Raw genomic sequence first — 124071 nt, 5'->3', positions numbered from 1 at the left:
CACTTAGCCTGGTAATCTCTGGTTGCATCCATGTTGCTGCAGATGACATTATTTCATCCTTTTTTATGGCTGAGTAGTATTCCGTTGTACATATGCACCACATCTTCTTCATCCATGCATCCGCCGATGGACATTCAGGTGTTTCCACGTTTTGGCTGCTGGCACCAAGCACATTTTAGAAATCAGCTGGCAACAGTTGGAACTCAGTATTTCACGTAGGAATCAGATTCGTAGCTTTTGTCCAAACACTTCGCACACTTTGGCGGTCCTGGCCCAACCCCCTCAGGGTTGCCTGGGTTAAACAGGTCGTTGCCGAGGCTTGTAGACACCTGCCTGGGCCCAGAAGGAGCAGAGGGGCCAGGACTCCAGGCAAACAGCCCCTTCCTCCCCCACCAAATATGTGGTTTTTCCATTTTGTTCCTGGGGTTTGAGGAACAGGAGCTCCCAGGTGGAATAGTGCCGCAGGTGACTCCCGATCCAGTGTGGCCCCAGGTTACTCAAGGCAGTTGGCACTCACTGGGGGACTTCACTCAGACTCTGGGATTCTGGGTGCCCTGCTATTTTGCCTTTGGGGGCTCTGGACCAACTTTCCTTCACAGCTTCCACCAGTGGCCATTTGCACCCTTTGTGACTGCCCTGAGCCTTCCCATGTCTTACCACCTCCCTGTCCCCTGCCCTGTCCTGGTTCCTATCGCTGATGCAGGCCTGGAGGATGTTGGGGGCCTGGACTCCTGGTCCAGGGCTGCTCCCTTGACACAAGGTTCCTGCTGGGAATATGTCAGCCACCCCAAGCCCCAGTCGCTGCATCTAGGGATTGCACATTTTTTGGGTAACTTTCTCTCCCTGGAGACTGGGAGCCCTAGGGGGAGAGAGAGCTAGCCTGACACACAGGAGATATAATGAGCTTGGTGTGCCCTAGGCATGGTTAATGAGCTGTTTGGGAATAAACAAATGGGCAAATAAATGAATGGTGCTGGGGAAAGAGGGAGCCCCTCTGGGCTAAGCATTGCAAGCCTGGGGTCCGCTCTCAACTTTGTCATAAAGGGTCCACCGTGTTCTTCTCTGAGGTTCAGTTTCCTTATCTATGAAGCGGAGCTTGCAAGGTTCTTAAATTCTTGTCAGTGGGCCCTTTTAGAAAAATTCAGTCTTACGTGGAAGCTTAACATAACATGAATGCAAGGGGTATGCTCTGAGTGAAGCTGGCGTTAGTGTCTGAGACACAAGACTCACTGAGAAGTTCCAGTAATCGAGTGAGTGAGGTCTTTGCACAAGAACCATTGGAACAGAAGAAAGCCTGCGAACAGACTTCACATGCCTGGCCACCTGACTTAGGACAGAGGTGCGTCCACTAAAACTCTTGAAGGAAGGATGGCGGTTCCACGAAAGGCTGGTGGGGTAATTAGATATCCATTCAGAAAAAAGAAGCTTGGTCCCTGCCTCACACCATACACAGGAGTTCCTTGACATGGATCGGAGACCTACGTGTGAAAGTAAACTGTTCAAACTTCTAGAGCAGTGCCTTCCAGTAGAAGTTTCTGGATAATAGAAGGGCTCTATCTCTGTGCTGCCCAGTGTAATAAACGCTAGCTGTGTGTGGCTGTTGAGCGCTTGAAATGTGACTGGTGTGGCTGAGGGGCTGACATTTTTTTTTTAACTTTCAAAATGTTTTAAATGTAATCATCAAGCTATTATTATACTCAAAAAAATTAAGTGTCATTTATTAACTTAATCCCACCTTCAGTTCACATTTAGATTTCACCAGTCGTTTCAACTTTTTTTTTGTAGTTGCAGCTTTTAAAAATCAAAATCCAGGTAAAGTCCATTATATCGCATTGGGTTTGTAAGCCTTTTAAATTTATTTTATTCTGTAACACCCCCACTCTCTCTCATGGTGCTGACTGGTTAATAGTGGGTTATTTGTCCTGTAGGCCAGTAGTTTGCAAAGTGTGGACCAGCAGCTTCAGCATCTTCTGGGAACATGTGAGAAATGCACGTTTCTTCTCAGGCCCCTTCCAGTGCTACTGGCACTGGGAATGCAGCCCAGTGATTTGTGTTTTAACAAGCCCTCCAGGATCTCTCCTGGGTACCACTGTTGTTGACTAGCCCACGTCGTAGATTTGGCCACCTCCTGCCACCATTTATCTTCTCCACGTAGCCTCTATATGGGACTGAGCTTTTAATTTCATTTTTAATAAACTTAAATTAAATTTTTGATAGTCATATGTGGCTAGTGGCTACTGTATCGGACCGCGCAGTTCTCGGAAACACAGGAGACCAGCTTTATGACCTTGCGGTGGGCCAAGCTTTAAAGACCTAAAAGTGAGGTTTGGTTAAGGTTGATAAATCAGACCTGGGGCTATGAGGCCTGGCCTTGCTCTCGCCCGATGCCAGCCTTCCCAGTCCAGGTCAAATCTTGGTCTGCTTTGTGTCTCTGCAGAGCTGAGGACCCTGCGTGTCTGTTCATTCGGGCCTGGAGGCAAAAGCAGATGCGGGCTCTGCAGTGAGCGAGGCCTGGCGGCTGGAGCAGTGCAGGCCCCGTGTGTCCATGGAGCTGCTGGCTGAGGGGACTCCTGCCCAGCTCCGCCTGCCAGGCTCGGAGAAACCAGAGGCCTAGGCGCACAGGGGTGGGTGTCGGCAGACAGATGCTCCCCAGGCTGCGGGGTTTCCTGCGTGGACTGCTGGGCGGGTGTGCCAGAGGTGGAGGATGCCGGCCAAGGGGCGCTACTTCCTCAACGAGGGCGAGGAGGGCCCCAACCACGACACGCTCTATGAGAAGTACCGCCTCACCAGCCAGCATGGGCCGCTGCTACTCACACTCCTGTTGGTGGCCATCACTGCCTGCGCCGTCCTCATCATCATCGCCTTCAGCTACGGGGTGAGTGGGGGCAGCCCGTGGGCGTTGGGGGCTTCCCTGGGCTCCAGGTCTCAGCTCTGATGCTTTGTACTTGTGAGGCCTTGGGCAAGTCATTACCTTCTTAAAGCCTGAGTTTCTGCATCTGTAAAGTGCTACGGAGCATATTTAGGCTGGAGGAAGACACATTTTTTATTTTAATTTTTAAGTCTGGGGTGGTTTTAGATGTTACATTAATTTGGCCAAATAAATTACCCTCACTTTTCTCCACAATGGACTTTGATTTTACTGAAGGCCTGTGTATCACCGCTCCCACTTCCAGTACCGTGGCAGACATAATGCATCAATCCCAGCACTCTTTCTCACGGAGCCGGCCGGGGTGGGGGTATGTGTGTCTCAGAATTCTTCTTAAGACAGCAGGCACCACTGATATTATCTCTGCCTTAGGCCTCGTCCTGCTGTAGCCATTACCTCTGCGTGGCTGTTGAGCCCTTGAAATGTGGCTGGTATGACTGAGGAACTGAATTTTCAATTTTATCTTTAATTGTTGGAAATTTAATTTTGAATAGCCACATGTGGCTAGTGGTGGCTGTATGGGACAGTAAAGTTCTAGAAGAAGACATCAGAGACTACAGGCTGTTAACAGGGTGATGATATGTGTAAGGTGGCCAGCACCCAGTAGGTGCTCTGCCGGTGCTGCCTGTATCTCTGTGGATGTCAACCCGAGGGCCTTTGTTTTGTCATCCGGCACAGAGTTACTGAGCACCCACTGGGTGCTGGCCCCAGATTAGTCTCTGTGCTCATGGAGCTTACGGGCCTCTGGGGGAAACCAGGTGTTGTCCACCTGTGAACGTCTTGCCTGTTACCTTCTCCCCACAGTGCCACACTTCTGTACCTTTCCTTCCGCTCTTCCCCTGTCTGGGATGCCTTTGGTCGTATTTCCTCATAAACATCCATTCATTCTTTATGAGTTAGGAGCACTGGCCTCTCCCCCAGGAGGCTTCGCACAGCTTTGCTCCTGTGCTCTTGTCCCTGTGCCCTGCAGGTGTGCACAGAGCTGCTGGGGACCCCGGGGGACGCCTGAGGGGGAGGGGTGGGGAGTGAGAACGTCATAGGGCTGGGCCCCACAGGTGACTGGGGAAAGGTGGTGGTGAAGGCACCCCTAGCAGAGGCAACAGCACAAAGCCTGAGGTAAGAAAGGACTTGATGTTTAGAGGGAGGATGGACACCACCCACGTGGAGGAAGCAGCCAGTGACCTTGCTTAGGGCAGGCTGGACAGGCTAACCTGGCAGGCTTTCTGGAGGAGGTGGCAGCCTGCTGGGGAAAGCTATGGCATTTCTGTGTGTGTTCTCCCCCCGCCCCCTCCCCCCAGGACCCCTCCAGACACCAGGCTGTCCTGGGGACGGCGTTCTTCACGCTTGCCGTGTTTGTGGCTCTCTACGCGCTCGTGTATGTTGAGTGCCTCGTCCGCCGGTGGCTCAGGGCCTCGGCGCTACTCATCTGGGCCTGCCTTGTGACGCTGGGCTACGTGCTGGTGTTTGACTCATGGATGAAGGAGGCCTGTGACTGGGAGCAGGTAACAGGGCAGGGGACCCTGGCGCCCCTGGGGGCTGGGGGCTGCCAGCCAGCTGTGCACTCTGGGCATCAGATCCCTTCTGGAGACCGGCCGCATTGGGTGTGCCAGCCACCGGCCCTCCCTCTCTCCAGGCTGTGGTTCTGTGACTGAGATGGGCCCTGGGCTGGTCTTGTTCTCTAGCCCTGTGCTGATGCGATGGGGGTGAGGTGGGAGAAGAGTGTCCACTTGAATGTCTGGCTGCGCTCTTTCTGGAAATGCACATTTCCAGCTCAAAGAGGCACAAAGGCACAAAGTGGCTCACGTGCCGGGAGGGGCCCAGGGCTTGGTCTGCGGCTTCAGCAGGAAGGCCGGGTCCCGAGTTCTCCCGGCTCTGCTTGCCTCTGTGCTCTTTCATTCCCTGTCAGGCCACCCCCAGCTCGGGACAGAGGTGCCTGCGGCACCTCCGGGCTGCCCGTCCACCAGCCTACCCAGGCCAGCTGAAAGAGACAGCCCTTTCTCAACCAGCTTGAGCTGCGCTGGCTGGCCTGGGGCATGGGCCCAGCCCTGGACGGTCATTGTCACCGGGGAGGGGGGCGGCTCTGACCACTGGGGCTGGGTCCTGTGACTGGGGTGGGGTGAGGCTCGGGCAAGCCATGCAGGTGGGAAGCTCGGGGGAGGGTGCCGTTCCCAGCAGGGGTGGGAGCGGGCGGGTTGGGCGGGGTGGGGGGGGTGGGGAGCAGCAGGGGCCAGCTCAGAGCGTGGGCGGGGCCGGTGAGCTGGGCTGCTGGGGGTGGCAGTAGTTACCATTCCTGCGGAGGGAGGGCCGTGGGCAGTGGGCACCAGGCGAGAGCTCGCTGGGTCACGAGGGCGGCGGAGGCGCAGCCTCAGCCCCAGACGGTAAATCAGCTTGTAGGAGATGATGCTGGCTGGGCATCGTTTTCTCCTTCTATCCTGTGTCTGTCGCTGCCTCTCGCCACACAGGGTGGGGGAAGGGGCCGACCTGAGGGCCGAGGGCGTGGGGAGGGGGGCGTAGCCTCAGAGTTCAGGCTTCCAGGGCCATCCCCGCGAGCCGGGGCTGCGAGTGACCCCAGCTGGGCCCCGGGCGGGGGCGGCGTGGTGGCCGCGCTCACGCCGCCTCTGTGTGCAGGTGCCCTTCTTCCTGTTCGTGGTCTTCGTGGTGTACACACTGCTGCCCTTCAGCACGCGGGGTGCCGTCGTGGCTGGGGTCGTCTCCAGCACCTCCCACCTCCTGGTGCTCGGCGCTCTGATGGGGGCCTTCACCACGCCCAGCGTCCGGGTAGGGCTGCAGGTGAGGGGCGTGTGGGTCTGGGCGCGCGGGGGCCGGCTAAGGCCTTGGGTGGGGCTTTGGTTTGGGCCGAGGGCAGCTAAGGCTGGGGCGGGTGAGTTGGAGGCCTCGGAGACAGAGGTGTTTGCCGACGGGTGGCCTCGAGGCCGGGCTTCGTCCAAGTCGGCAGGTGCCCTGCCCTGCAGCCTCTTCTTTGCTGGCCTGGGGTACCCCAGAGGCTCAGCCCCTCCCTCGAGCCCTGACCCTCGGGCCTCCTTCCTGGGTCCAGCGCACTACTGCTGGGTGAGGCCCTGTTCCCGAGGTTTCGCTCGTTCAGCCCAGAGCCCCATCTGCACAGGGTCGGACGCCGCGTCTGGTGTCCTTTGCATTGAGTGATTATGAAGTTAGTGGTGACGTGCAGATGTGTTTTCCTCCTGAGCAGGCCTGGTGTCTGGTCTGGGAGGTGGGGGCCCGAGCTCTGGGCAGCCAGCCTGGCCCTGTGCCTTCTGTGGCTGTCCTTGGCTCTCCCTCTGGGCTCCGGGCTCTGTGAGGGGCTGTGCTCCTGCCGCCCTGGAAGCGGCTGGCTGCTCTGGTCTCTGGGGCCTGAGCCCTTCTGCACCAGGGAATGTCTGGCGGATGCTGAGACAGGCCTGAGTCCTGGTCCTGGGGTCACAGTGACCTACTAGGAGACCAGTGAGTCTAGGAGACCAGTGAGTCTGTTTCCCTGCCTGCCCCCCCCCGAGGGAGGCTGCAGCCCGAGTGGGTTGGGAGGCCAGGGATCGGGGAGGGGGTGCCGTCACCAGCCCAGCAAGGGGGTCGGTGTCCTGGGGCACGGGCCAGGCCTGACGCTGAGCCCGCCACGGCCCGCCCGCAGCTGCTGGCCAACGCTGTGGTCTTCCTGTGCGGGAACCTCACGGGCGCCTTCCACAAGCACCAGATGCAGGATGCCTCCCGAGACCTCTTCACCTACACTGTGAAGTGCATTCAGATCCGCCGTAAGCTGCGCATCGAGAAGCGCCAGCAGGTGGGACCCGCCTGGCCCTGCCCGGCCCCCCGGCTGTCCCCCGGGCCCCACGCCCTGCATCCTTTCTCTGAGGATGTGCTCACTGAACGGCACGGTGAGGCGCCTGGGGCACCTGGCCAGACACCTGTGCTGGTGTCATCCCGGGGGCTGCTGGGGACACGGGAGGGTGTGTGCCTGCCGGGTTGGTAGCAGGGTGTAGGCCAGCAGCAATGGGGCACGTGGTGGGCAGAGGGGCAGGAGGGCAGAGAGGATGGAGACCCGGGGCCTGACGCCGCCCTGCCTGTGCCCCACGTGCCAGGAGAACCTGCTGCTGTCCGTGCTGCCTGCCCACATCTCCATGGGCATGAAGCTGGCCATCATCGAGCGGCTCAAGGAGCGCGGGGACCGCCGCTACCTGCCTGACAACAACTTCCACAGCCTCTACGTCAAGCGGCACCAGAACGTCAGGTGGGTGGCTGGCCGGGCCCGTATGCACAGTGTCTCCCAGGGCGGCCCCGGCAGGTGGCCCGCTGCCCTCCTACCTGTAGGCCCAGGTCCCAGCCCGCACGGGGACTGGGGAGAGGTAAATCCAGGCGCCTCCCTGGGCCTCAGTCTCCCACTTGTTCCCCCAGGGGGTGGGGGCAGATTAGATTAGTATTGGGGGAGATCCACTGCCCCCTAAAATTGTTAAACTGTGCACGAACGTGACTGTTGGGAAGAAAGGGGTCTTTTCAGATGATTCTCAAAGGGGCACAGGCCCCCCAAAAGGAGATGAAGCCCCACCCAGGTGACCGCCAGGGACCCCCCAGTCCTGACACCATCTTTGACTGATTTGAAGGGGCTGCAGAGTCTTACTCAGCGGCGCTGACCTAAGCAAGCACAGATGTGGGCGCTGTGAGCTCCACCCTGGTCCTCCGCCTGCAGGCTCAGCGTTACCCCCGAGACTGGCCTGCTGCCTCTGGGTTGTGGACGGTCCAGAACTGTAGACTCAGGAGTGGGGAGAGCTGGTGCAAAATGCAGCTCTGGCTTCCCAGCAAGTCTTAACCTCCCTGGGACTCAGTTTGCTCGTCTGTAGAATGGGGTTCCTACAAGGGCAGCGTGAGGACTAGATGTGTGAAAGCGCTGGGTGTGGAGCTCAGCTGGAGGGAGCGTGCAGTCACATCTTACCAGGGCTTTAGCTCTGAAGTCTGCGCAGAGGTGAAATCCAGGTATAGGGAAGGGGAGAAGTTCCCAGGTGCCCGAGAACCCACCTGTAAGGGCTCCGTTCAGTCACCTGTGGTGAGGCTCTAAAGGGGCTGGGGGTGCCCGAAGGCCCCTGCAAACTGGGGCTTGTTTCATTTTGCTTTGATGTGAAGGCTCTGGAACTTTAATTCATCCTTATGGCGGGGGGTTTCTCTCCCAATCCCTGGCGGCAGAGGGCTCGCAGGGGTGATTGGGTGCAGGGCTGGCAGATGCTCAGGGGCTCTTGGCCCTGACCCTCCTGCTGGCCCCCGCTACCCCCAGCATCCTCTATGCTGACATCGTGGGCTTCACGCAGCTGGCCAGCGACTGCTCCCCAAAAGAGCTGGTGGTGGTGCTGAACGAGCTCTTCGGAAAGTTCGACCAGATCGCCAAGGTGAGCCCACTGACCTGTGCTGCCTCCCGTCCGCTGATGGTAAAGTCAGGAGCCCTTCCCACCGCATCCACAGCGTGTCCTGTGTCCAGCGCTGTGCTGAGATGGGTGTGGGGAGGCCTGGGCTGAATTTTAGTATTCAGTCAGCAAAGCTTTCAAGTGCCCCATGGTCAAAGTGGAGGTTGAGCCAGGATCCTGTCCCCCAGAGTGTGAGGCCTCTGGGGAGACTGTCAGTGCACACTGGGGAATGCACTGGGCTTCACGAGCTTAGAGGGGGACTCCAGAAGGCTGCCTGGAGGAGGAGACGGCTCCATCCTCACTACGCAAGGTCAGCAGCCTCAGCTTCACCTGGGAGCATGGCAGGACTGTGGAATGCCAGGCCTCACCCAGAATCTGCCTCTTGACAAGATCGCAGGGTGAATAGTCTGCACATTAAAGTTTGAGAAACCTAAAAAGAAACTGAAGAGGAAAGGGAACAGTGTTATGGGCAGAGGGAACAGCATATGCAAAAACCTAGAGAAGAAAGAAAGCTCTGTGTGTCCATGCAATGAAAGTGGCTCAGTGTGAATGGGACAGAGTGTGTTGGCGGGGAACATGGTCACAGGGTCAGACATTCAAGGACTTGAGGGCTGAGTTGAGGAGCGGGATTTGACCTCAGGACCCTGGGAAGCATAGCAGGTGGCAAGCAGGGAGGGCATTGGGCAGGGAGAGCCTCCAGGGTTCGGCCAAGGCAGGAGGGGTCTGGAGACCAAAGAGGGCTGAGCTGAGATCTCACTGTTCTGTCTTCACAAGCAACACCCAGCTCCAGGGGTGTGCGTAGGGGGCTGGGGAGGAGCCTCAGTTATTCATTAATTTACCACCTGGTCCGGGGACCTGCTGAGTAGCAGCCCTGGGCTGCCCTCAAGTTGCTCCCGGGCTACGTGCTATGTGGTTGGAAGAGGGGTACAGGGGGCAGGACTTGGGGGTGCTCATTTAGCCCAGCCTCAGGTGGTCAGGAAGGCTTCCTGGAAGTGGTAGCCACTGAGTAGAGACCCAAGTGTAAGATTTAGGGCAGTGGCTCTCCATCCTGGCTGCGTGTTTGAATCACATGAAAAGCTTAAGTAAAACCCCAGTCCCCATGCCCGCACCCATGAGAGTTTTTCAGAGCCTCCCGGGTGACTCCATGTGCAGAGAATCGATGGTTTAGAACTTGACGGGAACAAGTTCTGGCCTCGCACTCAATCTTGGGAGGGACTACCTCACCAGGAGCAGGCTCCACCTCAGGAGATGAGCTTCCCGTCACAGGAGGTAACCAAATTACAGTTGGACACCACTGGCCAGGGGTGCTCTGGAGAGCTGTCCCCGCTGGGTACTGTGGACTGTGTGACTCTGAGGGTCTGTTTAGCCGGGAGCCTTCCTTTAGGAGCTTCCTTCCTTCGTGATTTCTCTGGTGGAGGTTCCTAGAGGTTGGGCCTTATGTGGGCCCAGGCTCCATCCTCACTACGCAAAGCCACAGCTGGCTCTTCCCCTGCCACAAAGCCAAGGACCTGCCCTTGCCCTTTTGGACACAGCCCGCTCTCCATGGCAGGCCCAGGAGGCAGCCTCATTTTATAGATGAGAAGAGGGAGGCTATGGCAGGTGCCAGTCTTCAGGCCAGAGTGTCCAGTCCCTGGGCAGACACAGCAGGCAGAGCTGGTCCCAGCCTTTTCTCCTACCAGCAATCAGATTCCAGAACTGTAACCTCCTGGCGAGAGCCAGGGCCTCCTCTCAGAGGTGTCCGCATTGCGTCTGCGCTCAGGCATTTTCTGTCCCAGCACACTCACGCAACTCCTCCAGTTTGTAGTCTCAGAGGCGCGGGGAAGAGCGGCCTGGGGAACGTGGCCTCCTGTAAATCCCTGACAGCGGGGCTCGATCCAGACTGTTATCCTGCGCCTGGCTCTGGAGGAGACAAGATAAGGGCAGCGGTGCCCTGAGCCTGTGCCTGGGTGTCCCAGCCCTCGCCAAGCCTCTGCTGCTTTCTAGGAAAGCACTGTCCTCACCCACGTCCGTTAGGCCATTCAGAACTCAGCATGTACCAGACGGAGCACACCGGGAAGCAGCGGGCACACACTCAGATGGGTCATTGCAGGAGGGCTTAGGAAGGGAACTGCTCACAAAGGCCTGGCGGGTAGGGGACCTCGAGGGAGGCATGGGGCCTGGCCTGGTCACTGGCGCTGGGTGGCCACCCACAGGCCTGGTGGGCATGCCAGGGAGTGGGCACTGGATCTGGAGACAGAGGGTACCCTGGTCCTAGGGGCCAGCCCTCTGGGAAAAGGCAGGAGGGAGCTGGGGCAAGGCTTCACTGGAGCCCAGTAGGCAGCTTCTCCTTCCTGTTCCCTAAAACCCCACCCTCGAGGCCTTGATATGTGTGGCCAGCTTTGCTAAGGGCTTATGGAGGTCGAGTAGCTGCAGCACCACCTCAGATGGAACCTCAGACAGCCGACCTGGGCCTCCCCTTCCCCTCCAGGGGCATTTTTTTTACGTGACCCCACCCTCTCTCCCCACTCCCATCTTTCGTCTCTGTTCTTCCCCCACTCCCCAAACCCTGTATCCCTAGCAGCAGAGTCATCTCTTGGGTCACCTTGACACCTGCCGACCCCATAGCTTATGGCACCTGCTACCTCTGTTCTCATCCCTCCTGCTCTCTCCACTCCACCCACACTGACTGCTGTGCTGTGTCTCAAACACCCTTCTGGCCTCAGGGCCTTTGCACGTGCTGCCTCCTTCTGCCCAGATGCTCTTCCTCCAGATCCTGGCATGGCTTGCTCCCTCAGTTCCTTTAGGACTTTGCTTGAATGTTACCTTCACTGGGAGGCCTTTCCTGGCCTCCTGGGAACTTCCACTTCCTTCCCATTCCTCATTTTTCTCCATAGCACTTACCATGGGTGTCTGCAGATTTTATTTATGTAGCTTAGGGTCCAGCTCTGCCACTGGCTGCAGGGATTGTTTTGCTTTGCTCACTGCTGTGTCCCAGTGTCTGGGGCGGGGCAGGGCACTCCGTAGATGCTCAGACATTGCATAGATGAATGAAACAAAGGTAGCGCCTCCCTAGAGGCCCTCAGGTGGCTGCCCTTGGTAACACTTGCTTTTATCCCTGACACCTGCTTGGGGTTCCTCCTGCAGACCCCCCGTGTTCCCCGTCCTTTTGCCGGGCCCAGAGGCAGCTGCTGGTGGCTGGTGCCCCAGGAGAAAGGCCCTGGCCAGAAGAGAGCCTGGCTGACTCTGGAGGGTGTGGGGAGGTGGCCAGCATGCCTGCTCCCTGGCCCCTGGGCCATCTGCTGACCAGGCCTCCCCTTGCCCTGCAGGCCAATGAATGCATGCGGATCAAGATCCTGGGCGACTGCTACTATTGCGTGTCAGGCTTGCCTGTGTCCCTGCCCAGCCACGCCCGCAACTGTGTGAAGATGGGGCTGGACATGTGTGAGGCCATTAAGTAGGTACCATGCACAAGCCTGGGGCACTGGGGCCTGTTCCCACGGCGGGCCCCTTCTGCTCCCCAAGGCACGCTGGGGAATGCATTGTCCCTGCTTTGCATATGAGGAAACTGAGGCTCCAGGGGCGCAGGAGGCTTACCTGGACCACTCAGCAGTGTGTTTGCATCCCTCCCTCTGGGCCCACTGGGACTCCGAGTTCCAGAGAGTCTCAGAGCTGAGGGCCATGAGGGCGGGCAGCTGGGCTCCGTTTCTCCGGAGGCTGAGCCTTCGCAGCAGCAGGGGAGCTGGCAGACGCCGGGCTCTACTCCAGGCCTCCGTCTGCTTCCTGTTCCCCCTGTGAAGACCCTAGAGTTGGGGGACTAGCCCTCAGCCTCCTGCGGCTCCTTGCCACCAACATCCCAGCTCCCCACAAGGCTCTCTGGAGCCCCGAGCAGCCGTGGTCTGTGGTGGTCAAGCGGGTGGCGGGGGGCCAGGCGGGCTTGGCCAAACGGTCCAGTGTTCGGGGCAGAGCCGGGCGCGGCTGGGCTGCCGGGCAGCGCACAGCTTCCGCGCAAACCCAGCTCCGGCTTGTCCTCCTGAAGTCTCACCAGAGAAAAACCCGGTCAGGGAGTCGGTCCAGGTCACAGGCTGGCTCTGCGTCACCGCCTGTGTGACCTCGGGCTGGTGCCACAGCCCTGGGGCTTACTTCCCTCCCTGGAGCATGTGGAGGTTGTGCGGGGCCCTCTGCTCCCACTGGCTTTGACCCCGGCAGGCTCGGTCCATCCCTAGCCCGCTGGCGGACACGTGGCACTGGCTGCTGCCCAGGCCCTCACGCACTTATCAAAGGGACCCGGAGGCCTGCTCGTGTTGGGGGTGCCTTGGGCCCCAGGGAACTCTGAAGTTGGGGCTCCTTGTACTAAGTGGTGCTGGCAGCCCCCAGTACTCCCGGTTCCCAGAGATGGGGGTGTGTAAGGCCCCCCAGGGCCGGCCCCACGTTCCTTGTTTCTGCTGGGTTTGGGGCAGTGTCTGGATTCCTCTGCAGACTCCAGCTGGGGCTGCCAGGCAGGGGTAGCACCCAGTGATAGTATGTTAGGGCCTCCAGTAGGAGCCACCGTGACCAGTGACAGTTGGAATTCCTCCTCCTTTTAACAGCCTTTGAGCTTGGGGCGGCCACATCCATTTGCACACTCCTAGACATGGGGGGCTCATCCCCTTGCAAGGAGGCAGCCCCCTCAGGCTGAGAACGTTCTCTTCTGTGAGCTGGGCCTGCCCTGTTCCCATACGCTCCCCGCACCCTTGCTCTGCCCCCACCCCGTGCCACACCCCCTACCAGGGACCTTGAGCCTGTCCTAGGGTTCAGGGCCCCCCAGCAGCCCTGGCTGGGGTGGGCTGACGGGCCTCTGCCCCAGGCAGGTGCGGGAGGCCACAGGCGTGGACATCAGCATGCGTGTGGGCATACACTCGGGGAACGTGCTGTGCGGCGTCATCGGGCTGCGCAAGTGGCAGTATGATGTGTGGTCCCATGACGTGTCCCTGGCCAACAGGATGGAGGCAGCTGGAGTCCCTGGGTGAGGCTCAGCTGGATGGCGGTGGGGTCACAGGTCTGGGGCTGACTCTGGGCTGCGGTGGTGGGGTATCAGCATGGGGTCAGAGAGGGAATCAGTGACCTGAAGGTGGGGGGAGCCCGCCCAGGGTCCGGCCTGCTCAGCCCTGCCTGCTGTGCACCCCCGGCTGGGTGTCTGCCCTCGCTGGGCCCTGCTGCTGTCTGACTCTCGTCTCCCCCAGCCGGGTGCACATCACAGAGGCGACGCTGAACCACCTGGACAAGGCGTATGAGGTGGAGGACGGGCACGGGCAGCAGCGGGACCCCTACCTGAAGGAGATGAACATCCGCACCTACCTGGTCATCGACCCCCGGGTACGAGGCTCAGCTGCGGCAGGCTGGGGGCGGCGCTGGGGCTGTGCTTGGGAGCAGGGCCCACGCCCGGGGCATGGCCCCGTGGAGGGAGAGGTGGGGCCCGCCCGGGGTAGGAGGCAGTGCCCCATTACTAGGCATGGTCTAGGCCCCAAGGGACAACTTCTCTGGGCCTCAGTGTTCTGTTCTATGAAACGGGGATAACAGTGGCGCCTACCTCAAGAGGAGAAAAAGCTAATCTGAGTGAAGCCCTCCCCGTCAACTGGGTGCGTCATAAACGTTCTGGAAACAATAGTCACTGTTAGTTTATTTTCCATGAGGTTGTCACTAATCGTCCAGATTTTCAAAAGACACGTTTTAAAAACACGCTTTGGATGGGAGTCAGGGAAGCAAGGAATGGCCGGGGGCCAATAGGCAGGAGCCCCTGTGTGTCCTGGGCTCTTACCCGCCGCGTGCACCCGCCCAGGTTCTCGGTTGGCCCCACTCCCTTCAGGACCCCGTGGTGGGGAAGGCTGTGAGCCTGCTTCTGGGCCGTGGGCCCGGGCCCGCGCCGGCAGCGGCCTCTCGCTCCCGCCCGTGGGAGGCCAGCTCGCCTGGGCCCTCGGTGAATCATCCCTGGGGCTTGCTCAAGAATGCCGGCAGTGGCCGGCTCCTTCCAGCTCCGTCTCACTCTGGCCTTTGCCGTGCTCGGGGCCGGCCCGCCTGTGAGCCTCCCCCGACACCCTCGGGCTTCATCCTGCCGACGTTCCCAGTGCGCCCTAGGTGGGTCAGCCATGCTGAGCGCGCATCGGGGGAGCCCCTCCTGGTACCTTGGGGCTGCTCCCAGCCCACTATCGTGGAAACCACCCAGCCCCTCGCCCTGTCCCTGCAGCTCTGGGCCCCGCCCACTCCTCTGACCCCCCCCACCCCCCGCCCCGGCTTCCTTCCTCCCCCGCCCTGTGCCAGCCTCCTGTCCCTCCACTGCCAGGCTCTTTCCACTGCAGAGCCCTTGTCACGCTGCCCCCTCCGCCCAGAGCCCTCTGTCCCAAATGCTCTTGTTTATCCTTTTTACTGTTTATTGTCAGCGTGAGCTCCACGGGGGCAGGCTCGGGGTGGGGGTCCCTCTTCTCCAGGCTTCAACCCCCGGTCCTAGGACAACACCTGGTACAGAGCAGGGCCCCAGATAGCTTGTGAACGAGTGAAGCAGAGCCCTTGACCCCGAGGTGGTGGCAGGCGTAGTCCTGTAACCCACCCCGCAGGGCCGCCGGATCAGCAGGTGTGACCGCGGGCGCCCAGTCAGACTCGTGTTCCAGATGAACAAGGGAGAAGGCTTTAGTACGAGTGTCTCATGCAGGGTTTACTGGGCACCCTGTTTTTTTATCTGGCAACACTACCTTCCCCCGTCTTTGTTTAATTTTATTCATTCCCATAGTTGAAAATTCAAAAAGCATGAAGGGTGTGCTATAGAAAGTTTTTCGTGCATCCCTGTTCGCCGCCGGCACGTCCCCCCTGACGGGGACCCGTGTGGTGAGAGGTGTCTGTGCGCATCTAAGTAGAGGGGGAAAGACTCCTCTGGCCTCTCTGCTGAGCTGGCGGTAGCGCCTCCACCAGTGTGAACTTTGCTTCACCAGCGACGTAACTTGGAGACCTTGCCTTCTGTGCACAGAGACCGCCCTCATCTCTTCTCATGACTGTGCTGCACGCGCCGCGCCGAGGTGTGGTGGGGAGGTCCTTTCCCAGCTCTGGCTTCTGTAGGCTTACGTGTGTGTGAGGTGCCCCAAGGGATGAGTGTCCAGAGGTGGCTGGTAGGGGGCCCGTGGCCGGTGCAGGTGCCCTCCCTGGGCCCTGCTTCTCAACAGATGCGTCTTTGCTCAGAACTGATGGATCATCAGGACCCGTTTAATTTTTACGGACAGTGTCTGGCTTCCCTGCCCTAAGAGAGAAGTGGCAGTGACCTTGAACTTGAAGAGCTGGCTGCCGTGTAGGCAACAGTTGCTGACGGTGGAGGGGGAGGCAGAGAAATGTAACCTCCCCAGACCCCCAGGGCAGGTCACTCACCACAAGGCGCAGCTCACTCTCAGGACCCCAGGACTCTCTTCACAAGGACTGAATTCCATGCCATTCCCTCTGGCCTGGCAGACAGACATGGCTCAGAGTTTAAGAATGTTTCTGTCCTAGGAGGAGGCAAGAAGTTTCCAGGAAAATTGCTGCCTATGGCTTAACGAGTGTTTGTGGCAGTAGGTGGTTGGTCTGTGTGGGTGTTTGTGGGAGCCGCCAGAGACTGGGACTCCTGCAGGGCAGGGCTGTGAGGGGATGAGGGGGACTCAACAGGCCTCGAGATGGCCCGAGCTTGTCCCTGGTGGCCTCGGGGGTCTTTCTCTTCCCTCCCCCTTTTCCAGTCCTGTCCGGCCTCGCCAGCTGAGGATGGTCCCAGGCGGGTTGTTGTTCTTGGCGGGGGGGTTGGGGGAGAGGGAGGCAGGGCTGGGCCCCTCCTTCAGGGCCTGGCTAAGCCACCGTGTCCCTGGCATGGCCGCGGCAGGCTTGTGGCAGATACTGGACCCATGCTGTGGTTTGGGGACTGTACGAGTGGAACTCCCTGGAATGCTGCCCCGTGGGGAGCAGCCCTGGGTTGGCCAGCATTCCCCTTCCTCCTGGCTGCTCCCACACGAATGATGTGTGCTGCCACATGTGGGTGGGCAGGGCAGGATGCCTGTGGCTTCTTCCCTGGGTGCCATCTCCCTGGGGTGCGTCCACCGGGAGGGGCCGATGGGCTTTCAGACCCAGGGAGCTTCAGGGGCCAAGTGGAGCCTTCGGGCTTGGGGCCCGACCCCACCTCTTGCCCTGGGGAGGCAGAGAAGGGCCTGAGGGGCTGTGCACAGTTGTGCCTGTGGCAGGGACAGGGCCCCGAGCTGGGACCTCCCCGGTGCCCGGCCAGGGAGAGCACTGGGCTTCCGCCAGTCCCCGAGGGGCTGCAGACCCAGCAGCTGTTTTGCCATTTTCCCTTTTCACCAGATGGGCCAGCGTTCTGGGCAGCGTCGCGCTTCTGGGGGAGCGGGATGGGGGCGGGCCGTTCCCGTGCTGAGAGGGGAGGGGTGGGACAGGCCGTGTCTGTGTCTGCCCGCAGAGCCAGCAGCCGCCCCCGCCCAGCCTACACCTCACCAAGTCCAAGGGGGACGCGACCCTGAAGATGCGGGCCTCCGTGCGCATGACCCGCTACCTCGAGTCCTGGGGGGCGGCGCGGCCCTTCGCACACCTCAACCAACGCGAGAACGTGAGCAGCAACGAGACCCCTGTGCCCCACGGGCGGAGGCCCAAGGTAGGACCTCTCCTCCCAGAGAGCTGGGAGCAGGGGCCGCGGGCAGGGGCGGGAGAGCACATGCTACGGGTGTCCTTCCGCTAAGGGTGTCCTTCCGGCCAAGCCTCACTTTCCGCATCTGCAGGATGGTTCCAGGCTCTGCCCTCCCTTGCTCCCTCCTGGGGCCCTTGGGGAAGTGAAGGCATTTGGAGAATGCTCCAGGGTGGCAGGGGATGTCCCTTGCCTCCTGGTTCTCCAGACCAAGTTCAGTTTCAGTTCTGGGTGCCTGCAGCTTGGACAGTCCTTGCATCCGAGAGTGCCAGAGATGATAGACCCAGTCCGGTGAGGCGCATCAGGGCCCCGGGTCCTGGAGAATAACCGTCTCCCCCTCCCTTCCCTTCCAGGCCATTCCCCTACGGCGCCACCGGACCCCTGACAGGTTTGTGCCCTGTCTCCTGCCTCCCTGGCCAAGTCCTGCCCCAGTCACCTCCTCCAGGCAGGCTGCCCTGACCAGCCTCTGTCCAGGAGGGCAGCTCCACAAGGCCCAGCCCTGACTATGGGTTTCGCCATGGCTTGGGTCAGAGTGTTTTTAGGAACCAAAACTTCACAATGATCGAGTGGCTGTTGTATACCCACCCTGTAGTGGGGTCAGTGGGGTTGGTGTGATGGAACCCTGGGGTTTAGTGGGAGAGACCTTGGACCGGGGCCTGGGGGGTCTGCCCTTTGCTTCTGGCTGGGTGATGCTGGGCCTTCGCTTGTCCTCTCTGGGCCTAAATGGGACCCGCCTGTCCCTCCTCCATCCTGCATGAGGCTCTGGGACCTCCTGCAGGCACCTGGGAACCCCACTTGGGTGAGTCATCTCGTCCACACCCCTGCCTCTGGGCAAGTAGATGTAGGTTCCTGGGCTGATGCCGTTTCGGGTGTGTGATTCCAGAAGTGCGTCCCCCAAGGGGCGGTCAGAGGATGACTCATACGATGATGAGATGCTGTCAGCCATCGAGGGCCTCAGCTCCACGAGGTGAGGCTCCGGGACCTGTGCTCGCCTTGTGCCTCATGCCCAGTGGCTGTGTCCGTGGTGCTGCCTCCTGAGGGTGGCCCCCCACACCCTCCCCCCAACTCCTCCAGGCGCCACCTCTCACTGCCTGTGTCTCCACCCCACAGACCCTGCTGCTCCAAGTCTGATGACTTCTACACCTTTGGGTCCATCTTCCTGGAGAAGGGCTTTGAGCGAGAGGTGAGGACCTCTGAGCAGCCCCAGGAACAGGGGCAACAAGGCCTGGGGTGGGGGGCGGGTGCTGGCCACAGGGCAGCCAACACCCCCAGAAGGCCTGCTCAGGGAGGGCGCTGGGGAGTCGCTCCAGCTGCCACTGGGGTGGGGACGGGGCTCAGTGCAGCCTGTTTGGGTTCTCTTCTTATTGGCCTCGCCCCTGCCCCTGACAGCCCCGTTAGTGGTTCCCCGACTTGGGTTTGGGAGACTTTGCTCCCTTCAAATGCCAAGCCTCAGCCAGTGCTGTCAGGGGCCAGCGTGCACCTTTGGCTCTGCACTTTTTAGGAAAAAGCCCCAAACTCAGGATCAGTTTGACGGGGCCTGACCGGTTCCTCCTTCTGGCTGCTGTAACACCATGCTTGTGTCCCACTAGTGACCATTCACTTATTTTTCGAGAGCCTACTGGTTCTGGCAACGTCCGAGGCACGCGTGTGTCATTCTGCCCTCACCTGCAGGCCAAGGTGGGCGACGGTACCCATGTCACGGACCCCAAGGTTTGGGGCGTCTTGGCTTCAGATGTGACCTGAGAGAGTGACCCAGCCCACGGCTCTCTGGTGCTGGGACCTCTCTGCCGCTTCAGCCTCCAGGACTGGGGGGCTCCCTGAGTTGGGGGCTCCCTGTGTGGGGAGTTTGGGGTCTGGAGGCAGGTGTGGTCACCAGCAGAGCCGCCTGGCGGGCCACCTGCTGGCTGTGAGACCTGGACAGGCTGCCGGGCTCCCTGAGCCTCGGTTTGCTCATCTGCGGCAGGAGCCCCGTGGGCTGAGATCTTGAGGTGGTACCGGGTGTGGCGGGGCGGGCAGCACAGGCCCCCCGCCCGACGGCGTGGGGCTCAGGCCTGGCCGTGCTCCTCGGTTTGGGGTGAGAACAGAAGCCCCACTAGCCCCAGTCGCAGCAGCCCCAGAGCTCCCATTTGGTTCTCGCCCACGGACTTGGGCTACGGGCTTTACAGGGACCTTGGAAATGAAGTCAGAGACCTGGGCGGGGTGGGGGAGGGGAAGGTATCGCCTCTAAACATAAAAGAGAGACTGCAGAATGGAAACAGATGAAAATTGTTTGTTCGGTGACGATGTAACAGTCAAGGAGGGGAGGAAGTCAAGGAGGGGGTGTAAGGCTTTTCTTAGAGATGATTAACTCGAGCCAGGGTGGAGCCCAGGAAGGGGTCAGAGCAAGGAGCCTGCCCTGCGGGCGGGGCCTCGGCCGCCCGGCCACCCCTCACAGTCTCTGTCGCCCCCAGTACCGCCTGGCACCCATCCCGCGGGCCCGCTACTACTTCGCTTGTGCCAGCCTTGTGTTCATCTGCATCCTGCTCGTCCATGCCCTGCTGATGCCCAGGTCAGTCGGGGGGTGGGCCGGATGGTCAGGCACACTGGGGTCAGGCTAGGAGGGGTGGTGACCTTGCAGATCCCACCAGAAGACCTGCAGGAAGGGGCTGGCAGAGTTAGTCCCTTTAGTCCCTTTAGGCGTCAGAGCCCCAGAAACTAGACCTGGCACCGTGGCTCCCATACCTGGATTTGCCAACGTTTGGTTTTAGTGTTAGTTGAACATGCTTGCGCGCTCAAGCCGCAGGCCTCCCCACTCCCAGATGCCTCTCGCCTTCAAAGTCACCTGTTTTCTGTGTGGCCCTTCAGGCATTTCAGTGTTTTGTGACTGTTGCCTTAGGTGTTCGGAGTGCTAGAAGGGCAGACTCCTAAAACCGTAGCTGCTACCACCTCCCTCTTAGGTGTGGGAAATTGAGGCCCGGGGGGCTTAATGCCTTATCCAGGGTGTGTGGCCAGTACAAAGGAGCCGCTGAGATTCACGCTTCTGCAAAAGGGCTCTGTTGCTGGGGGCGGGGACAGGGGGCTGAGGTCCCAGGGAGGTAGGAAGGTCAGCCAGTTGGAGGCTTCTGGAAGGGTAGTTAGGCCAAAGGATCCACTAGGATCGTGGTTCAGGACGTGCTTAATAAAGACGAAATAGGGAACGCTTTTCGATGGTGCTTGTGTGCCGGGCAAGAGTCTGAAGGCTGTATGATCAGTTATTTCTTGTATACTTGGCCTGGAAAGCGGGGCGTGATGTTGACCTTGGTCCTCGTGTCTCGGCCAGGCCTTGTGTGTTGTTCGTGGGGCAGCCGGACCACAGTGTGCAGTGTGCCCCTTCGGCTGAGTGCAGAGTAGCCGTTTGGGAGGGGGAGAAGGTGAACTGAGGCGCTGGGGGCGGGGAGCATGCCGGTGGCTTGGCCCCGGGCAGAGCGTCCCCCAGAACTTAGGTTTTTCCTTCCTCTCCAGGATGGCGGCTCTGGGTGTGTCCTTTGGGCTGGTAGCCTGCGTGCTCGGGCTGGTACTAGGCTTGTGCTTTGCCCGTGAGCTCTTGGTGAGTGGGGAGGCCCCTGACTGGGTGGTGGGCAGGCCGGGCCCCCCAGGTGTCGGGACTGTGGTGGTGCGAGCCCCGGCCCCATGACCCCTGCCCCTCCGGCCTGGAGCGCTGTCTGGAGGCTTCTCCCAGGGCTCTCCGTCCTATGTGCTAGTAGTCCGCAAGCGGCTGTGGCTGTCCCCAGCCCCAAGGGTGGGGCTGTCCCTTCTGTCTACGCACCACACGTGTCCTGAGCTCTGGGCCGGGCGGGCACAGCACCCCTGACTGCCCAGCAGAGCTCTCGGAAGCTCTCGCTCTGCTGGGCCCTTGGGCTGTGGGCCCCCGGGCCAGGCCTCCTGCGGGCTCTCCCTGCACCTTGGGTGTGGGTGCTGGGTGATGACACTGTGATTCCGCAGAGGTGCTGCCCAGCCCGGGGCGCGCTCCGAGCCATCTCCGAGAGGGTGGAGACGCAGCCCCTGCTGCGGGTGTCCCTGGCCGTCCTGACCATCGGCAGCCTGCTCGCCGTCGCCGTCGTCAACCTGGTGGGTTCTGCGGCGGGGACGGCAGGCCTGGCAAAGACCCCTCGGGCCCTGCACGCTTCCGGGGAGGAGGGAGCAGTCTTTGACCCTGGGGACCTCCGGATTCTAGAATCCTATGATCCTGTTGCCTAAAAGCCCATCTGCTGTGACTGTATCCAGAGCCCTGTGCGGTTCCCGTGGCGGCTCTGAGCTCCTCACCCTGTGTTTGTCACATGAGGACTCGGGGGCCCCCAGAGCGTTCACGTGGCCGACCCCACAGGGCCACCACGGCGTCCTGGCGTCCCGGTCTTTCTTTCCTGCCCCTGAGGAGGTCCTGTCTCAGCTTCTCCGAGACCCAGTCTCCTCGCTGGGGATGGGCAGCCCTGGGCACAAGCTGGGGGGCGCCTGGGCCCTGCTTCTCCAGCCGGGCTCGTGTGTTTTGGGCTCAGACAGCACTTGGCCCACCCGGTCCTCCCCCGCTCCGACATTTAGAGCCAGAGTCTCTGCCATCTCCGTGTCCCCTGCACTGGGGACTCTGTGACCACCTCCCTCAGCGTCACCTGAGGAGAAGGGGGCTCACTGAAAACGCTGCTCCCAGCTTCTGCCCCCGCCCCGAGTCAGGCGCTGGGGTGGCGTCCCTGTGCCTTCCTTGGGCTCCCTCTTCCCGCAGTGAAGCTGCCAGCTGTGGTGGGACGTCGGGGGCACAGAGGCTCCGGCCAGGCTTAGAGCCAGGCCTGGCAGGAGATGCCCATGGCGCTCTCGGAGGCCCCGGCCCTGCCCTCTGCCCGCTCCAGGTCCCCAGCCCCGCTCAGCCGGGGCAGACCCTGGAGCCCCTGGACCACCCCTCACGGGGACCTGTCTTTTCCGTAGCCGCTGATGCCTTTCCCGGCCCCAGGGCTGCCTGCTGGGAACGAGACGGGCCCGGGGGCCGTGAGCAGCTGGGAGAGGACCCTGTGCAAGCTCCTCCCGGTGAGTGTGTCCCTCGGGGCTCCTGGTGCCCTCACTCGGACTGTCCCTGCGTGCTCAGAACACACTGAGCACCGGAGCCCATGGGCATGGAAGAGCCGAGTCCCCCCCCTCCCAGGCGAGGCGACAGAGCAGGGCCGGGTGGGGCTAAGGGGTCCAGGTGCTGGCGCCTGGGTCCAAGGCGAGAGGGTGGGAGCGCCCTGCGCTGGTGGTTGTCTCCTGACCACGCTCGTCATGATCTCCACTTCATGGATGGGGGAGTGGTCGCGGGGAGGCCGACGGATTTGCCTCATAGGCGGCGGAGCCAGGACTGGGCCCAGGTGGGCTGACACCAGAAGCTGTGCCTGAAGCACCCTCCCGGACAGGATGAGGGCTGTGGGACTTGAGGGGGGTGGTGGTGAATTTGAGCTGGTCTCTAAAGGGCACAAAGGTTATGGGACGGGGGTTGGAAGAGGGGACAGCGAAAAAAAACCAAGGCAGGTAGTGGGCGCAGTAGGTTTCAGGTGGTCGTGTCACGGGGAGGGGGTGGGGGAGGATTGGGAGATGAAGCCAGAGGTAGGTTAGATCCAGCTCCAGTGGAGCATGAGTGCCAGGGTGAAGAGCTTGGTCTTTATTCTGGGGGCAGTAGGGAGCCACAGCATGCTCTTGAGCAGGAGAGTAACGTGGGCAGAGGTGCACTTTGGGAGGCACCGGCTCATGGCAGAACTCAGATCACTGCCTGGACCTTGTCACAGCCTCCCCAGCACCTGCATTTTTATTTACTGCGTTTCTTTTCCCTTGAGTTCACTTGCCATAAGTGGAAGTAAAAATATAGTAAGAACAACACAATATAGAAAGTTTTAGATTCCCTTGCCTGCTCTTTGTTAAGGGAGGTCAGTGAGGCAGGAGAGTGGTGCTGAAGACACACTGGATCTTCACGGATTCCTCTGTGGCTAAAGGTGTCCGTCCCTTGGGTGACCTCTGATCCGGGAGGTGCCTCTTGGTGACGGGAGATGGTGGGGTGACCGACGTCCCCGTCTCCCCAGTATTACACCTGCAGCTGCATCCTGGCCTTCATCGCCTGCTCTGTCTTCCTGCGGATGAGCTTGGAGCTGAAGGTCGTGCTGTTGACAGTGGCCTTGGTGGCCTACCTGGTGCTCTTCAACATCTCCCCGTGCTGGCAGTGGGACTGCTGTGGCTACAGCCTGGGCAACCTCACCAAGACCAATGGCACCCTCAGGTGGGGCCCAGACCCCACACTGCCGGGACCCCTGACTGTGGCCCATTGTAGCACTTTTTGTCTTGTCTTAGTGTCATTTCAAACTAAGGTGCTTTTGCGTTCACAGTCCCCTCTGGACCGGACACCTTGTGGGCTGGACCGGCAGGTGGCATGGTTTCTGCTTTACAGGAGGGGAAGTGATGGGCTCAGGCCCCGGGTCTGCAGCACTCAGAGCTGAGTGCGACTCATTTGCAGGGGGTGTCCCCGGCCCCAGGAGGCCACCTGGGTGATCCTGTCTCTAGGCCAGCCTGGGGGCGGGAGGCGGAGGCTTCAGCTCTAGCCCAGTCCCCTGCTTTGAGCCATGTCCTGGGTCTGCAGAGCTCTGGAGAGAGCAGTTGGCTCTGGTCTCTTCCCAGACTGATGCGAGGCGCTGGCGTGTGCGTGGTTCTGGGGGCTCTGGGCCTCAAGTGGATTGAGGAGCGGGGGCTGGCTCCCCTTGAACTAAAAGGCAGGAGCCTGGTGTGCTCCCGTGGATCTGGCCTGCACCTTGCTTCTGCCGACCTGCAAGGCCTGTGGCCGCTCCCCTGCCTGCCTAGAGTGCTTTCCTTCAGACTTCGCCATGAATATCCCTTGAGACCCAGGTGTGAGCTCAGATGTCACCTCCCTGTCAACTGTACGTCCCCCTTTTCTTTACAACCTGAAGCGTCCTGTTTGCCAACCCCGAGAATGTGAGCTCCGAGGGCAACGATCTCCCATCTTGTTCACTTTCCCGTGGGCTGGCCCTGCGTCTGGGCCTCGTGCCATCCCCTGAATGTGGGGGGCTTTGGGCGGAAGTGGAGATGACGCCTGCCTTTCCCCTCATATCCGGCAGCTCCCCGTCCTGTTCATGGGATCTGAAGACAATGATCAATTTCTACCTGGTCCTGTTTTACACCACCCTCATCATGCTCTCCAGACAGGTACGGCCCAGGAGGCGCCCTCTGCGTCCCTAGCTCTACCTGGCTGCTTGTACCTCTTTCTGGAGAGGCTGGGGGTGGGGCTGGGGCTGCCTCAGATTTGGAGCAGCACACAGGACTGCAGTCTTTCGGGGAGCTCTGGTCCCTGGGTCGGGGTCCTGGGCAAGTGTCCTTACCTCCCATCAGGACACGAGTGACATTTAATCTTGTGGGTCACTTGGCTGACTGGGGAGTGGCTGTTGAGTTGGGGATGTTTGCCAGGGGCACAGGCTGCAGTGCTGATGGGCCGGCTCCGTAGCCCCCAGGGTTACGAGTGCGCTCTGCCCTCGCTCACTGCTGCCGGGACACCGATGTTCCCTTCTGTCCGCAGATTGACTATTACTGCCGCTTGGACTGTCTGTGGAAGAAGAAGTTCAAGAAGGAACACGAGGAGTTTGAAACCATGGAGAATGTGAACCGCCTTCTTCTAGAGAATGTCCTGCCAGCCCATGTGGCCGCCCACTTCATTGGTGACAAGTTAAATGAGGTGTGGGTGAGAGGGGGCTCAGTCACTAGGACAGGGAGACTGAAGGTACAGATGCAGTCCCGTGGAGGGACGCACTATAGCTACAAGGTGCTTTCTGCACTTGGTTTCCGCGGCTCTTGGCCTCACTGATGCGCCCAGGAGACCATGTGTGGTGTTAGCTGTAAGAACACAGGCTTTGGATCGGAGACTAGGGTTCAGGTGTGATTGTGGACAAGATCGCTCACTGCCCTGGGCCTCGATTTTCACATCTATAAAATGGGGCCGATAGTACTTGGCTGGCGGGATGGTTGCAAGGATCAGATGTCCAGGTATTTGCAATCTGGACCATCTGTTGATGAAAACATGCATTTTTACCAGTTCTGTGTAGCAGAGAGTTTTTTATCTGTGGAAACTCAGGCCCAGTGGGCATGGAACCCAGGCCTCCTGTTACCTTCTGCTACCCACGGGTTCTCAAGCCCAGCTGTACAGACCCAGGGTACTTAAAGGAGCCCCAAACCAACCTGAGTCTGACCCTCCCCAACACATTGATTCAGAATCTCCTATTTTGTAACAGCCCCCACTTGAGTCCCATGTACAGCCAGCATCTGCTCCTGGAGCGCGAGGAATCGCCTCCCGTCTGCTTCCCCCCACCACCCGCCCCAACGAGGTCTGGTGGCCACAGGGTCATGTTTCTACCCACCCCCAATCCAGGACTGGTACCATCAGTCCTATGACTGCGTGTGTGTCATGTTTGCATCCGTGCCGGACTTCAAAGTATTCTACACGGAGTGCGACGTCAACAAGGAAGGGCTGGAGTGCCTGCGCCTGTTGAACGAGATCATAGCTGACTTTGATGAGGTGAGGCCTCCCTCCACACAGCCTGGAGAGGGCAGGGTGGGGCCGGGGGCACCCTGCGCCCACTGAACACGTGTGCTGCGGCGCCCTTGGGGAGAACACGTGGCACACAAATTATAAGAAGTACCTACACGTTTGCTTGCTTGTCACGATGTAATTTATCTCCTCTGTGAGGGGCAGCTTGCTTATTAGATTTAGGTTGTAGAACAGTCTGATTTCCTGCCAAGCCCGTGCTAGCAACCTGTTTCAAAGGAAGTCACTCAGTTTGGGCTTAACTCTTAGCTGCAAATAATCGACATTCCTGTGTAGATACTGTTGGGCGGGGTGTTTGCTCCTTCGCAGGAATGAGACCAGATGAGAATGGAAGAGACAGGGAATGTCAGGGAACAGAGACGAGGGAGCAGCAGGGAGAGAACCCAGAGGCTGTGTCCCCACCTGTACGGAGGTGTGAACTCAGGTGGGAAGGGCCCCCCGCATGAGAAATGTTTGCATTAGGAGTGGTGGTGGGAGAGAATCCTACGCCCTTCTCAGAACCTGGGACAGGACTGGGCTGCAGCTGTGTTGTATGGCCTGCTTCCTTTCGTCTTATAGCTGCTGTTAAAGCCCAAGTTCAGTGGTGTGGAGAAGATCAAGACCATCGGCAGCACGTACATGGCAGCTGCAGGGCTCAGCATCCCCTCAGGGCACGAGAACCAGGTACCCAGGCAATCTGGTGGTCTCATGTCCCAGCCCCAGATGAGGGGAAATTCAAGACAGCCCCAGACCGACACCTCTCCGTGCCCCCTCCTTTGAGGGAAGGGCAGAGGAGCTCATGGCTCAGCCTGAGGGAGCCTTTTGGTGGAGGGGTTGGGGCAGGCGGCCCCTCACCAGGAGGGGAGCTTAGGTGGGGGAGCAGGCCCTAGACCCTCTGTGGAGGAGCCTGGGTACATCTCTGCCCATCAGTGGTCCCCCATGGGTTTCATGCCCAGGCTGGCACACAGCGCTCAGCAGGTCAGGGTGTTGGAGCGTCCGTCTGACAGCCGGTGGAGGCAGGAAGACGGGGTGTGATTGGCCCTGGCCCCAGTGGAGTGCTCTGTCCTGCAGGACCTGGAGCGGCAGCACGCCCACATCGGCATCATGGTGGAGTTCAGCACCGCCCTGATGAGCAAGCTGGATGGCATCAACCGGCACTCCTTCAACTCCTTCCGCCTCCGAGTTGGTGAGGCCCTGGGAAGGCGGGCTGGGCCTGAGCTCCGGGTGGGACTGCGCAGCTCCCGCCTCCTGGCAAATCCACTCTCAGTCCGGTGTATGTTGTCATCTGCCATGAAAAGTTTTAGAAATCCCTTTCTGATCTTAAAACCCCAGTGACTGGGTAATAAGAATTCTTTGCGTACTATTTATGAAGTTACCTTGGCAAGTTTTAAGTAAACCAGGAATATATCACTACGGGGACTGGAAAGCCCAAACCCCTGGCTGTAAACAGGTGGCCTTAAATACGCTGAGAGCAAAGCAAGATCATTAACCTCAGTAGCCACTGTGAGCTAACAGGGCCAGCGCTCAAAGCCCATTTACGGTCCAAGAGACTAGCAGACACAGGAAGTGTTAACGGTGGACTCAGGTTTCACATCCAGCACAGTCTGAAAAAGAACTGCCCAGGGAGCGCTCTCCTCCCATCCCAGGCACCACCTCCCGTCAGACTCAGCAAGCACCCTTCCAACCTTCATTGCAGTTGTTCTGTCAACGCTTTCTGTGGTTGTCGGGTGGATTCTGTGGCCTTATAAGCCCGAGGCTTTGCCTCTATGATCTGCTAACTGCAAACATGTTCTTTAGGCATAAACCATGGGCCCGTGATTGCTGGAGTGATTGGGGCACGAAAACCTCAGTACGACATCTGGGGAAACACGGTCAATGTTGCCAGTCGAATGGAGAGCACTGGAGAACTTGGGAAAATCCAGGTAAAAGCTCACCTGGGGAAACCTGTGCCCAAGGGGGAAGGAACTTCCCAGAGGTGAGGGAGCCTGGGCATCAGTCAGCTGCTTGAGGGAAACCAGACCCCGTCGGCCGATTTCTCTTCATCCCTCCCACAGCAGATTTTCTTTCTGCTTCTGAAGACTTAGGTTTCTTTTCCTTTTCAGGTTACTGAAGAGACATGTACCATCCTCCAGGGACTAGGTTATTCTTGTGAATGCCGTGGACTGATTAACGTCAAAGGCAAAGGCGAACTGCGGACTTACTTTGTCTGTACGGATACTGCCAAGTTTCAAGGGTTGGGGCTGAACGGAGGGCTTTAGGTAGGTGCAGAACGTGCTGGAAGCCGATTTCCTTCCCTGAAGCAAGCCAGGGGGAAGGCTCAGCCCCACGGCGGTCACAAAGGCAGTCCAAGGGTTTGGCCGTTACCACCCCTAGCAGGTGGTTGCGCATGGCTTCCTTGAACTGGCACTAGAGGCTTTCTCAGCTTGAGGCGGCCACCAAGCCTTACACACAGGCAGCCAGAGCCTCTGTGCTGTCGGAGTCTGCAGCTCGGCCTCCAGCACAGCAGGGAACGGCTCATTTGTGGGTTTTAGACCCTCGTCCCCCCAGGTGCTGTGGATGAGACCTCAGAGCATGACCTGGAGACCCCTGCCCACCCCTACCCCCCTTGGCCTGTGAGCTGCACAGGCGAGACTCGTCTTTCTTTTCTTGTCCAGGATGGGTGGAGACTCCTTTCTCCCCAGCAGAACAGCTACAAGAGTCCACGTTTCTCATACAGGCATTCTGGTAAAGAGTTGAAAGGGTGCTTGTTTTAAATCTATAAATGGTTTCAAGCAATTGGGAGAAAACCCCACAGTGGACACTTCTTACTTCGTCATCTTTGGTATGTGTCTGTTTTAAATGGATACATTGTTAATGGAGGTATTTCTTATCCTTTAAATGACTTCTGAGATGCTAGACAAATTATCTTCTCTGCAGCGTAGTCTCTGCCTTTGTAACCACTGACACGTAAGTGGGACCACTGTCCAGTGTGAGCATATGAGATCAGCTCAGCTGTGGGATGGAGCTCAGAGGAATGCGGCTCATAGCAGGAAGGCAAGGAGTGTCACAGCCTTGGCTTTGAATCAAACAACTTTGAAGCCAGAATTTTGAGATTAGGTTTAATATGAGAAAAGCCTAGAAAATAAGGTATAAGCTCTTAGCCCTTCCTTGACTCCTCATGCATTTTTGAGCACCCGCTGCAACCTTCAACTCTGTCTTAGCTTTATACTGGAAAGGAATGGAGTCTGTGTGGAGAGAAGCTGGACAGCCTGTAGTTCTTTCCTTTCCTTCAGTCCTCATAGCTAGCTCTGAAGAGCTTCAAAACTAAGAGCATCTACTCAGCATCAGCACGTGTAGAGGTTCCTGTATCTGGGAGGCCAGCCCTCTCACAGGTGCTCAGATGTCCTTGTTCTCAACTCAATGAATCAAGGCAAGGGAAAACGCCAGGTCTGTGAGGTGGTGTCTTACAGCACTTTAGCGCTAAAAGAATGGAAAGAAGTCTACCTATGTTGTTTCAAGGTGAGAAATAATAATAACCAAACTGCCCGTTCCTTTTTCTGAACTGACGTCATTGCCTCATAACCACAGTATCCCTGGGGTTTCTGATAAATACAGCTGGATTTCACTATCTAGCAGGAATTCTTAGCCAGAAGTCATCCATGAACTCCCCTGAAATTATACAGACAATCTTGCATACGTGAGGCTTCAAAAGATTACACAGCGTTGCAGACAGGGGACTAAGCAGCCAGGTCTGCCTGGGACGGAGGGCTGTGGGGTGCGCTGGCACCCCAGCCACGGGCAGGGAGGGGACTGAAGCCGAAGCTGCTGCCTGCTGGTGCTGTGTCTTGTTGGGGGCTGGGTGGGCTAGTGGCAGCTCTGATGCTCTGCATGAAACTGGAATAGGTAGGAATCAATCACAAGAACTTGCTGGCCTAAAGGAATTTCATTGTGAAAACGCTGGTAAGGGAAATAAGCCGTACTTAAATTGCCTTTTACACACACCAGTTCTTCATCTAAGTACTATGCTGAAATCTATACCCTTAAAATCAGGAGTGACCAGGGCTGCTCAATAGGGCTCTCCTGGGAAGTCAGGAAGGTTCTGTCATGGATATGGTGTAGACACACATCAGTGTGCTGGGCCTCTCTGAGGTGGGCATACTTCTGCTCTTGCAATATGCAAATTACTTTCTTCCTCTGGCAAAGAAATCCCAGTTGGGAGTTTTAAAAAATAATTGGTTACCATTTGTGTATTTTTCTTTCACTGTACTCAGATAAGAATATTGTTTTGAGGTTTTTTGTTTTGTTTTGTTTTTGCGGTACGCGGGCCTCTCACTGTTGTGGCCATTCCCGTTGCGAAGCACAGTCTCCAGACGCGCAGGCTCAGCGGCCATGGCTCACGGGCCCAGCCGCTCCGCGGCATGTGGGATCCTCCCAGACTGGGGCACGAACCTGCGTCCCCTGCATCGGCAGGCGGACTCTTAACCACTGCGCCACCAGAGAAGTCCCTAAGTTTTGAGTTTTTGATGGTCAGATCATAGTGTATAACTGACCATAAAAATCACTTATTTTTCAAAAATTTGTTTTCCAATTACCAAGTCATTTCTTCACAGGTGTCATTTTGCTTTATGACAAGTATCTTTCCTAACACTGACCTTCTCTCTATGGGTCAGGGACCTGCTTCAGATTTCTACTGAGGTGGCCTCACTGATACAGTGAAAATCACACCTGAAGTTTTCTGGTTTACTTATTAAGAACATTTCCTAACAGACAAGATCATTAACCACTGTATACATTGTGTATATGTACAGAAATATGCTTTGAGAAAGTACATGCAAATGACTAGGGGTTATTCTATATACTGAATATTTATAGACCTGTAACATTTGTTTCAAAATGTTATAATTTCACTTTTATAAAGCACCAGTGTTTCCCCTTTGTTTAGCTTTTCATAGATTAAATTAGCAATTTGGAAAACCTGATGTCCTAAGGTTTTTTTTTCGTTTTTTTTTTTAACATCTTTATTGGAGTATAATTGCTTTACAATGGTGTGTTAGTTTCTGCTTTATAACAAAGTGAATCAGTTATACGTATGTTCCCATATCTCTTCCCTCTTGGGTCTCCCTCCCCCCCCCCCCTCCCTATCCCACCCCTCTAGGTGGTCACAAAACACGGAGCTGATCTCCCTGTGCTATGTGGCTGCTTCCCACTAGCTATCTACCTTACGTTTGGTAGTGTATTTATGTCCATGCCACTCTCTCACTTTGTCCCAGCTCACCCTTCCTCCTCCCCATATCCTCAAGTCCATTCTCTAGTAGGTCTGTGTCTTTATTCCCGTCTTACCCCTAGGGTCTTCATGACCTTTTTTCCTCCGATTCCATATACATGTGTTAGCATATGGTATTTGTTTTTCTGACTTACTTCACTGTGTATGAGACTCTAGGTCCATCCACCTCACTACAAATAACTCAATTTCGTTTCTTTTTATGGCTAGTATTTCATTGTATATATGTGCCACATCTTCTTTATCCATTCATCTGATGATGGACACTTAGGTTGCTTCCATGTCCTGGCTATTGTAAATAGAGCTGCAATGAACATTTTGGTACATGACTCTTTTTGAATTATGGTTTTCTCAGGGTATATGCCCAGTAGTGGGATTGCTGTGTCGTATGGTAATTCTTAGTTTTTTAAGGACCCTCCATACTGTTCTCCATAGTGGATGTATCAATTTACATTCCCACCAGCAGTGCCAGAGTGTTGCCTTTTCTCCACACCCTCTCCAGCATTTACTGTTTGTTTCTAGATTTTTTGATGGCCATTCTGACCAGTGTGATGGTATCTCATTGTAGTTTTGATTTGCATTTCTCTAATTATTAATGATGTTGAGCATTCTTTCATGTGTTTGTTGGCAATCTGTGTATCTTCTTTGGAGAAATGTCTAGGTCTTCTGCCCATTTTTGGATTGGGTTGTTTTTTTTTTGTTATTGAGCTGCATGAGCTGCTTGTAAATTTTGGAGATTAATCCTTTGTCAGTTGCTTCATTTGCAAATATTTTCCCCCATTGTGAGGGCTGTCTTTTGGTCTTGTTTATGGTTTCCTTTGCTGTGCAAAAGCTTTGAAGTTTCATTAGGTCCCATTTGTTTATTTTTGTTTTTATTTCCATTTCTCTAGGAGGTGGGTCAAAAGGATCTTGCTGTGGTTTATGTCATAGAGTGTTCTGCCTATGTTTTCCTCTAAGAGTTTGATAGTTTCTGGCCTTACATTTAGGTCTTTAATCCATTTTGAGCTTATTTTTGTGTATGGTGTTAGGGAGTGTTCTAAATTCATACTTTTACATGTACCTGTCCAGTTTTCCCAGCACCACTTATTGAAGAGGCTCTTTTCTCCACTGTATGTTCTTCCCTCCTTTATCAAAGATAAGGTGACCATATGTGCATGGGTTTATCTCTGGGCTTTCTAAGCTGTTCCACTGATCTATATTTCTGTTTTTGTGGCAGTACCATACTGTCTTGATTACTGTAGCTTTGTAGTATAGTCTGAAGTTAGGGAGCCTGATTCCTAAGGTGTTCTGAATTTAAATGTTTTCTTGGTCTTCGGGAACTTACCTTATTAGCTAAGTAGATCTAAAGTTTGAGTCGGTTACTGCCTGAATTATGTTTGAGAGACAAACTCTAAAAAGACTTGATAAATACATATTTGAACTGATTCTTTAATTCTCTTGGCATATGATTTCAAGTATGTTTTTGAAAGATTAGGTCATCTTAACTCTCTTGAGAGATTCAATTTTCCTTCACCCTACTTGTTAAGTGTTAGTTTTCAAAGTCAAGAAAATAATAAAATAGCCTCCTGCCTGGATGTTTTATAGAAGGGCTCCATGCAGTCTGAGTAGGGTCTTAAGCTTAATTTGTTCACTGAACTAGGCTACAGTCTAGTGCCTGGTTATAGAAGAGGACCACATCATCGTCTCCTACTTAAGTAATCAGACTGCTCGGGCACTTGACCTTTGCATTTCAGGTAAAAGTAGATGAGTATTAGTTTAGGGCGTATGGCAGAGGCATAGGTAACCTGTGAGAAACAGTAAACAGAAACGTAAACTTTCCTTTAAGCTTGGTGATTTCCTTACGTATTCATGGATGATTTAGTTTGTTATCTTATTTGGCTTATCCTTTTACTGTAGTTCCAAATAACCCTCTGACAAATGGCAAAAACAAACCAAAAAGGAACACTAGACAAGTTAGTGCTATGAAACTCCTGCTATGGTCTGTTTGTTTTGTTTTGTTTTTGTGGTGGTGGGAAGCCCCTAATCCTTCTACATAAGGACATCATTCCCAACAGGTATACAGGGGACACACTAGTAAATTCTAAAGTTATTTTAAGTGTATTTGTTTTCATGGCATAACAATGGAAAATCTCATTGGATGGGGATTTTAAAGAAGAGTTCCTCAGTCATGGTCCTGCCTGTGAAACATAAGGAAGCAGCACTATCACTGCTCTGCAAGAACTTTGCCCAGGTCCACTCCCACCCACTTTCTGCTCAGTATGGCAACAGGTCAAAATCATTCATTGTTCACAAGGCCACTTTTTGAATAAATCATCAAGGTGAAATCTGGTAAGTCAGGAACCATTTGGTTATAATTTCCTTAATGAGAAGTACGGCAATGTGGCAAAATGAGGGCTTTCAGTTATCTGGGGAACTTCTTTCAATGGATGGTCATAAAAAGGCTGCTTTATTTTCTGAGCTTTTCTCTGTCATTTCATCCTCAGATTTAGCCCCAGGGAAAGGTGAAGGGGTGACTTAGCTGATATGCACAATACAGCTCACAGTCCCAGGTTCAGCTTTATTACCTAATAGAAGTCCAATCTCTGGAACATTAAAATTAATTGCTCCAAAGTTTAATTAAAAACACAATTTACAAATATTTAATATCTTCTGAAAAAGCATTTCCAAGTTAAGAATGAAAAAAATATATACATAATATATAATCAAATACCAGTTAGCTTCAAATCCCATCAGGTCCACACTCAGTAACATCAGTCTTTTTAGGTTCTTCAAAATCTGGAAGAAAAAAACCCCCTTCATTCAGTACTTTTTTCCTTTTAATTAGAAAAGGTATGTGAAGGTAAAAAAAGGGTGACTGTTGACAGCCCTTCTTTACTATGTTCCAGGTTACAGACTAGGTGCATCACTGTGGCTTTTTTTTTTGGCAAATGTGTGAAATCTTTATTCCTTAGACAAGATGGAAAGAAAACTAAATAGTTTATATGTTAACAGCAGAGACAAAACCTTTCAGATGTTACTTGGAGGGGGAAGACCAATGTTTACTTTTACTCACACTTAGCCCTCCACTCTCCCGGAGACACAGGGCACGTACCTTCTGTTAAATCTACAAAGGTGTTTTCAACCACCGGGGAGGGGATGGAAATCCCCATTGCTTTTCGGACTCCATACATGCTTACAATATCACCCGGAGTTACTTGCTGTGCAAGTTCTTTAAGGTTATTGGTCACTTGTTCAGCTGGAAAGAAAAATCAACATAAAGACAGTTCAAGGTACTGAAATGTGGTTCCTTTAGATAACTTAAAAAAAACAAAACAAAAGCCCAATAAATATATAAGTGGCAAAAAATAAACTGTCCATGGTATTCACTTCAGTGTTACTTTATTGTGGTATCACTACTCAGAAATTTTCCCTTTAAGCACCCTTATTCTCCTACCAGAGGTACAACATACCAAGATGCATTTCTCTGTATGAGGGACCCAAGAGACAGATCATGTTGGGAGGGGGTCTGGTGCTCAAACGCTCATTCTGGGCTTCCTGGAGCTCTCTGAGCAGTTTGGTGGTCTCATCAAGTTTCCTCTGGAACACTTCAGCTTCTGTGTGGTAAGAAAAATAACTTACTAAGGACAACGTGGACATACTTGTATTTGATCTTGTGCAATAAACTGAGTACTATGCTCTGGGGTTTTGCTATTTATTGGTTAGTCTTCTCTCCTCAAAGGAGTAATCCCCCTCAAATGAAATCAACACCACAGACATGCTTTACTATTCCACTGAAGCATGGCCAGTCAAGATGTTCCTGTAGTGAATGGCTATGTTAATCTGTGCTACTGTGACATTAAATCTTGACTGCCTGTGTCATGAAGTATTTCCTTCAAACCCTCTGGAGACACTTACCTTCCGAGTCAAAAACTTCAACTGGAGCTCCAAAGTTTGCTACTGCTTTCAGTGCTGTAAGCCTGTCTTGATTATTGGAGTCTAAATGCCCTGTTGGTTCGATTTCTGTAATCTGCTTTAAAAAAAAAGATTAATTGAGCTTGCTAAGCCCTGACAGTGCTAGAATGAGAAATTAAGAAGATGGCTTGTGTTTGTAAGCCAAGCTATAGAGTTATAATTCTGATGCCTATAAAAACCTTTAAAATGCCACTCCCAAATCTTGGTAAAAGTGTCCATAAATCACACTTCTTGGTAATGGAATGGTGTGTCTTACACAATCTGCATCACTTGTCTCATCACCACTCTAAAGATAAGCCTTGTTACTGCCGACACTGTGAAGCGCTTTTGGTGACTGTGACAAGGCTGAGTTTCTGAGGTTCACAGGCAGTGTTTCAGTCTATACACTTGCACTCCGCTGTGGCAGATCTTGAACATAATAAGATACTTCCTGGGTCTCCTCCAGGCCCCAAAGCCAGGCTGTAGTATTGCACGGGAGAAACAAAATCCTAAAAAGGGTGGAGTTTTATTTTTGGAATCACAAGACTCGGAGTTTTCCATAACCCCAACACTGCTTTTTAGGAACAGATCAATCCTGACAATGAGTAAACAAAAGTTAATGGTTCCTTTTATACTTTGGTATTGCACTCTCAGCTCGGACAGTCTGAACATCCTATTTCTCTACCGACATACGGGCTAAAAGTGTGTGGCGGAGAAAACCGTATCGGTACATATTGATACTTATGGTTTGCCATTTCAGCTGGGCCCTTACTTCTCTATTCAACAAACTTCTTACCCAGCTTTCTTTCCCATTCTGAAGTTTTCTTTCATTCTTGCCTGCTCACCAAGTACATGACCTTGCTTGGCTCCTCTTTCTTGGAAAATGACAGGATTTTGTCAGTACCATCTACACTACCATCTACATTTGCACCTGTCTTTACTTGATCTCACATCTTCAAGTTTTCTTTCCCTTCAAAGAGCTTACATCTCTCTGATCTTCAATGTCCCAGTTTTCCTCCAGTCATTTAACTCACGGTACCTTTATCTTGTCCCCACCATTTTACTGAAATTACTCTGATTAAGGTTACAAATGACACCTGCTGGTCTCCTCTTACTGGGCTTCTGTGCAGCATCTGACACTGCTGGACTCTTTCCTGCATTAGTCTTCCATGGTTTTCCCACCTTAACTACTGGTCTCTTCAAGGTTCTGTTCTTTGGCCTTTTCCCAGGCTACGTGTTCTGCCTGGACAATCTCAGTCACCTAATACCTACAGTAATTCTACCTTGACACCAATGACTTCCAGATCCACACCTCCACTGATGTCTCAAATCACACTCACCAGCCCCGAAACCAAGTGAAATTTCTTTCCCTGCCAAAGGTGTGCTCCTTTTCCTGTATGTCGAATATGAGCTAACAACACTAATATCTACCTCGTGCAGGTCCTGTCAATTTTAGTTCTACTGTATTTCTCTTTATTGTACATCTTCATCCTCTTCCATTGTATTGTTATCTAAGCAAAAAATTAACTAGCGTTAAGTCCCATAGCTTTTCACTGGTCCCCTCCCTCCAGCCCCTCTCTCGCCTCCACATTTGATCACAGCAGTCTAACTTCTAAAATCTCAACTTCTTAAGCACTGCATATATGACTCGTCATCATTTGGTCCTCAATACCTTTCCTCCTCTCTCCAGGTACCCTGTGGTCACTCACTTTCTGGGTGCTCTGCACATGTGCCTTGCCTGCTCAGATCTATTCAGGTCATTACACATGAAGTTCTACCCACTTCACACACCTGGCCCTGTGCTGCAGGAACCCTGTTCATCCTTCTAGACCCAGTTCATCCGGAAGTCCCTCTGTGAGGATCTCCTCAGCTGTCCAAAGCAGCTGGTTTCCCCAACCTGCGTTCCCACAACATGTACATTTACTCTGTACGGTAACTGGCTTTGGCTCCCTTGTTTATGTGCGTGCTTATCTACTGCACTCGCTGCTACTACATTCCCCACAGGTAAAAAAAGTTCTTCGATCTCAGGAGACACTCGATAAATATTTTTCTTTTAAAATAAAAGCTTTATCATTTAGGCTTTTTAGCTTATTCGCCATTTAAATATTTCTTATAAAGAGTAAAAAATATAATCACCTCCATTTCTTTTGCTGTGTCAAGCATCCTAGTTTGACCTTCATCTTCAGGAGATGACTATAAGGATAAAGAAAAACACTTTATTAAAAGACATATAAAAAGGCAAATATCAAGGAAAATAGAAAAACATCAAAAGTTTCACGGCAAGATAAAAGGAATATGTATTATCAAAATATAATTTTTTAAACCAAAAATGAATTAGATATAATTACTAGCATTTTGAGAGTATTTTGTGAGCCCAGAGTACATATTACTGGTGACTTTAAGACTGACAGTTCTATGACCAATCAAGAAGCAACATACATGTTTAAGAAGATACTTGGTAAATAGCATACAAGGACCTAAATAAATGGAGCCTTATTTTCAGCAATAGGTGGTTGAAATCTCTCACAAAGAGAAGATAGGAGTACTCCAGGGTGTATTCTGCATAAAAAGAGGCAACACTTGCAGACAGCAGAGAATGTAAAATATTCAAATGCTACAGAGAACATGAAAACTTCCCATAATCCTAGTCTTCAGAGATACTGCATATATGAACAATACATGTATCATGCAAAAAAAATCAATCACGATCTGTTATCTTTTCTTGAAAGGTTATACTGTGATTTAACTGATTCCCAGTTTTAAAAAATTATAAACACTGTATTGCTTATATATAACTTCTATCTTAATTTGCTAGTATAAATTCTAAGAGGAACTGCTGGATCAAAGGGCAGAGGAACTTTAAATTTGAAATATACTGCCATATCAACAAAATGAAAGACATGCAATTTTAGTTCAAGACTTTTAATTAATTCAGGTTAACTGCTGGGAAGGGTATAGTAAAAATATTTTTGAATTGATGTAAAGCTGAATGTTTTTTAGGTCATGTGAATGCAGTTTATGTGCTAAGATATAAGACTGTACAGCAGTTCTCACTGAACTTCAGGCGCTGACTCAGCTTTGCTGACAGGTCACCCAAGGACCAGCAGCCACAGGTACAGCGAGGGCAGAGGACAAGGCAACTACAGTCACAGCCACCAGGAAGAGTTATGACCCCCAGGAGATACAGGGTTCCTCTAACTATGGTGACAAGGACATTCTGGAGACCAACTCTCCTCTACACTGAAGGAACACTTTCTGGTTTTAATCTTTGAGCCAAGTCTCTGAATTATCGCAGATTATGAACTATGTCCAACTGAACTGGAGCTAGTTTACAAGTGTTAATACGATGCAGCAATGAGGAAGCTTGTTACTTTTTTACTTGAGGCTCCACCACTGTATTATTACTATGTAATAAGGAAAAGGACATTCCCTATCATTTTAGTCAACTTAATGTCAAGCCAGTGAGCAAGACGTCCTTTTTTGTTGGGGCACAGAACACGAGCTGACTTCTGAGTTATAACCCCGTTTTTGATTCCTACGTTTCCAAGAGGAGGAGATAAAGACAACCCTCTGGCCCTCACAGACCCTGGTAGCCGAGTTACGCGTTTCCGTTCATTGTCCTCCACCCATGGTCTCCACCCGGGCTGGGCTGTCTTTTCAGCGGAATGGAGTTCAGCTGTCACACTGGTAAATCCCATGGTTTCATAACACTGATGACTAACACCTGAGGGCCAATGATAAATCACTGTTTCTTTAGCAGCATTCTTACCATCTCCAACTCCTGCAGGGTTCTAGAATGTCCTCCTTTTGTTAAAACATCCAGTAAACTATCTGCCATAACATATGGATAATCTTGGCATGTGGCCAAAAACTCATGGATGCTGAAAGAGAGTGTGTTGGGAAAGTCACTTTCATACAAATCATCTCCACTGGCGTAATCTTCCTATCATAGCCAACTGTTTCATTAGATGCCCTTAATTTATACCCCATGATGTGAAACTTTCCATCTGGACACAACACTGTATTTACATATTTACCAGTGATCAAGTTATCATCACAAGAGAATTAAACAATACCAAGAACACCATGAAAAGGAAATGCTCCTGGGGAAAACTTCAAAGAGAAACAAGACCTCAGTGATGGAGGGGATCAGGGCTCAGCCTGTGGAATTCTTTGCTTCTCCCCTTCACTTCTTCCCTAAGGTGATCGTATTCATCTCAGGACTCTCACGTATACTAAAAGACTCTAAAAGTCACACCTCCAGTTTGGACCACACTCTGGACAGCTCCATTTGGAGGTTTAATAGGCTCAAAATGTCCAAAATTGAGTTGCTGGATCTTCCTCCCGAAGTAGTCCTAAAATCTTCCCCTTCTCAGTAAAGAGCAATGTCATCCTTTTAGGCTTGGTCCAAAACCCTGGAGTCCTCCTTGACTTTGTTCTCTCACACCCCACTTCAGTGAGTCAAGAAATCCTACTGGCTGACTACTGATCCCTTCTCAGCACCTCAGCCACCACTCCCACGGTCCAGTTCTCATCTGGATTATGACAGCTGTTCCTCTGTTTCTTCCCTTGCCCCCCTGCAATCTGTTTTCCACAGAGCAGCCATAGTGCTCCTTTTAAAATTATAAGCCAGACTTGGTCACTACTCTGCTCAAAAGCCACCAATATTTTCCCATCTCACTTAGAATAAAATGCCAAGTCCTTACAAAGATCTACTCCCACCAGTTATTTCCCCTACTCTTCCTGTCCCTTACTGCCCTTCTTGGTCTCTAAATGTGTCAGGCAGGTTCCCACCTCAGGGCTTTCGCACAGCTATTCCACTGGCTGGAATGTTCTTCTTTCAGATGGCAGCAACGCTTGCTTCTTTACTGCCTTCAGTTTTGCTCAATGTTCACTTAGCAAAGCCTTCCTTGACTACCCTATTTAAAACAGCACCCCTCTCCCAATCCTAGCACTATCTTCCTTTACTTCTTTACTTTTCTTCAAAACACCTGTTACCACCTGACAGGAGGGCATGGGTCTCTGTCAGCATTGTTTCCCAGGGGAATCCCCAGTATCTAGACGAATGCCTGGAAAATAAGGCACCTGCAATGCCTGTATGTGGAATGCATGGATGAATAATCCAGAAAGAATTTATTCAAGCTGGTGAGAAGAGGTCTAAAGGATATACAAATGGCTTGATCTTAAACCACAGTCACTGACTAAGGACCCCTGCCTTATAAAAACACTGCCGCCACTACCACCATACATATATAGAAGTGAACAATCCCCCCTTTGTCAGAACACCAGGAGACTGGTTAATCTATTGGGTTAAATTCTTACATATGACGAAGTTAACAAAGTGCCAGGGCCCAGGAGGAATAACCCAAGCTCAGTGTCCCACCCCAAGCCAGAATCCCAGTAAATCAGGACATTTCATTATGTTGATGGGATGCAAAGTACCCAACATCCTAAATAAGAACACAAAGTTATCTTCCCACAGAAACACTAAGGGATAGTTGAGTGTAACTGCAATGGTCTACTGGTACATGACAGGTCAAACAGGCTTGGATGTGGGTTGCGTTAGGAATCGAATCATGTCCTACCTCTGATCTTGGGGAAAATGGGTTGTGGCTTCCCAAACTGATCAAATTTGGAACAACTCACTGACACACAAAACTGTTACAGTAAAGCACGTGGCACGTCAACATTTTGAAGCAACAAGCTCCTGAATTTTAGTAAGCATCTTTAAGAAGATATTTTTGTAAGAATTAAAATACTACAGATGCCAACATCAGAAAATATTAGGGAGATACATTCTTTCTTTAAAATATATGGTCTCTATTAAAGAACGATGATAACTAAGGGTCTATTTAATTACTGTCAATTAAAAAAATTACTGAACACATTTTCTACCAATTGAATAACTCTGTAAGTCTATCAATAGATCACTTACGTATATCAGTATTTTAGGACAATGTAACACTCAGAATACTGACGAACTGGTGACTCACCTGAAATCACTCGGGAGGTCAGAGTCTTCCCCATAGGTTGAATAGATTAAATCAGAATCGTCCTTGCTGATGTTTGCAAATGTGGAGTCATAGTGTGGTGCATAAGAACTGTAGGGTCCATAATTCAAGTATAACACTGTTGATAAAAACACACACACACACACACAAAACCACAATACCATTCTTTAACTTGTATGTCAATCTATTTTTTTGTTTATTAAAGATTATTCCCTTCTAACTTTGCTACTTCATTGACTGGCATACAAATTTAGGGTAAACATTTTCTCCAAACATGTATTTGTGAAGACAACTCAGGTGAATCTTTGCCCACAAAGCAGAGAGGAAAAAAAAGAAATAACAAAACTCATTTTGAATACTAACACTGATTTTTTCAGGGGCTTCCCTGGTGGCACAGTGGTTAAGAATCCACCTGCCAATGCAGGGGACACGGGTTTGAGCCCTGGTCCGGGAAGATCTCACATGCTGCGGAGCAACTAAGCCTGCGCGCCAGAACTACTGAGCCTGTGCTCTAGAGCCCGCAAGCCACAACTACTGAGCCCACATGCCACAACTACTGAAGCCTGCACGCCTAGAGCCCGTGCTCCGCAACAAGAAGCCACCGCAATGAGAAGCCCAGCACCACAACGAAGAGTAGCCCCCGCTCGCTACAACTAGAGAAAGCCCACGCACAGCAACAAAGACCCAACGCAGCCAAAAATAAATAAATTTAGAAAAAAAAAATACTGATTTTTCAGTTTCTTAATAAAATAGCTAATTAATGTTGCAAAAATACCATAAAGAGAGTGCTTCTTTTCCTCAGCTCCTTGAGAAAGAGAGAAGAGAAAAAACTTGACTACCATGTGGGAGCCTTACCTGGAGTTACCTTGTTCCTTTTATCTTCTTTGAACCCCTGCAAAGTATTCACTCCAGACTGAAGTCTTCCAGTCGTCATTCCCAGTCTCACAGGGCAGTAGCCTGGTTCTAAAACATAAGAGTGAGCACGGTGGAGGCAGCTCATGTGGCAGTGATCCAGATGGCGCTCTCACTCAGCGTCTGTGCGCACACTGCTTCATGCCATTCACGTGACTCTGGGCAGCCCTTGCTCTACCCATTTTTAACATAAGAAAATCTGAGCTTAGAAAGGCAGGAACGTACGCGGACCAAAATCTGGTCCTTTTCATTATACTCTACTGCATCCTGGAATTCTTTATAATCATGTTGCACTTCACTTTAAAAAACATGTTTAAAGTTTTTTAAACATGGACTTTTAAAAAATTTTTCTTTTGGCCGCACCCCGCAGCATGTGGGATCTTAGTTCCCCCACCAGGGATCAAACCTGTGCCCTCTGCATTGGGAGTGTGGAGTCTTAACCACTGGACAGCCAGGGAAGTCCTGAAGGTCAGATCTTTTAATGTTAAGATGATGCAAGTAAACCAGTAGAAAAGGTCAAGTAAAAGACTAAGGGAAAATACATGATTAAAGACAAGAACTCATAATATATTCAGGATAAGTTAATCTGAATTAATCTGAGGCAGACTTGCACTGCAGGGAAGAATAGTCTTTAAAGATGTGATGTCTGTAAACCAGGAACGAACCCCTGTAATGATGCTAGAAATCTGTGATATAAGCATAAGAAATGAGAAGGATGGTATCAGGAGAAAACGTGGTCTCTAACAAATTCCAACAGAAAGGACATTTTCTCTTGAAGAAGAGACAAGACGATTTTTGTAGCATGACCACCCTGGAATAGAGTCTACTGCCACATGTGATCAGTGTGATAAAATAAACGCACTTGTGAGAAACTTCAAACACCTAAATCAGATCTTCTGGAATTTGGTGTCCTAATTGGTACTAGTGCCTCCAACCAGGAGGATGGAGCTGAGACAGGGACATCTTCTGCCTTAAACCAGTAAACTGGCCTCCTGGCGGAGCTGCTGTGTGTGTGAGGAGTCAGGTCAGCGCTGGCCACATTTGATAATGCCTACAGAAGCAGGAAATCCAGAAAACCAGACCAAGAGCAGAGACCAGACCCCAAGTACAAAGAAAGGGGCAGATCTTAAGGTGTGACCTAAATCAACTTAGCTGCGTCACCACATTTTCATCACGGCTATACTACAGAGAGCAATGCTCTCAATCCTGTGGCATTTTCTTTTTTATTTTTCTCCCCTGTGGCATTTTCTTTGACCCAAGACCCTAAAAAGTTCGTATGAAAAGTTCATATAAAAGTAAAAAATGAGTTTTGTTCTGAAAACATAGCACCAGTTCCTTTTCTTCTAAGTAAGAAGCCTATTAATGTTCTCCTTCAGCATTTCAAGAGTGGAATGCAATGCTCAAAGAGAACACTGACAGGCTTGCGTCAAATGCATCAAGCTCTTCTCTTGCTTCAAGGTGTTGTTTTTACCTGTTATTCCCCAATCCCTTACCCACCATTTTGGGATCAACCTAAACATCTCTTAAGGAAGCCCTCTCTGACCCCCAGACACGAGACACATATCTCCTGTTACTACTCTGCCGCTCTGTTCCTCTGATGTACTGATTCATGGTGGACAAGTTGCCATCTCTTTACATGATTCTTTTTGTTTGTGTCCTCCTTTCCCCACTCCACAGAACGTAAGGGGGACTTGTCTCTTCTTGTGTTGCTCCCTTTTTACACCTAGCTCCACCTCAAGCTCCTAAGACAGTGTCTTGCTCATGGCAAACAATAAATAATGGAGACTATTTCCTGAAGTGCAGGAATTTTGTCTTTATTCATTTTTGTATCTCCAATTAACTCTCTCCTAATGGTAGTATGAAAACAGATATTTATAAAATATTCTCATGCTTATCACATGATTTTCCCCCCTCAGATGAATGACATAAATTTCCCATTCTTACATCAAGGTTTAAAATATTCCCTATACTACTTCCATTAAAATATCATTTGAGAAAATATAAGTATGACTTGAGTTTCTAAAATAGTGATCCCCAACCTTTGTAAACTTTCTATCAACCACAGTGAAAGATGTCATTAACTATATATTATTCCATTCCCATTAAGGTACTACATGGCATATATATTCATTTTATTCCCTGAAATTAGAAAGTCAAGTTAAATTTATTATGCCATAGTCTGAGGGTTTTGAGATACTTCAAGAAATAACTGAGCCTTTATACCAGAGTCTCTTAAAACCAGGGCTAGAAATGACTGCCTAATATTTTGGCTTTGTTAATGGTGGGTATGATATTCCAGGCACTTAATATTTTAAAGAAAACTTGATCTGTAGTGTACTTATTTGGGATGAAATAAAGTTAGGCTAGCTGTTGGCGTGAAGTACACCATGCCTAGCCAAGTTCTTTACGGATGATGATACAGTTAGGTTTATCAATGCTCAGACTTGTTGCTTTAAAATGTTAACCCGGGTTACTGCTCTTTTCCAAATTAGCATCAAGTTCAAAGTTCATGCACAGTCTAATTCTGTGAACTTACCTCCTACAACAGGATCCACAGGATGGAGAAGTCCCAATGTTGTTGTTCCATCTGGTTTCCTCCTTTCAAATTCACACTGCAATGACCCAAAGTATTCAAATGGCATGAACAGTTTTATATACCATATGTACATATGCTGCTCATCAGAAAACCTTACCTTAGTTTAGTCAAGCTAATATTACAGGTAGCGATCATCACTATACTCAGATATCAACTTTCACACCTGTCTCCATGCACACAGGTGTTGATGGGTTAAAGAAATGAAGGTTAGAGAAATCTCAGAATTTTGAAGAGCTGTGTGGGTCCTTAAGGTCACCGAGTTCTGTTCACTCTATTAAAAAAGGATACTGAAGGCCAGGGAAGGGGAGTGACTTGCCCAAAGTCATGTATTAATTCATTTGGTTTTAGAACCAACGTGCTATACAATATGACTTGAAAAGACCAGTACATAAATGTTTTCTTTGTAAGCTTTAAGTCTGTGGTTCATTTTCCAACTTTAGAACACATTAACATCACTTAAAAAAACAAACAAACCCAAATCCCTTTATCCAGTAACAGAGGATAATACTATATACTTTACAAACCAAGTATATTATTACTTTTTTTTTTGTGAGTGTTCTCCTTAAGAACTCTATGGCAGATATGGATTAAAAGGACACAAGCAGCTTAAAAACTGTAAGTTTCAGACAACCCGAATCAGTAGGTAATGAAACGAAAGGAAAAGCTTGATCACCTGACTATTAACAAGCCGCCTGGTCAGCTTTCCTCCAGATTCCTTAACAATGCGGTCAATCTGCTCCTGCTCTCTTTCTACATTATTGCTTTTAAATTTATCTTCAAGTACATCTTTGTCTTTCCTGAAAACACACATTAGTACTAAGTAAAAAAAAAAAAAAAGATAAGATGAAAACATTAAAGTGTAATTCCAAATATGAATACAACTAAAGTGGAGAAATTTGCGCTACTGACACCAATTAAAACTTTGTTCCTTAATGACCTGGTAAGGGGCCCTAATAACACACCAACAGTAAGGCAAACCAAGTAGTTGGCTAGTTCCCTCCCTTTTTGTGTCCAGTGTTACTTGCTCTAAACGTTTTTCTTAGAAGATTCACAAAAATGAAACTCCACCTCAAATACGTTTTAAAAGGGGAGGGGCACACAATTTGTATTTATTAAGTTCAATATTTAAAATTAAAATAAATGTACATTTAAAATGTATAAATCTTAGAAATATAACAAAAACTTGTCACAAGTTTACTTTCTTTGCATTATGACAGCAGAAATCGCACACTGCTAACTAAACCCTTCTCCCAGAGTTGACAGCGAGGTGCAGGGCATCAGAGTAGGCAGTGGTGTGAGCAGGATATACACGACAGCGTCCGGCCATGCCAGCTGCTGCCCAGTAGGACCAGTGGCTCATCACTGCTCCTACCAGCTGACACTGAGTGGAAAACATGCACACATCTCAGTGATAGCCCATCTGTTTAGAAGGTAGCTTTAACTGTGCTTAGGCTTAAGTACGGTCTCAACTCCTTTGTGGAATGAAATAATGAATACACTTTTTTCTTAAACAAATAGTTCTACTAAAATAAACTCACAGAATTATGAGTCCCTAAAGGTAATTTACTGGTTTTAAAACTACTTTCATACAGAATAGACATTCAGAACTATTTTCTGAACTGTGTTTGGACAATTCCATATAATGCTTTGCATGAGAAGAAGGGTATCAAATCATCAAAATGGACTTTCAGGACAAAACCCAACCAACCATGGACCCAAGGCAGGCCCCCAATCAGTATTTTCTCCCGATACTGGTGTGAAAAAGACAGCTTAACCTTAATATTCCAAAGATTCTTTACTTTTTATTTTCCTTATTGGGACTCTTGAAGCCTTGTGCCTCAGTATCTCCAGAGTCTTCCCTCTCTCTTGGCCAGCAGCCGCTGTCCTCCCCACTCTGCGAGGTGTCTGTTCTATCTTTCTGCTTTCGACTTTTTTGCAAGTCTGCCATGAAGTCTATGCTCTGCTTCAGGCTCTGAATTCTCTCCTAAAAATATTCAAGAATATTCTTATTGAATGTTTGTCATTCATTTTGAAAGTAATGCATTTTTTCCCCCACATGAGTTTGCACTTATCCTGTTATTAACTAGGGAAGAAAAACAATTAAATGTAATCATACCAACAGAGTAGAATATTTAGGAACCAGGACAATAAAGTCTATTCCTTCAATGCAGATAATTTCCAACATAAGAGAATGCTCTATAACTTTACTGCATTATCAAAAAGTTCACAGAAGAGAGAGTGTGAATAAATACTAAGTATTCTTTGCAGTACTAAATTTAAAAAGTAAAATTTAGTTTAATAGAATGTTAAAGTTTTATATTTAACAGAATGGTTTTATCTTCTGAAATTTAAGAATTATCAGGTATTTAAAACCTAGAGCATGTGAACATGTGAAGATCCCTTACATTCTGGTATCCTGGGATAATCAATGATGATTCTGGCATTTTTCTCTGTGTGAAAACATGCCTCAAGGAGAATAAAAAGGCTGCTAGCATAGTTTCTTTTTCAGAGTGCATAATGTTCTAACCAAAGAAGTATTGTTTCTGTTTTGTGAAACATGCTGAATTTTCCACTGCATTGATACGCTGTGAAATTTTCATGGTGGTTAAGGACTTGAGGTTTCTGGACAAATGTTAAAGAGGCAGATTTGTTCCCAGTGACTTATTCTGCGTTTTATTTCTGAGTGTTGTCACTGGATAAAATATGGACTGCAGTCTCCTCAGGGCTGCACAGCAACAGCAGGGAAGACTTCTGTGGAATAACAGAAACTAGAACTGGAAGGGACCAGAGATCATTCAAATAAGAACAGTGTAATCCAGAAATGCTAAATGACTCACCTAAAGTCACAGAACCAGTGACCAAGACCAGGCCTCTTGTCTCTCACGATGGGGACTTTCCTCATCATACTCTGCTGTATTAGCAGTACAGACTGAGAGCCTCAAGAAATGAACCCTGCTATTTTTACTGGACTATAATTTTAAAATAATCTTAAAACTATTTAAGCAATATATTTTATGGGAGACAAAGACATGGGTAGAGGAGAAAATAAATACCTTGTTAATTTATTATTCAGAGAGGAAAAGTGTTAACAGGTTTAACATTCTAGTATTTTTCTAAGCATTACACATATTAGCAAATTGGAATTATAATGAACATTTTGTAACAAGCAAAGTTTTTTTTTTCAGTTAATAAACTGCAAGTATCTCCCTTCTGTATCATAAAATATTCTTAACAACTGTATAGTATTTCATCCCAGTGCGCCTCATGGTTTAATTAACAACCCTTACTGGACATTTAGCTTATTTCCAAGTTTCTCCTATTATAAATAAAAGTCTCCAGGAATCTCTATCTCTTTAGAATAAATCCTAGGAGTAAAAATACTAGGTCAAAGGGAATGAGTATTTTTAAGGCTTCTGATGTGTACTACCAAACTGCTTTCTAGAAAAACTGTAACAATTAATAGTATTTGAAAGTTTCACCAGTGTTTGAAATTTTCTCTGAATTCCTGGCAAACTGATTAGTACCATTAAAAAAAAATTACTAATTTGATTTTTAAAAACAGGTTTTATTTTAATACACACTTAAAAAATACTAGTGATTCTTTCTGTGTGCATTTACTGGCCATTTGTGTTTCCCCTTGTGCATGTCACTTAAGCCATTTCTTAACTCATCTATTTCTAGCACCTGAAACGGAGGTTGGCACATAGTAGGCACTCAATAAATGCTGGTTAAATGAATGGGCTTAGATCACAAAGTTCTCAGTAACCTATTTAATTTCCATTCTAGAGTTTTATAAAGCAGAACCTACATTTAATAATGTTTTCAGATTTTTAGAAAAACATAATATGCATAAAATTAAAATAATTCAATTAGAGAAATTTTCTAAATTTCAACACAAGTCATGGAAAAAAATTGAGTTTAATTAATTTTAATTTGAAAGCAATGTCTTTCTTTTTTGGTAACTAAAATGTCTCCAAATCAGCATACTGTTTATTAATTCTCAATTTTACAAATGTCTAAAGGGTTTGATTCTTTGCCATTAATAACAGCTAACACCTACTGAGTGCTCACTCACATAGCAGGTATAATTTTATAGGTAAGTACTACTGTTATGCCATTTTACGTGATGGGAAAAAGGCTGAGAAAGGTTACATGGCCTGCGTAAGATCACACAGAGTCTCAATAACACAGCCAGGACCTGAACCTTGATTAGTCTGATCCAAAGCCACTATGCTATGAATAGTACTGTTTATACTATAATGCAGCATTTAGTATTTGGGAGATCAAAAGAATTATTCTGCATATGTCCACTTTTTATAAAAATAACACATCTAATAGTCACCTAATAGTCACTACTTGTGTGTAACTGAAAAAATGATGAATGACTGCTCTACAATCTTTACACTGAATTCAAAAACAGTTATCTTTGAAAAGACACCATTCACGGAAGGGTGTACTGGGCTCTCTTGGGAGATGTGCTATTAAAAGAGTAATTCAGAAGGTCTAAATTTAAACATTTAAAAATCACTACTGTAAGGGTCTCTCCCATCTAGCGTGGAGAGAACAGTCAACAGGAAGCTATAACACAAGATGCGTAGGGCTCCTCAACAGGAAGAGATCTGAAAAAAGGGAAGACAACAGAGAGAGAAAAGGGAAAGTGGAAAAGAAAGGTTTTCTTTCCTGTGCTTCCAGCCATCCCATCCCCAATAAAATACAAGAGATACTGGAGTCGTTTACATGTTATATTAACTACATTATTTAAAGATGAGAAAACAGTGGTAGATCAAAGTTGAAAATTTTACTTGGATATGTTATGTTTGCGAATTAAACTTTATCCTGAAAATTCAATGTACATATTTTGGAGTGACTAAACACTTCACTTTTACTTCACTTTTACTTCAAATACAAAAATAGCAAGTATTTGCAGGTTTTTAAAACTGGAATATGGCTTGGTTCTGGATTCTGAGTTTTTCTGCAAAGAATGGGATAAACATTTTATATTCTCCTTTCCTCTGCATATTTTGCCAAAGATGGGTAACTGGCTTACATTACAGTTTCCCAAGTCTCTAGGAAAGGGTGGGAATTGATGTTGTCTAAATATTAGGAGTGCAAGAATGAACATCAATCCAAATGTTTTTCTTTCCTCCGTTAAGTGGATACAAGAATCTTTCAGAGCCAAGCACACAGACACTAAGACATCTGCGCACCAAGGCAATTCTTTAAATGTAAAACTGTGATACAAATGATCACATTTGATATAAAAATTGGAAAACCATGTGCATCTACACGACTCATTTCTACTATTCTCTAACTCCCTTGAATTTGAACCCGAGCCCTTGATTCTGATTTCTTTCTCCTCATACCCACTCATTTCTCTTTGCAAAATCCCTCTCACATCTTGTTCTTCTTGATCTCCTCCTTACTCTAGCTCTTTCTAAAATCAGCACATTAATGCTAGCAATTATCTTTGAGATCTCAGATTAAACCTTCTTCTCTACAGATAAGAACACTGAGGCCCAGGGTGGTTAATGGGCCCAGGGTGGGCCAAGGTTCAAAAGTTAGTGGAAAAGAGCTAAAACTAGAACTCAGTCTTCTGACTTCCCGCTGTGATAAGGTGCCAGGTTTGTCTCAGTTAATTTTCCATCGATGCAGAGTTGTGAGTAAAACCTCGAAAGACGTGATTTATCTTGTGAGCTCTCCTCTTCTCCCAGCAGATGCACATGATCACCTCAATTTGCCCTTCAAGGTCATTCATCAGCCATCGCTCTGAGACGAGACTCCCGTCACTTTCTGCCACTATCTACAGTATCTCTGTTTTGAATAAGTTATCAGATTAAGCTCCCTCATGAAGCTTGATGATGATGATGTGTCTGCGTCTCTGCACACGTTTCTCCCATGTCAAATGCCTTACTATGTGCAACAGTTCTTATTCTTCAAAGGAAAGTCTGCTCCTGTGGGGAGGTGGCTTTGAGACAATTCCAAATTATCGTTCATTTGTGTATTTTGTTTCTTTCTACTCGAAGAAGTTCCTGTGCTTCACCAGAACATTAGATTCCATCCCTACAAAGGGAAATAGAGAGCTTTCCTTCTGAAAGGTCTCATAATTCATGTAATCTATCCTGTCCTGGAATTCATGTTGATGTTTGTTTCACAGCCAATGTAAGTCTATCTGGTGAATACCAACTCAAGAGCCTCTTAAGTAAATAATTACAAGTGACTGCCAATATTTATTTCTATCAATTCCAAATGAGAATCTTCCTGCTTTAATTTTCTTTTCTATGTTAAAATTTTTTTTCATTTAATATTTCCTACTTTTAATATCATCTGCCTGTAAAATAAAACCAGTACTGTATTGGATCTGTATCATTATAACCAAAAAACAAAGGGATATAGATTTTTATAACAATTATTATTTATGACAAAGAATTTCCTTTACCTGGCTAAGAATTTTCATCCCTGAGTGCAATAGCTTCTTTGCAGCTTTATAATAAATGGTCTCTGGTTTGTTGTAAATCATAGCATTAGTACACATTAGTTTGAAGTTATCCTGCAGAGAAAATATTAGGGAGAAATACATTAAAATGAAACAAAGTACCCTCCTGTCCTGTTTGAAATCATGCAGGTCTTCAAGAAATTAAAAACAACCACCACCACCAAAAACCCCCCCCCCAAACCAAAAACAAACCAACAAAACCCGCTCCCATCCTTTTACTGTTTATTAAGCAACGTTAACAGCAATTTATTAAGTTTTAAAATTCACTAACAGGGCTTCCCTGGTGGCACAGTGGTTAAGAATCTGCCTGCTAATGCAGGGGACATGGGTTCGAGCCCTGGTACGGGAAGATCCCACATGCCGCGGAGCAACTAAGCCCTTGCGCCACAACTACTGAGCCTGCGAGCCACAACTACTGAAGCCCACACACCTAGAGCCCATGCTGCTCAACAAGAGAAGCCACCACAATGAGAAGCCCGCACACAGCAACGAAGAGTAGCCCCTGCTCGCCGCAACTAGAGAAAGCCCACACGCAACGAAGACCCAACGCAGCCAAAAAAAAAAAAAAAAAGAAAGAAAAAAAATTAAAAAAATAAAACGCACTAACAAAACGAATACTGCTAAATTAAATATCCTACTACATTCCTTTCCAAATTCTTAAACATTCTATAGTAACTATATAAATTTTAGATCCCGAGATAAAATTTTAAAATGGGTTTCTTCAGTACAATCTTATTGCACAAAAAAAGAATTAGAAGAAAATACTTCTATCTTATATTTAATAATTTTAACTGTGTACTTCATTTAATTAAAAAATATTCTTAGTTTTAAAACAAACATCTTAATTCTCCAGTTATGAGTTAAATGTTTTACTTCAGATCCTGACTGAAAACTGGGACAATATTAAATTATCACAATATTTCCTACCAGATTCAAATTAACTGAGCAAAAATGGCAAAACATTTACACTAATTTTCTTTTAAGTGTTTGGATACTGTTATAAGCTAAACATAATTTGCAGAATGTTGCAAAATCATGCCAACCTGAAATAAACCATACAACCTCAAAGAGTTACAACATGTAACTGCAGTAGGCAAATTATCAAAACTGTACTTTCGGTTTAAATTTCAAAGTATGCACATGTGCTGGGGAACTCAATCCCACTGCATATTTTCATGGTTAAGTAATTTTTACATTGTATAAATGTGAGGGCGATTATGCCAAGGCCTTACTAAGTTAAAATGATAAAAACCCAACAAAAAATAATCTGAGCCCCAAACTCCTCCTCTGAATTTAAAACGAAACATTCAAGCCCCATTATTTAATAACTAGTGATGACAGCTTAGAACACTTAATGTAATGAAGATAGGTAGATTGAATATTATTTAAAAGCATATGAGAAGACTGTTCAAGGGTCACAATAAATTTGATATTAAATTTAAAGGAGATGAAACGAAGTATATGTGGCTCCTCAGTTCTTGGCCAAGTCTCTAATCAGTTAGGATTTTGCTAGGTCCTGGATCCCTAAGAATCTGGTGAAAGCTATGGATCCACTCCTCAAGCACATACATGTAATACAAAGGTGAACACAAAATTTTCATGTCATTTTATAAGGTTCCTGGTCCCCCTAAAGGCTCATCCATGGCTACCCAAAGGACCCCAGGTTAAGAACCCTTTTACAGATATTCTGAAAAGCTTCCATTCCATTAAGAATTATTAAACATATATTTGGGGGTAGGAGAAGCAAATGAGGGGAGTCACTAGATGACTATTACACTAAATGACCATTGGTCTCTAACTGGCAAGAGAGTACTGGACTATTCTGATTGCAGGTCTGATCTGTTAAGGCAATTTGTAGATTCCATGAATCTTAACTGCCACGTGCTAGGCTTTACTGGACTTTTGTGTAATGGCACTTCATCATTCATAAAGCTGAATGACCTTTCTGCATACTTTTCATGTAATAATAAAAAAAAAACCTTGAACAGCCTAATGAGCTGGATAAGCTAATAAATACTACATTGGGCTATTGAATTTTCCTGAGAAAAAAGTGTAGTAATGTAGAAAACTCCAAAAAGTTAAAAATACTTGTTCACTTCAATTATGATAAATCTTGACCATAGCTCAAAAACACTTAGGGGGCATACTTCTAGTCCCTCATGTCATCATAAGGAAAAGATCCAAGGAAAACTATTCACAAAAAGGAAAAAAAACTGTGAAAAATTTTCCATTAAGCAATATATAAGGTCCGAAATATGCTGAAATAAACAGTTCTAGCCTAATTTTCACCAGATGAAAAGTTGAGAAAAGTTTCCATTTCTTTGAATACAAGAGAATACAATTCAGGTTTTTCAGAGTGAAATATTATCTATACATTCAAGTTGATAGTAAAGACAGAACTAAATGGTAGTGTTATAAATTTCAACCGATCAACGTGGATGAAAAAAAAAAGAGACCAAGTAAACATTTACTGTCTTATTTTCCTTCTGTAACTGATTAGGGTCTAGCCCTTAGGTCAGGTGAACGCTACAATGTTCAACCAGAAAAAACAAAGATAGAATAGATATTATCTAAACCAGTTAAGTTTGTAATGGTTTGGTACAGAGCAAATTGAAAAAGAAAACACATGGTTCCTTTTCTTCGGATGACTAAAATGTAAAGTATAACTCTGAAACCAACATATATACCAAGGCTATTTAAAGATGGAAAAAACTTCAACTATAACATTAGGCATATGTATCATCTTGGTAGCTTGTAGGTTCTTTACTTGTAATTTATAAATTTCTCTCTTCTTAAAGTTGAAGAAAATATGCTAAACAAGTATAGCTGAAGTGAACACAGGGAGCAACTGACTTTCATCAAACTAGAGAATGTAATTAAACTTATTTATTTATTTTTATTTTTGGCTGCTTTGGGTCTTCATTGCTGCACGCAGGCTCCCTCTAGTTGTGGCGAGCAGGGGCTACTCTTCGTTGTGGTGGCTTGTTGCGGAGCACAGGCTCTAGGCGTGTAGGTTTCAGTAGTTGTGGCACGTGGGTTCAGTAGTCGTGGCTCGTGGGGTCTACAGCACAGGCTCAGTAGTTGTGGCTCACGGGCTTAGCTGCTCTGCGGCACGTGGGATCTTCCCAGACCAGGGCTTGAACCTGTGTCTCCTGAACTGGCAGGCAGATTCTTAACCACTGCGCAACCAGGGAAGCCCCAAGAAAATGTAATTAAACTTCTGTTTAGTATTTCTAGACAAGCCAATTTATTCTGTATTAGGAAGATGTCTAGAAATAGAAAAAGAAACTACTCTAAATCAACTTCCATTAAAACACTGACTATTCAATATCTTGTTAATAACCTATAATGGAAAATAATCTGAAAAAATATATAAGTGAAGCACTTTGCTGTACACCTGAAACTAATACAATATTGTTAATCAACTATACTTTAATTAAAAAAAATCCATTTTACCTGCATTGATCTGAAATTAAAAATCAAACATCTTTTCATTTTAAAGGTTGAGAAAATATTTTATAGAATGCATGAAATTAAAAACTTTACCAAAACCCACAAAATAATAAAAGACAGCAGATGGCTTATTTTGTCTGGTTTTTTAATCACCAAGCTCAAAGTTGTTTTCTAAGACAAAAAAGTACAGATTTTAGGTATTAAAATAAACTTGAGAAAGATTCTGAATACCAGACGTGCAGATTTCTGCCAGGATTTTTGTACATATAGGATCCAAAAGTTTGACTCTCAATTGAATAGATATGTTACTTTGTAGCACAGCTCAGTCTATTTCTCCAACACGAGGTAAGTAGCCAGAGTTACCTTTAGTTCTTCTATGGACTGGTAATCATTGTTCTTGATCTTTTCTTTCATGGTACTAAAATCCATTGGGTGTTTAATGATCATGGAGTAGCCGGGAGCAATAAAATCAGTCACAGGAAATGAAAAGAAAGCACTTGGGTCTTTCCTGTGAAGACAGGAAAAAGGCAATTTTATTTCTACCACAAACAAATCTACTGGTCAAGGAGCATGAGTCAGAGGAAACCCTTAAGATGTAGAATTTGTAGTAGGCTAATGCGTTTTTCACTGAAAACTGAACTAACAATTTTAAAGACTACTAACTATTTAATAAGGTTAAGATGCTTTACATATAAATTGTACCCTTAAGACAGAGAATCTTTTAAAATATGCAGCTTAATTAATTCATAGCGTCTCCAACACAGGGAAAGATGAAACAAAATAAGAAATCTAGATTAACTAACCAATATCTTGTACTCTGGAAGATTAGTACTATGTATTTTTATCAATCATAGAGGAAAAAGCAGAAATAATAAGAATGAATGCACACCTGCAATCTTCCATATTGGTTTCTAATTAGGCTTGGACGCTTGGGCCACAGAGCTGTTGCCTCCTCACGAGTACAGCTGGCCCTCTGTATCCGTGGGTTTCTCAATGTGGATATGGAGGGCTGACTGTATTCACTGGACTGCTGTCATTTTATATAAGGGACCTGAGCATCCTTGGATTCTGGTATCTACGGGGGCTCCTGGAATCAATCCCCTGTGGATACCAAGGGATGACTATATATATTTTCTTAATCAATGGATACAACTTCTATTGTGTGTGTAGGTGGGGGGGGGGGTCTCAAAAAACTGACATTAAAAAGGTCCTCATAATACCCCCATACTTGAGACCCAGTGCTTTCCATCATAGGTTCTTAACTCTGGCTGTGCATGAGAATCATTAGAGGAGCTTTAAAAAAATTCCAGTGGGGTGGGAGGCTTACCCTAGACCCACTATATGAGAATCTCTTATAGGAGGGTGGTCCACGCAATGGTTTTTCTAGGGTTGAATTTTGATGTTTCCAGGACAGACAGGGTTGAGAACCACTGCTCTATAAGATTAGTTCATTAGACTGTTATTTTCCTCTGGAAATCTGGCATATCAAAGCTTTCTTACTCCAAATAATCACATCAATAAAAATGGTTATTATTAAATAAATATATTTATTATTATTTAAAAATAAGAATAGCAACAATTTAAAAGATGTATTTACCACATGCCAGGGCCAGTGGTAGGGAATTGAAGTATTTTATATCTAATCCTCACAAAAGCCATCAAGGAGGTGGTATCCTCACTTAGAGATGAGAATATTGAGGCTCAGAGGTCAAATGATTTGTTCTAGGTCATAAATCTGATAAAATACAGAGATGGAATCTGAATTTAGGTGTGTGTGAATCTGCCTTTGTTCTTCCCAGCAGGACGCCTAAGCAGTGAGATTAAAAAGTACCAAGAATAAGCAAAAAAGTCCAGTCTGGAACTTATACATCCAAATGCATATTATCCATGAAAGCTACTGTGAATAACACCATGAAGCATCTCTGGAGGGCCTCTTCAGAGCAAATTATCTATACCTCCTAAAATCAGTCATTTTAATATAGAGTTCCACTTGGTTTGACCAAAAATGCTATTATTAAACTTGGTCAACTATATTCTTTACCAGCATTTGCGCTGAGCCTCAAGGATGAAGAATCACTGAGGCTATTCCAAAAAAATGTGGCTCTGGATTCTAATTCCCAAAATGTCCTGAGCAATGTGAACATCCTTAGACTAAGAGAGACCGTGATAAGTAGATTTCTTTTAAGGAGACGTCATTACCCTACATTCCGGTCTTACGTTGTAAGAAACAAAATTAAAAGGTAGCCAAAATGCTTTATAGTCATACATTCTAATTGAGTTGGAATGCTTAATACTTACCTGTTCACTCCTTTGGGACAAGTAATGAATGATTTACTCAAGTGTAAAGACTTGAGATGTAAATATCTCAATTGTTCTGTAACACCAAAGAGGAAGAGAGGCCACTAATTTCTGATTTTCACTGCAAAGCTGAATTGGTGTTGAATACAGATAGCAGTAGAGGCTTTACCTTAAAAAATTATTTATGATATGTTCTGGGGTTGACATACAAGGCCAACATGGTAAGAAGAAAACTCACTGTGAGAATGCATGCCCTATACCCATGAATCCTCTGCCAATAATGTAAATGTCTTTGAGCTGAGAATTCACATTCTGAGTAAAGAGAGGTATCAAAACAAATATTTTAATGAAGATCATGTTATTCTTTTCTAAGAACTTATCATTAGTGTTATCAAGATATTGTAATTTTTAGAACAAATTTCTGCATTTAAGAGAGGGTCACAAATCTTATTTATGGCATTTGTCTCTTCTCCCAGACTTGGTAATTGTTGAATATTGACAGCAGTGATAAGCACTGCACAAACATACAGAAGGTGTGTTTATGTATTAGCAAATGGAAATATCTATATTGTTTAATCCTGGTTTAAAGCTTTAACATCAGAAGTTACTTTAGATTAAGGAGAAATTTTCCATTAAGAGTATTAAGTAACACTCTTCAAGCTGCCATTTAAAACAAACCAAATGAGAACATCTAGAAGTCAGCCTCTTGGAGTACTTCTATTGCCAGGCAAAATATTTATCATCCACTTTAAAATCAAGTACATTTGGATACAGGCCATAAAATATGGCTTTAACAAATAATAATAATAAAAAGACGTGGTTTGGATCCTGTATTTCCCATTTCAATTTCCATGTTATAAAAATGTTGGAAAAAACATTCACCTCTGCAGTTGTCTCATCAGTTGATTCAAAGCTTCTTGAAGGGGTGTCTGTTCTACTTCTAAAGTAAAGAAGAAAGGAAAAGAGTGTTTTAAAAAGGAAGATTCTAGAGAGTATTGTTTAGCTTATTTTCTTTCTATATATGACTTATCTCATACCCATCATTAAACATCTCAGAGAAATTCCATTTATCTTTCAAATATGGTAAAGTATGAGAATATCAAGTTTAAAACTGAAGCTAATTTAAAGCTCTTAAGCAGTGATATAAATAAGAAAACTTAAAAGAAAATTTAATTTAACAGCTTTTAAACTTTAACTTAAAAGCTAAAAACCCAGTCACTTTCCCTGGCTACCATCTTTAAAATAATTTCAGCCTCCTCATTCAGGACAGTTAATTCAGAGTTATTCCAACCTTCTTGTTTGGCTAAAGAGCTTGCAAGAGGCTTCTCAGGAGGCAAGTCTAATCCTACAGGGGCCTGACACTGGAGGTCTTTTTCTGCCTCATTGTCCACGCGGTCCCGATCTCGCTTCTTTTTATCTTCCTAAATGGAACAAAGGGAGATAATTTAGAAATACTCCAGAATCAATACCTCGAAAACAAATCATTTTAGTTTCAGTGGAAAAAAAGAAGACACCACTGAAAAGATTATTCATAATGAAATCTTAATGTATTTTACTGCCATCTGCTGGAAAATGAGAGAATAATATGTTCATAAAGGGGAAAAAAAAAGTGCTTCTATATGGTAGAAACAACCAATTAGAAAAATAATACTATTCACAAAAGCAAGATAATATACCCAGGAGTAAATCTAATAAAAGATGAGCAATACCTTTTAGGAAAAATCATGAAACATTACTGAAAGGCCACTGTGGCAGATCTGAATAAAGGAGATATACCATGTTCATGAACTGAAAGATAGTCAATTTGCTCCAAAGTAATCTATAAATAAAATGTAATGCCTGGGGCTTCCCTGGTGGTGCAGTGGTTGAGAATCTGCCTGCCAATGCAGGGGACACGGGTTCGAGCCCTGGTATGGGAAGATCCCACATGCCGCGGAGCGGCTAGGCCCGTGAGCCACAACTACTGAGTCTGCGCGTCTGGAGCTTGTGCTGCACAACAAGAGAGGCCACGACAGTAAGAGGCCTGTGCACCACGATGAAGAGTGACCCCCACTCACCGCAACTAGAGAAAGACCCAACAAATAAATAAATAAATAAATAAAATTTTTAAAAAAATGTAATGCCTATCAAAATTGTAAGACAGGATTTTTCATGAAATTTGATAAGCCAATTGTATAATCTATCTTGAAGAGTGAGTCATCAAGAATAGAACAGTTTTGAAAAAGGTCACAATAAAATGTCTTATCAGATATTAAGTATTTGTATAAAATGATAATTAAGACAATGTAGGTCTGACACAGGGACAAACAGTCCTATAGAACGTATCATAGGGCCCAGAAACAGAGCCATGCACATAGAAAAGTCTTTGATGTATCACAGATTGGCATTATAAATCAATGACAAAAGGGTAGTGCTGGGACAACTGGTTATCTACATTTAAAAAGAATATGAAATTAGATCTCTACCTCATACCACGTGTAAAAGTAAATTTCAGATAAATTAAAGACTTAATTTTAAAACTTGAGATAAAGTAAAAGAATCTTTATGACTCAAGAGGAGGGATTTTCTTATCTATAAAGCTAAAAGACTAGCCTATTGACTGAGAAACACAAATAACTCAAAGTATTAGCAAAGATTACATAAAGAGCACCTACAGATTCATGTAAAAAGGTAAATAACCCAATAGAAAATGGGTAACGGGTATCATAAGTAATTCCCAGAAAAAAAACTGGAAATGTTAAGAAACATGAAAACTAGCTTCAGGCTTCCTGGAACTCTGGGAATTATGAATTTAAAAACTGGAAGGCATTTCACATCTCTATGATTGGTAAAAATTAAAATGTCTAAAAATGTCAAGTTTTGATGAAAATGTGGAGAAATGGGGCTCTCATACCTTGCAGATGGGTGAGTAAATAGGTACAACCATTAGGAGAACAATAAACAATATCTAATGAAGCTGAAGCTACCTTTATCCTACTTCTCAGCTATTCTACTCCTGGGCATATACCCTAGAGAAACTTCCTTTCACAAGTGTACATGTAGACATGTGCAAGTTTATTATAGGACTCTGTGAAATAGTAAAAAATTAGGAACAACCTACTAAAAGGAATATGGATTAATAAATTATGGCATATTTACATAGCAAGTAAAATTAATAGTCTAAAGTTACACTGTATCAGCATGTATTATATTCAGAAACATAATTTCTGGAGGAAAAAGTTGAGAATTATTACAAGATTAGTTATGCAAGTTTTGAAAATATATTAGTGTATTTTACAAACGTATGCAGAAGGAGTAAAATTATAAGAACAAGTTTTCATGTGCTGCACACCAAATTCATGGTCCTCTGTAGGGAATGAGGAAGAGGAATGGATTCTGGCAGGGGACACAGAAAGCTTCATCTGTGTCTGTACTCTAATTTCTTAAAAAAAAACAAAACCCAAAAATACGAGCAAAAGGCAAAATGTTACGATTTGTTAAAGCTGAATGGTTGGTATCCAGGTGGTAGTTTTTGTTTTTTTAATTCTCTGTTCTTTGAATTTAAAAAATTAAATTTTATAGTAAAATTGTCCCAAAATGTCTATTTTATGCTCAAGATTCTCAATAGGAGCTTAATTTTCTTGGCCCATGTCCAAATTTCTTGTTCTAATATCTAGAGCAGTGGTTCTCAAAGTGTGGTTCCCAGACCAGCAACATCAGCATCATCTGGGAAATTGCTAGAAATGCAAACTCTGAGGTCTCATTATGGTTCTCAAGCTTCAGTGTGCATCAGAATCACCTGAAGGTCTTGTTAAAACACCAATGACGGGCATCCCTGGTGGCGCAGTGGTTGAGAGTCCACCTGCCGATGCAGGGGACACGGGTTCATGCCCGGGTCCGGGAAGATCCCACATGCCGTGGAGCGGCTGGGCCCGTGAGCCATGGCCACTGAGCCTGCGCGTCCGGAGCCTGTGCTCCGCAACGGGAGAGGCCACAACAGTGAGAGGTCCTTGTACCACCAAAAAACAAACAAACAAACAAAGAAAACACCAATGACTAGGCCCTGTCCCCAGAATTACCGATCCAGTAGGTCTAGAGTAGAGCCTCTGAAACTGCATTACTAACAAGTTTCTAGGCTATGTGGGTGTTGCCGGTGCAGTGATCACACTTTGAGTATCACTGATACAGAACTTCACATTCGATTCTCAGAGCCCAAAGCATCTAATACAGAATATGACTGACTGAAGCTCCAGAGAACAATGTTATAAACTGTACTCATTGTGCACTTGATGTCAGTTTCCATTAAGTTGACTGCTATCTTTTTTATGGCCTCATATTTTGGAGCAGCAATTTTTTTTTTGCAGTACGCGGGCCTCTCACTGTTGCGGCCTCTCCCATTGCGGAGCACAGGCTCCGGACGCGCAGGCTCAGCAGCCATGGCTCACGGGCCCAGCCGCTCCGCGGCATGTGGGGTCTTCCCGGACCGGGGCACGAACCCATGTCCCCTGCATCGGCAGGCGGACTCTCAACCACTGCGCCACCAGGGAAGCCCTGAGCAGCAATTTTTGACTCAGGAAAGTTTTGTATCTTTTCCCCAGAAAAACTAGTATGAATCTTTTATAGGTTGGCAGGTTTAGAACAACTGTTCAATGGAAAAAAGACCCTCAGAGACAAGATCTCTTCCTATTAAACATAAATTGTGGATAGAGGACAGCCTGAAAAGGCAGTAAGCACTCTCCTAGGTGGAAAGAACTAAGGCCATAGTACAAGAAGTCTGGAGTAGGGGCTGGCAAACTTTTTTTTTTTTGGTGAACAGCCAGGTAGCATAATTTATGCTTTGTGGTCCATAATGTCTGTCGCAACTACTAACCTTTGCTGGTATAGCAAGAAAGCAGCCACAGACAATATGTAAATGAATGGGTGTGGCTATGTTCTAATAAAACTTTATTTACAGAATCAGGTGGTGCTTGCTCTAGTTTGCTGACACATGGTCTAGAGGCTCAAGTTCTTGCTCTAGCTTCATCCTTAACACACTCTGACCTTCTCAGGCACTCATTTACTCTCACTAGGCCTCTTTATCACCTGCAAGATAGAGATTCAACTGTTGATTCTTATTTTAGAGTTTATGAGATGGTGAAATGACCATGAAACAGAAAAGCTGAAAAAGTACCAAGGGAAGGTATAATGTGTCTCTGTACTACCCCTATCTGGTAACTTTATCTAGTTAGACTGGTCTACAGTGACCACTTTACTATTTGGTATGGCAAGAGAATACTGCCTTCCGGGCCAGAGTCCAAAAGAAAAAAAGAATATAAAAAACATATACTTGGAAACTACCCTAAAGTGAAAGGAGATATTGTAACATGTTATTGCCAGACTAGATATTAGGAGATCTAGCTTCTAATTTACCAGAATGTAAACCTGAACAAGTTATTCCACTGTTTTAGTCTGTTTCACCTGTAAAACAAGAGGCTCTGATCTCTATAGTTCTCTCTCCACCTAACATTCTGATTCCTACCTTCCAATTTTTTTTTTTATGATTTCAAATTACTATAGAATCCTACTGTTAACGCCACTTGTAATAGATACGTAAAACCGGAAGTTAACACAGTTCTGGTTAAGAGCGGTTTATTTTTCTAATTACATAGAGAAAACTGAACAAAAATACTAAAGCCATTTAACTTCAGGTAGGAGGGTTTATAATTTCAGTTTATAAAATGGGTTCAAATTCTGGCTTTGCCACTTATTAGCTATGAGATCATGGATCAAGTACATAATTTTTGTGGGGGAACTAGTTTCCTCATCCCTAAAACAGACACAACAATACCTACCTCAGAAGAGTGTTTTGAGGATTAAATAAGATAGTGTATGTGAATGTTTAGCACAGTGCCTACCTAGCACATGGTGAATACTCATTCATTCATGCATTCAATAAATAAATGAGGTTCTACTGTGTGGATATTTACTGGTGGATAAACAAACACAGCCCTGCCCTTAGGAAGCCAACAGTGTAAAAAGCCACAGACATCAAACAACTTAGTAAAAGAAACCCAAACAGATTTCAAGGAGAGAATAACTGTTGGGTGAATCTAATTTAGACTGGAGAAGTAAGGGAAGACTTCTATGAAGAAGTAACATGTGAGTTGAGATCTGAAGGAGAGAAAATTTAGCCAGGTTGAGGGTGGGAACAGAATTCTAGGGAGAGTAAATATCCTGTGTGTATGAAGGTCTGAGGCACGGGAGAAAAACAGTGGCTATTTCCATAACTACAAACACATTGCATTTATGTCAGACTAGATTCTAATTTATCCATGACTCAACGGCAAGTTATTTTATTAATTCATAACACCTCTGAAGTAAATCTTTGCTCATATTATTAATATTATAACACTCATTGCATGTCATAGACACATTTGCCTCTTTCTGGAGTTCCTGGTGGGCAGAGGCCCAAGTCTTATTCAGCTCTGTACCCCCAGGCTCAATAATGCCTAATACATATTATTTGTAGAATTAATTAATCACAAGAGACAGCGTGAAACGGTAACGTGAAAGCATGAGAAGTAACAGCTGAAGTTCTAGGTACTATCCTTCACATTGGTCACTTTTGTAGGAGAGATATATATACATAGATATCTATGTCTATATTCAAATAATGCTTCCAGTGTACAAAACAATTTCAGAACTTTGCTTTGTTTTAACAGCTGATTTTAGAATTCAAATGAAAATATCAGTTTTATTACTTTGAAACTACCCCTCATCTTTGGCCCTCTGTTGCATCTGCCACATAATTTAGCTCTTACCTCTATGATGCTTTCCCCTACTTCCCCAAGGCATAATGAGAAACACTTTCCTCTGGTCTCCCAGAACACTTTATTCATACCTCTATTAGAACTTGCCAGGCCATGAAGTTTATTTATCCTTTTGTGTCTGATTTCCCAGCCCAAATTTGAGCTCCTGCAGAGTAGGAACTATATTTTATTTATCATTTGAGTCCAGTGCATCATAGGTTTCTGGTAGATATTTGCTGAATAAACAAACAATCAATCAATCCTTCTATCAGAGGACCAACACTACTCTTATGCCCTTAGTCAGAGTCCTTTCTTCTCTGGGAAGATCTTCTGTGATTAAGAGGACCACCTCAGAGGGCTTCCCTGGTGGCACAGTGGTTGAGAATCCGCCTGTCAAGGCAGAGGACACGGGTTCGAGCCCTGGTCCAGGAAGATCCCACATGCCGTGGAGCAACTAAGCCTGTGCGCCACAGCTACTGAGCCTGTGCTCTAGAGCCCGCAAGCCACAACTACTGAAGCCCGTGAGCCTAGAGCTGTGCCAGCAACAAGAGAAGCCACCGCAGTGAGAAGCCTGCGCACCACAACGAAGAGTAGCCCCTGCTTGCTGCAACTAGAGAAAGTCCACGCGCAGCAATGAAGATGCAATACAGCCAAATAAATAAATAAATAAATTTATTAAAAAAAAAAAGAAAGAGGACCACCTCAGGAGGGAACAGCAAAATGGGAAAAAGCGGAGAGGATTTTCTGCCAGCCCAAATAAGCCATAGCAGCCCTGAGACCTTGGGTATGGCAGATTCATACAAAAGAAGTCAATGAATTGTGTTTTGAGAGAATTCCCACTTTGCTCAACAATTACAGTCATTCATTTCTCCTCTCTAGTTGTAAGCTACTTTACAGTTAACTCAGCAACAAAATGAGATACTAATAGTACCTACCCCATAAAGCTATTAAGTATTAAAATAGTAAATATAAAGAAGTCAGAACAATGCCTAGCATATAGTAAACACTCAAATGTTAGTTTTTATGAGTATGTATGCCCCTTGGGACCTAGTATAGTGTTTAATAAAAACGGGAATTTATTGTATATGAATAAGTTTTAAATTTTCATTAGAAGTCTTACTTACATTGGGACTTCCCTGGTGTCCAGTGGTTAAGACACCACGCTTCCACTGTAAGGGACGTGGGTTCGATCCCTGGTCGGGGAACTAAGATCCCACATTCCACATGCCGCCCGGCGCGGCCGAAAAAAGTAAATAAATAAAAAATTTAACTTAATTTGAAAAGATATATGCACTCCTATGTTCAGTGCAGCATTATTTATAATAGCCAAGATATGGAAACAATCTGAGTGCCTATCAATGGACGAATGGAAAAAAGGATGCATATATACACACACACGTGTGTGTATATATACATATGTATACATACATGATGAAATATTACCCAGCCATAAAAAAAGACGAAATCTTGCCATTTGCAACAACATGGACAGACCTTGAGGATATTACGCTAAGTGAACAAGTCAGACGGAGAAAGACAAATATTGTTATGATTCCACCCATATGTGGAATATAAAAAACAAACAAGAAAACAAAATAAATGAACAAATCAAACAAAAAAACCCTGAACACATAGATACAAAGCACAGAGTAGTGGTTACCAGAGGGGAACGGGAGGAGGGTGAAATGGGTAAAAAGAATCAACTGTATGGTGATGGATGGAAACTAAATTTTTGGTGGTGGGCATGCTGTACTGTATACAAAAGTAGAAATATAATGCTGTACATATGAAACTGATATAATGTTATAAACTAATGTTACATCAATAAAAAATAAATTAAAACCAAATTTTACTTAACTCTAGCATTGTGAATAATATCCTATATATTTAATGCTCATGATTTTAAAAAATTTAAAGAAAAACACCTGTCATTTTATTCTGGTAACATCCCTAGCAACGGGACTAGCCTAACTTCTTTGAGCATCTAAACCTGAAGCTGACTCGCAAAGTTGTTAAGACAGAATTCGGGTTAGGATTATGCTTTTCTGAAGAACAGGTCTGAGTTTCAATGAAAGAATTTAGACCTCTCATCTGAACTACTTCAATAAAAAGCCTTCTAAGTAGGTCTCCTTACACCCAGTCTCTACTCTCTTCAATATCTGCTAGATACTGTTAACAGATTACTGTTACTAAGGCTCAACATTTTATCATTCTTCCACTCAGAAAGTTTTTGACTCTCTACTGCTTACACATTCAAGTTCAAACTCCCTACTCTGCCATCTCAACTGCCTCTCAGATCTTATCCCATACTCCTCTTCACGTATTCTGTGCTTCAAAAACAGAACTACTTTATGTCCCTTGTACACACCCTCACATCTGCCCACTTTCATGCTATTGTTCTTAGTTCTCCACATGGTGTGCAAGCTTCCTTACTTCTGCAGTAATGTACCATTCTGTTCAGGTATCAGCTTCTCAAGTCAGCATATAAATGAAAAGTGGGTTGTCAGGTTACCTCTGAAAATATCTGAAGTAGCCCATAAAGTATAATACTCATGGCTTTATACATATGATCCTTTATGTTTAATAGTATGATATGAAAAGAATATTTCTAGTATACTACAGTAATAGCTCAGAATACATAGTTGACCCCATGTTGACTGTAGTGTTAACATCACTGTACTCTGATTTCTAAAGACTAGAGTTATGCCAGCAGGCAAATTCTTTGCCAACTGCTTGGCATTCAAATGTTTAAGAGAAAAAAAAGCCAACACACTTCGGTGTTGTGCAGATTATGGTCTGATTAAAACTAAAGCATGGGGACTTCCCTGGCAGTCCAGTGGTTAAGACATCACCTTCCAATGCAGGGCGTACGGGTTCGATCCCTGGTTAGGGAGCTAAGATCCCACATGCCTCGTGGCCAAAAAAACAAAACATAAAACAGAAGCAATATTGTAAAAAATTCAATAAAGACGTTAAAAAATGGTCCACATCAAAAAAATCTTAAAAAAACAAAAACAACCCCCCCCCCAAAAAACTAAAGCATGGTGTGCTTTTAATGCTATGGTTGGTATTAAATACCACTGCTCTACAGGGAGAAACAATACTGATCCTATCTGTTGGGGCATTTTAAACTAGTATAATCAGAGCCTTCCTACTCAAAAGAAGAATATTACTTAACTTTATATGACATCTTTGAGAAATTACAGGGTTTTGTGTTGTAAACATCTGTGCTTTCCCAAAACTTTATCTTCTCCTTATTTTCCTAAGTAAAAGATTCCTGATTTTTATTAGGATTTAATGCCCCCAACCCTTTCCCTAAACTAAAAGACATTTTCCAGCCTCCCTAGCAGCAAGGGTGGCTAAGTGATTAAGTTCTGGCTAATGAAATATAAGCAGAAGTTATGAATGCCTTTTAGAAAAACACTTTAAAAGGGAAAGGGCATGTTTTATCTTTTTCTTGTGCCCTTCCCCCTTCCTGCTACATGAACTAACAGAAGAGTCACCAGTCCCTCAGAACCACACATACTCTAGCCCCTTTCAGGCCCACAGGTGTCATATGGCTGACTTTCCCCAAGAAAAGACCAGAAGCAACTGCTGTTCCTAAAACTCTCTGCAGATCCAGAGTACAGCTCAGAGAAAGGTGTCCTTCTGAAGTCTCCCTAGCAAAGGAACCCCTCTTCCCCCTCCCCAGTCCAGCCTGGAGAAAAGGGATAACCCAAACAGGCTCTACAGAACCAGTGACACCCCAGAAGTATCCCACAGTCCCTAGCCCTGAGTCCTGGGGAAGTGGGACCTTGGGCAAATTCACTTCAATTCTGAGTTTCCACTTTACCTTCTGTACAATGGAAATCATCCACCTCCCTGCCCTACTTTGGGTGTTATTTCCAAATGAAACTGTGGATAAGAAAGCATGTTAATTTGCAATGAAATAAAAATATATAGGTGGCTAATGATACTTAGAGCCACCGTCAAGAAAGGGCAGAGGGGGAGACTTCCAGGAACCTATCCTGAAGATATCCTTATAAAAGTATACAAAGCGATGTGAACAATGAGGCTCAATGCAGCATTATTTGTAACATTCAAAAGTTATATAAAATAAAATATGGTACAGTAATCTAACCAAATACAATGTAGTTAATAAAAAGATGAGATAATTGATAAAACAAGAAATGAGGAGTATGAGTATATCAGCTGGCATAATGGTAGAAACTGCCAGAACTAAACCCAGAAGTGGTTAAAAGGGGTTCAACTTCCAGTTAAACAAGATGATGGCGGGAAAAAAGAGTACAGAAGAGATGACAGTGGGTGAAAGATATCAACACACTTGGGAGATGAAAGGCAAGTGGAGGAGTCTGCAGATCAGAGAAAGCAAGATACCTCCTGCATGCAAGGAGGGAGACACCTCTGAGAAAAGTTCTAACCCCAGAAACCTGGAAAAGCACAAAACTTTGGCGGCTCCCAATCAAAATGATCAGGTCTCTGTTTAGTGATGCCCACAGTGAAGTCCATCAGCTGACAAACTTTGTCTAGGCACAAAGCATATAATCAGCCTTTTTGTGCTTCACATTTAAATACAAATAGATTACAAACGCTCAACAGATAACTAAATGATGCTTTTAACACAAAAGGAAGAGACCAAATAAAATGAACTTGAGGGGAAATAGAGACAGTGCAAGGAGCAAAAAAAAACTTAGAAGAAAAATATCAAAAAAACTCATCAATTAATATTTCAGAGAAATAAAAGATCCTGCATGTAAAAACAAGAACAGGATGTTATTAAAACAAGGACAGTTAGAAAACATGAAAAAGTTCTTGGACATTCAAAATACAAGGTCTGAAATAAAATTCAAGAGCAGAGCCAGAAGACAAAGTTTAGGAACTCTCTTTGAAGGAAGAACACAAAAAACAAAGAGGAAAAAGAGGAGAAAAAAACATAAGAAAATTAGAGAATCAGTCCAGAAGTCCAACATCTAAATGGCAGGGGTTCTAGAAAGAGAGAAGAGAGAGAACGGAGGGAAGGAAGCTATCACAGAAATACTTCAAGCAAACATCTCAGACCTGAAGGCAAGAATATCCATTGTGCAACAGACTACTGAAGATAAAGGGGAAGATTCTAAGCATTTTGAGAGAGCACATACTGATCATGTACAAAGGACTAAGAATCAGAAGGCAACAGACTTCTCAACAGCAAATCTAGAAGCCAGAAAACAACACGCAATGCTTTCAAAATTCTTGGAGAAAATAATTTCCAATTTGGAGTTCCATGCTGAGTCAAACCATCAATCTACATGAGGAGAGTATATGGGAGTAGAATAAAGATGTTCAAACATGTAAGAACTTACAAAAATCTACCTCCTATGAATGCTTTCTTAGGAAGTTTGTAGAGTTAAGACTCCACCAGAACAAAGAAGTAAATCAAGAAGAAGACATGGGATCCAGAAAGAATGCAAAGGAGGCCTAGAGAACAACTAGTCCAGATTAGAGCAGGAAGGGACAGAGGGCTGCAAGATGGATGTTTCCAAAAAAGGGGAAGTGTCTGACCACGTGAAAAACAGAAATCAGATGCGTTTTACAAATCTGTTAGAAGTTTGGGAAGAATTAGTACATGATAACTAAACAAATGAAAGCAATTAATTAACTGGTCAAGATCAGATCTGTATTTGTATATTCCATTTGTCTCCAGTGAACAATAATTAGAAATAAACACTGAATATTGAGCTGTATCTACACTGGGAGAATGCAGGAAGGGAAATTGGGGGCATGGAGCAATATAAGGATGCTAATTTAAATTCTCATCTTTTGCAACATGATGTCAGTAAAAGATGTACACATAAATCAGTAAACAGCAATATAAACCTACATTTAGAAATGGAGATAAACATCCAAAGAAAAAAAAAGTTTGGGAAGTAAAACTCCAGGATGGAGCAGGACACCGCTTTTATGTTAAAAGCCTTGTAGTACTCTTGACATTTTTTTTAATATAATTTTTTTCAATTGGAGTATAACTGCTTTACAATGCTGTGTTAGTTTCTGCTGTACAACGAAGTGACTCAGCTATATGTATACATATATCCCCTCCCTCCCCCCTCCCCCCTCCCCCCCATCTAGGTCACCACAGAGCAAGGAGCTGAGCTCCCTGTACCGCAGGTTCCCACTAGCTATCTATTTCACACATGGTAGTGTATTTATGTCAAACCTACTCATGAATTACCTTACTCCTAACAGTAAATAATTTTAAAAAAATGAAACAAAACTGGTTACCTCTGAAGAGGAAGATTAAATGAGGTACCTGAGTGAGCAAAACTTTTTCCCTTCCATTTTGTTCACTTCTGTATTACTTAAATTTCTTTTAAAAAAAAATCATAGGCATATATGGCTTTTATAGTTTAGGGAAAAAAAAATTAGACAGTTCTATATATTGTCACAATCTAGACAAAGGCAATAAACACTGGGGCAGAAAGGCATATAATTAAGAAATTCCAAAAAGAGAATCTCTAAGATTTAGTGACTTACCCATGTGTTTCATCACACGGACTAGAACATTTCTGTTGTATATATAAATATTAAAAAATTATAAAACTAAACCTACAGAAATCTAGCTTCAAGATCCAGTAACTGATTCAACAAGTCACTTCGTGACAGGTTAAATTTGGGAAGTGCCGAAGAAGCCTAGGACAATTCCAGGTATGTATGTGATCATCCTTGGAAGGAAAGTTAATTATTATTACTATTTATATAGAGATGGCAGCTACTTTCTTTTTTATGTTCTATTAGCTGCAAATGGTTAAGAAAATGCTTATTTTCATCACTGGTGTCATATCCCTTAAAGGTCTCTGATCAAATTATCTCATCAATAGACTCAAACTTTGTTCTAAAATATGAAAGTTGTTCATTATGTATTTAGAATTATAGTATTTATTTCAGAACAAAACTTGAATCCCAATAGATCCCATTTACTTTTTTTTTTTTTTTTTTTTTGCGGTACGCGGGCCTCTCACTGTTGTGGCCTCTCCTGTTGCAGAGCACAGGCTCCGGACGCGCAGGCTCAGCGGCCATGGCTCACGGGTGCAGCCGCTCCACGGCCTGTGGGATCTTCCCGGACCGGGGCACGAACCCGTGTCCCCTGCATCGGCAGGCGGACTCCCAACCACTGCGCCACCAGGGAAGCCCCCCATTTACTTTTGAAATGACTATTTTCCACAAACCTCGAACACTGAGGCTTTCTTGAGCATGACTTTTACCTTTCCTAGATGGTAGGAAGCAGCTCCTGAAAATCAGGACTTAGCTGCTCACCCACCTGATGTGTGAGTACAACTAAGAGTATAATTAAAGACAGCTGTTGAAACTCAGATGATTCATGTTTCTATTCTGCCCTGCTCCTGCTCAAGACAAGTCCGATTTTACAAGCGTTTCAGCATCTCACTAGACACAAAGAAAATAAAGCAAGGTTGACAGCGGGAGGCGGCAACCCTCAGAAACTGGTACCACCTGCAAAGCTGAAGCAACGCAACGACCTTTACCTTTATTCGTCTCCGTTTTCTCCCCTTTTCCTCCCCTGGAACCTGCTTCTCTCCTTTCTTTCTCTTTTTCCGTTTTCGGTCCTTGTGTTTATCGTGATCGTTTTTGTCTTCTAAGAGGGTGGAGTCGTGCCCGGAGCTGCCCGTGGAGAGTTCGGTGACTTCGTTCCCTCCCACTTTGAGGACCAGCTTCAAGGGCTTCTCTACATACTCTTAAATGAAAGGAAAGGGCTTCAATTAAAGGAGGCACTCGCGGGGCAGTATCCGCAACGAAGAGTGACCGCTGGACGGGAGAGAAGGAGGCGCACAGGCCGAGGCGGCCCGGGGCACGCAGTGGGCGCCCCACGAAGCACCTGTTGAATGACGGGCACTCGCCGAGTGGACGCCCCGAACGTTCCCGGGCCGCCTCACACCCCTCAACAAGAGACCCGCCCGGACCGCGGGTCCCAGGTTCGAATGCCGCCCTAGCCTGGGGTATGCGCGGCTCAGACGGGTCGCGTCCCCTTCGCGGGTCCGGTCCTGCCCGCGGGAGGCGTGGCCCCCGGCCCGCCTCGGACGCTCGAGGGTAGTCTCGAAGGCACGAAAACCCCACCGAGCCGACGCGGGCTCGCCACCCTCCACCGCGGCCCACTCCTTACCCTCGTAGAGGTGTTTGTCCGACTTGTGCTTCTTGTGCTTCTTGCCCATGTCCGACCGGGCCCCGGTGCCCGCCCCCCGCGCCAGGCCCAGGCCGTGCGGCGCCGCTTCCGGTCCGGGCCAGGCGAGCGGAGGGCGGGAGCGGGGCCCACGAGACCCCGCGCCTCGAGGCAGGGGTACGGCGAGCGCCGAACGGCGCGAGGCCTCTCACGAAGAGACCCAGCAGCGGCCGAGCGCGCGAGACGCAGCCGGAGCCCGAGAGCGGCTGCGGGTCGGCGAGCAGCCGGCGGAGGCGGGAGAGAGGGCCTACCGCGCGCGCAGAGAGCGGCCGGCTGCGCGTGGCGGCCTCTGGCGGCTGGAGGTAGCGCTGCAGCCTGCGGCCCGGGGGCGGAGTCCGGCCCGGGGGCGGGGCCAGGGTGGAATCCACCACTCTGAAACTCTTTTTTTCTCCGTCACTCTCCCTTCCTTCATCTTCATCTCTCTCTCTTCCTTGCCTCCCTTGATGCCTTCCCTCCCTCCCTCCCTCCTCCTCGCCCCCTCCTTCCTTTCTTCCTTTTTCTTTTCATCACCCTTCCTCCTTTCCTGAATCCTCCCTTTTATCCCACTTTCCCTAGCGTCTATCTTCCCTTTAACAGTATTTGTTGAACCCTGTACTGGATGCCACATCCAGCAAATCCAGCACCTTGGTAACTGAAGGATTGTAACTTAAAAAACAACAACAGAAAACTTATGTGATGATATGTAAAGGCCTCCAAGACCTTAATTAAAACAACATCAACAAAGTATGGAGCAGTGGTTGAGCGTCCGCCTGACGATGCAGGGGACACGGGTTCGTGCCCCGGTCCGGGAGGGTCCCACGTGCCGCGGAGCGGCTAGGCCCGTGAGCCATGGCTGCTGAGCCTGCGCGTCTGGAGCCTGTGCTCCGCAACGGGAGAGGCCACAACAGTGAGAGGCCCGCATACCACAAAAAAAAAAAAAAAATAAATAAATAAAATAAAAAAATAAATAAAATAAAAGTATGGAGCAGAGTGTATTTGGTAAGATGCATGTATGGAAATAAATGTTGTCATCTGGATTAAAAGGCTGTGATGGATACACAAGAACTGTTAACAGTGGTTATCTCAGGTGACTAGGACTGGAGGTGGAATGGATTGGTTTAGTTTTATGCTTCTCTGTACAGTTTGAAAAGTTTCTCATGTACATGTTTAATTTTTTTGAAATAGAAAGAAAATTTAGAAATTAGATTGAAAAAATGATGAAAATATATCTGGATCCACACCAAGTGGAGGTCCAGACTAACACTATTGCCCTGTAGATGGATGTCCACTCCTCAATCCTGTTTTAAGCCCTTCTTCTCATTCACTTTTATCCTTAGATGCTGAGCCTTACTGGTGAGATGAATTATTCACATTTTTGCTCACCGGCATTTACCTGAATAAAATGCTAAGGTGTGTTTAAGATAGCACATCCAGGGATTATGGCTGCAGGGAAACAAAATGATGTTGATATTTTTCTACATGACAACCTTGTAAGGTAGGAAGGGCAGAAATATTCTTATTCCCATTTTACAGATGAGGAAATGGATACCCAGAGAAATTAAGTAAGTTGCCAGTTAGTGGTAGAGCCAGGCTTCAAATCCAGGTTTTCTGAATCTGAATCATAAGCTTGTGAACCTGATGAAGGAGGTCTTGATTGTCTCTACCTTTAGAGTTACAGTGCCCTGTTTGTTTTCAGATAAACCTATAATCACAGCTTGCTCTCCAGAAAGGAGCTGACATTAATCATTTATACTTGAGTAAGAGTTTGGACCTTGGGATTACTTCTCCCAGGAAGATTTGTAGCTTTAACTTGAACTGCAGTGGTGAAATGGTAGACTTGTAATTCAGAGCCCTATGGTTGGATAATGACAGAAATCCAGTTTGAATTATTTCAAGTAAATAAAAAAGATGTATTGGGTCACATGTCCAGGAAGGACAGGAGTAAAGGTCGCCTGAAGAAAGATGGGAACTAGGGATTTGATGCTGTGACGTCTCATCCCTTGGGCTCCATTTTTTTGGGCTCCAGTTTTTTCCCCCTACATGGCTGAAAACACTGTTACCAGCAGCTGTATCCTGACCAATTGGAAAACGGGTCTCTTTCTTTCCTATCAGCTTCACCCAGGAAAATATTTCAGGGGAGGGCTCTGACTGGCTTGGCTTGGGTCACAAGTTTTATAGGCAAGGGAATGGGAGATTGATCCAGCTTGGATACCAAGTGATCCAGCTTGGATACCAAGTCCACCCCTATGGCCAAGAGGAGTTAAGAGTCTATGACTGGCAGTCCCCACCAGACCCCAGTGATTAGTCAGTGAAGATGAGGTTCCTTTAGAGGAGGGGAGCTGCTTTTTCACAAAGGCTAAGAGTTTGTGTCTGTTAGCTTCCTGTAACACGCCTCTCTGGCATCTGTGAGGTGGATGTCAGAGTGGAGCAAGAGAGGTGCTGGCGAAGGGAACCTCTGTTGCTCTGAAATCAAGCCACCAAAGTCCCCTAAGTATAGAGCAAAGCTTGGTTTCAGCTTTTCAACTACTGGCTGTAACTGTTTTTGCTTTAAGGAGAACTGCTATGCCAGCTCCCCCTATGGGTCTGGCCTCACTCCAGGCTGAACCTGTGAGTTTTCCGGCCTTCTCCTCATCACCCAGTATGCTCCCCCAGGGCAGGGTTTGGTCTGGGGAGCACAGGACCTTTGTGTCCTTAGCACCCAGCACAGTGACCACTACTCTGCAAAGCCCCTCAGAACTAGCTCACTCTGTGTGTGTGTGTGTGTGTGTGTGTGTGTGTGTGTGTGTGTGTGTGTGTGTGTGTGTGTGTGTCTTCCCTCTGAGCGCCCTGTGATGGAGGGAAAGGGTCCAGTTAACTCATTTACATTAGGGAGTTAATAATTTCCCTCCTTTTCTCAACAGAGATCTTACCTAGGTTCCAAAGTATTCCCAGCAGTGTAAGAACCTGAAGCAGAGAACACTTCACAGAAAAAAGTTCCTGGGAGATAGAAACCTCAACTTATCTACTTTTTTATTCCCAGCCCAAGGATAGTGCCCGGCGCCTAAAAGGCACCAGAAAATTCTAGTTGAAGTGAACATTGTAGAGTCAGGCAGAGTCTAAAATGACCCCTAAAAATTCCTGCCTCCTGGTGTCACTTCCTCCAATTGACCGTGGACTGGCCTAGAGACTTACTTCTGACCACAGAATATGGCAAAAGTGATGAGATGTCACTTCTGTGATCTGGTTCCAGAAGATTGTGGCTTTCGTCTTGTTAGCCAACTCTGTTGTCTTCTTGGCTTGCACGCTTCGGGGAAGCAAGCTGCCCTTTTGGATAGGCTCACGTGCAAGGAATGGAGGGCATCCTCTAACCAACACCCCCAAGAGCTGAGGCTGTCAGTCCAGCTGTCCTTGAGCCATTGGTCCTGCCAACAACCACCCGAGCTTCAAAGTGAATCCTTCCTCAGTGGAGCATTCAGATGAGACCTCTGCCCTGGCTCACACCTTGATTACAGACTTGGAGAGACCCCAAAGCAGAAGACCCAGGGAAACTATGCTCAGACTCATGACCCACAGGAACTGTAAGATAATAAACGTATGTTTACTTAAACCACCAAGTCTTAGTGTAATTTGTTATATGGTATTTGTACAAAAAGTTTATACAAATAAGCTTTCTGAGCCTCTTACATATGTCAATAAGAAGAACTGAAATGACAGAAACTGAGCAATTGCTTGTGCAGGGGACTTGGCTGGAGTGTTGCCCACGCTGCCATCCCCTTTTAACCTCTTCTAGGTGGGTGAGAAGAGCACTCTTATCCCTGTCCCACAGGTGAGGAAACTGAGGTCTGGAGAGGTCAGGTGGTTTATGCAAGGTCACACAGCTTGCCTGTCTGGGATCTGAATCCTTGTCTGCCCACCTCCGAACCCCACATTCTCACCATTAGTTCACACTGCTCTTCAAAAAGAGGGTCAGGGCTTCCCTGGTGGTGCAGTGGTTGAGAGTCTGCCTGCCGATGCAGGGGACACGGGTTCGTGTCCTGGTCCGGGAAGATCCCACATGCCGTGGAGCGGCTAGGCCTGTGAGCCATGGCCGCTAAGCCTGCGCGTCCAGAGCCTGTGCTCCACAACGGGAGAGGCCACCAACTGTGAGAGGCCCGAGTAACACACACACACACACAAAAAAAAAAAAAAAAAAAAAGGGTCAGATAATCTCCAAAGTCCCTTCCTGCATGTTTGGAGTAGCGTTAGATGAAAACAAATTCCAGAAGAAGATGCATATACTCACATAAACGTGTAGAAATGGATGTTTGTGCCTTGAAAAGGATCAGAAGGTAAGTTGAAGAACGGAAATAGTTTTGCTGTTATGGAACAAGGGGAAGTTGACCAATAAAAGATGACTGCTTGGGTTTCCCTGGTGGCGCAGTGGTTGAGAGTTCGCCTGCCGACGCAGGGGATGCGGGTTCGTGCCCCGGTCCGGGAGGATCCCACGTGCCGCGGAGCGGCTGGGCCCGTGAGCCATGGCCACTGAGCCTGCGCGTCCGGAGCCTGTGCTCCGCAACGGGAGAGGCCACAGCAGTGAGAGGCCCGCGCACCGCAAAAAAAAAAAAAAAAAAAAGATGACTGCTTGACTTGATGGACCAGCTCTCTAATGGCCAAACTTCAGTTGTTGTTTTTTTTTAGTATTTATTTATTTTTTTGGCTGCGTCGGGTCTTAGTTGTGGTATGTGGGCTCTTTCCTTGTGGCGCGAGGGCTTCTGTCTAGTTGTGGCAAACAGGCTCTGGAGTGCGCGGGCTTAGTTGCCCCGCGGCATGTGGGAATCTTAGTTCCCCGACCAGGGATTGAACCCGCGTCCCCTGCATTGGAAGGGGGATGCTTAACCACTGGACCACCAGGGAAGTCCCCAAACTTCAGGTTTTATGAGACCTGTGTAGGGGTCTGGTTCTGACCTGGGCTGCAAGGGGAGGCTCCTTGCCAGCAGCTGGTCACCCCTCATAAGGAGAGGGAGCTTCTCTCTCGTGCATCCTTATTGGTGGAAAAGGAGAAGCACAGTGGGAGAGGACAAGGCTGGCTCTGTACCTTGCTTAGTCCCACCCAGCACCTTCCTACATCTGTGGGCCTCTGTCAGTTCCCTTGCAGCCTGGTTTGCCGCACCTCCGTCATGGAGGCTGAATGGATGCTTTCTCTTTCCAAGGTGGACTGGCCTGATGCATTTCACCAGATTCCTAGAACACAGCCCCTGATGCTTTGGGCATGAATAACTGCTGTGATGCCTGTTGAGCATCTGCTGTGCACTCACCAGCCTGGACCCTTCCTCAGTGTCCTCCCTGCAACACCCAGAGGAGGAGATAGCGTGTCCATCTTACAGAGGCAGCATCAGGACCAGACAGGAGCCACCTATGTTACACAGCTAGAGGGTGGAAGTCAGACTCAAAACACCGAGAGTGAGACCTGGTGTAGAGTAAGTTCTCAGTAAATGTCAGCTGCTAGCATTAATTTTTTAAAATAAATTTATTTATTTATTTACTTTTGGCTGCATTGGGTCTTCATTGCTGCGTGCGGGCTTTCTCTAGTTGTGGCTAGTGGTGGCTATTCTGTTGCGGTGTGCGGGCTTCTCATTGCGGTGGCTTCTCTTGTTGCGGAGCACGGGCTCTAGGCGTGCGGGCTCCAGTAGTTGTGGCCCACAGGCTCAGTAGTTGTGGCTCGCAGGCTCAGTAGTTGTGGCTCGCGGGCTCTAGAGTGCAGGCTTCAGTAGTTGTTTCGCACGGGCTCAGTTGCTCCGTGGCCTGTGGGATCTTCCCGGACCAGGGCTCGAACCCATGTCCCCTGCATTGGCAGGCGGATTCTTAACCACTGCGCCACCAGGGAAGTGCTAATTTTAAAATATTCTATGATCCTTTAAAAACGTGATTCAGATAATGTCACTCTCCTGCTCAAAACTGTCTCGTGCCTCTCCATCTTCCTCAGAGTCAAAGCCAAACTCTTACCTTGGCTTTCAGGCCCTGATCTGGCCTCATTATCTCTCCAGCCCCACTTCTTGCCCCTGTCACCGTGGCTGGGCCACACCGGCCTCCTCACTTGTTCTGACACACCCAGGACCACAGCCTCTGCTCTTCCCTGTGCCTGGAATACTCTCCCCTCAGCTCCTGGCCTGGCTCCTGCCCTCGGGCCATCCTGGGCTCCAGGGTGACTGCCTCAGCAGCACTTCTGACTCCTCAGCCCCCGTGGCTTTGCTTCTCTTCATGGAGTTACGTGTCAGTTACCCGTCTGTGTGTGTCTTTGTCCACTCTCTCCACTGGACTCCCAGCTCCTTGGGGACAGGGACTGGGTCTGTCTCCCTTACACTGTGTCCTCTGCACCTAGCACAGTGCCAGGCTCAGCGCAGGCCCTCAGATATTTGTTGGATGAAGGAATGAATAATTACCACTGTTTTGTGAGATGATTCCCCCCTCTCTGTCCTCTCCGAGGGTCTTTTAGTTGGGGACAGGAGGTAACTGGTGGCCTCTGGGAGAATCTGAGAATGAGGAGGGGGAGAAGAGGCACTGGGGAAGGCTGGCCACTGGGGGGTGTGGCATTCCCAGGAAATGGCCTCTGACCGGCTCTCTCAGGCCCAGGCCTCTCTGCAGCTGCCCAGTGGGCCTGAGGCCGGGGCAGGCCAGGCCCTGAGCAGACTCATTACCTTGAGGTGTGCCAGGCTCCCACCACAGCTGGGCCTTCTTTCTGACCTTGGCGCCTCTGTGGAGAGGGCGCCCTGGGACACAGCTGATGTCCCGGACACCTGACCCTGGGATAGAATGTGGTCTCCCTTGGTTGGGACAGTTCTGGGAGAGCTGGTGGGGACCCTTTACAGGAATCCCCTTATAGCTGCCAGGCGAAAAATGCTTACTGGGAGCCGACCCCCTGATCTAGACACACTGAAAGGCCTGAACATCAGGGGCTCCCACGACCTTCCCCTCTGCCCTGCTGTGTTCGCCAAAGCCCCCTAATGCAGCAGAGAGGCAGGACAAAGATCTCCCATCACCTGTTGTCCTCGGGCTACTACTTCTTCTCTAGTCTTCCTTTGTCTGAGCCTCAGTTTTCTCCTGTGAGGAATGGGCAGAACCTGCCCTGTGCATCCTGTGTTGTTGGCATGAGGGTCAGGGTAAGTGAAAAGGCTTCTTGCACAGTGAAAGCCTTCCCAAGTAAATATAATGGAGCAGGAAACTGCTGTTCTCCCAGATGCTCTGGGGGTGCCCTGCACTCTGTCCCCAGGGGTAAAGGGGGAGGTGGCATTTCCCAAGCCCAGACCCCCAGCAGCTGGAGCATGTGCCCCAGTTTGGCAGCAGAGATGGGCCTACCTGGCACCAGCCTGTTTGTGCTGCTGGGAGAGCCCCGGAGGGGGCCGAGGCTGGGTCGATGAGCAGCTCTTTGGGGATGCAGCGGCCTGAGGTGATTCGCTGTGACAGGCTGTCGATGGTGCAGCTTCCAGGGTTGATCATGAGGCCCCAGCTGCCTGCCTCTGAATGAACAAAAGAGAGGTGGCAGATGACAGCTGTCCATGTAGATATCCTGGGCTGCCTCTGCCCTTGTGGCCCCGGAGCCGCTTGCTCAAATGCAGTAAGTCCAAGCCACGGTGCCCATTGCAGACAACCGCAAAGTCATTTGGACTCAGATTCTGCCACGATAAAGATAGACCTGGAGCCCTCGATCAAATAGGAAACATGAGTTAATCTTTGCGAAGGGTGTAAGGTTTCTGTCCTGATTCATTTTTTTACATATGGATGTTCAGTTGTTCCAGGACCATTTGTTGAAAAGATTCTTTTCTCCATTATACTGCCTTTACTCCTGTCAGTAGATTATATTTATAGGCAACTATTTCTGTGTTATCAATTCTGTTCCACCGATCTATTTGTCTGTACTTTCATCAACACCACACTGTCTTGATTACTGTGGCTTTATAGTAAGTCTTGAAGTTGAGTAGTGTGTCTTCCAACTATTTTTTAAAAAATATTTATTTATTTATTTTGGCTGTGTTGGGTCTTAGTTGCAGCACGTGGGATCTTTCGTTGCAGCGTTCGGGCTTCTCTCTAGTTGTGGCTTGCGGGTTTTCTCTCTCTCGTTGTGACGTGCAGGCTCCCGGGCTCTGTAGTTTTGGCGTGCAGGCTCCAGGGCTCTGTAGTGGAGTGCGGGTTCCAGAGCATGTGGGCTCTGTAGTTTGCAGCATGCAGGCTCCCTAGTTGAAGCACGTGAGCTCAGTAGTTGTGGCGTGCGGGCTTAGTTGGCCCACAGCATGCGGGATCTTAGTTCCCTGACCAGAGATTGAACCTGCATCTCCTGCATTGGAAGGTGGATTCTGGTCCAGTAGTAACTGGACCACCAGGGAGGTCCCTGTGTGTTTTCCAACTTTGTTCTTCTTTAGTATTGTGTTGGCTACTCTGGGTCTTTTGCTTCTCCATATAAACTTCAGAATCAGTTTGTCAATATCCACAAAATAATTTGCTGCAATTTTGACTGGGATTGCATTGAATCTATACATCAAGTTGGGAACAACTGACATCTTGATAATATTGAGTCTTCCTATCTGTGAACATGGAATATCTCTCCATTTATTTAGTTCTTTTTTGATCCCTTTCATCAGAGTTTTGTAGTTTTCCTCATATGGGTCTTGTACATATTTTGTTAGATTTATACCTAAGTAGTTCATTTTTCTAGGGGCGGTGCTAGTATAAATGGTATTGTGTTTTTAATTTCAAATTCCACTTGTTCATGGATGGTATATAGGAAAAGGATTGCCTTTTATATATTGACCTTAATTCCTGCAACCTGCTATGATCACTTATTAGTTCCAGCTTTTTAAACAATTCTTTCAGATTTTCTACACAGATGATCATGTAATCCGTGAACAAAGACAATTTCTTCTTCCAAATCTGTATTTTCTTGTCTTGTCTTGTTGCATTGGTTAGAATTTCCAGTATAATGTTGAAAAGGAGTGGTGAGAAGGGACATCCTTGCCTCGTACCTGATCTTAGAGGGAAAGCTTCGAGTTTCTCACCATTAGGTATGATGTTAGCTGTAGATTTTTTTGGTAGCTGTTCTTTGTTTTTTTTTTTGCGGTACGCGGGCCTCTCACTGTTGTGGCCTCTCCCGTTGCGGAGCACAGGCTCCAGATGTGCAGGCTCAGCAGCCATGGCTCACGGGCCTAGCTGCTCCGTGGCATGTGGAATCTTCCCGGACCGGGGCACGAACCCGTGTCCCCTGCATCGGCAGGCGGACTCTCAACCACTGCGCAGCAGGGAAGCCCCTTATAATGTTTTTGACTGGTGTTGGTATTGGGCTAATGCTGGCCTCATAGAATGAGTTAGGAAATATTCCCTCTGCTTCTATCCTCTAAAAGAGATTATAGAGAATTTGTATATTTTCCTTCTTAAATTTCTGGTAGATTTCAGCAGTGAACCCATTTGGGCCCGATGCTTTCTCTTTTGGAAGGTTATTAATTATTGATTCAATTTCTTTAATAGATATGGACCTATTCAGATGGTCTATTTCTTCTTTTGTGAGTTTGGCAAATTTCATCTTTCAAGCAATTGGTCCATTTCATCCAGGTTATCAGGTTTGTGGGCATACAGTTGTTCATTGTATTCCTTTATTATCCTTTTAATGCCTGTGCAAGCTGTAACGATATCCCCTCTTTCATTCCTTTTTTGTTTTTTTAAATTAATTTTTATTGGAGTATAGTTGCTCTACAATATTATGTTTCTACTGTACAGCAAAATGAATCAGCCATACATATTCATATTCCCCTCTCTTTTGGATTTCCTTCCCATTTAGGTCACCACAGTGCATTAAGTAGAGTTCCCTGTGCTGTACAGTATGTTCTCATTAGTTGTCTATTTTATACATAGTATCAATAGTGTATATGTGTCAATCCCAATCTCCCAATTCCTCCCACCCCCCCCCCTTTCATTTCTGACACTAGTAATTTGTGTCTCTTTTTTTCTTAGGCTGACTAGAGGCTTATTGATTTTATTATTTTTTTTCAAAGAACTAGCTTTTGGTTTCATTGATTTTTCTCTATTGATTCCCTATTTAACCAATTTTTACACCTTGGAAACAAACACATTGAAATTTAGGTCGCTGATTATTTTTTTTTAATTTCTTAATTTTTTTATTTATTTACTTTTGGCTGCCTTGGGTCTTCGTTGCTGCGTGCAGGTTTTCTCTAGGGGGGGCTACTCTTTGTTGCGGTGGCTTCGCTTATTGCGGAGCACAGGCTCTAGGCACACAGGCTTCAGTAGTTGTGGCTTGCGGGCTCTAGAGTGCAGGCTCGGTCGTTGTGGCACATGGGCTTAGTTGCTCCATGGCATGTGGAATCTTCCCGGACCAGGGCTCGAACCCGTGTCCCCTGCATTGGCAGGCGGATTCTTAACCACTGCGTCACCAGGGAAGCCCCTAGGTCATTGATTATTAAAAAAGTAAATGTTAAAACTTTTAACTTAAAAGATAAAATACATTTGCAGTAAAGAGACACTGCTTTTATTTCTTACACACAAGAGCTCTGCTTAATATTTCATTTGAAATAAGAAGTTGCTAAAAATCTTTGAAAACCACTCAATGATATGATCTCCAGGGATCCTCCCATGGCTCTGTGATTCAGTTAGATTAAACAATGTTGTGGTCAGATGTTTTTGTTTTAAAAAATTTATCTTTTAGTAAACCGTAAAACCATACAGATTAGTCAGGTTTGGATATGTGGTTAGATAAAGTCACCTGGAACATGATATAGGGTAAGAGCACCGGACTAGAAATCAGAATGCCTGGTCTTCATCCTTGTATCGTAGCCTTCATGTGAAAGTCAGAATGCTTTTTTTTGACAGTGTCAGAAACCCACCCCTAATGAGGCTGAGTTTTAGGTATGGCTCCATTCAGAAACTCAAATGATGTCAAAAATTCATGCTTTCTCTATCTCTTGGCTCTGCGCTGGTCCTATTCTCAGACAGGCTCTAATGGCCTCCAGCAGCTCCACGCTGACATCCTCAGAGACCCCAATTCAGAGAAAAGAGAATGCTCCTTCCCCCAGGGGTCCAGCAAAAAGTCATGGGGTTATCTGATTGAACTGAGTTAGATCATGTGTCCACTCTGAACCAATTACCATGAAGGGGCGGGGTGGGGGGGGAGGTGGCCCTGAGTGGTGGATTTGAATGACAAGTCAAGTCTAGATCGTAAGTCCACCCTGGAACTTGGGTGGGAGGCCGGTGCCACCTAAACCATGTGGCCTAAGTTGAGATCCCCAAGAAAAATTAGGGAGCTGTTACCACAGGATTGGGGAATGGATGCTGGATAGGCAAAGCCATTTAGTAGAAACAAAAACAAAACAGTTTCTAAACTCAGTTTCTCTCCCTGCCTTGAGGGGACCACTGTTGTGAGGGTCCAGTGAGAGGAGGATGTGGACAACAGGGAGGACTGGTCCCTGTCCTGAGATGGATGCAGCCTGGAGGCAGGTTGCTGTGCAAACTTGGCTGGCAGGCAATACCTGGTTGAACAGAAACATACGGTATTTAACGAACACAACAGGCTTCACAAAATGTGACTCTTGGCTCTCATGAGGCTGGTCACCAATGAAGGGCTGGCAGAGAGACTCTTCCTGACTAATCACATTCTGATCGGCTTCGTTGACACTGCCCCGCTCATCCCAGAGGTGAATGTGCCCACTTGCTCAGGGAAATGCAACCAGGGAGGCTTTGCTGCCTCTCTCTCTCCTGTGATCTTGTCTTTCAGAGGCCAGCGGGGATCAGACTTGGAATTGCTGACGTTGTCAGCCCCAGGACAAAATCTGTGAGGCTCAGCCAGGTCTATTTATGCCAAATTTGATAATGTCATTGGGTTATTCTCACTTGGAACTGCCGATGGTTTGTTGTAATTGTTGTTTAATCCTCCGTGTAGGTGATTTGGGAGGTACTTATTGATGAATGCTCGTCTCTTTCTAGTTTCTGAGGCAGAAAAAGGAAAAACAAATTTTCCCTTTATTCAGGAGGAAAAAGCTTGGAAGGGGGAAATGCAGCCTTCTCCTTTGTTCCTGCCTCTTGAGCTTTCACTTGGGGAAAAATCCCCTCCTCAAAGCCCTCCCATATGTCCCCATTAGGAGGGAATAGCCCCCTCATCTATGTGTCCTTGACATTGACTTAGCATGAGCCGCCATGTTTCCCAGCTTCCACTCTGCCTCACTCTCCCTCCACTCTCCCCATGACAGCCAGAGTGACCTTACAAACACAGATTAGCTTAGACCATAACCTCACCCTGTTCATAACCCTTCGGTGGCCTTCCTTCACACTCAGATAAAACCTGAACTTTGGGGGGATTCCTGGCGGTCCAGTGGTTAGGACTCTGAGCTTCCACTGGAGCATGGGGCATGGGTTTGATTCCCTGGTTGGAGAACTAAGATCTTGCATGCCACGCAGCACAGCCAAGAAAATAAAAAATAAAATAAAATAAAACCTGAGCTTTTTAAAAATTGAAGTCTAGTTGATTTACAATGTTGTGGCAATCTCTGCTGTGCAGCAAAGTGACTCAGTTATACACATATAGACATTCTTTTTTTATATTCTTTTCCATTATGGTTTATCACAGGATATTGGATATAGTTCCCTGTTCTATACGATAGGACCTTGTTGTTTATCCCTTCTAAATGTAATCGTTTGCATCTACCAACCCCAAACTCCAGTCCATCCCTCTCCCTCCCGCCCGCCTTGGCAACCACAAGCCTGTTCTCTGTATCTATGAGTCTGTTTCTGTTTTGTAGATAGGTTCATTTATGCCATATTTTAGATTCCACATATAAGTGATATCATTTGGTATTTGTCTTTCTCTTTCTGACTTACTTCACTTGGTATGATAATCTCTAGTTGCATCCATGTTGCTGCAAATGGCATTATTTTGTGCTTTTTATGGCTGAGTAGTATTCCAGTGTATATATTACCACATCTTCTTTATCCATTCATCCGTCAATGGACATTTAAGTTGTTTCCGTGTTTTGGCTATTGTGAATAGTGCTGCTATGAACATAGGGATGCATGTATCTTTGAATTATAAAAACCTGAGCTTTTGTCCTGGGCCCTCCTCTCTGACCCAATCTTGTGCTGCAATCCATTTTGACTCATTGTACTCCAGATATAATATCCCTAATTTTCTTTTCTTTTTTTTTTTTTTTGCGGTACGCGGGCCTCTCACTGCTGTGGCCTCTTCCGTTGCGGAGCACAGGCTCCGGACGCGCAGGCTCAGCGGCCATGGCTCACGGGCCTAGCCGCTCCGCGGCATGTGGGATCTTCCCGGACCGGGGCACGAACCCGTGTCCCCTGCATCGGCAGGTGGACTCCCAACCACTGCGCCACCAGGGAAGCCCAATATCCCTAATTTTAGTCTTAAACATGCCACATGCTTCTAAATGCATGGCCTTCATACATGCTGTTCTCTTATTCTGGAAAGCTGTTCCCACATTCTTCATACAGCGGGTTCCTTCTTATCATTCTCAGAAAGGTAACCCCCTAAACCCTGCTGACATGAGCCTCTTTTATCAATAGTTTCTTTCCTATCACTCTGTGCATTTCCTGTTTCCTTTAAATACATCACATTTGTAACTGCATATTTATTTATTATCAGTCTCCCCATTGGACAGAGAGCTTCATGAGGGCAAGAGCTGTCCTATTTTTCTTTTGTGTTTACTGCTATATCCCCTGCACCTGGCACTTAGCCTCTGCATAATACATTTTTGTTGCCCAAATGATTAGAGAGCTGGGGTTCTCTCTTAGGGTGGGCAGGACTTCCTCTGTGTTCTTCCTTCTGGCTGCGGCTGATTTTTTCTTCCAAGAGGGGACTAGGGATTGTGTCACACTTACTGCTATCTCCCTCAAGCCACTTACCTGGTGTTTGGCTCACAGCGGGAGCTCAGTGGGGATTGCTGAATGAATTCATATTACCTGTGCTCTTCCCCCGCCCCTCAACTGCATAGCCAGCAACTCTTGGAAGTGGCAAAGATACCAACCTACAGGATGAGACTTCAGAGTTGCCAAGCCATTGCAAAATGTAAAACTCTCTCTTCCACTGGTGAGTTGTGGATCCTGAGATTCTGACACAACAGAGCCAGGACAAGCTCTAAGAATCATTGTCCAAGAGACAGCACACCGAGATGAGGTAGTGCCTGAACTAAGCCTAGTGATCTCCTTCAGGGGCAGGGATGAGTGTGGGGGTGGGGGGAGGGGGGAATGCAGCAACAGCCCCTGGACCCCTAGGCTCTCACTTTAACAGAATTCATTAAGCAAACAGTGATTGTGTTAGAGTCTGTGGGGCCTCAGACAAGAACAAGACACAGCCCCTGAGCTCAGGAGGCTCAGATTTTAGTAGAACAGATACATGACTTACGCCTTTCTAGTTGTATGACCTTCGACCCACTACTTAACTTTTTCAAAGCCTCAGTTTCCTCATCTGTAGGACGGGGTAATAAATGTACCAACCACATTGGTGATAATTCAGTGAGGTGATGCACGGAAAGTGCTTAGGACAGGGCTGGGCTTAGTAAGGGTTGGCAGTAAGTATTATTATTTGCTATTCTGAGGCAGGGATGGGAGTCACTGGCAGTCCTCTAGTGTTAACCTCCTGTTTACCATTGTCTCCAGGCAGAGCTGCCCTCTGGTGGTAATTGTGCGGCATGACCATCTGTCCTGGGACCTTGCCTATTCTGCCTTCCTCCCAGCCCTGGTTCTCAGCCTGGGACCATTTAGGCCTATGTGTGAGGAAACTATCATAAAAACCTTTAATAAGCAGTTCTAATTGAAGATATTCTCAGGAGTAAGGGTTCTGGGACTGGAAATATCTCAAGCTTGGGCAAGTGGGTGGGTGGTAGCAGAAAGAGGTGGTGCTCGTTGGGCTGCCTGTCAGTTTTGAGCAGCACGGAAGCAGAGGTGGGAGGAGTCGACATCTGGGAAAAAGAAGAACCAGGATTGAAAGAAGTTTGCCAGGCAGGGTTGATGGTATCCTGGTTCTGCAGCTACAGACCTGGGGTGGAGTCTTGTTCTGACCATTTAGTAGCTTAACGACCTCGGGCAAGTCACTTGACCTCTCTGAGTGCATTTTCATGGAATGGAAATAGCAGCGATATTACCCCTGATAGGTTTGTAGAAAGCATCTAATGGGATAATGCCTGGGAAAAACCCGGTATGAACTATAAAAATATTACTGTAATCCATCAGTTCTAAGATGGGTTTTTTAAACATTTCCTATTTCTGAAATTGGAAGGAATTACAATCCGTGGTGTAACATAATTTAATTGGTGGCTTTTAGTTTTGCTTGGTGGTTCATAAAAACTGTGTGTATTGCAATCAGGGGCATCTCATGAACAGATATGATGAGATGGTAGTTGAAACAGTAGTCATTGTCTTTTCCTCCCCCACTGCTACCCTTGCCCAGGAGCTTTCAGAGAATAGAAGTGAGACCTTTTTGTGTGTGCCCCCTCAGAGCCTGGCCCAGTGTCTGGCACAAATCAGCACTCAATTAATGCTTTATACTCTGCTAAGGGCAAGTGGCCAGCTCAAATGTCCGACCAGAAGGGCTTTTGACAAGCCAAACACAACCTTCTCACCTTCCAATTAACTTGGCGATTGAGGAGTGGTCCTTTGCGTGCTTTGTTTTTCTGGCCACCTAGCATCCATCAACCTTATTGCTGAGGGCTGCTGTGGTCCACCCTCACCCATTTAAATGAAATACAGAGGGAACACCTCCTCACCACCTTCTCATGTCCCTGCCCACCCCCCCACCTCCCCCTCCCCCCCACCTCCCCCTCCCCCCCACCCCATGCCTAATATAATTAGCATAGCACATCACTCTGGCCTCAGTGATTGGTCCAGGGATAAACATATGACCCAATCAGAACCTTTGAGATACAATGAGACTTTTGTCGGTGTAGCTGCTGTCTGTGCCTCCGCCATAGCCCCCTGGCATCTGCCATTTCCATGAACGCTGGCTGAACTTCCAACTGCCAGTGTTTGGGACTCTGCCTGAGGGCTCTCTCAGGCTGCTGGAGCCCACTGTGCTCATGCGTGCAGCAGGCCAAAGTACCAGAGTCAGTTCTACCAGGGACCACCAGGGCCGGGATTCGGGTGAGGAGAGTGGCATGCCTCGTGTGGAAAATGTAAGGAGTCCTAGGCCCAGCCCTGGAGCAGCCCTCAACCGATGGCTGATGGGAGCAGGTAGATAAATGCTGCAATTCCCTTTTGGATGCATGCTCTACCCTGTTTCTCACAGCTCCTCAGTAAGATTAGGCTCTGGACGCCTGCAGAGATAACTGGCTCAGAAATACATCCTTTATTGGCTTCTTTTCCCTCCCTGGCTCACTTTCTCATTCCCCTACCAGCATTTCCTGTGATCACTTCCTAATAAATGACTCGTATTCAAATCCTTGTCTCGAGGTCTGCTTCTGGGGGAACCCAAACCAAGACACCTGTTGGCTATGGTTAAGGGATGATGCAGCTCTAGGAGACGCCGCAGCAGCTGTCTTGCCAGCCATGGGGGGCAGACCCTTCAAGAATGGAGCCGACATGGAGGAGAGCAGAACCGAGCTGGCAAGTGAGGTGATTTTTTTTTTTTTACATCTTTTTTGGAGTACAATTGCTTTACAATATTGTGTTAGTCTCTGCTGCACAACAAAGTGAATCAGCTATATGTATACATATGTCCCCATCTCCCCTCCCTCTTGAGCCTCCCTCCCACCCCCCCATCCCACCCCTCTAGGTGGTCACAAAGCACCGAGCTGATCTCCCTGTGCTATGCAGCAGCTTCCCACTAGCCATCCATTTTACATTTGGTAGTGCATATATGTCCGTGCTACTCAAGTGAGGTGATTTTAATGAAGTTTTGCTATTAGGATCACACACCACCGTTCAGATACTTTATAAAATTCCCCATGAGATCTCTCTGTGCACCGGTATTTTCTCTCCTACAGCCAGCCACCTCCTCTCTTCTCTCTCTGCCTTCTCCAAAAATTCTATTGTCCAGAATGATTGATCTCCGTCTCGCAGCTTTTGCACCCACTCAACAAAATGAGTCTCTTTTGAGATTTACCATTCTGGAAGTTGCTCAAATGTGGGAGGGAATTGTCAAGAAAAAGTAAAAAGGAGTGCGTGAACGTTGGTAGGATGGGGTATGGTGTGTGTGTGTGGTATGTGCACATGTGTGTACTCTTCTTGTGTTTGTGCACATGTGTTTGTGCTTCTTGGCAGGATTCATCTCACAGGCTCCAAAGTCAGGAGTTACGGAACAGATTTGTCTACTGGGAAATCACGTGAGAACCCCAAACCAGGGGCTCCTCCCATCTCTTCCTGTCTCTTAGGAACCTTTTGTTTCTCTCATCTCTGCTGTTCTCAATTTTCTGTATCTTTCTCCTCCTCTTTGTCTTCTTCCTCTGTTCTTCAGAGGACCATCGATCCACACGACCTAACAGACTGACCCCAGTTCAAATTCTCCACGGAGAATCTGACAGGCTCTGCTCAACTGCCAATATCTAGCTTCCCTTGGACCAGGTCCCACCTCTTGTCCAATCAGCTGTAGCCTTGGTGCTGGGGGCGACGCCTTGGGGGTGGGTGGCCAATGAAATATCCCCAACAGCTCCACCCCTTTTAGGTGCCCGCTTCCTGAGCCTCAGGACAGTATCTGGGAGGGAAGACAATGATAATAAGAGTCAATAGTGACTGAGTACTTCTTTAAATCAGGCACGGGACACACGTTACCAATTTTTTTTTTTTTTTTTTTTTTTGTTTTTTGTGGTACGCGGGCCTCTCACTGTTGTGGCCTCTCCCGTTGCGGAGCACAGGCTCCGGACGCGCAGGCCCAGCGGCCATGGCTCACGGGCCCAGCCGCTCCACGGCATGTGGGATCCTCCCGGACCGGGGCACGAACCCGCGCCCCCCGCATCGGCAGGCGGACTCCCAACCACCGCGCCACCAGGGAAGCCCACTTTACCTCTTTCATAATGAAATTTTATCAGAGTATAACAAGTGCACGAATATAAAGCGTACAGCTCAATACGTGTATTATTTCTTGCAATTCTTCTAGCAACTCCATGATTACGGGTGTGAGGATTATTATCTTTAATGTACAGGTATGAAAACAGGCTCAGCAAAGTCCATTCACTCGCCTAGAGAGTGGATCTGGGATTTGAACCTAGGCAGTACAACTCTAAAATCGGAGTGCATGGCCACTACTGTACACTGCGCATGTCACCAAGTCACCTTCGAGGATAAGCATGACCTGTGGTCCCGGGCAGTGACAGGAAGACAAACAGGTGACATTCATTTACAACGCGTGTCAGGTGCTGGGTGGAAGAACTGCAGCCCAGCTTTCTCCTCTTGGCCATCCTTCCCCCTCTCCCCCTCGTGGCCACTTGGTACCTTCCTCTGCTTTTCCGGGCAGCACAGCCTCAGCTGGAGACAGCCTCTGGGAACCACCAAGAGGCTTTATGATGTGCAGATGGCGTTTCTGCCGACCCCTCTCTTTTCATGTCGGTGGCCTCTGGGAGCTGGGCCAGCCCAGATGTCCCTGATCTTGAGAAAGGCTCCCGTGGCAAGCCTGGCATAAGATGCCAGCGATGGGGGCCTCGGGCCAGCTCTGGCTGGGATCCTCTGGTGAGGGGCCTTGGCTGGATGCTTGTGAGGCAGACCATTCTGCGTCATTTGTGTCCAGCCCTGTGGATTAGGATGGTGCATCTGCAGAGCCAGGAATATCACTTCTGAGGCTACAGACAAACAGAGACACTGCACGGCTAGCTTTTCAAAGGGACTCTAGATTGATCTCTTTTTTCCATGCATGTTGTTTTATCTGACTCTCAAGCTATCTATGGGCACAGACTGCCTCTCCCATCAGAGGAGGTGCCCTCCTGTGACAGGAACAATCTCATCCCCATCAGTGGGCCAAGATTAGGAGCCACGTGTCTCCTGCATCACACTTGGAGTTCTACAGTCCAGGGATAAATATGTCTCTGCCATCGCGGAAAATGAGAGTCTGCTCTCAGCTCTCAGACTAGGAGTTCCCCAAGTCAGGAAAATGTGACTCTGTCATCAGATTGGGCGTTTTCAAGGTTGAGAACTATGTATTTGTCTTTTCCGTTAGGCTGAAAACTCCCCAGGGATGAAGTGAGTGTCTCCCGCATCAGACCAGGAGCTCCCTGAGAGTGGGGTGATGGCATCTCTTCATCTCTCTCTTCCAAGAGTGTTCAGACAAGGATCTGTCTGCAACGGATGTCTAGTGTCGGAGAAATGTCTGTGGACAGTCCTAGTGGGCAGGCAGCTTTCATCCTGGACTCTGCAGGCCTGCCCTTAGCCAACTGCCTGGGAAGGGTGGGACAGCGTCAGCCAAAGTGGGTGCTGGAGATACATGGAGAAGAAGACCAACGGTGAGATTGATGGGCATCGGCCAGTGTCTGTCTTGCGACCTGCTGGAGAACCTAGCTTTTGGCTCAGGGCTTGCTCCTTGTCAGGAGCTCAGTGACGATGGCTGAATGATGAATGAATGAATGAATGAAGACCTGGTTTCTGCCCTTGAGATGCTCACCCTCTGCTAGGGAAGGAATGAAGCTCACTTTTCTTGCACACCTGTATGCACTGGACACAATTTCAGGCTCTTTAATGTATATTACCTTATTTAATCCTCAAAACCACCCTAGAGGAAAAGTTTTATTTTCTCCACTTTACAGATGAAGAATTTGGGGCTCAGAGACCTGTCCAAGGTCTCACAGCTGATAAATAAGGGAGTTGAGATTTGAACTGAGGTTCTTTGATTTCCAGACATAGGACCTCTTTGTGGAAAAATTACTGTCATTTAATTTCAGAGCTACCTAAGACAGGTGTGTATGAAGTGGCATGTGAAATGAGGTAGAGAAAGCCTTCAAAGAATGAGTGACATTGGATATGGGTTTTGAAGGATGAGTAGGAGTTCACCAGACAAAGAAGATGGGGAGGCATGGTTAGAAAAGGAGAGATGTTTTGTCTACTTGGAAGACTCCCATATGGGGTTTTTGGGCAGCTGCCCCCTCCCTCATGTGCTCTTCTGTGGCCCTGCCTTTCCGGGAGCTGGACTTCCTCCCTCTTTTCGAGAGGACACACAGCCTAATCTTATGCTGCCACATCACCGCCGAGATGCCAGGAAGTCTCTGCTGTGAGCCTCCACCCTGGCGCCAGGGCCAGCTGGGCTTCTAGGAAGAAGGAAGGGTGGTTGGGGGCCAGCTCTGATGAGAAGTTTCCTCTTGGGCCCTCTGCAAAGGGCAGGGCAGTGGAGGAGGAGCTGGGACCCAAGTCCTGCATCTGGTCAGAAGGACGAGGTCAAGAAAGATGGGGATGGGCGAGTTGTCCCCCAGACCCGTGACCAGTGGCCCTCTCTTTGTGGTTTCGAAAACAGAGGGCAGTTTATTGCATCCCCCTGTGAGTGTGGACATCCCTTAGATATCTTTTCTGGAGACAGGCAGGTGCTACATTCTCCTGGGTGGAAGTACAGAGTAGGTCTTCCGTAGATTCTTGGTTGTTGATCAATGGTCAGACTTTGCGAATTCATCATTTTTCTAAAACTGGGTAGAATGAAGTGTAGCTCTTAGTTGAGTTCATCGGGGTCCAGTTAGAATCACAGCTTCAAGGAGGTCAGCAGGAAGGAGCGGAGACCCTCTAGATCTGCGACTTTTAAATTATATGTGTGTTTTTATCAGCAGGACCTTGAAACAAGCCTGGAGATTTTACCAGAAGCCTAATGTGTTGAACAGATAAAAGCAGGGAAGCAGGGACCCAGAGGACTGCCCGCTCAGCTTTCTCTTGACCCCACCTTGGCCCCCTGAGGAATGTTCATAGAACCCCATTCTTCCCAGCACCTGAATGTCTCTGGTGAACTCCAACTCTCAGGTTTTACTAGGATAACCGAGGCACTGAGAGAGGAATGATTTGTCTGAAGTTGCATCAGTAATGGGTATGCGGGGTGATAGCTCCCAAATTCCTGGACTGAAAGTCAGTGTGGATGGGGGTGTCTATTCAGCTGTACTACTGGCTGTGGTACCAGCTCCTCCAGGCTCCCCATCCGGGCCAGTGGAACACCTGTGACCAAGGCTTTGGTCTCTGGGCACTGCTACCCAACAGGATAAGAGAAATTCTGCCTGTGAGGGTAGGCCCTGTCCCTTTTGCAGGAGGGCCATCTGAGATCCCAAGAGGGCCAGCCTCTGGATTACATGGATGTCAGCCAGGGTGTCAATGCAGCACTGGGTCAGAGTTGCCTTTGGTTCTGTTCCTCCAGATTTTCGCTTGTCCCAGGCTCAGTCGGCCAATGGAGACCCTCCCAAGGGCCCTGGCAGACAGCCATCTGCCCGGGCTTCACCCAGCCAGGAGCTGTGTGAAGCAGGTTCCGATGTGGAAGCTGCCAGGGCGTTACTAACGGGCTGTCGGTTGCAATTAGGGCAGCGGCCTTTCATCTCCCTGCCACTCCCCTCCTGCTAAGGACAGCCTCGCATCAGCTTCCCGTCCTGTCCTGACCCTGTCTGGCCGGTGGCAGGCGCCCCTCCTGAGGTGGGACACCAGAGGGGGGCCCGGATGAGCAGGCCTAACTGGAAACCATTGCCAGGGCCTGGCTCTGGATCCAACTGTGGAGTCTCCCTGGGGGCGCAGGGCCCACCTCCAGCGGCCTTCCATCCATCCCTCAGTCCCGCCCGGCATGGCCAGGCCCGTCTCTGAGCCTCGGCCTGGAAGGCTCCATCCACTGCAGTCAGGCCTGCCTGAGATTACCTAGGTGTTCTGGTGACTTCTGAGGGCCTCGCATGAAAGATAACGCCCAAATCAACAAATCTGCCATTGTGGCTTTGAAGAGACTGTTTCAATCACTTTATTTTGTCTTTATGTCAGGTTTGCCAGATGGCTTGGGTCTTTCTGAGGTCCTGTACCGAGGGGGCGCAGAGAGAACTGGTGCAGCTTCAAAGCTCCTTTTTAATCTTTAGCAACATCACAGCGGCTGGGAAACTGCCTCGGCTCCCTCAAGTCTCTCCCACAAAAGAGGCGCGGCCGAGGCTCTAATGAAAGCCAGATAAAGGGATGGCTGGAATCAGAAACAGAGGGAAAGGAGCAGTCGTTAGTCTTTCTTGTAGCTGTTTCAAAAGAAATTCTAAGACAAATTATGGCTTTGGGTGTTTTTCTAAAAGGACTGAAGCAAGGAGAGGAGCTGGGGGAGGATGCTTTGACCCCTCAGCACCCTTCCCCTTGCATAAAAGGCAGAGGAGACTGAAAAAAGGCCGCAATACAACAATAAACTTCCCGCGTGCGCGTGGGGATGAAAGCCTGGCTGGCATAATTATGGGCGAGGGTGCGCCGGGCGGGTGCCTTTACCTTGCCGCCAGCGCTGTTAATGATGAAGCTTCCTCCTCTTTCTTCTCTGGAAGGGATGCCTTTGGTTTTTGGGAATGGGGGCGGGGAGCCGTGCCACGTGCCTGACATTTGGCACAGGCTGTGTTGTGTGATGCGTCGTTCCATCACATGAGGGTCCGAGCGCCCTCGCTGGCCGCCAACGCCCGTCATCCGTGAGAAGAAGGCCAAGGTGCCCACGGGCCAGCCTCCCTTCCCGCTCGCCCTTCTTTAAGGTTTCAAGGTCTGTCTCTCAGGACCCGGGGAGGGGTTTTCTGACCTGCGATTCTGCCCGCACACGCTCTCTCAGCTAGGGATCAGCCCTGTTCTGGGCCAGGGGTCCCCAACCCCCGGGCTGCGGACCAGTAGCGGTCCTCGGCCTGTTAGGAACCAGGGAGCCGGGCCGCACAGCAGGAGGTGAGCGGCGGGGAAGCAAGTGAAGCGTCATCTGCACTCGCCGTCGCTCGCATTGCCGCCTGAACCCCCGCCCCCGACCACCACGTGGAAAAATTGCCTTCCAGGAAACCCGTCCCTGGTGCCAGAAAGGTTGGGGACCGCTGTTCTAGGGGACTCAGAGGGGTGGGGGAGCCTATAGACGTCCTTCCACGGCACGTACTGTCTTAAATGCCCACCATCAGCCAGAAGGCCAGGCTGTCCTGTGCCGCCGCCGTGTTCTCCAGCAGGGGGTGCACCGGGCTACACTCAGCTCCTGCCTCCCCTCCCATTTCCCCATGGGTCATCTTAGCTCCTGTGGGTGGTTGGTCAGCTCCTTGGCAAGGCCTTGTGGGAATGGGACAGCTAAGATTTGATAGGCGGGGAAGGAAAGAGGCAGAAAACTGGACTGTGTAAGGGGGCTTCCAGGGGAGGGGCCAGGTGGACATTTGGGGGATGCCCTCCTTGTGAAGGCATCACTGGCTTTGAAGGTTGGTGAAGGCCGACAGACTCACAGGCCCCCCAGAATGCCAGCCCTAAAAGGGCCCTCACTGTACAGGTGGCGGACTGAGGTCCTGGGAGGGAAGGGTCTTAATCAAGGTCACACGGCAGGTTAGGGACAAGCAAGCCCTCAAGTCCATGTTCCACAGGAGGACTCAGATATTCTGTGAGAATGAGGGACGTGTGTGGCGTGGGGTCAGAAGGGGATTCAGAGCCTGATGAGAGAGTTGGACAGGGTCTGGCACGTTCCCGCCACACTGTCCCCCGCCTTCTCCCTTTGCCACTTGGCGGGGCTCAGTGGCCGTGGGCTCTGGCCTCTGGAGCCTTGGCCGAGAGGTGTTCCCGGGGCTCCCCGCGCATCAGGTCCCTTGCTCAGGGTGCGGTCAAGTGAGGGACATCCCCCCGTGGGCGTGTCTTTGCTCACTTCTCCTCTGGAGGCTCTTGCTGTGCATCTGAGACTTGAGGAGAATTGAAACTAAAGAAAAGTAGCCGTGCAACGTTTGCCTGCTCGTGTTAAAAGGTCTTCCTTTTTCCCCATCTCGCTCTCAGCCCCAGCGAGGGGAGAGTTAGATGTGTGGACAGGTGGACGAGGGAGGTGGTAGTCCCATCTCTTTCTCTTACTTTCTGCCTTTGCTCTTTCCCTGTGTGTCTCCCACTTTGTCTGTCTGTCTGTCTGCCTGTCTCTTCCCCATCCCTCTCCCATGATGTCCGTGAGGCTCTGGTATTTTTTTCTTGGCACTGGGGCCTCTGTAGCCTCCTGTGTCCCCTTAGCCTCCCAGTACTTAAGGTGCCTCATCTCCCTGCTGCGCCTGTTGCTGAGTGAGGAGCTCGGGGTGCTGAGAGGTGGAGAACCTCTGGATACTGAGGGGTGCAGGCTCGCTGGAGGGGGGGAGGGGTGGTGCTGTGGCAAGGGCTGGCATGTCACATCGCTCTTCCTCCCTTGGGGCAGAGCCAGGCAGAAGTGGCCTGCCAGGCCCCTGGGCTATTTTAATGAAGGAGAATTTGGGCAGATTACAGGTTCTAACTGTGTGGGGGTGGATTTCTCCTGCTCTCCTGTGTGTATGGTGCACACCTGACACCACCAAGCTCCCCTTGTGGACAGTAATGCACATTGGGGGGGTCACAGGCTCTGGGACCACATTCCTGAAGTTTGAATCCTGGCTCCTCAACTTCTTAACTGGGGGACCTTGGGAAAATGACTTACCCTTTTTGTGCCTCACTTTTCTTATCTGTAAAGTGGGACTAATAATTGTACTTAGCTCATAGGGTTGTTATGACGAATAAATGACATATGACATGTAAAGTGCTTAGAATAGTGCCCACACACTGGTACTCAACAAATCTGAACTACTGTTGTTGTTGTCCCCATCTAGATCTCTTCAGCCATCATTGTCAGCAACAACCCAGTTGGCAATCCACACTGTGAACCAGTTCTCCTGCTTGGGTGTTGTTGGGTTATTGGGGTAAGTCAACTGTCTTCTTTCTCTCTCTCCTTGTCTTCTGACAACAGGCCCTCTTTCCTGGGGGCCTATTCCGTGTAGTTCTAAAGGGGGTGTGGCACCTGCTGGGCCCATGTGACACAGGCCTGGCCAATCAGAGAACCTTACTCCTCAGGCCCGAGTGATCGACTGGCTTAAGGGGGTCATAGGACCCAAACCAGGCAAGAGTCCTCCCCAGAATTTTGCTGCCACAATTGTCAGGAAAGATGGTTTTCCATCTTCTGAGACCCAAGTTCTAAGGATGCTGTAAGCTGGAATCCCTAGAAACCACCTTCTCCAGCTGCATAAAGGAAGCTACAGTAGGAGGAAATGAGGCCATCTGGTCAAGGAAAGGAGAAACGACACATGAAGAGGGGGAGAGAGAATGAAACCCTGAATCCAGCTGTGCAGGTGTCCCCATTTTGCGTGTGTGTATGGCTGGGCCAATTGCTGTTTGCACTTAAAGCGTTTGACTTGGGTTTCTTGCAATTGAAAGAGTCCTGATCAATGGCAAGGCTGGCTTGATTGCCTAGGAGGCCTGATCTCACGCTCACGCTATTGTCACTCACAGGAACTCATAGCTTCCTCAACAGAGAAGCTACACCAGGAGACGAACGCTGAGGAGGACCAGAGGATGAAGGGCTGGGAGTCAGAAGCAAGAGTGGCTGGGCTGGAGAATCGGAGTTGGCATGGATTCAGCAGAATATGAACCCTCCTGATGGGCTTGATTTCAGGGTCTCAGAGAAACGAAGAGGGGAACAGGTGAGCATTCCAGGGGAAGGGCAATGCATGAGCTATAAAGGCTCAGAGGAGAGAAAACACGGATTAGAAGAACAGCAGCTAGTTTGGTTTGGATGAAATGTCAGGTAAGTGGGGAAATGAAACCTGGAGGCAATGAGGCTGGAGACTTTTGTTGGGGTCAGAGCAGGGAAGGTCTTGAGTTTCAGGTCTAGGGCCTTGGATTTTTTATGGGTTAGACAACAGAGAGCCATTGAAGTGTGTGTTTGCTTTTTTCTTTTGGAGTGAAGTGGAAAGATGCAGAGCTGTGTAGAGGACAGTTAAGATGGGGAGGATGAAATCAGGGACTTGTCCAGAAGACTGGGTGAGAAATGATGGCCGTCTAGAGTTGGCTGGTGGCCTAGAATGGATATGGATATCATGGGAATTTGTTGTTTTTATGTTCAGCAATCATTCTTGCTTCTTCTGGTAAGAATGTCCCCATTTTCCTTGGGGAAACCACTCCTCCTCCAAACTCAGTCTGTAGAGTGTGGGTGGGACTGACCTCACACCCAGACCTAGGGCATAGATTGTGACCCTGGCCTAAGCTAACTCATATATCCATCCCGTGATCACAGGAAATGGTTTAAGTATGCCCATTGTCCCAATCTGGGGCAATGAAGTTCAGGCCCACTATTTTTGTGAGTTAGGGAAAGGGAATTCTATCTTCCGGTAGACCTATGGCCGAGGGGAAGTGAGTCTGGAGCTTTGGGGGCCCCCATGAGGCAGAATGGCTCAAGTGGATGACCTTAAGGCAAGTTCCTCTCCATGGCTCAGTTTGCTCATCTAAGAAGTGGACACAATGATGTCTGTCTGGTAAGGTTGAACTTTTCTATAAAGTGCTTGGCACGTAGTTGGTGCTCAATAAAGTCTTGCTTTGTTACTGTTATTATTTTTTAAATTATTTATTATTATTTCTCAAGGCATGGAAGCATGGAGGAGCATGAGCGGGTGTGTATTAATCAGTCTTCTTTCAGTTGCAAATAAAAGAAAACCAAATCAGACTGGCTTAAAAAACAAAAGGAAGTTGTTGGCTCACATGAGAGTAAAGTCTAAGGGCGCTAATGAATTTCAGGCACGGCTTGATCCAGAGGCTCAAATAATATCACCAGGATACTGTCTATCTCTCCATCTTTTGGCTCTGCTTTCCATGGTATAGGTTCCATTCCAGGCGTGTGCTGGAGCCAACTGTAAAACATTCAGGAATTTTGGGCAGTGTTGTTAAAGCATTGGTAGCATGAAATTGGCCATGGTGAGAGTATTTATATCATGGAAACTGGCAAATGCTGCAAACCAGGGCTTTCTTTCCTTCTTCTTCTTCTTTTTTCTTTGTGGGAGGAGAGCTAGTTCACAAGCACACAATGGCTCCGTTCTCCAGAAGCCACTTCCTTTGTAGTGGCAAGAAGTCTGCCCACAGCAACTGGTTGACATCCCGGCACCTGTGCAACCCCAGTGGGAAGCAAGTACCTCTTTTGCAGGAGTCCCAGAAAATGTCCCAGGGTTGGGTCTCATTGGCCTGGCTTGGATCACATGCCCTTTTGTGAAATAGCAACTGAGGCCAGCGTGCTGGGGTACAGAGTGTACTGACTGGTACCTGTCCTTTCTGGAGCTGGGAGATGGGGTCAACTCTCTCTCCCCCTGAACCACGTGGACTGAGAATGGGTGGGGATGGTTCCCTACCGTATCAAACAACCACAGAACCTGGTAGCCTGCAACAGGAAATGTTTATTTCTCGCATGTCTGTGGTTTGGCTGGAGGCTCTGCTTCAGGCTGGGCTTATCTGAAGCAGTTAGGTGGGATGCCTCTGTTCCCATTCTCTCTTCTCCTCCTGGAACCAGCTGAGCAGCCCACAATGTCCTCCTCGGGGTGACAGCAAAGTCACAAGATGAGAAACAGTGATCCCTCATAAGGCCTAGGCTTGGACTGGACACACCATCAGTTCTGCCTCATTTCATTGCCCAGAGAAAGTCACAGGACTCTTCCCAGATTCCAGGGGTGGGAATATACACTTTGCTTCTTTAATGAGATAAACTATGAAGACCGGAGGTGAAGGGTTTAGATGTGGAGAAGGGAGAAGAATTGGGACCATGGAAACAAATCAGCACCTTCCCTAAAGAAAACCAGGGCACTGTCAGTAGCAGAAAGAGAATGGTTACTGAGTGAGTATAAACAATAGATGTCCACTGAGGGTGTTGGGAGGGAGGGGGCTGGATGTGGCTGTGCTGGGTGTGTGGGTAGCAGGGAAGGAGGGCCTGCAGGAGAAGAGGCTGGAGTATAATGTAAGGACTGGAAAAAGGCCTCCTGCCTCTGTGACACCACCGTGTGACCCAGATGACCATTCTCGGTCTCCAGACTCAGGGGAGCTGTCTTCATTTTCGTTTCCCCAGGAGCAGACCCTGAGTTAATTTATCTGGGAGGTAATGCCAAGAAACACTGATGGGGAGCCATGCTGTGCTAGTAACCTGGCTCTCTGGAAAAACAAAAAACCACCCTGATTTCCAGTGTCTGCCAATTTTCATGGTGTAAATGTTTCCACCATGGTTGATTTCAAGCTACTGGCACGATGTACCTGAATGAGGAGCTGGGAAGAGATGGGGAAAATGGGTTCTCATGGGCTGGTGTGAGCTGGCTTCAGCACACCTCTGTAAGTGAGGCAGGGAAGGAAGGTGGCCGGAAGCCAGCTTCCAAGGCGAGCCCCTAGAGCTCAGTACCACTGGGACGGCTGGAAATGTCGTGAAGCACAGGCCTCTGTGTTACCTCATGGGGAGAAGGGCTGGGGTAACCACCCACCAACTCCCCGTCCATTGTTCGGGGGCGGGTATTCCCTAGGGGATGGTAATTCTCTGGCACTTCTGGCCGGATCTCTGGTTGCACAGGGGCTGGAAGTTGCCAGTTGGGCCACAGCGGATGTGGAAATGGTAAGGTCTGCCATGGGGGCCACTGGAGAATTGCGAGCAAAGAACGCAGCATCCTGTTTTTCTTAAGCTACTCTTACATTTACAATGACTAGGTGAGCTACACTTCCACGGCTATAAAATAGAGATTTTCCTCTTTGCAAAGCTAATTGACTGCTGAAGGATCTAATTTGGCCTCATTAGCATGATAACTGCTTTGTGCCTCGGTTTCCTCATCTGTAGAATGGAAATATTAACTACATCGTAGGATTTCTACGAGGGCTTAAATGAGATAATACAACCTCTTTAGCAATATGTACTCTTCAACATATGGTCCTTAGACAGGTGTCAGTTACTGGTGCACAGGGAGATAAGTATAGCATTAAGAATAAGCATTGAGAAACTTTGCTAGCAATTTGCCAGAGTAATTGTATATCTGTTAAATCTAACAGTTAAAAAAAAACCTTGAATTTTGCATTTTTATTAAAAAAATTTCATTTTTCTAAAAATAAAATTAAAAAAAAAAGAATGAAGTGTCCAACATGCCAGCCTCCAGGGTCCCCTCACCAGCTTCTGGACCCCGTTATCCCCCAGCATACTACTCCTTCGTTGAAAGAAACATTACCTGCTTCCCTCGAGCAAGAAATGTAGTAAACATCTTTAACACATTCAATGAAACCATTTTGTTGTTCTCTGGATGTGGAGGTGTTTCCCTGGAATATTTTCAGATGTGTCCCTTCTCTGGGCTTCTGTCTGGCCCTCGATGGGGTGGAAATGGGGTCAGTTATATTTATTTCTTGCTTTTTCTTATGCCCTCTTGTATTTCCTTCTTGTGGTTGGGGAGTCTGGAGAAAATGCTCTCCGTAGTTTTTTTTATTTTAAATAGCAAAAATCCATTCATTTATTGGGAACTCACTCATTTTGGTGATTTGCTGCCTGCAGCAGACATGGTGGATGCCCTGCTACTCACAGCTCTCACTTCTGGCTTCTCACCACAAAGAACTGTGCAACTATCTGAGCTCATTCTCTGAATGCCAGAGGGTGAGTGGCCCCACGTGGGACGGGCCCGAAGTGTCCCAGGAGCAGCCTTAGTGGAGGACTGTTGGCAAATGGTGGATGAATCTCTCAGCTTCATTACGCCTTGGGTGGGACACCCCTCAGGCAGGTCCCAGGGGTCTGGTCGGGATGGAACCCATTTCGCCCACAGCAGCAGTCACCTGCTCAGTAACCCCTCTCGTATTGGCTGGCTTCTCCTCTCGCCTCGCTTCCCCACGTCCCTCCCGGGGCTTCCTGGGACCACTTCCCTGTTAGTCATATTCTTGTCTCAGGCTCTGCTTTGGGGGAACCCATCCTGGGACACAGTGTGTCATGCCTCTTGGCTTCTGAACGAGACTAATCTGATGGGGTGGGAGTTGTGTCTGATGGTGCTTTTTGATTCCCCTCAGGGCTTGGCACAGTGTGAGGGACTCACCAGGGTTTCAACTTCAAAGTCCAGATCCAAGGAGGCACCAGCTAAAGGCTGAAGGGCAGATAGGGACGATGCAGTCTACAGGTGCTGCGTCCTCTTAAATCTGCATGCCCAGGTCCCTGTCTCCTGAGCTCCAGACCCAAGCATCCGATCAGATGCCTCCACCTGGGCTGAAGCTCAAAATGTAATTTATCACCCCTCCCCCGCCTCCCCACCCAGCATGCGTCCTCTCAGGCAACGAAGGCAGACACTGTAGCCAACCCCTGTCTCCCGCGGTCACACAGGGTCTTGTTTTGGTCCTCTGTGCATCCTTCCCAAAGCTCTCCACTTCTCCCCACCTCCCCTGACACCTCTCTGGCCCCTGCCAGCATCACCTCTCATCTCCAGTCTTGTGACCCTGCAACCCCTCCTTCTGAAGCAACCTTGGCCACATCGCTCCCCGCTGAAAGGCCTCGACTGTGGCTCCCCATCTCCGTGAAGAGGAAACTCAAACTCCTTGCTGTGGTCTAACAAGCTCCCCACCACCCCCATCCCAGGAGCTGGTCCCTGTCCAACCTCCAGGCCCCAGGCTCTCCCCTCCCCTTAATACCTGGAGGCCCATGCCCACGGGGCAGAAGTGCTTTCAGTTCCTTGGACTCACTTTCTTTCACCTGCTGGCCTAACGCTTGCTTTCTCTCTGCCCCCAACACTTCCTCCCACCTCCCCTGGCCAACCTCGATTCATCCTTGAGGTTTAGCTTAAACGCCACTTCCACGGAGCGGGTGCCTCTGGGTCCCTGGTCTGGATTACAGGAGCCTGTTTTCTCAGGAACCCCTGTGGTGATGTAATCCCCTGGATTATAACCTGTTGTTTAATCACGTTGCTCTCACGCAAGGTGAACTCTCTTCGAACGGGGCCGCATCTGATTTGTTCCTGGTCGTGTCCCTGGCCTTTGGGGACGTCGTAGTGTCTGGGGAGTGACTCAGGCGGTGGAAGGGTGACTTTTCTCTGGCCTGGCCCGGAGGAGTGCATCCAGAGAGCTTGGCTTCAGGCTTTCCTGGAGGAGACAACTTTTGCTTGGCGGCCTCTGTGTTCCCCAGGACATCTTATTCAGGTCCTTAACGGGAAGAGAGGGGCTCGAGGAACGGAGAGGAGGAGGGAGGGCAGGAGAAGAAAGGAGGCCCTAATCCGTGGCCCAGAAGAAATGAACATCTCCAAGTTTCCCACATCCCTCATCTAAGTAGGTCACACGGAAGAACTCAGAGTTCCTGTCAAAGTTTCAGGCAAAAACAATAACTTGGTTTTGACCTTGCTCTCTTCAAAAAGCAAGTTGCTGCTGAGCTGCAACATCAAAAAGAATAAATAATTGTTTTTCTTTTTTGTTGTTATGATATGGATCATCTGAGCGGTTAGTGGTAAGCAAGCGGCTTTGATTCAGCTCTGGCTCCCCAGCGCTTCAGCCCCTCTTTATGCCAGCAGGCTCCTGTTTCCACCCCAGGACAGCAGAATCCCTTGATTAAATTCATATTTGTTTTAATCTTTCCCTGTGTCTGATCTCGAGCTCAAAGATGGTCAGGAAAAAAAGCTGGCTGCACCGCTGCGGCCACGGGGAAGGCCCGTGTCAGGCCCCACGCTGTTTGTTCTGTCCGGCGCGATAAGGCAGCCAGCCCGCCAGGCCCCGCCAGGCCTCCTGTGCCAGCCCCAGTTCCCGCACTGCTGGTGGCTGCCGGAACGGCCCACCGAGCTGCCAGGCCGCAGGTGAGGGCGAGGAGGGTGGGGGACCAGGCAGGGGGCAGCACAGGGCACGGTCTGCGATCGGACCCTCATGCTGGACTGGGAGTGCTAGAATTCTCTTTAAACGTCTTAAAGCTGAAGACAGTATGGATCTCAGGTGTGCCGAATGGAGTCTCAGTCCGTAGCAGGCTACTACCATTTGTCTGTGTTTTATACCCCCTCCCCCGCACCCCGTGACGTCACTTTCATCCCTTCCCCCATTCTGCCAGCAGGGAGGCAGCCTTCTCAGTGTGTTGCGTAAACATCCTGAATACATAATGTTGCTTTGTATGTGGATGTGTGTTTCTTTTTTTATTTTTAATTGTGGTTAAATACACATAAAATTTACCTTTTTGGTGTACGTAATTTTAATATAGAGAGAAGTACTGTGTTCTGTACAGTGTAGCAGTCAAGAGTACAGGCTCTGGACTCAAACTGCCTGAGTTCAAAACCCCAGCTTTGTCTCTCACTAGCCGTTTGGTGGCTCAATGTCTCCATCTGTGAAATGGGATGGTATATTTGTTCCCACGTCATAGAACTATCTGGAAGATTAAATGAGGTAATACGGAGCACTCAGAACACTGCCTGGCATATGCTAAATGCTCAAAAAATGTTGGGCTTTCCTGGTGGCGCAGTGGTTGAGAGTCTGCCTGCCGATGCAGGGGATATGGGTTCGGCCCCGATCCGGGAAGATCCCATATGCCGCGGAGCGGCTGGGCCCGTGAGCCATGGCCGCTGAGCCTGCGCGTCCGGAGCCTGTGCTCCACAATGGGAGAGGCCATAACAGTGAGAAGCCCGCGTACCGCAAAAAAAAAAAAAAAAAAAGTTAGCTATTTTCATTATTCTATTTCTCATTTTTTGGTTTTCTATCACTCAGCCCAATATTGAGAAGCACCCATACTGCTGTATGTATATCTGGTTCTTTGCTTTTAATTTTATTCCACATTGTGTATTGCCTACATTTTACTTTTTGAGTCCCTAGAGATGGACCCCCAATCGGCAATGTAACAGTGAGCACCTCGTGCAGATCAGCAGGAAGATTTCTCCCTGCAGGAGTGGGGTCAACGCGTCCTAGGTCAGGGTTTGCAAATTTTCTTTCTTTTTTTTAAATTTATTTTTTAAAATTTTATTTTATATTGGAGTATAGTTGATTAGCAATGTTGTGTTAGTTTCAGGTGTACAGAAAAGTGATTCAGTTACACATATACTTGTATCTATTGGCAAATTTTCCATAAAGAGTGAGATAGTAGATATTTTTGACTTTGTGGTCCATACAGCTCTGTTGCAATTACCCAACTCTGCCGTTGTAGCACTAAGGCAGCCATAGGCCATATGTAAGTGAATGTGCATGGTTATGTACTAATAAATAGTTATTTACAAAGAGAGGGTCTGGCCAGATTTGGCCTGCAAGTTTGTAGACCCCTGAACCAGGTCATAAGTAGACCTATGTTGCTGAATCCCTCCAGTTGCTCTCAGATTGGCTACACAGTCTATTCTCCTGTCAGCAATGCCCATGAATTCCTGTTTCCCCATGTCCTCCTAACAGAATTCTCCAAGTCATTGATTCAGAGGGCAAGGAGGAGGCAAGGGGGCCCGTGCCTCTGCCCTCATCCTCTGGCTAAGACTTTCTTTCACTGTGACATTTGGGCTGTTTACATCTGTTGTTTGAGACCTTTCCCTATGAAATTTAAATTAATGTATATCTGGGACATTTGAACCATTGTCACTACCATTTAGTGTGTGCCAGGTGCTGTGCTAAGCACTTTACATGTATTAGCCCCCTTGGTAATCCCAACGACCCTGTGAAGTAGGTACCAGTGGAATTTTCTTTACCAGATGAGGGAACAAAGGCTCAGGTAGGTGGAATGACTTGCCCAAGGTCACGTGGCTAGGACAAGGTAGAACCAGCGCATGAAACCACATCTGTTTAAAGCCAAGTTGAATTCCACTCCAATCCCTCTTCCTGGGGGTGTGTGGGGAGGGCTGGGCCCAGCAGAAGAAGGTCCAGGAAGTTCAAGTGGGGGCTCGTCCATGCAAAGTACTTAGCACAGCGCCTGGCACACAGTAAATGGGAGGTAGGAGGGTGCAGAGCAGGAAGGGGAAGGAGCTGATAGGAAACTTGGGGGTGTCTCTGGGTAAGGGGCCTGCTCTGACAGTTCTGATACTCAAGTCCATGGTGGAAAACTCCTCTGTGGAATCAGCAACCTGAGACCCAGGCCTGCGACGAGGGAAGGACTTGAACTAGAGAGAGCAGAGGCTCAATCACATGTGCCGTGTTGAGGAGTCAGGGCTGTGTCTACGCCACCTTGGATCCCCTCTGTGCTTAGTGCTGTGCCTGACATTTTTTTTTTTTTAACATCTTGGAGTATAATTGCTTTACAATGGTGTGTTAGTTTCTGCTTTATAACAAAGTGAATCAGTTATACATATACATATGTTCCCATATATCTTCCCTCTTGCGTCTCCCTCCCCCCCCATCCCACCCCTCTAGGTGGTCACAAAGCACCAAGCTGATCTCCCTGTGCTATGCGGCTGCTTCCCACTAGCTATCTATTTTACGTTTGGTAGTGTATATATGTCCACGCCACTCTCTCACTTTGTCACAGCTTACCCTTCCCCTTCCCCATATCCTCAAGTCCATTCTCTAGTAGGTCTGTGTCTTTATTCCCGTCTTACCCCTAGGTTATTCATGACCTTTTCTTTTTTTTCTTCTTAGATTCCATATATATGTGTTAGCATACGGTATTTGTTTTTCTCTTTCTGACTTACTTCACTCTGTATGACAGACTCTAGGTCCATCCACCTCACTACAAATAACTCAATTTCATTTCTTTCTATGGCTGAGTAATATTCCATTGTATATATGTGCCACATCTTCTTTATCCATTTATCTGATGATGGACACTTAGGTTGCTTCCATGTCCTGGCTATTGTAAATAGAGCTGCAGTGAACATTGTGGTACATGACCCTTTTTGAATTATGGTTTTTTCAGGGTATATGCCCAGTCGTGGGATTGCTGGATCGTATGGTGGTTCTGTTTTTAGTTTTTTAAGGAACCTCCATACTGTTCTCCATAGTGGCTGTATCAATTTACATTCCCACCAACAGTGCAAGAGTGTTCCCTTTTCTTCACACCCTCTCCAGCATTTACTGTTTCTAGATTTTTTGATGATGGCCATTCTGACCGGTGTGAGATGATATCTCATTGTAGTTTTGATTTGCATTTCTCTAATGATTAATGATGTTGAGCATTCCTTCATGTGTTTGTTGGCAATCTGTAAATCTTCTTTGGAGAAAAGTCTATTTAGATCTTCTGCCCATTTTTGGATTGGGTTGTTTGTTGTTTTGTTATTGAGCTGCATGAGCTGCTTGTAAATTTTGGAGATTAATCCTTTGTCAGTTGCTTCATTTGCAAATATTTTCTCCCATTCTGAGGCTTGTCTTTTGGTCTTGTTTATGGTTTCCTTTGCTGTGCAAAAGCTTTGAAGTTTCAATAGGTCCCATTTGTTTATTATTGTTTTGATTTCCATTTCTCTAGGAGGTGGGTCAAAAAGGATCTTGCTGTGATTTATGTCATAGAGTGTTCTGCCTATGTTTTCCTCTAAGAGTTTGATAGTTTCTGGCATTACATTTAGGTCTTTAATCCATTTTGAGTTTATTTTTGTGTGTGGTGTTAGGGAGTGTTCTAATTTCATACTTTTACATGTAACTGTCCAATTTTCCCAGCACCACTTATTGACGAGGCTGTCTTTTCTCCACTGTATATTCTTGCCTCCTTTATCAAAGATAAGGTGACCACATGTGTGTGGGTTTATCTCTGGGCTTTCTATTCTGTTCCACTGATCTATATTTCTGTTGTTGTGCCAGTACCATACTGTCTTGATTACTGTAGCTTTGTAGTATAGTCTGAAGTCAGGGAGCCTGATTCCTCCAGCTCCATTTTTTGTTCTCAAATTGCTTTGGCTATTTGGGATCTTTTGTGTTTCCATACAAATTGTAAAATTTTTTGTGCTAGTTCTGTGAAAAATGCCAGTGGTAGTTTGATAGGGATTGCATTGAATCTGTAGATTGCTTTGGGTAATAGAGTCATTTCCACAATGCTGATTCTTCCAATCCAAGAACATGGTGTATCTCTCCATCTATTTGTATCATCTTTAATTTCTTTCATCATTGTCTTATAATTTTCTACATACAGGTCTTTTGTCTCCTTAGGTAGGTTTATTCCTAGATATTTTATTCTTTTTGTTGTAATGGTAAATGGGAGTGTTTTCTTAATTTCACTTTCAGATTTTTCATCATTAGTGTATAGGAATGCCAGAGATTTCTGTGCATTAATTTTGTATCCTGCTACTTTACCAAATTCATTGATTAGCTCTAGTAGTTTTCTGGTAGCATATTTAGGATGCTCTATGTATAGTATCATGTCATCTGCAAACAGTGACAGCTTTACTTCTTCTTTTCTGATTTGGATTTCTTTTATTTCTTCTTCTTCTCTGATTGCTGTGGCTAAAACTTCCAAAACTATGTTGAATAATAGTGGTGAGAGTGGGCAACCTTGTCTTGTTCCTGATCTTAGTGGAAATGGTTTCAGTTTTTCACCATTGAGGACGATCTTGGCTGTAGGTTTGGTCATATATGGCCTTTATTATGTTGAGGAAGTTCCCTCTATGCCTATTTTCTGCAGCGTTTTTATCATAAATGGGTGTTGAATTTTGTCAAAAGCTTTCCCTGCATCTATTGAGATGATCGTATGGTTTTTCTCCTTCAATTTCTTAATATGGTGTATCACATTGATTGATTTGCGTATATTGAAGAATCCTTGCATTCCTGGGATAAACCCCACTTGATCATGGTGTATGATCCTTTTAATGTGCTGTTGGATTCTGTTTGCTAGTATTTTGTTGAGGATTTTTGCATCTAGGTTCATCAGAGATATTGGCCTGTAGTTTTCTTTCTTTGTGACATCTTTGTCTGGTTTTGGTATCAGGGTGATGGTGGCCTCGTAGAATGAGTTGGGGAGTGTTCCTCCCTCTGCTATGTTTTGGAAGAGTTTGAGAAGGATAGGTGTTAGCTCTTCTCTAAATGTTTGATAGAATTCGCCTGTGAAGCCGTCTGGTCCTGGGCTTTTGTTTGTTGGAAGATTTTTAGTTACAGTTTCAATTTCAGTGCTTGTGATTGGTCTGTTCATATTTTCTATTTCTTCCTGGTTCAGTCTCGGCAGGTTGTGCTTTTCTAAGAATTTGTCCATTTCTTCCAGGTTGTCCATTTTATTGGCATGGAGTTGCTTGTAGTAATCTCTCATGATCCTTTGTATTTCTGCAGTGTCAGTTGTTACTTCTCCTTTTTCATTTCTAAGTCTATTGATTTGAGTCTTCTCCCTTTTTTTCTTGATGAGTCTGGCTAATGGTTTATCAATTTTGTTTATCTTCTCAAAGAACCAGCTTTTAGTTTTATTGATCTTTGCTATCGTTTCCTTCATTTCTTTTTCATTTATTTCTGATCTGATCTTTATGATTTCTTTCCTTCTGCTAACTTTGGGGGTTTTTTGTTCTTCTTTCTCTAATTGCTTTAGGTGCAAGGTTAGGTTGTTTATTTGAGATGTTTCCTGTTTCTTAAGGTAGGATTGTATTGCCATAAACTTCCCTGTTAGAACTGCTTTTGCTGCATCCCATAGGTTTTGGGTCGTCGTGTTTTCATTGTCATTTGTTTCTAGGTATTTTTTGATTTCCTCTTTGATTTCTTCAGTGATCTCTTGGTTATTAAGTAGTGTATTGTTTAGCCTCCCTGTGTCTGTATTTTTTACAGATCTTTTTCCTGTAATTGATATCTAGTCTCATAGCATTGTGGTCTGAAAAGATACTTGATACGATTTCAATTTTCTAAAATTTACCAAGGCTTGATTTGTGACCCAAGATATGATCTATTCTGGAGAATGTTCCATGAGCACTTGAGAAAAATGTGCATTCTGTTGTTTTTGGATGGAATGTCCTATAAATATCAATTAAGTCCATCTTGTTTAATGTATCATTTAAAGCTTGTGTTTCCTTATTTATTTTCATTTTGGATGATCTGTCCATTGGTGAAAATGGGGTGTTAGGGTCCCCTACTATGATTGTTACTGTCGATTTCCCCGTTTATGGCTGTTAGTATTTGCCTTATATACTGAGGTGCTCCTATGTTGGGTGCATAAATATTTACAATTGTTATATCTTCTTCTTGGATCGATCCTTTGATCATTATGTAGTGTCCTTCTTTGTCTCTTGTAATAGTCTTTATTTTAAAGTCTATTTTGTCTGACATGAGAATTGCTACTCCAGCTTTCTTCTGATTTCCACTTGCATGGAATATTTTTTTCCATCCCCTCACTTTCAGTTTGTATGTGTCCCTAGGTCTGAAGTGGGTCAGCATAGACATAGACAGCATATACATGGGTCTTGTTTTTGTATCCATTCAGCCAATCTGTGTCTTTTTGTGGGAGCATTTAATCCATTTTCATTTAAGGTAATTATTGATATGTATGTTCCTATTCCCATTTTCTAAATTGTTTTGGGTTTGTTATTGTAGGTCTTTTCCTTCTCTTGTGTTTCTTGCCTAGAGAAGTTCCTTTAGCATTTGTTGTAAACCTGGTTTGGTGGTGCTGAACTCTCTCAGCTTTTGCTTCTCTGTAAAGGTTTTAATTTCTCCATGAAATCTGAATGAGATCCTTGCTGGGTAGAGTAATCTTGGTTGTAGCTTTTTCTCCTTCATCACTTTAAATATGTCCTGCCACTCCCTTCTGGCTTGCAGAGTTTCTGCTGAAAGATCAGCTGTTAACCTTATGAGGATTCCCTTGTGTGTTATTTGTTGTTTTTCCCTTGCTGCTTTTAATATGTGTTCTTTGTATTTAATTTTTGATAGTTCGATTAATATGTGTCTTGGTGTGTTTCTCCTTGGATTTATTCTATATGGGACTCTCTGTGCTTCCTGGACTTCATTAACTGTTTCCTTTCCCATATTAGGGAAGTTTTCAACTATAATCTCTTCAAATATTTTCTCAGTCCCTTTCTTTTTCTCTTCTTCTTCTGGGACCCCTATAATTCAAATGTTGTTGCATTTAATGTTGTCCCAGAGGTCCCTGAGAGTGTCCTCAATTTTTTTCATTCTTTTTTCTTTATTCTGCTGTGCAGTAGTTATTTCCACTATTTTATCTTCCAGGTCACTTATCCATTCTTCTGCCTCAGTTATTCTGCTATTGATCCCTTCTAGAGTATTTTTAATTTCATTTATTGTGTTGTTCATCAGTGCTTGTTTCCTCTTTAGTTCTTCTAGGTCCTTGTTAAATGTTTCTTGCATTTTCTCTATTCTATTTCCAAGATTTTGGATCATCTTTACTAGCATTATTCTGAATTCTTTTTCAGGTAGACTCCTATTTCCTCTTCATTTGTTAGGTCTGGTGAGTTTTTACCTTGCTCCTTCATCTGCTGTGTGTTTTTCTGTCTTCTCATTTTGTTTATCTTACTGTGTTTGGGGTCTCCTTTTCGCAGGCTGCAGGTTCATAGTTCCCGTTGTTTTTGGTGTCTGTCCCCAGTGGCTAAGGTTGGTTCAGTGGGTTGTGTAGGCTTCCTGGTGGAGGGGACTAGTGCTCGTGTTCTGGTGGATAAGGCTGGATCTTGTCTTTCTGGTGGGCAGGTCCACGTCTGGTGGTGTGTTTTGGGGTGTCTGTGGCCTTATTATGATTTTAGGCAGCTTCTCTGCTAATGGATGGGGCTGTGTTCCTGTCTTGCTAGTTGTTTGGCATAGGGTGTCCAGCACTGTAGGTTGCTGGTCGTTGAGTGAAGCTGGGTCTTGGTGTTGAGATGGAGATCTCAGGGAGATTTTCGCTATTATGTGGAGCTGAGGGGTCTATTGTGGACCAGTGTCCTGAAGTTGGCTCTCCCACCTCAGTGGCATGGCTCTGACGCCTGACTGGAGCACCAAGAGCTTTTCATCCACACGGCTCAGAATAAAAGGGAGAAAAAAATAGAAAGAAAGAAAGAAAGAAAGAAAGAAAGAGGATAAAATAAAATAAAATAAAGTAAGATAAAATAAAGTTATTAAGATAAAAAATGATTATAATGAAAAAATTTCAAAAAGTAAAAAAAAAAAAAAAGAAAAAAGAATGGATGGACAGAATCCTAGGACAAATGGTGAAAGCAAAGCTATACAGATAAAATCTCACACAGAAGCATACACATACACACTCACAAAAAGAGGAGAAGGGGAAAATATAACATATCTTGCTCCCAAAGTCCACCTCCTCAATTTGGGATGATTTGTTGTCTATTTATGTATTCCACAGATGCAGGTACATCAAGTTTATTGTGGAGATTTAATCCGCTGCTTCTGAGGCTGCTGGGAGAGATTTCCCTTTCTCTTCTTTTTTCGCACAGCTCCCGGGTTTCATCTTTGGATTTGGCCCCACCTCTGCATGTAGGTCGCCTGAGGGCATCTGTTCTTTGCTCAGACAGGACCCAGTTAAAGGAGCCGCTGATTCGGGGGCTCTGGCTCACTCAGGCCGGGGGGAGGGAGGGGTACGGATGCGGGGTGAGCCTGCAGCGGCAGAGGCTGGTGTGACGTTGAAACAGCCTGAGGCGTGCTATGCGTTCTCCCGGGGAAGTTGTCCCTGGACCACGGGACCCTGGCAGTGGCGGGCTGCACAGGCTCCCGGGAGGGGCGGTGTGAATAGTGACCTGTGCTCGCACACAGTCTTCTCGGTGGCGGCAGCAGGAGCCTTCACGTCTCATGCCCGTCTCTGGGGTCCACACTGTTAGCCGCGGCTCGCGCCCATCTCTGGAGCTCCTTTAAGCGGCGCTTTTAATCCCCTCTCCTCGCGCACCAAGAAACAAAGAGGCAAGAAAAAGTCTCTTGCCTCTTCGGCAGGTCCAGACTTCTTCCCGGACTCCCTCCCGGCTAGCCATGGCGTACTAGCCCCCTTTCAGGCTGTGTTCACGCCGCCAACCCCAGTTCTCTCGTGCGCTCCGACCGAAATCCGAGCCTTAGCTCGCAGCCCCGCCTGTCCCGGCGGGTGAGCAGACAAGCCTCTCGGGCTGGTGAGTGCCGGTCGGCACCGATCCTCTGTGTGGGAACCTCTCCGCTTTGCCCTCTGCACCCCTGTTGCTGAGCTCTCCTCAGCAGCTCCGAAGCTACCCCATCCACCACCCATGGTCTCCGCCCGCGAAGGGGCTTCCTAGTGTGTGAAAACCTTTCCTCCTTCACGGCTCACTCCCACTGGTGCAGGTCCCGTCCCTATTCTTTTGTCTCTGTTTATTATTTTTTCTTTTGCTCTACCCAGGTACGTGGGGGAGTTTCTTGCCTTTTGGGAGGTCTGAGGTCTTCTGCCAGTGTTCAGTAGGTGTTCTATAGGAGCAGTTCCACGTGTAGATGTATTTCTGATGTTATCTGTGGTGAGGAAGTTGATCTCCACGTCTTACTCTTCCGCCATCTTCTCCTCTCTCTATGCCTGACGTTTAATGGGGAGAAGCAAATAAGCTGCTTGAACATGAACTAATTAAAAGCAATGTTTTCCAGCCATTTTAAAAAAGTAAATCTTTATTGACGTGTAATGTACATACAGAAAAATACACAAATCATCAGAGTATGATAAATTTTCACAAAGTGAGCATACCCATTAGCACCCAGATCAAGAAATAGAACTGCACCTGCACCCCAGAAACTCCTTTCATGTCCGCTCCCAGCCAGATACCTCCCACTCTCCTGGCTTCTAATAGCATAAATTAGTTTTGCCTGGTTGTGAACTTGAACTTTCTATAAATGGAATCATCAGTGAGCATTCTTTGGTGCTTTCTCGGTGTCTTTTACTCAACACTATGTTTGAGATTCATCCATGTTGTTGGTTGGGCATAGTTTTAGTTTGCTTATTTTCATTACTGAAGAAGTGTATATATGTGTGTGTGTGTGTGTGTGTGTGTGTGCGTGTGTGTATTTCCTCACTATATATGTGAGACTGTATACAATACTATATATACATAGTCTCACATATATAAATAAATAAATTAGTAATTTAATTTAAATAAATAAATTCAATTGTGATATCCATAGATAGATAGATAGAGATCACAGTTGAACTTATCCGTTCCACTGTTGCTGGGCATTTAGGTAGTTTCCGTTTTGGGGGCTATTGTGCGTAACGCTTCTATGAACATTCTTACATGGGTCTCTTGGTGGCCACATGCATGAATCTCTGTTGGGTGTATATGTAGGTGTATAATATTTGAGTCCTAGAGGAGCAAATGTTTAGCTCTAGTTAGATGCTGCCAAACAATTTATGTTCCCATCCCAGTGCATGAGAGTTCTGTTTGCTCTAGACTGCATGGGAGTTCTGTTTGCTCTAGACTGCATTAGTGTTGCAACCAGCTGAGTTTTCAGGTGTTCTGAATATCCTTAAGCGTCACCAGCCTGTGGGTTCAAATGATGTCACCCTAACACATCTAGTGGGCTTTCCCTGATTGGCTAGCTCCTCCCTTCCTGCCTTCCTCCATAGAACCATAGATACTAAAAGAGTGCATTTATCAATTACTCCTAATGACAACATTTACTGAGTGCTTGCTAGGTATGTGGTACAAGCACTGAACAAGAATTAGTTGATTTAATCCCCACAACACCCTTTGACGCAAGTACATTTAATATTGGGTTGGCCAAAAAGATCGTTCGGGTTTTTCCGTACCATCTTATGTAAACCCGAACGGACTTTTTGGCCAATCCAATATCATCCCATTTTACACATGAGGAAATGGAGACACAGAGAGAGGAAGTTACTTGTTCAAGGATACACAGCTGGGAAGTGGCCATGCTGATATTAAACTCTGTGAAGGCTGTCTCCAGAGCCTCTCTCCTTCACCATCAACTCACACCACCTAGTAGCTCAATCTTCTCATGCCATAGCCTCTGGGCCACTACTTCCTCCTCTCCTGGGTCCTCTGCGAAAGCCACGCTCCTCCTGTTCTACTCAGGCAGCTGCCCTCAAGGGTATCCTGTGTCTTCAGGCCACTATCGGGTGCTGGTCTGGGCCCCCCTTCCCTGGCCCCCCTTGGCTGCCACCCAGTGAACTGCTGGCCTCATGTTCCACAGGAAATGTGTAGGGGAATCAGCCCCTGGACTGAGTCAGAGGGACCCACAGCAGAGATGCTTGAGCCCCTGGTGTCTCAGCTCTTGTTGCCACAATCACTGGCTTTGAAGGAGCTTGAATAAGAGCCAGCAGGGTAAGAACCATTTATCCTCTCCCACTCTCAGGCTCAGTTGCCAAGTTTGGCTTATAACAACAGAGTTTTCTTTCCTTCAGGAGGATTTATATTTTCGGGGTCCCAGTTCAGTCTGCGTTCTGGTTTCATACAACAGAAACGGGCGATGACAAACTTAAGCAGATGAGGAATGGAAGGGAAGAACGTTGGTTGCTCATAGAATCAATAGAAGGTTGGAGTCCCTTGACGTAAAGGGCAGAGTCCAGGAACAAGGATGTTGTTTCAAAATAGGAAGGACATTAGATTCTGGGTAGGAAGGAGTTGGGGGGGGGGAGAGAGAGAGAGAGAGAGAGAGAGAGAGAGAGAGAGAGAGAGAGAGAGAGAGAGAGAGAGACCCTTCTTGTCTCAGGATTTGGCATCTGCCACAGGCCTCTCAGCCTGTTAACAGCCTGAATATGCCCAAACCTGGATTCTGGCTCTCTCCTAGAAAGCCCTTCAGTCCCAACCCTGACCCCATGTAAATTAGCTGGCACAAACAGGAGGTCCAGGAACGCTGCTGCAGGCCTCACAATGCACTGCAGGGTACCCTTAGTAAGTCTCATCTTGAGTGATTTTTTTCACAATAGTGACTTTGCTGCTTGAAACAAAGAATAGCTAAATGAAGGACTCAGTGCTTTTCTGACAATGATTTGTCCAACTGTAGTCACAGCACCATTCAGCAGTGAGGAACACGCACAGGGTGGGAGCTACAGGCACGCCTCTGAAGAATGGAACTTGGAAATGACTTATGCAGCGATTTCTCACCTCTTTAGTTCACATTCCAGTCTTAGGATAACATTTGAAATATTAAGGTTGTTTTCAGGAATAACCAATAAAAGAATTGTTCATGCCCTTGTCACTGTTGGAAGTTTGGTTTTTCTTTATGGAAACCACTTAAATACAAAGTCAATATGGAATAAAAGTGTGAGACATATTGCTGAATATATAAAGTAAGCAGTATTTGATTTAAATGCATTTAAAAAATTTAAAGGCAAAAATAGATTGCAGATAGTAGTCCCTGAAATAAGTTTTACAAAGCTGTAAAAAAAAAAATCACCATTGGGTGTAACCAAAGTTATTAAAGAAAATGCTCATTTTGACCTTTCATTTTGGCACTAGAGACAAATTTTAAAATTTATGACAACATTGTAAAGCCACTGGGGCAGCCAAGACTGCCTGAAAATGATTTTGAAGTCTAAAACTTTAAAGCTGAACAAAAAGACTGACGAGTCCTTTTTAAAAATGTTGTATGAGAGTAGAATTTAAAGAAACCAAAAGCCCACCAAATTCTGAAAACAGCTGAGTGAGCTTAAAGTGCTGTCAAACTATTCAATAGTGAAAAAAAATCAATCCATGAGATATTAAACAAAAGAGAAAGAAAGGAAAATCAGTGGCTACTTCTGACAATTGGTTGCCTTGACCATTGTTCCGTCTACCAATTCACCTGGAGCTGTAGACGTCTATCAAACAGATGAAGGACCCTGGTGGGTCTTGGGTGTACCCACCTCCCACATACTCCCCTCCCCTCAACAGTGCCAGGTCTGGCTCTGCCCACTGAGCCACTGCTGGTGTCCCGTCTCTGCCTCTGAACTTTCTGTCAAGATTATTCACTATGTTTGAACATTTATCCTGCTTCTTCTTTAGGAACTGTGTTTCATTGTGGCCAAATAGCCCCAGTTGAGGAGGGAAATCTCTTTATGGAACAATTCTGGCTAATAAGTGGAGGAATGAGACAATTAGAAACTGGTCGTTTCGCAACTATCAATGAAATAATTGATTTAGGTAAGCATCATCAATGGATGTTGGAAGCATTAGGTAAAAAGTTGACTGAGAACTGGAGTTTTGCACAATGTCAGGGTGCCGACCCTCAAGTCCACTTGCAAAGGGAAATATGTAATTGTATAATGGCAAGATCCGTCTGTTGCCACCTTACTCAGGAATCAAACTGAGCATCACTAATGTGGGAACTCTTGTTTCTCCTGGTGGGATGCCGTGATGAAGTATGAGCTTTACCTTTGAGGTGTTCTTGTCAATGATGTTGAACACGCTTCTAATCAACTCTTTAGTCCTAACTCTGATTTATAGAAAATATAGAGAACAGAGGGACAAATTAAATGATACCACAAGGAAACAATCAGATTGACAAATACAGAATGTGCCACATTCCTTAAGATAAAGGGTTTAGTATCTTTAACAAAGTCAATGTCATAGGTTAAAAAAAAAAAAGACAAAATAAAAGGGATTGTTCTAAACTGAAAAAGACCTAAGAGACATAACAACCAAATTCAAGTATGACCTTTGATTAGGTCCTAGTTTAAACAACCATAAAAGACAATTTTGGAACAAATGAGGATTTGGATATGGACTGGTTATTAGATGCTATTACAGAATTATTGTTGGTTTTGTTAGACTAGGTAATGGTATTATGGGAAAATAGTCTTATTTTTTGACAATGCAAGCTGAAGTATTACTGTCATGATGTCTGCAATCTACTTTCAAATGGTTCAGCAAAAATACAAAATTTGGTTGAAGCAAATATATTAAATCCAGAGGGATTTTTATGGATGTTCATTTTGCTGTTCTATTTTTCAGTATTTCAAACATGTCTTCAAAAAACTTAAAAATATGCCAGTGCATATGAAAACCTTATCTCTTTAATAGTCTGGTCACAAATAGCAAAAATATAGAGCAGTGACTGATGTAGGAAAAAAAAAAAGGGCTAATGCTATAAAATGCTGACTTTATGGTCCCCACAGCAACAATAACCTGAGGGACATGTGGCTGGTGAGGCCTGGGAGTGGCGGGTTGACTTTGCCACAGTGTGTGAGATCCCCCATGCTGGTGGTCCGCCAGCTCCTATGGGAGCCATTGCTGGGGTTATGGCTACGTTTAAAAATTCATTCAGTACTTCGGCTCCTGCACAAGAAATACACGTGCCCTTGAAAAGGTAAGTGTGCCCTTGGAAAATATTATAAAAAACCTCAGAACCAACAACCCACCAGGCTGGTAAAATCTAGATGGAGTCTACAAATTGTGTCTCCCTCTCCCCCATCCTCCTGATTTTACTGTCACCTCTCCTGAGGTTGGGGCAGCCATGGCTTGCCCTTAGGTTCAGAAGCTGATTCTTGACCTTGGCTGCTAAGAAAGGCCTGTGTGACCTTGAACATGTTATTTGCCTCCTGGGGGATTAGATTTCTCACCAATAAATAAAGAACAACAGAGTTTGTCTCCCAGGTTTTTTTTTTTTAAGTGAAATTTACATCACATAAATTAACCATTTTAAAGTGAACAACTCAGTTGCATTTAGTACAGTCACAATGTGGTACAGCCATCGTCACCATCCATCTGCAAAACTTTTTCATCTTCCCAAATGGAAACTCTGTATCCCTTAAACAACAACTTCCTATTCTTTCTTTCCCACTGTCCCTAGAAATGACCCATCAGCTTTCTGCCTCTGTGGATTTACCTATTCTGGGTATTTCATATAAATGCAATCATAATATGTGCCCTTTTGTGTCCGGTTCTGTCACTTCACATGGTATTTTCAAGGTTCATCCATGTTGTAGCATGTGTCAGTGCTTCATCCCTTTTTATAGCTGAATAATATTGTTTGTGTATACCATAGTTTGTTTATCCATTTGCTTGTTCATTTGCTTGTCAATGGGCATTTGGGTTGTTTATACCCTTTGGCTATTGTGAGTAATGCTGCTATGGACATGAATGTACACGTATTTGTTTGAGTTTCTGTTTTCAATTCCTTTGGTTTTATACCCAGGAGTGAAACTGGTCATTCGTATGGTGATTCTATGTTTAATTTTTTTTGTTTTTTTGCAGTACGCGGGCCTCTCACTGTTGTGGCCTCTCTCGTTGCAGAGCACAGGCTCCGGATGTGCAGGCTCAGCGGCCATGGCTCACGGGCCCAGCCGCTCCGCGGCATGTGGGATCTTCCCGGACCGGGGCACGAACCCATGTCCCCTGCATCGGCAGGCGGACTCTCAACCACTGCGCCACCAGGGAAGCCCTCTATGTTTAATTTTTGAAGACCTGCCAAACTGTTCTCCACAGTGGCTGAACCATTTTACATTCCCACCAGCAAAGTTTGAGTGTTCCGATTTCCCCAAATCCTCACCAACACTTGTTATTTTCTGTTTTGTTTTGTCTGTTTGTTTTTTTAACATAGCTCCCTAGTGAGTGTAAAGTACTGTCTCAGTGTGGTTTTGATTTGCATTTCCCTAATGACTAGTGATGTTGAAATCTTTTTATGTGCTTATTGGCCATTTGTATGTCTTCTTTGGGAAAATGTCTGTTCAAGCCCTTTGTCCAGTTTTGAGCTGGGTTGCTTTCTTTTCTGTTGTTGAGTTGTAGGATTTCTTTGAATATTCTTGATATTAATCTCTTCTCAGATATACAATTTGCAAATAATTTCTCCCCATTTTGTGCTCTGTCTTTTCACTCTACTGATAGTGTCCTTTGATGCACAAAAGTTTTAAAATTTGATGAAATTCAGTTTATCTATTGTATTCTTTTGTTGCCTGCACTTTTGGTGTCATATCTCAGACTCCACTGCCGAATACAAGGTCATAAGTGTTACCCCTGTGTTTACCATGAGGATTACAATTAATAAATATCCTAACTTTATAACAATTTAGTTTGAGCTGATTTCAAATTAATTTTAGTAGCATACACAACCTCTGTTCCTATACATCTCTGTCCCCTCCCTTTTTTGTTATTATTGTCAAATTTGCATCTTTATACACGTATGCCTATTAACATAGATTTTTAGTTATTGTTTTATGCATTTATATTTTAAATCAGATAGGAAACAAAAAGAGGAGTTAGAAACAAAAAATATAATAACACTAGCTTTTATATTTACTTATGTAGTTATATTTACTGAGATTCCTTATTTCTTAATGTGGATTTGAGTTACTGACTAGTGTCCTTTCATTTCAGCCTAAAGGACTACCTTTAGCATTTCTTGTAGGTCTGGTCTCCTGGTGACAAACTCCCTCAGCATTTGCTTATCTGGGAATCTCTTAATTTCTCCTTTTTTTGGATTGACTTTTTATTTTTTTATTTTTATTGTGATAAAATATATATAACATAAATTTACCATTATAACCTTTTTAAAGTGTACAGTCCAGAAGGCGTTAACTATATTCACAGTGCTGTATAACCATCATCAGTATCTATTGATATTTTCAGAACTTTTTCATCATTTCAAACAGAAACTTTGTACCCATTAAACAATAACTCTCCATTCCTCCAACCCCTGCTCCAGCCCCTGGTAACCTCTGTTCTTTCTGGCTCTAGGAATTTGCCTATTCTAGATACCTCATTTAAGTGGAATCATGCAATATTTGTCCTTTTTTGCCTGGCTTATTTCACTTAGCATAAGGTTTTCAAGGTTCATTCATTTTGTAGCATGTATCAGAATTTCATTCCCTTTTGGCTGAATAATATTTCATTGTATGTATAGATCTCATTCTGTTCATTCATTCATCAGTTGATGGATAATTGACTTGTTTCCACCTTTGGGCTACTGAGAATATTGCCACTATGAATATATTTTTTTGAATTTTATTTTATTTTTTATACAGCAGGGTCTTACTAGTTATCTATTTTATACATATGCCACTATGAATATTGATGTGCCAGGTATCTGTTTGAGTCCTGCTTTCAATTATTTTGTGTTATCTACCTAGAAGTGGAATTGCTGGATTATATAGTAATTCTATGTATAACTTTTTGAGGAGCCATTAAACTGTTTTCCTCAGTTGCTGCACCATTTTACATGTCCACCGGCAAAGTTTGAGAATTTTCTCTACATCCTCACCAATACTTGTTGTTTCCTCTGTTTTAAATTTTAAAAAAAGCCATCTTTGTGGGTGTAAAATGGTATTTGGTTTAGATTTGCATTTCCCTAATGACTAGTGTTGTTGAGCATCTTTTTATGTTCTGTTGGGCGTTTGTATATCTTTTCTGGAGAAATGTCAAGTCCTTTTCCTATTTTTGAATTTGGTTATTGTCTTCTTGTTGAGTTTTGGGTTGGTTTTTTTTTTCACTCTCTTGATAGTACTTTTGTTGCACACAAGTTTTAATTTTGGTGAGGTCCATTTTATCTATTTTTTTCTTTTGTGGCCTGTACTTTTAGTGATGTGCTTAAGAAACCATTGCCAAATTCAAGGCCGTAAAGATTTTCTCCTGTGCTTCCTTCTAATAGTTTTATAATTTTAGCTCTTAAATTTAGGTCTTTGATCCATTTTGAGTTAATTTTTGTATATGGTATAAGGTAAGGGTCCAACGTCATTCTTTTGCATGGTGGACATACAGTTTTTCCAGCACAATTTATTCAAAAGATGGTCCTTTTCCCATGAAGCATGTTAGCACCATTGTCATAACTCAACTGACTATATACGTGAGGGTTTATTTATGGTCTCCTTATTCTATTCCATTGATTTATATGTCGATCCTATGTCAGTACCACAGTGTTTTGGTTATTGTAGCTATAGTATGTTTTGAAATTAGGAAGGGCAAATTCTCTAACTTTGTTCTTTCTCAAGATTGTTTTGAAAATTTAGGGTCCCTTGAAATTCCATATGAATTTTAGGATGGAGTTTTCTATTTCTGCAAAAAAACACTGTTGGGATTTTGATAAGGATTGCACTGAATCTAAAAATTGATTTGGGTAGTATTGCCATCTTAACAATATTAAGTTTTCCAATCCATGAACACAGGTGTCTTTCCATTTATTAGGACATCTCTAGTCTTTCAGCAATGTTTTGTAGCTTTCAGCGTACAAATCTCTCACTTTGTTGGTTAAATTTATTCCTAAGTATTTTTTGTTTGCTATTGTAAATGGAATTATTTTATTAATATTTTGATTGTTCATTGCTAGTGTATAGAAATATTGTTTGTGTGTTGATTTTATATCCTGCAACTTTGCTGAATTTGTTTATTAGCTCTAACTTTTTTTCTCCCTGTATAGATTCTTTAAGGTTTCCTATATATAAGATCATGTCATCTGTGAATTAGAGATAATTTTATTTCTTCCTTTCCAACTTGGATGCCCTATAATTCTTTTTCTGGCCTAATTGATCTGGCTATAACTTCCAATACTGTGTTGCACAGAAATGATAAAAGCAGGTCTCTTGTCTTACTCCTGATCTTAGGGGAAATTCCTTCAGTCTTTCACCATTCAATAAGATGTTAGCTGTGGGCTTTTCATATATAGTTTTTATCATGTTGAGGTAGTTCTATTTTATTTGAAGGATGTTGGTTTTTGCAAATGCTTTTTCTGCATCAATTGAGATGATATGCTTTTTCTCCTCATTCTATTAATGTGGTATATTACATTAATGGATTTTCTTGTGTTGAGCCATCTGTGCATTCCAGAGATAAATCCCACTTGTTTATGGTGTATGGTTCTTTTAATATGCTGCTGAATTTAGTTTCTTAGTGTTTTGTTTAGGATTTTGCATCTATATACATAAGAGATATTGACTTGCAGTTTTCTTATACTGTCTTTGTCAGGTATCGGAGTAGTTCTGATCTCATAGAATGAGCAGGAATTATTCCTTCCTCTTCAATTTTTTGGGAAGACTGTGAGAAGAATTGGTGTTAATTCTTCTTTAAATGTTTGGTAGAGGGCTTCCCTGGTGGCACAGTAGTTGAGAATCTGCCTGCTAATGCAGGGGACACGGGTTCGAGCCCTGGTCTGGGAGGATCCCACATGCTGCGGAGCAACTAGGCCCATGAGCCACAGCTACTGAGCCTGCGCATCTGGAGCCTGTGCTCCACAACAAGAGAGACCGCAATAGTGAGAGGCCCGCGCACCGCAATGAAGAGTGGCCCCCGCTTGCCACAACAACAGAAAGCCCTCGCACAGAAACGAAGACCCAACACAGCAAAAATAAATTAATTAAATAATAAACTCCTACCCCAATATCTTCTTAAAAAAAAAAAGTTTGGTAGAATTCACTAGTGAAGCTGTTTGGTCCTGGGCTTTTCTTTGTTGAGATGTTTTGATTACTAATTCAATCTCCTTACTTGTTATAGGTCTGTTCAAATTTTATATTTCTTTTTGAGTCAGTTTTGGTAGTTTGTGTGTTTCTAGGGTTTGTCTATTTCATCTAGAGTATTCAATTGGCTGGCATATAATTGTTCATAGTATTCTCTTATAATCTGTTTTCTTTCTGTAAAATAGGTAATAATGCCCCCACTTTCATTTCTGATTTAATTGAGTTTTCTTTCTTTTTTAGTCATGTAGGTTAAAGTTCATCAGTTTTGTTGATCTTTCCAAAGAACCAACTTTTTGTTTAGTTGATTTTCTCTATTGTTTTTCTATTCTCTCTTTAATATATATTTACAGATAAATAGATTCTATATATCTCCAATCTAATCTCTCTTTTTTTTTTTTTTTTTTTGCGGTACATGGGCCTCTCACTGTTGTGGCCTCTCCTGTTGCGGAGCACAGGCTCCGGACGCGCAGGCTCAGCGGCCATGGCTCACGGACCTAGCCGCTGTGTGGCATGTGGGATCTTCCCAGACCGGGGCACGAATCCGTGTCCCCTGCATCGGCAGGCGGACTCTCAACCACTGCGCCACCAGGGAAGCCCTCCAATCTAGTCTTTATTATTTCCTTCCTTCTGCTATCTTGAGTGTAGTTCATTCTTCTTATTCTAGTCCCATATAGTGTAAAATTGGGTTATTGATTTGAGATCTTTCTTCTTTTTTAATGTATATGTTTACAGCTATAAATTTCCCTCTTAGTACTGCTTTCACTGCATCCTATAAGTTTGGTATTTTGTGTTTTCATTTTTATTTGTCTTAAGGTACATTCTAATTTCCCTGATGATTTCTTCTTCTACCCATTGGCTGTCTAAGAGCTTGTTGTTTAATTTCCACATATTTGTGAATTTTCTGTTATTGATTTCTAGCTTCATTCCATTGTGATTAGAAAAGATACTTTGTGTGATTTAAATCTTTAAAAATTTTTGTTAATTCTTGCTTTGCGGACTAACATTTAGTCTATCCTGGAAAATATTCCCTGTGCACTTGAAAAGAATGTTTATTCTGTTGTTGTTGGGTGTAGTGTTCTATATATGTCTAATAGGTCTAATTGGTTTATAGTGTTGTTCAAGTCCTTTGTTTCCTTACTGATTTTCTGTCTGGGTGCTCTATCTTTTATTTATTTATTTTTAATATTTATTTATTTGGCTGCATTGGATCTTAGTTGTGGGTCTTAGTTGTGGCATGTGGGATCTTTGTTGTGGCATGCAGGATCTTTCATTGTGGTGTGAGGGCTTCTCTCTAGTTGTGGCATGTGGGCTCAGTAGTTGCAGTGTGTGGGCTCTAAAGTGTGCAGGCTTAGTTGTCCTGTGGCATGTGGGATCTTAGTTCCCTGACCAGGGATTGAACCCACATCTCCACAGTGGAAGATGGATTCTTAACCACTGGAACACCAGGGAAGTCCCTCTATCCTTTATTAAAATTGGGGTATTGAAGTTTCCAATTAGGGTATTGTAGAACTGTATACTTCTCTCTTCAATTCTGTCAATTTTTGCTTTATCTTTTTGGATCTTTTTGTTAGGTTTATGTAGGTTTATAATTGTTCTATTTTCTCGCTGAATTAAAACTTTTATCAGTATATACTGTCCTTCTATGTCTCTTGTAACTTTTTTGACTTAGAGTCCATTTTGTCTGACAATAACA

The 124071-nt window shown here is 46.6% G+C and overlaps 2 protein-coding genes across 5 annotated transcripts; one reads left to right on the top strand and one right to left on the bottom strand.

The window, feature by feature from the left end:
* Positions 1 to 2689: 2689 nt before the first annotated feature.
* On the top strand, positions 2690 to 27790 carry ADCY7 (adenylate cyclase 7; the record flags this gene model as incomplete). The annotated part of the gene is made up of 25 exons (XM_082861987.1): positions 2690 to 2875; positions 4225 to 4428; positions 5555 to 5716; positions 6567 to 6716; positions 7015 to 7163; positions 8199 to 8310; positions 11631 to 11758; positions 13148 to 13306; positions 13524 to 13656; positions 16757 to 16948; positions 17332 to 17366; positions 17862 to 17945; positions 18089 to 18161; positions 19429 to 19526; positions 20459 to 20543; positions 20939 to 21064; positions 21911 to 22009; positions 23032 to 23225; positions 24076 to 24163; positions 24531 to 24686; positions 25377 to 25523; positions 26112 to 26216; positions 26604 to 26718; positions 27330 to 27454; positions 27635 to 27790. Exons 1-25 carry the CDS (start codon positions 2705 to 2707, stop codon positions 27788 to 27790), a joined length of 3246 nt encoding a protein of 1081 aa, XP_082718113.1. The 5' UTR covers positions 2690 to 2704.
* Positions 27791 to 33335: 5545 nt separating this feature from the next.
* Positions 33336 to 71611, bottom strand: BRD7 (bromodomain containing 7). 4 transcript variants are annotated; one of them, XM_082862301.1, is made up of 18 exons: positions 71408 to 71611; positions 70773 to 70981; positions 57777 to 57906; positions 57368 to 57425; positions 54551 to 54695; positions 53827 to 53913; positions 50678 to 50788; positions 46041 to 46225; positions 44915 to 45038; positions 44182 to 44257; positions 41589 to 41696; positions 40716 to 40851; positions 38492 to 38603; positions 36859 to 36915; positions 34687 to 34801; positions 34242 to 34385; positions 33884 to 34027; positions 33336 to 33567 (listed from the first exon to the last, which is right to left on the bottom strand). In XM_082862301.1, the coding sequence occupies exons 1-18, from the start codon at positions 71454 to 71456 to the stop codon at positions 33512 to 33514; spliced, it is 2046 nt and encodes a 681-aa protein (XP_082718427.1). In that variant the 5' UTR covers positions 71457 to 71611; the 3' UTR covers positions 33336 to 33511. The 4 variants fall into 4 exon arrangements, with proteins under 4 accessions (XP_082718427.1, XP_082718428.1, XP_082718429.1 ...); XM_082862302.1 differs by having other exon boundaries at positions 34687 to 34798; XM_082862303.1 differs by lacking the exon at positions 53827 to 53913.
* Positions 71612 to 124071: the final 52460 nt, after the last annotated feature.

Source organism: Leucopleurus acutus (genome assembly GCF_964270905.1).
Source record: "Leucopleurus acutus genome assembly, chromosome: 20".
NCBI classification, from domain to species: domain Eukaryota; kingdom Metazoa; phylum Chordata; class Mammalia; order Artiodactyla; family Delphinidae; genus Leucopleurus; species Leucopleurus acutus.
This window is presented reverse-complemented; position numbering and strand designations above follow the sequence as displayed.

Bases quoted from the DNA above. Each gene is read 5' to 3' on its own strand.
- BRD7 (XM_082862301.1), bottom strand. From the start codon at position 71,456: ATGGGCAAGAAGCACAAGAAGCACAAGTCGGACAAACACCTCTACGAG. The intron at 70,982-71,407 runs GTAAGGAGTGGG...CTTTCATTTAAG, and splicing joins GGACAAACACCTCTACGAGG to AGTATGTAGAGAAGCCCTTG. The intron at 57,426-57,776 runs GTTGGAATAACT...TCTTTACTTTAG, and splicing joins CTCTTTAGCCAAACAAGAAG to AAGTAGAACAGACACCCCTT.